This window comes from Arvicola amphibius, chromosome 11 (genome assembly GCF_903992535.2).
Source record: "Arvicola amphibius chromosome 11, mArvAmp1.2, whole genome shotgun sequence".
In the NCBI taxonomy this organism is placed as follows: Eukaryota; Metazoa; Chordata; class Mammalia; order Rodentia; family Cricetidae; genus Arvicola; species Arvicola amphibius.
Window position 1 is genome coordinate 94,322,381 of NC_052057.2, and position 141,592 is coordinate 94,463,972.

Below are 141,592 nucleotides of genomic sequence, written 5' to 3' on the forward strand. Positions count from 1 at the left end.
TGATTATTTTGGGGCTTGGCATCCAGTAAACAAACAAATGGCCTCCTTACAACAAAGGTGTATGTGTGGGGGTCAGAGGACAGCTTTCAGGAGCCCGCCCTCTCTCTGCTGAGCCATCTCAACAGTATTTTTGATTCTCTGAGACAGAGTCTCAGTTGGAGTCCCGACCAGTCTTGAACACCTGGAAGCAGTCCTCCTGCCTCAGCCTCCTAAGTACTGAGATTGCAGGTATATGCCACCGCAGCCAGGTCGGCATGTCTCTCTTACTATGTTCTATTGAAAGGAGGTTACAAGGTATGGGGTTAAGTTTAGAGTATGTGAAACCTGCTGTAATTTATTTTATTTTTTGGATGTATTTATTTTGTGTATGAATGTTTTGCCTGCATGTGCACCATGTGCATGGTGCTTGAGAAAGTCAGAAAAGAGCTTCAATCCCCTGCCACTAGAGTTACAGATGCTTGTGAACCACCATGTGAGTGCTGGGAATCGAGCCCAGGTCCTCTGCAAGAACAGTCAGTGTTCTTAACCACTGAGCCATCTCTCCAGCTCCTGTACACACACACACACACACACACACACACACACACACACACACACACATATAGTCAGTTAGTTGTACCCACTTTGTAGTAACAAAAAAGAGGGTGGAGGTGGAGGGCTCATTAGTTAAGAGCATATACTGCTTTTGAAAGTTCAGTCCTGGCACCCATATCAAATGACTCAGTAATCTATAGCTCACACTAGTGGATCTGATGCCCTCTTCTAAGCTCCACAAGCACCTGCACTCACACGTACACACACCCACACACAGATACACACAGACACATACACACTGACACACACATACACACACCCACACACAGACACACACCCACATGCAGACTCATATACCTAAAGGGAAAAAACATTAAAAATAGTTTTAAAAAAGCAAAAGTAAGTTTCCAGGGCTAGAGAAATGGGTCAGAGGTTAAGAGCACTTGCAGCTCATGCAGAGAACCCGGGTTCGGTTCCCTGAACCCGCACAGTGTTTCACACCATCCTTAACTCCGGCTGCAGGGGATCCAACATCCTCTTTTTGTTGTTGTTTTGGTTTGGTTTGGTTTTGGATTTTCTCTGTGTAGCCCTGACTGTCCTGGAACCAGCAGTCAGAGATCCGCCTGCCTCTCCCTCCCGAGTGCTGGGACTAAAGGTGTACATTATTACCTCACTGCCGGGGCTTTTCTGATCTCTGGGAGCCCCACACATACACATGGTGCACACACATATACATAGGCAAACACTCATACACATGAAATATAAATACATTTTTTTAAAATCTCTTTTCAAAAGTTTTTAAAATCAGTTCTACTTACATTTCCCTTTTCTTGTACCTGGCGTCTCTGTGTGCTGTCCCCAGCACTGACCTCAATCAGCCCTGGAAAGTAGGCAGAGCCAGAGTTATCATCTCTGTCTCGTGCATGGGTAAACTGAAACCCAGCTGGACAGGCCTGGCAGTACTACTTGGAAAGATAAGGCATAAAATTCAAGTTCAAGGCTTGCCTGGTCTATAGAGCAAGTTTGAGGTCAGACTAAGCAACTAAGTCCCAAAGAGGGAAAAGAGGGCTGGGGATCTATCAGCAGAAAAGCATTTACCCAGCATTCATGAGGCAAACCTCAGCACCAAAACCAAATAAACACGCAACCGAGGTCCAAGTAAGCAAAGTGGCTTTTCTGTCACAGATTTGGCAGAGGCAGCGCTGGCAAAGCCACCATGACTCTCTTTCCTAGTGTTTGCCTCCTGCTGCCCCCCACATACTTCTCAACGGCCCCCCCATCTCTGCCTCCTTCTGTGTTTCTCTCTACTTCCACGCCTTCCCCTTGCTTTAACAGATAAACGAAGTCAGCTTTGCAAACCGTCCAAACCTTTGCACGCTCTGGAAACCAGCCCAGTTCTGGCCCTGGCCCTGGCCCCAGCACCATGTCACTACAAAGTCGGCGTCATGCCTTGAACAAGCCTTTTCCAGGTGTCAGGATGAAGAGATTAACTTGGGGTGACACTCTGGCTGCCAACTGGCCCCAGATAAGATAAGGGTGGAGATCAGTGCAATAAATAGGCCCCAGCCTCGCTCTTGGCCCAGGACATAGTTGGCTGAGGTCACAGTTACAAGCAGCATGGCTATGCACCTGTGGATGGTCACCCTGACCTTGGCTGCCTTCCTTGCCATGGACAGGGGTGAGTGGGCAGAACTTGGTTTCTCTGAAGCTTGGTCTCAGTAGGTGAGCTTGGGTGTGGGGACAGAGGCAAGATCTGGAGCTTCCTGTGTGTTGGGCTTGCTGAATGGTTCTTCCTTCAGCATTCATCTACTGCAGTAGGCAAAACACGGACTGAGAGAAAAGAAATGAGTTCAGTCCTGAACCAAAACTGCCAAGTCCTCGTCCCTTGGCACTATGAGGTAGGATGCTCTTCCAGTTCAGAGCTGCATTGAGAAACTACGGCCTGGAAGCTGGGCAGACAGAAGGTGCGATCAGGCCTCAGGTCTTGGCTGTGGGGTGCCGAGTGCTAAGGCAGACTTGGCCTGGACCCCTCAGGTTCCTGATCTGCTTTGATAAGTGTAGTATGGGACCCAGGACAACCAGTTAAGCATGTGGAGGGGGCCCTGGGGTGGCTAGACAGCAGAGGTGAGCTTCCTCAGGCCTGGAGCCCCTCGGCAGTCTCATAGCTCCTGGTCCAGATACTTCTCTAGCCCTTTAACGCACGAGGGACCAAACCAAGAAACGGTTCCATCCCAACAAGGCTTAAACCTAGCGGGATTGAGGAGGGTAATTGACAATACATAGTATATAAGAACATGACAAAGGCTAAGAAATACGGAGCTAGGCGGTGGGGTTAGGAGGGAGCTGCAATTTTAAATCGGAGGAGGTCTCTTAGGGAGGTCCAGGTTGGAGGAAAGCTTGATGAAGGTAAGGGAGTGAAGATGTTTTAGACAAGAATGTTCCAATGGAGGGAGCAGCCAATATGAGGGCCCTGCTGGAGAAGCATGTCTGGAATGTCTGAGGTACTGAGCGGATTGAGGGAGCCAAGAGCATGGTACAGAATGAAAGGGGGAGTGGAGGAGGGCAGGGCAGGGCAGGGGAGGGAAGCAGCTGGAAACTATGTCAGGCAAAGTCTTCAGAATTAATGTGAGAACCTTTCGCTCGGAGAGTGGGAGCGAGTGCTGAAGTGGAGTCAGACATGGAAAGAATGTTCTCGTTTGTATGTTGAGAATAAGCAGAACAGGGAAGCAGAGCCCCACTGGGACTCACTAGACAGGAGTCATAACGTTATAAAGAGGGGCCTGGCAGGACCTCAGGGCCATGGACTCCCTCCTGTTAGTCACAGATCTGGCAGCTGGGTCAATAAGGATAGGCCTGCAGGCTCTGGTCAGACGCTTACTCCCTCCCATCCCACCCCTCCCCTGCCCGTTCCCCATTCCCCAGCACCTCCTCCATCAGGAACATTAAGCAGCCTGCTTTGAAGGTCCTTGTATACATTTCAGATTCTGGTCTTGGTTGAATGAAGGATTCGCCTGGGTGAAGGGGAAGGGATGCCTGGGTTAAATACACCCTTCACAGCCCCAGGAAGAAATTCTGACCCTGTAGGGTTCTGTACTATCCTTTGTAGAGCTTTTCTCCTAATACAAGGCCATGAAACATGTTTATGGATGAGCTCTGACAATGCACACACTATGTGTCCCAGACCTTTATCAAGATACAGACACAGCTAGGCGAGGAGGTGCACTCCTGTAATCCCAGGACTTGAGGCAGAAGCAGGTGAATACAAGTTTGAGGCCAGCCAGAGCTACACAGCAAGTTCCAGGCCAGTCAAGCCTACACAGCAAACCCTTGTCTCAACAACAACCAAATAAACAAGATAGGGAAATTTCTCTCCTGCGTCCTGGTCCTTCCTCGTCTCAGAGGCGTCAGTACTGCTCAGCACTCGGAGGCAATGACACACCTTGTCACCCTGACCTGCCTTCTCCGTGTCACACACGGCCAGATCTGTCTGTTGTCGCTGTGACACGAGTGGCACTCCACCCCAGGGAGTCTTCTGTGCCCGTTTCCTCTGCTCAGCTAAATTATTTTTCTAGTTTGTCTATTCATTGTTGCTGTTGTTGTTTTAAACAGATTTTAATTTTTAAAGTTCTGTATTTGCATGTGTGTTTGTGTGGGAGTATGTATGTATATATGAGCCCAGAAAAGGGCACTGGATACCCGGGAACTGGAGTTACAAGCAGTCGTGAGATGTGAGATGTGAGATGTGAGATGTTCAGCATGGGTGCGGGGATCAGAACTCAGCACACACATAGAGTAGTATGTGCTCTGAGCCATCTCTCCAGCCCTGTTTTCTGTTTTTGTTTTTTAAAGATTTATTTATTTATTATGTATACAGCATTCTGCTTCCATGTATACCCACACCAGATCTCATTATAGATGGTTGTGAACCATCATGTGGTTGCTGGGAATTGAACTCACGACCTCTGGAAGAGCAGTCAGTGCTCTTAACCACTGAGCCATCTCTCCATCTCCCCCCTCCCCGTTTTCTGTCTTCCAGGCAGCATCTCTTTATGTAGTCTAGGCTGCCCTCAAGTTTCTTGGAGAACTGGGATTACAGGTGTTCTCACTACAGTGGCTTGAACGGGAATGTCCCCCGCAGGCTCAGGCATTAGAACACTTGCTCCCCAAGTTGGGGTGCTGTTTGGGAAGGCTGTAGAACCTTTGTGCTCTGGGGCTTTGGGGAATGAAGTACGTCACCGGAGGTGAGCTCTGAGTGTTCACAGTCTTCGTGCCTGTGGTTGAGGATGTGAGCTCTCAGCTTCTGCTCCAGCCGCCATGCCTACAGATGGCTGCCATGTCTCCTCACCGTGACAGACTCTGATCCCCCTGGAGCCATAAGACAAAATAAATTCTTTCTTTTAGAAGTTGCTTTTGGCCATGATGCTTTATCACAGCAACAAGAAGTAATTAATATACACACCACAGCTGTTAATTGCTTTTGTGCTGTTTGCTTGTGTGTTGTTTGAGACAGGGTCTAACTCCACAGCCAGAATAGCCCGGAACTCACTCCGTAGTCCAGGCTGGCGTCAGACTTGTGCTAATCCTCCTGAGCTGCCTCAAGTGTGCTTGTCCTCTTGCTGAGTAGTGTTCCACCATAGACAAGTTCACATTTTATCTGTTCTCCTGTGGGAGGGCGTTTAGGTCATTCTTGGTTATGACAGGTACGACACAGAAGACTCTGGGCAGCATGGTGACAAGGCTAGGTTTACGTTTGAGCCCTCATTGCCAGACGGTCAAAGCACACTAGAGGTGACTTAGTTTCAGCCCCTTTTGTCCTCTGTGTCTGGGGAAATCTCCAAGAAAAAGTCAAATCCGCTAACCTTGCAGTAGCTGTGGAACTCCAGTGCTGGAGACAGCTTCCTTTATGAGAACACAGCTTTCCGCTCCTTCCGGAATCACAGTGCGTTTCTCTGCAGCCTCTGCCACTGACGGGTTCTGCTGCGGGAGGGTAGGAAGAGCCCATCTCTCCATCAGGCCCTGGATAGCCCTTCTGAGGCATCTGGAAGCTTCCATTCCTTCTCCAGCTCTCAGAGCCATTCTTCCTTCCACCTGCACCTTAAACATGGCTCAAATTCTCTTGCCCACCAGCTATGCCCATGGTTTTACCGCTTTGCTCATGGCTCAGCCAAAGCTTGAGGGCTATATGACTGTCTGATAGGGAGTCAGGCTTGGGGTGGCAAACCTGTAAATCCTAGCTCTGCCGTATCTAACTGTATCACTCAGGCTCTCTGAGCCTTTCCTAGGTCAGTCAGGTGTTCCAGCAGACAGACCTGAGTCTGAACACATTTATGGGAAGGGTGGGAGTTGCTACCTACTGGGAGCAAGGAAGTTGGCTGAGTGTAACCCGAGTGTCAGGTGGCCCTGCGGGAAGCTTTGGAGCAGGGTGGCACTTCGACCTGTTCCAGAGACACGAGGGCTGAGATCTTGCAGCCACACCATAGTAGGGGGATGTCCACGGCGCAGAAGGCAAGGTTGACTGAGGCGGCTCCGTCCCCCAAGGGTGATTCCCAAGAAGGGACTGGCTGTGAGGTCAGCACTCCTGGCATCTGGGGCTGGTGCCTTGGTCCTGTGCTGGACTCTGCATAGCAGACACAGCATTTACTACGTCCACTCTCCCTTCTGTTACAGAATGGTGGGAGGCGTGGAGAGTACCAAAAGACATGTATTCTCCATGTCTGTCACACAGCTAACTGCTGGTTTTTTTTTAAATATTATTATTATTTGATGGGACACAAAAATTCCACTGGGATCTGAGTAATTAGAAGCAGGTTGGGTTGTCACCCCCTAATTCTAGACTTTTGGGGCACCTGACCCAGGCACTACCAGGACAGGAGACAGAGTCACCAGACCCTGGCCCGGCAGCCAGAGCTGACTGTGTCCTGTTGCTTCTTTTGTCTTTCAGAGGTGCAGGTGGCAGCAGGAAGGATTGTTTTCTTGAGAATGGTAAGGCCATCCCTCTGCAGGAGTCCCACCATCCATTCTATACATCCACCCTTCTGCTGACACCTTCGATGGTACCAAAGGGGACAAGGTGACCTCCAGAACCCACATTCTCCTCAGAATACCCCCTCCAGATTGAGCAGGCCCAAGTTCTGAACCTGACCTCAGCCCTTGGGATCTGCCCCAGACCTGGTCTCCAAGGTCTTTTCCTCAGCGGTACTCCCCTGCAGCAGAGCAGGACACTGGCCCTAGGAATGATGGATGGCTGTTTACTGGGCTCATAACCCAGCAGCAGAATTTCTAGATGCATTCACTAAAGAGTATGTGAACCAATCTCCAGGAGCTTGAGGGCACAAACTTCCTAGACACACACACGCACACGCATACAAACACACACACACGTGCGCATGACCAGGGTTCAACAGACTTGGCTCCAATGTATGTACACATCCAGCCACACACACTCACACAAGCAAACACACCATAGAGGAGTCCTGAGTAGTTGATTTCCCGTTCCAAGCAGAGCCCCTGAGCCCCTGACCACTGCCTCTGAATCCCCCGACTACTTCTGTTTTCCACAGCCCATCTGTGAGCACATGGCAGAGTCTCCAAAGTGCCCCAAGACACCTAAACTGATCTGTGGCACAGATGGGGTGACATATGAAAATGAATGCCATCTCTGCGTGGCCCGGATGTAAGTTCCCTCCCCCGTCCAACTAATTGGGAGGCCCCCTCTCTGGTACATGCACATCTGAAAGGAACAGGGCTTGAGCGCACCTTCGCCAGAGAAGAATCACCTACTTGGTCTCAGTTTTCTCACCAGTAAAATTATCAATCAAACTGAGAGCCCAGTGAGATCATGAGGAGAAATCTTTGGCAATGCAAAGCTGTCTAGGCAGATGTGTAAGTCTGTATTGGAAGAAATGTAAGAAGATACAGTCCTGGCTTTGAAAAGATCATGGTCTAGATTCATGGGTAGGAGGGACATTGCGGGCAGAACTGTCAGGCGCAGTACAGGATTGGATGTGAAGGGTGAGCGAAGGGGGGTAAGAACAACTGCCCTTCTTCCCTTCCTTTCCTTCTTCTGAAACAGGGTCTTGCTATGTTGTCCAGATTGGCCTTGAGTTCATGAGCTCAAGGAATCCATGGTTTGGTTTGGTCTCAGTACTAGGAACTGAACGCAGGACTTCTGATCCTAGGCAAGCGCTCTACCATGAGCTACAGCTCTTCCTCTAAACAGGGCCTTGTTAAGTTGCATAGGCCTTGAACTCATTCTAAAGCTCAGGGAGGCCCTGATGCCAGAATCCTTTGCCCAGCCTCTTGAGGTCTAGTAACATATTCACTTATGCCCTCGGGTGGCTAAGATGGGGGCTACAAGGGCAGTTCTGGGAGGCAGTGATGACTGTGGAGAGTTGGTCTCTGGTATATTTTGGTGGGGCCATGCAATAGGTGCAAAAACAGGTAGGACAGAGGCTTGGCAGTGATGTGGAAGATCCTTCTGTCTGTGTGTTGCCTTTACTGGTTAATGAATAAAGAACTGCTTTGAGCCTATGGCAAGGGCAGAACAGAGCTAGGTGGGGAAGACGGAACTGAATGCTGGGAGGACAAAGGCAGGGAGCCGCCTGGAGATAGACGTGCTGAAATTTTGCTGGTAGGCCACGGCCTCGTGGTGATATACAGATTAATAGAAATGGGTTAAATTAATATAAGAGTTAGCCAATAAGAAGCTAGAGCTAATGGGCCAAGCAGTGATTTAAATAATATGGTTTCTGTGTGATTATTTTGGGGCCAAGTGGCCGGAACCAACAAGCGGATCCTTGCAACACGGCAGCCATCAGCAAGTAGTGGTAGTTGAGACACCAGGAAGCTGAAAGTTCTCAGGATAGGTGTAAGAGGGTCAGTTTATAGGAGTATGTATGCTTAGATCCCTGACACCTCTCTGCATCTTGACATTTCCAGGAGGGGCTCAGCAGGGAGGATGGGCTGGGCCTGGCTTCTTCCCTTATAGTTCCTACAGTTAATGGCCTCATCCTTACCTTCTCTGGCTCTAGAAAAACAAAAGAGGACATCCAGATCATAAAGAACGGCAGGTGCTGAGCCCAGAGACACACTCCGGCCATGAGACTTCAAGCTATAGAGAACAGCAATGCTCCAGAGGCTATGATGTGAAATAAAAGATGCAGCCCACGCCAGTGAAGGGGACCAGTTTTTGGGAACTCTGGGGAGGAGGTGGCAGCAAGAGATGGGATCGGCCCTGACAGCTCTCTCTGCTGAATCTATTAATAGAATTATTATTAACAGAATCATTTTCATTGCTGCGTTATGCCTAATTTTGTTACTGTTATGAATCATAATGTAAATATCTGATATACAGTCCCCAAAGGGGTCACAGCCCATAGGTTGAGAACCACTGCTCCAACCCATAGTATACATTGAATAACCTCTATTGGCCAAAACCTATAGAAGCATTTGGTTTATTTTGTTTTTGTTTTGAAATAGTCTATGTAGCCTTGACTGGCCTGGAATTTGCTATGTAGATCAGGCTGGCCTCAAACTCAGGAGAGAGCTGCCTGCATCTGCCTCCTGAGTGCCGGGATTAAAGGTGTACCCTACAACGCTCAGCAGAATTTGATTATTATCTATGTGTGGATGTTTTGCTTGCCCATATGTCTGCTATGAAGAAGCCAGAAGAGGGCAGCGGATCCTCCCCCTCCAGAACTGGAGTTAGTGTGAGCGGCCATGTGGGTGGCTAGACATCAAACCCAGCTCTCTGGAAAGTGGTCAGTGCTCCTAGCCACTGGGCCACCTCTTCAGCTAGAAGCCTCTTGATACCATGGCAGGGTAACGAAGTGTGGTGGGACCCGGCCAGGTGGTAACAATTTTACCCAGGTTCAGATTCCTGCTCTAGGGGTGCATAAAGGACAGAAATGTTCTGGAATGACACATAAGAGGAAAGTCGGTCAACAAAGGCAAAAAGCCAACATCCCCTGGACCAGTGAGATAAGAAAACCAAGCAGTGGATGCTGATTTACAGGTAGCAGGGGCTTAGGTCATCTACCAACAGGCCTTTCCATTGCTATTGATCAGCTGTTCCCACCTGCAGGTGACGGTATAGGATTAGGTATTGGTTGTAAAACACAAAACCAAAATAGTAGCAGATTTAAATACGTAGAACTTAATTTTCCTCACACAGATCCATGCAGACTGACAGCTCTGTGCTCCGTCTGTATTGTTACTCGGTCACCTTCGTCTCAGCCTCTGTCTCTAAGTCTAAGGCAGCTGTTCTGACTGCAGCCTTCATCTAGATTTCAGGGCCCAGATAAGGAAAGGGCACCACCCACCTCCAAAGACGCTTCATGCAACACAGGCATAGTATGTTTGTATCCCTATGTCTAAAATATCATCTCTTGGCCAAGTAAGAACAAGGAGACTAAGAAACCTAATCCTAGTCTCCATTAAACTAAAAATTAGGAGCAAGTGTAGGAGGGGAAAAGGCATACTGGTAGCATCTGGAAGTTTCCGTCTTAAGTGGCCAGTCTCTCACATAACACACATAAACCAGCCAAGCATTTCCTCAGTGACCCGTCCTTCTCAGGACTCTATTTGCTCCAAGGAATCACAAGGTCAAAATTTCAACAATGTGCCCGATACCCCACTGGAAGAAGTGCGTAATTCCCCATTTACATCTGTGATCTGAAATGCAAGTGTGAGCTCCAAAGACGATATAGTGTGTGTGTGTGTGGGAGGGGTGTTTAGGGAAAAGGTGTTAGTGCGGGGTGTTACTGAAGACAGAAACCATGACCTTGTACATGCCACGCCAACCACCACTGAGCTACACCTCCAGCCCCTCCCAGACTCTGCCCTACAGCACACGGCCATGTTGACCATTGCCAACTGGCCAAAAGATTCTTCTTCAGGTCTTGGAAATAAACAGAAACAAGTTCTTCTGAGGCATGAAGGCTGCTGATAGCCAGGTTTCCTATCTTGAGGAAGAGCAATGCTGGGAGAAGGATAAGGGCACAAACAGAAGGAGTAAGACCGGGCTGTAGCTAATGAGGGAGCTCCTCCAGCCCAGCTACTTTTGACCTTCCAAAGCCGCATGGCCTAACTTGGCTGGTATCTTCTATTTCTATATTTAGTTAGTTTTTGGTTTTTCAAGACAGGGTTTATCTGTGTGATCCCAACTGTCCTGGAACTTACTCTGTAGACCAGGCTAGTCTGGAACTTAAGAGATTCACCTGCTTCTGCCTCCCCAAGTGCTGTGATTAAAGGTGTGCACCAATGCCTGGCTTAATACTTTTATTTTATGAGATAGGGTCTTATAAGTAGTTCAGGCTGGCTTTGAACTCAGGATCCTCCTGTCTCTGTTTCCAAAGAGTTGGGTCTATAAGCAGATATATTTGCCTATAAAAAAAATTATGGGTTCTCCTCATTTTTCTCTTTCACTGTATCTCTTTGGAATTAAGTTCCTAGTATCTTCAAAGAAAAAGAAGCCCTGGCCGGGCGGTGGTGGCACACACCTTTAATCCCAGCACTCGGAAGGCAGAGGCAGGTGGATCTCTGTGAGTTCGAGACCAGCCTGGTCTACAAGAGCTAGTTCCAGGACAGGCTCCAAAGCTACAGAGAAACCCTGTCTCGAAAAACCAAAAAAAGAAAAAAGAAAAAGAAGCCCTGACCACTACATGGAGGAAGGCTTCTCAGGAGAGGTGGTCAGCGGTGATGGTGCTGTCTCTAATCCCACTTGGGAGGCCGATACAGGAGGATTACAATTTGATACCTGTCTAGGCCACATAGCAAAACCTGACCTTCAGTGACGAACACAGAAGGGGAAGAGGAGGCCGAAGGAACACTGAAGCCACAGTGAAGGGCACGTAGAAAACGCTGACGAAATACACATGCGAGGGAAGTCTTCCAGCTCTGAGGCTGAAGGACAAGTTTGTAGAGTTACACGCCGTGGTCATCCTACGTAGAACTAATCTAGTCCTGGGAAAGTGGGCAGCTGAGAGGGGGGTCCTTCCCTTGTCCTCAGGCAGAGCCGCCCTGCGGGTGGACAGGTCTGTGTGGGTGCCCTCGGCCACCATGCTATACATCTGCAGTCGGAGTCTTAGGTCCTCTTTTCTCAACCTCTAAACGAGACAGCAGTCAATGCCATAAAACCCAGCGCTGACAAGAGCACTTCCGGGCCAAGTACAGCTGTGGAAATTCCACACTCACTCTGGATGGACACACTCAGCATCCACTTGAGAACCTACTAACGCTAGGCAATATGCTTGACCTGTGGTCAAGACAAACTCCCTGCCAAGGGAACTGCAGTCCAGGGTCAGAGGCAGTCAGATGACTCCACAAATAAGTCAGCCTGTGGTTAGGTGCCGGAATAGTCTCAACCAGGGGCAGTTTTCCCCATGGAAGAGACACTTAATGATATCCTGAAAGACAACAGGAGCCGCCTAACAAAGTGGAGAGGGAAGCTGGTGAGAGGCTATCCACACAGAGAGAGCAGCGGGTGCAAAGGCCCCAGAGCAGTAAACACCACGAATCTGGGAACCTGAAAGACTTGAGTGGCTGACTGGTGGGGGCTGAGATGCGGTGAGACAAGACAGAGGAAAGGACTCTGGTCCTTTCTTCTGAAAGGTACCGTTGAGACAGGGTCTCATAGCATGGCTCAGGCTGGCCTTGAACTTACGGCAATCCTCCATATCAGCCTCTCTGGTGCTAGGATTATAAGTGCAAGTTACTATGGCTGGCAAGGACTTTAGGGTCTTTATCCTAAGAGGCACTGGAGCCACTGGAGGTTTCCAGATAGAACTCATACATATTTTAGCATCATTCAGACTGCTCAACTGGAGAGGGGTGGAGCAATTATTTTGATTTTGTATCCTGTTGTTATGATAAAAGCAACTTGAGGGAAAAGGGGGTTACTTGACTCAGATCCCAGGTTATCCCATCATGGGAGAAAGTCACAGGGACTTAGGGACGTTAGTCACATTGAATCCACAGTAAAGCAGAGGGAAGGACGGATGCCCGCATGCTAGTGCTTGGCTTGCTTCTACTCATAGTTCAGAATCCTCTGCCCAGGGTGTGGTGCCACCCACAGTGCACATGTCTTCCCATCCCAGTTGACATACTCAAAATGATCCCCTCAAAAGACATGCTCACAGGCCAAGCTAATCTAGACAACCCGTCGGTGAAACTCCCTTTCCAGCTAATTCTAGGGTTGAAAACACTCACCTGCAGGGGGCTGGAGAGGACTGCTGTGCAGGTAAGAGCACAGACTGCTCTTACCAGAGTACCCGAGCCTCAATTCCTAGCACTCACATCAGACAGTGCATAACCACTGCAACTCCAGCTCCAGGGGAATCCAGCACCTCTGGCCTCTGTGGGTACTTGCATAAATATATGCATGCATACATGCATGCGCACATGCCCAGATACACACACACACACACCCCAGCTTATAAAAAGACATCTTAAAAAACAGAACAAAAGTACCCACATCAATATAGGGTATAAACAGGAAGTTAGAATGAAAGAGTAAGTGTGTATGACTCCATGCCAATTAGGAGGAAGAAGATCAGGGATTGAAAGCACTGGCTCTGTTTGGAGGACATTAGCATGCTTGCCTAGCAGGCACAAGGTCCTTAGTTTGTCTCCCAGCACTACAGAATGGGGGGGAGGGGAGAAAATAAGAAAAAGAAGAATGCTGAAGGGATGGCTGGGCAGTTAAGAGCACTGGCTCCTTCTGCAGAGGACCTGGGTTCAATTCCCAGCACCCATATGGCATCTTACAACTGTCTGTAACTCCAGTCCCAGGGGATCTGATGGCCCTTTCTGGCCTCTGTAGCCACCATACACACACATGGTGCGCAGACATACGTGCAGTCAAAACGCCCAGACACATACTACAAATGAAATTGTCTTTCAAAGCAGCTAGCTTTGTGGTGTAGCGCTGCCATTCTTTCCCATCTCCTCCACCTCTTGATCATGTGAGGATTAGATCACGAATATATACAAAGAACAGTGCCCAGTGCTAAGTAACTTTGTGTGCTTGTGTGTGTGTGCAGGGGCTAGAAGACAACCTCAGGCTTTGTTCCTCCAGAGCCACCCACCCTGTTTATCCTTTTTTAAACAGGGTCTCGCACTAGCTAGACTGGCTGGCAGGTGAGCCCCAGGGACCGGCCTATGTTTATCTCCCCAGTGCTAGGACTATAATATGCTCCACCACTCTCAGCTTTGAAAACAAATAACAACAAACAAATATGGGTTTTGAGGACCTCTTGCTTGTGTGACGAACACGTCCCCAAGTCCCACAGTAACTTCTTGTTAACTGTGACCCAGAGCCAAACAGCTGCCACAGAAAGGATGGTGGAACTGTTCGAGTAAAGTTGGGGGTGGGTTAGGTTGGGCCCTGAGTCCTGTCTGCCTGTTTACCTCTACTACCCCCAGGTCTGATGTCTTACCTACCAGGTCCTAAGTCCCTGGGACTTCAGTGAAGCCTTCTTGATAAAAAGATAAGCCTCGGCCGGGCAGTGGTGGCGCACACCTTTAATCCCAGCACTCGGGAGGCAGAGGCAGGCGGATCTCTGTGAGTTCGAGACCAGCCTGGTCTACAAGAGCTAGCTCCAGGACAGGCTCTAAAGCTGCAGAGAAACCTGTCTCGGAAAAAAAAAAAAAAAAAAAAAAAAAAAAAAAAAAGATAAGCCTCACTGGGCCTGTTGAAAGCCTGTATCCTAAGTACTATGCTAAAAATGGGTGAGAGCAACCAGCTAGCTTAAAGGAATTCTAACACAGAGAATCTCTCAGCTTCATCAAACGCAAGTGCTGACAAGCCACAGTCGTCTTTCTCACACAACAAAAAATCAACACTGTACACAGTCGTGTATACCTATAATTCAAGAACTCAGGAGGCAAAAGACCAGCCTAGGCTGTATAGCAAGCCTGTGTCCAAAGGAGGGACACACATGGGCGGCCATAAACACACACACACACACACACACAGACACACACACGCACGCACGCACGCATGTACACACGCACGTGCACATGCACACACATGCACGGGCAAGCAGGCAGATGGACAGACAGACAGACGCAGAGGAGAAAAATTCCAAATATTCTTGTGCTTGATGACAACACACGAACTGCTTTTAAAGCAATGGAGGAGCTGGAGAGATGGCTTAGCAGTTAAGAGCACTGACTGCCCTTCTAGAAGAGCCAGCACCCACATGACAGCTTGTAACTCTCTCTAGCTCCAGTTCCAAGGAGATACGACATCCTCTTTGGGCCTCCATGGGCACTGCATGCACACAGTACACAGGCATCTGTGCAGGCAAAACACTCATCTGTACAAGATAAAAATAATGTAAAAATATTAAAAAACAAACAACGGAAGGGGAAGTCCAGGACTCAACAGGAACAGTCTCAAAGGAAACCTGGAGCTCAGAGGGTTTGTTAACAGAAGCTGCCAGCTGGCTTTGCCCCTACTTCACACACTCAAACTACTCTCTTTGCCTTCCTGAGCCATGGTTTTGGCTCAGGTTTCAGGCAGAGACTCAGCTGGCACTGGGTTCTCAACAGTCTGGAAACTTGTTTGGGGGCAAGGTCATCCACATATTAACCACAGGGCCTGTCCCAAAATAGCACCTTGAATGCAGGCACAGTGGCGCACGCCAGTACTTGGGAGGCAGAAGCAGGCAGATCTCTAGTTTACATAGTGAATTTCAGGATAGCTAGAACTACCCAGCGAGTTCCTGTCTCAAATATTAATAAAATAATAATAAATATAATGACTGTGGCTGGGGAGGAGCAGTGGAGGATGAGGACAAAGTCTTTAAACCCACAATCCAGTCAGATGTTCTGAAATCAGTCACAGCAGGACAGTAGGGCACTCTGTGGATTGTCCACGTGCCAAACTTCTATCCGTCCCTTCTACCTGGGAGCAACTGCCCGGTGATCCTGAACTTACGCCTACAACCTGAGATCACAAGGTCACGAATCTGAAGACTAGGGGGCCCTACAAACCTGGAACCAGCTCCAGATGAACGGGAGCTCTGCCCAGCCCAGAAAGTTCCTGAATGTCGAGAGCCAGTAACCACTGGGTAGGAAGGCCTCTCTCCTACAAAGGGAGCTGCCGGACAGCACAACCACACAGAGCCAGAAGGAGAAAACAGGAACTCTACTTCAGAGTTGCTGAGATAGTACTTCTTCATTGAGAACTGATGGAGGAGTAGGGAAATTGACATCTAGCCAGTTGCCTCTGGCAGTGCTGGAGAAACAAGCTTCTGTTCCACAGAGGGCAGAGCCGTGAAGCCGCTCTTCAGTCCAGTACAGTCACTCTCTCCCACACTTCATTCAGCGAGGGCCAAGTTTGTAGACTGCAGCCGCTCCGTCTCTTGGCAGATGTACTGCTCCACCGTGTCACACTCAGCTAGGAACACCTACGAGACAGACACAGGCAGTGAAACTCCAGGCCTTCTGAGGACAAGCCAACCGCTGCCCATACGAGGCTCTTTATTCAGTCATCTGAGGAGCCTGTTATCAGATGCCCAAACTGATTAAATCAAATACACAGGGACAAGAATTCCCATCTCGGGTTCATGCTAATAAATAAACAGTAACAACAGACCATGCCTCTTAGTTTGTTTTTTGAGACAGGGTTTCTCTGTTTAGCAGCCCTAGCTGACATGGAACTCGTTCTGTAGACCAGGCTGGCATGGAACTCACAGAGATCCACCTGCCTCTGCCTCATGAGTGCTGGGATTAAAGGCAGGTGCCACCACCAACCAGCCAGACCATGCCTCTTAACCACGGTTCTACACGTCCCTGTTTTGAGCAGATAAACACACATACCAACACACTAAATATATTACAGCCTCTCATGTATTACCATATAACTCACCTGAACCTTTTTTACCAAATTCTTCCTTTTTAGCCTGCTGTCTTTAAAATTTTCTGGTAGGACCTATGGAAGAAACAGTTCACAACTTATATCTGTAATGGCAGTGACAAGAGACACTGAAAATCCACACAATACACCCAACAGGTCCCCAATATAAGTAAGATGTGCACTTTTAGGCATCATTTCTCCCATTCTGCATCCTATGAGGCTCCTCTCATGGCTCTTGTTCCTATGAATGGTCCCTCCCTTGATTGCAATGTCTGGACTGTAACCTGATCTGAAACACAGATTTTGCTTCTTCATTGTTTCCTACATACAGATACTATTATGCCAGGAAAAGTACCTTCTGTTGTTTTGGGGTTTGCTTGTTTTTTTGGCTGGTTTTTCAAAACTAGGTTTCTCTGTAAATCCCTGGCTGTCCTGGAACTCACTCTGTAGACCAAGTTGGCCTCAAACTCACAGAGATCTGACTGCCTCTCAAGTACTGGGATTAAAGATGTGCACCACCGTCGCCTGGCTGTTTTGTTCTTTTTAACCCCCTCTGTCACAACAGAACTCCAAGCCCAGAGGAATTCACTCTCAAGAATAAAGCATCAAGCTAGAGATACCCTTACATTAATCTGTTAAAGAAAGCTTGGGTCAGCGATTCAACAGCCTCCCAAGATCTGGCTATGGTTGAAGCCTGCAGAAGAAACAAGCTCAATGACATCACAACCTGAGGTTTAGAAAAACAAAGACCCATGTTTCCTTAACCACAAGATTATAAAATTCTTGGGTTCCAGGTACACAACCACACACACACACACACACACACACACACACACACACACATTTGTCATCTATATTACAAAAGCCCTGTGTTGGTGGCTGTGAATGCCCAGGTCAGAACAGAATTCCATATATTCACCCAGAACCCATCACGCCATCCTAGTTTCCTGCCGGCCGTGTGGTGAAACACTCTCATCAACTGGGGGAGGAGAGAGTTTGTCTGGCTTAGACTACCAGGTCACACAGTCCGTTATCAATGAAGCCAGGGCCAAAACCGGAGGAATGCTGCTTGCTGGTTCACACTTAGTTTTCTTTCTAAGGTTTATTTATTTTAATTTTAATGGATGTTTTGTCTACATGTCTATCTGTACCATATGCATGCCTGATACCTGAGGAGGCCAAGATGACATAGATCCCCTGGAATTAGAGTTAAAAATGGTTGTGAGCCACAATGTAGGTTCTGGGAATCAAACCCAGGTCCTCTAGAAGAGTAACCAGTAGTATTAACCACTGAACCGTCTCTCTAGCTCAAAGCTAGCTTCCTTATCCAGTCCAGGGCCAGCTATCTGGGGTGACGCAACCCATAATGGGCTATTTTAATTACCAAAACAACCCCAACCCCCCATGTGCCCATAGGCCACCCTAACTGGGTACCATCAATTGAGAGGCACGTCTTAGGGACCTCTAGGCGGTGCTGACAGCTAAAGTTAACTAGGACACACAGTATCTGGCAAACAATAGTAGATGCTTGCATCCCTGAGTAACAGATTTCCCAGGCAATAGAAGTGCTATGCTGGCAGAGCGAAATGGACGGAAATACTGTCATAAGAGCTAGCATCTCTAAGCTGAGTATTACTTACCATTGTGTCAATCTCTTCCAAGATCTTCATGAACTGCTCAATTGTGGCCTTTACTTTCCTATCAAGTTTGCAGAGAGCCTCCGCTTGCAATTCCTTAGCCAGAAAACCCTGTGAAGGAAAAGGGTATTACCGTAAGTGTTTCTTGAGACTTGTGGAAAACCACGCCACTATACTGATGAAGCGATCCAGAGTTTACCACTGCTCTAATAAACCAGGCTGAATCTCAGATCTTCATCCCTTTTGACAATTAGAAATGCTGACCTTGGCCAGTCTAAGAATCCTAGCAGGCTGCAGGCTACTGTTTCTCATGTGGTCCACTGGGCTCTGAATGCCTCTAAGGCCTAACTAGGGTATAGCCTTCGGTCACAAGGGTACATGTGCACTTAAGAGACAGACATCAGAGCAGACTTGAATGCTGGGCGCTGTGGCACAACATGTGGACATCGAAGGTCGGCATGAGGTGTCTTTGTCAAACACTCTCTGGTGGCTTGAACAGGAATGGGCACCCTCAGCTCATATATTTGGATGCTCAATCTTGAGGGAGTAGCACTACTTGACAGGGACTAAGAGGTGTGGCCTTGTTAAAGTATAGCCTTGTGGGAGGAAGTATGTCACTGGGCTTTGGGTGTTCAAATGCTCAAGCCAGGCCCAGTGCCTCTCTCTTCCTGCTGCCTACACAGATAGGTCCATATGAAAACAGAGGATGACGATATTTATTTTAGCTCTGTTTTGAGACAGGGTCTCAGTTAGTATAAGTGGTCTCCAGCTCACTGCTTAGTCAATGCTGCCCTTGAGCTCCTGATTCCTCCACCTCAAAAGAGCTGGGATTTCGGGTGTGCAAAACCACACCTGGCTCAAGCAGCACTCTCCTTATTAAACCACCTTGCTATTTATTCACATCTCTAAGCCTAATGATCCGCTGATGGCTGAGCAGGAATTTCTGAGGATGGCTATCAAAGCAGTGACAAATGCATATTTTACAACACACAGCAAGAAGTTCAAAATTACTCAGAAATCCAAACTCAGTGGGAACTCCTTCTGTATCTGTGTTGCTTTTATTGGTTAACGAATAAAGCTGCTTTGGCCTATGGCAGGGAGAACAGAGGTAGGCAGGAAAACTAAACTAAATGCTGGGAGAAAGTAGGCAGAGTCAGGGAGACACCAAAGAGAAAGATGCCAGCCAGAGCCTGCCAGAACCTTGCCCATAGGCCATGACCTTGTAGTGAAGCACAGATTAATCGAGATGGATTAATTTAAGATTATGAGCTAGCTAGAAACATGCATAAGCTAATAGGCCAAGCAGTATTTTAATTAGTACAGTTTCTGTGTGATTATTTTGGGTCTGGGATGCTGGGAAACAAATAGGAAACCTCCACCTACATTATCAAAAACAATCACAACTGTTCAAAAAAAATTCATGTCTAAGGGCATTCAAAGAAGCATCAATGTAACAGAAAAAAATTATTAGGTAAAACAACAAAGAATAGAAACTAGCCTAGACAAAACATGATATGCAATAAAATATGACCATTTTCAATGACACCAGAAAAATGTTAACTTTTTAATCAATAAAAGAACAATTTACCAAATGTATATCATATTGAAACTTTTGACAATAAGATAAAAAATATTTTTCAGAACAACAATATCTCTGGATCACAGGTACATATTTACACACAAGAAGATCAGTAAGGACACGGAGTTTAGGGAGTGATGGGCCTTGGTCTGAATCTATTTGTACATACATTTAAAACTCTTGTATAAGTATCACAAATTATTATGATGATGATGATGATGATGATATTTGGTTTTTAGAGACAGGATTTCTCTGTGTAGCTCTGGCCATCCTGGAACTCACTCTGTAGACCAGTGTGGCCATGAACTCAGAGATCTGCCTGTCTCTGTCTTGAGAGTGCTGGGATTAAAGACCTGGTTGCCACTGCCCAGCACAAATTAATTTTATAATCAAAGGACCGGGGAGATGGCTCAGTAATTAAGACATGTGTTGCTCTTCTAGAAGACCTGAGTTGTATTCCTAGCATCCACATGGAAGCTCACAACTTCATGTAGCTCCAGTTCTGGGAGAACTGGAGACCCTGGCCTCCCCGGCCACCAGGACTCCCATGCACATACTCTCACACATACATACATAATTTTAAAATGAAATAAATGGTTTTTTTTAAAAAAGCCAACTAGGTAACAATACCATACCACTAAATTAGAATTGAAATGGCTAAGTCACCTGTTGGATGCCAAAAAGTTCTTTGTTCAAGTCTTCTAGGTGGTAAGCTGTCTTCTCTACAGATACCTCCAAATCTTTCAGCTTCTTTAACTCAACTTCTTCCTCTGGATTGCTCTAACGTGAAGAATAAAAATGAGGTCAGTAATCACAAAGACTAGCTGCCTCTGTGAGAAGAACATCTGACCACCACTGGGCTAAGCCACTCACTGAGGAGGACTGAACCAACCGCTGATGCTTCTTGGAAAGCAACAGGTTTCCTATCTAGAAAGCCTAGTCCAAAGGGAAGGAAGGTGTTGGGCAAACGCTCTAGTGAGGATCCTGATGACTTATGCTCAGAGAATGCAGCCAACCCAAATGTCAGATTCAGCCCCTGCATTAGGGTGATGATCCCAGCAGCTAGGTTAGAGTATGATCGAGGACTAGAGAACTCACTACTCTTCCAGAGGACCTGGGTTCAGTTCCCCAGCACCCACTCAGTGGCTTACAATCTTTTGTAACTCCAGTTCCAGGAATCCAGCCCCTCTTATGGGCAACAGACATACACATAGGACACAAACATAAATGCAGGCAAAATGCTCAATAGATAGATAGATAGATAGATAGATAGATAGATAGATAGATAGATGGATAGATGGATATAATTATAGATAATAGGTTAAATAAATCTTTAAAAAAGAAATAGAATGTAAGCAAGTTCAAATGGATGCCACTAAGAAGTCCAGAATGAAAAGGCAGGCAGAATTCAACTAGTGCTCTGTTTTGAGACAAGGTCTCACTATCTAGTCCTTGAATTCCTTCCTCCCACCTCAGCTCCCTAAGTGTTGGGATTAAACAATGGACTAGCGTGCCCAGCAGTTTGACAAGCTTTTCCCCCAGGCAGTGTCATAATTAGCCCAGGGTGGCCTCAAACTTACTGTGTTAATGGGAGGATGATCTTGAACTCCTGATCTAGCTGCTATCTTCCCCATGCTAGAACTACAGGCATGTGCCACTATGTTTGGTTTATGCCTATTTAACTCTATCATTAAATATGATGGTGACAACGATAATACTTATACTTTTATTGGACACCCGTTAAATGCCAGCTACTATGCTTAGCATGTTACCTGCGCTTTTATTTTTCTTTCTTTTTTTTCAAGCCTTACCACAATCCTAAGAGGCAGGAACTGTTGAACAGATACTGGAAACCAGGGCTAATGTAGTGAAGTGACCTAAGATCCCAGTGCCCAAAGGGGGAATGTACTAGAATCCAGATGTGGCTCCCCGTTCTTAGCCAGCTCCAACCGAAACTACTACAGCTTCTTCAAACTGACCATGGATACTGCCTGCTGCCTACACTGTTCTCCCAGACCCTTCAGCAAGACATCCAGAACATTCTCCTTCCTCTCACCCATAGTTGGCAGCCAGGGCCAGCAGCTGCCTGCTTTCTTACACTCCCCTACACTGTTCATTCTTCTCCACGGCCAAATCTCAAGCCCAGTCCCCCAGGTGCCACTGTGTCACAATGCAGGGTGGGCACAGTGCCTATCACGGCAGGGCAGGGCCACAGCCCTCACCTGTCACCAACGCTTTCTTGCCCCTCAGTTCTTCAGTCTGAACCTTCCCACTCAGAGAGCGTTTTCTTCTTGTAGAATGGAAGGCAGCTCCTAAAACCCGAGCAAGAGTTCTCCCACATAGTGTCTACAGCTCTGACAAAAGCTCTCTTGAAAATTCTAAGTACAGCCTGCCCCTGGCACATTTTGACTACATTGAGGTAGCACGGCAGTTCCTAATTCCTAGGGCAGAAGCCTAATCGCCAGAGTAGAAAAGCACAGATAATGCACCTACCAAACTGGTAATCTATCAGACCTCGCTCAAGAGGGATGTCACCAATGCTGAATCTGGGTAACCAATTTGGTCTTTTTTTTGTTTTGTTTTGTTTTTTGTTGTTGTTGTTGTTTTTTGTTGTTGTTTTTGGTTTTTCAAGACAGAGCTGCTCTGTGGAGCCCTGGCCATCCTGAACTCAGTATGTAGACCAGGCTGGTCTCAAATGCAGAAGTTCACTTTGCTTGCCTCTGCCTCTCAAGTGCTGGAGTTAAAGGTGAGCGCCACCACCGCCCAGCCAATTTGGTCTTCTATACAGAATCATGTATGGTTCTTTAGTCATTCGTTTTAAAATTTTGAAGGAAAAAGCAATTTACCTTTTCCCCAATTAGCATGACTCGGCAACCATTTTGTATTCCAAGTGCTGACAAAGGTGTCTCCATTTCTTTCAAAGATTTTCCTGAAAAAAGCAAAGGCATGCCAAATTGTATCATCTGTACAACACTAAAACTAGACTTTGGCTAATGTACATGAGAAAGAGGTGGGATTGGAGCCCCACCACTAGCAGTGGCACTACTGACACTGAATAGCTGTGGGAAAGTGTCAGTTTTCTTTGAGGTGTGACCGGATAGGCCTGCCTCATCCAAGGCAGGCCCTGTATGGACTCGAATGGAGGAGGGAGCGAAACGTAGGCCAGGAAGTGAGAATGAGCAAATACACTGTGTAGATTTTTCATAAAACTATTGTTATTTAAAAGCAGAAATACAAATCTAACCTAAAAGGGGGGCCTGAGAGATGGCACAATGGTTAAGAGCAGTGGTTGCTCTTCTAGAGGACCCAGGAAACCTACTCAGAGCACTCAGGAGGCAGAGGCAAGCAGATGTCTGTGAGCTCAAGCTTAGAAGGGGCTGTAGACCAAGACCATGTTCCAGGCCAGCACAGACTACATAATGAAACCCTGTCTCAAGAACCAAAACCAGGGTTGGAGAGATGGCTCAGAGGTTAAGAGCACTGACTGCTCTTCCAGAGGTCCTGAGTTCAATTCCCAGCAACTACATCGTGGCTCACAACCATCTGTAATGGGCTCTGGTGCCCTCTTCTGGCCTGCAGGCATACACATGGACAGAATATTGTATACATAATAAATAAAAAATATTTAAAAAAAAAAGAACCAAAACCAACCAAACCAACAAAAGCTTCATGTTCGCTAACAATAAAAAAGATAAATTGGAATCCTTTTTAAATGTCTTTATCTGATAATGTCATTTCGGGGCTGGAGAGATGGCTCAGAGGTTAAGAGCATTGCCTGCTCTTCCAAAGGTCCTGAGTTCAATTCCCAGCAACAACATGGTGGCTCACAACCATCTGTAAAGGGGTCTGGTGCCCTCTTCTGGCCTGAAGGCAGACACACAAACAGAATATTGTATACATAATAAATAAATAAATATAAAAAAACGGATAATGTCATTTCTTTATATTTATCCTAAACAAGTAACTGGAAATATATTTATATAACAACTATTAAAAATAATATTCGGGGACAAAGTATTAATATAATTCATATAATAGATATAGTTCTTTAAAATTTTATTATTATTATTATTTTATGTATAGAGGTATTTTGCCTGAATGTATGCTTGTACATTATATATGTGGCTGGTGCCAGTGGAACTGGAATCCCCTGGAACTGGAGTTATTGACCAGTTTAGAGCCTCCATATGGATGCTGGGAATTGAACCTGGGTCCTTCGGAAGAGGAGCCAGTGCTCTTAATTGTAGAGCCATCTCTCCAGTCCCTAAAGGTTTTAAGATTTACCTTTCTTTTCTTTTTTTTTTTTTGATGATACAGTAGCTATAGTTCTTTTTTTTTTAAGATTTACCTTTCTTTAAGATTTACCTTTCTTTAAGATTTACCTTTCTTTATTTGCTTTTTTTTCAAGATAAGTTTTCTCTATGTAACAGCTCTGGCTGTTCTAGTACTTGCTTTGTAGACCAGGCGGACCTCAGACTCATAGAGATCATCTTGTCTCTGCCTCCCGAGTTCTGGGATTAAAGGCATACACCACCACCTCTGGGGATTTATTTTATTTTTAATAATGTGTATCTGTGTGCATATGACTACAGTTGCCATCTCTCCAGCCCCAAGAGATCACTTCTGTAAAATAAAAGATTTTATAGTCATGAAAGCTCTTTTCAGGGATGAAAGATGGCTCATGAGTTAAGAACAATGACTGTCCTTCCAGAGGTCCTGAGTTCAATTCCCAGCAACCATATGGTGGCTCACAACCATCTATCTATGATAAGATCTGGTGCCCTCTTCTGGCCTGCAGGGATACATGTAGATAGATGCTGTATATATAATTAATAAATAAATCTTTTTAAAAAAGCTCTTTTCTTCTCAGGATATTTCAATGAATGCAGGTAAACTCAATATAAAATAAAAAAACTCAATATAAAATAAAAAGAAAATGTAAAATGTAAAATACATGTAAATAGGGCTTAGTGGTTTGGTATTTGCCTAGCATGTTTGATTAAGCCACAATATCATTTTAAAATAATTGATAAGACCCAGAAAGACAAATATAATATATACTCACTCATAAGTGACTTTTAGACATAAATCAAAACAAAAAAAACAACAAAAAAGCCTACAATTCACAATACCAGAGAACCTAGACAACAAAGAGGACATGGATCTAATCTACATGGGAAGTAGAAAAAGACAAGATCTCCTGAGTAAATTGGGAGCATGGGGATCATGGGAGAGGGTAGAAGGGAAGAGGGGAAGAAGGAGGAGGGGAAGAAGGGAGGGGAGCAGAGAAAAATATATAGCTCAATAAAAAGTTTTAAAAAATTAATAAGCAGCTTTATCCTCGAGAACATTTCTTCTTTATGCTTTCTGTTTTGAAACTTAATCTCTTGCCATTCTCTGTTCCTCCCCAACCCAGGCAGAATCTGACTTATTACCCAGGTTGACATGGAGTTGGCCTGCGTCTCCAGAGTACTAGGGTTATAGGTGTGTGCTACCATACTCAACTTTGAAAGATATGTTTCTATTGTCTTTCTAATTCAGAAAATTAAGTTATTTGGAAAGGAAAAGACATGGACATGGTCATACATAACCAGTTCCGAGATGGCTTAGGCTCTAGGAAACTATCACTTTCCAACCAAGAAAAAGGCAAAGATCTATGCTATGAAATATACATAAAATGCTTCCTATTACTGTACTCAAAAGTTACACCCTTGTCATAATGTTCACTTTACAATGACCGAAACCTAACGAGATAAATCTGGCCCTATCACGTACTAGAATAACGGGTTCTATGGGAGTGGGGAGGCAGAGGATAGGAGGGCTGGGGAGGAGCTAGTGCCTCAGAAATCAGCACCAGCGATATCAACACACTCTGCCCATCCAGGCCCCTGTTAAGTTTGTTCAAAGCCTCTCTCATCAGCATGATGTCAAGTACTGGCAAGAACACTATCTCTGCTGTCATACTAACAAATCAGGTATTAGGTAACTAAGGTAACTTCACTTAGTAGTAACTTCAATACAATCATGCAGAACATATAATAGGGAAGGCTGTGCATATGTTTCCTCAAAAAAGATTAACATCTGTTATCATGTTACCCCAAATCTGATACTCATCCAGATGTTTGCAATGTCTAGTGTAGAGCAGGTCCTTAATAAATACCTGGAGAAAGAAAGAAAGAAAGAAAGAAAGAAAGAAAGAAAGAAAGAAAGAAAGAAAGAAAATGGTTCTGCTTTGAGAACTGAAAGATGGGGGCTAGAGAGATAGCTCAGTGATTAAGAGCATTTGCTGCTCTTACACAACATCAGGGTTCAGGTCCCAGCACCCACATGGTAGCTCACAACCATCTGTAACTCCAGTTCCAGAGAAGCTGACATCGTCTCCTGGCCTTCGTGGGCACTGCACAAATGTGGTACACATATATATGTGTCAGGCAAAACACCCATGTACACATTCACACACAGAAAACTGAAAGTCACTAGTAGGTAGGACTAAGCAACTTAAAATCTGTCCTTACAGGGTGGTGGGGGCACACGCCTTTAATCCCAGCACTCAGGAGGCAGAGGCAGGCGGATCTCTGAATTCAAGGCCAGCCAGGTCTATAGAGTGAGGTCCAGGGCAGCCAGGACTACACAAAGCAGCCCTGTCTCTGAAAACTAAAATAAACAAACAAATAAAATGAAATCTGTCCTTTAGCCATAAGTACTCAAAAACAAATGAGAAGCACCTACCCTTAAATATGAGCTTCTGAAAAGGCAGTGGAACCCCTGTGGCCTCTTCCACAAACTGAGCTAGGTCTTGTACACATGGTTCACTATTACCCTGCTGTGGGGTAACAAGAAGGTCATACCTCTCATTGCCTGGAGGGAAAGAAAAGCATTCAATGAAGATAACTCTTTCACATAAACCTAAAAGTAAACTGATGCTGTCTTATGGAGCTGAGGATGGAATTCAGTGCCTTGAGCTTGCTGGGAAGGGCTCTACCACTGAGCTATGTATAGCCCCAGCTAGAGTCACACTTGCATGCAACAGTATGCAATTATACAAGACATGTTGCATGCCCTATCTTAAAACCCCAGCTATCAGTCTAATATAAACCTCCTTGGGGAAACCTTCAACTGGCAGAGTCAGAATCAGCCCTCAGATCTAGTTGATTCCAAAGTCCACACTTTCCACCACAGCTGCCTGCATCCTGCCGTCCGACTCCCTATTGTCTCTAAGGCATTGGTCTTGTCTCCCCTGATTCACCCGCAAGGGGCTGTTGTTCTCCACGTCTTTCTTACGGGGCACACCTAAGTACACCATAATTAGTGCTTAGTAAAGACAAACGAATAAATTCATTTTTTAAAAACATAGGTGCCGATTCTTTTCTAAGTAGGTGGAGTCCAGGTCCAGCTTATTAGACTACTCTCCCAATTGATCCAGGGCCAGAAGGAGCCCTCGTTCCCATCTGTGCTTCACAGACCAGAAATCAGAGGCCTTTAAAAAAAAAAGAGACGGTCCATCTCAAGGTCACTCAAAGCTGCTGGACACAGAATCATGGTTTCCAGATGGCAAAGTATGTGGTTCTTTCCTAACTGGCTGGTTCTAAGGAAATCTCACGGATCCAGCTTTCTCGTGTACTTTCCAGTGATTGGTTCGGTTTTAATTTCACCAGGTGTCCAGAAAGTAACTCTTGGACCCACCGCTCCTGCGGTTCTGTGACATTCAATACAGAAAGTACTCGGCAAGTACAGCCAGCCCGACCAAGTAAGTTCAGACTCACTATACAGGTAGATGTCCAGAACCACAAGAGTTCTACACACAAGTTGGCCAAATACAAGACTGACACTTTATTACTGACGGCACACACTCAACTACGCTTCGAAAATAGAGGATCTAACAAATGTCCAGGCACAAAACAAACTGGCCACACGGAAATATGTCCTAACACCAGACCCAGGCAAAAACAAACCATCCACACAGACATAGCCAAGAGCCCATGCTTGGCTACAGGTGGCCAAATTCACAGATCCCAACCTTACCTACGGAGCCCATCCTGGTACTCACTGTGGGTGACGGTCACGCTAACCCCAGTTGTTTCTTCCATTTCCTCGGTCTGGACCATCTCCTCAATCTGGGCCATGCCCTCGGTCTGGGTCACCTCTTCGGCCACGGCCACCTCTTCGGTCTGGGTCGCCTCGTCGATCGTGATCACCTCCTCTAACTGGGTCACCTCCTTGATCCCGGTCCCTTTCCTGCTGCGGGTCGCTTTCTTACCCCTTATCAACTCCCTGCAATGAGCCACCTTCTCGCTTTGAGCAGATCGGGGACGGACTTTCTTCTTCATCCGCGGCATGTAAGCGCCGGCGGCGGCGGCGCCCCTGGTGGATCGGTCATACCCGCTGGCTGTACTGTGGACAGATGAACGCTGAGAGGGAGGCGAGCCGCGCTCGGCCAGGGGCTCCGACTGGCGCGGCTCCCGGCCGGGCCGAGGGGCGCGCAGCCGGGGTCCCAGCGGCTCCCGATCCCCTCGCGTTCTCCGAGGGCTGCTGCGATCCGCCAGGCCCGCGTTTGTTCACCGCCCAGCGGTGGCCGTAGACGACGCAGTCTTGCAACCCCGCCCTACGACTCACCGGCCCCACCCCATCTGCTCGCCACGCCCTCGGAACTGACCCCGCTCCGGGCCCCGCCCTATCCGCCCAGCTGCGTCTAAGCCACACCCACCTGCCCGAGGCACCGCCCCATCCCTCCCCAAGCCCCGCCCCCAGAAGTCTTTCCGCCTCTCCCAGAGCTCTACGCTCTTTCTCTGGAAGGAGGAGCTGAAAACCCGGAAAAAGGATTGGGAAACTCCAGAGAGCACTCTGCGCTTGCGCATAGAGGTGGGGGGGGGCCGGAAACTGAAACCGGAGCGAATACGCTTCCGTGTCTGGTTTTCCTCCAGTGTTTGGGTTTCTTCGCCTCCAGCCAAGATGAACCGATTCTTCGGAAAAGCGAAACCCAAGGCTCCGCCGCCTAGCCTGACTGACTGCATTGGGACAGTGAGCATTTGACTTTGTATACCTAGACTCAACTCCGACCGGCCCATACCGAATTCCTACTCCACCCCATTCCTGGTTCGGGCCCATTAAACCACAGTCTTCTCCATCCCCACCCCTTTCATTCCTGTTTTCCAGGTCATTCCTGACCCCACAAACCAGAGACTGACACTTCATCACTGCCTCGCCCTTACTGCACTTAAAGCCCTTTCTGATGCCCCCTGCGCCCCATCGCTTCTTTCTCGCTTTGGTCCTCAACATTCCAACTTGCCCTTCCTGGTTCATACACCCCACTTCGTCCAACCTGGTCTTTTACCAATCCTTTTCTAATTCCTCTTTCCTCGCCCTGGTCAGGGTTAACATATCTATCTATACCTTAGTCATGGAGCTGAGTAGCACAAAATTCTGAACCTTGGCCCCTCCAAATTAAACCTGATTTCGGAAATGGCATTACATCTCATTGTACCCTGTGTCCACTGGCTCATTCCATACATGTTGAGTCCCCAAACTGACGAGTCTCCCACTTGGGAAAACTCAACCAACCCAGTGATTCCCAAATTTTCTCGCGGGAGAATCTGGGAGGTGGGAGAGAGATGATGAAAGCCTTCCGATTATTCTGGCTGGTATTCCCTTTAGTAAACCCACTGTTTTCCACTCTTTGCTCTATCCTTCCTTTTGTCTTCGCTTCTTCATCCATATTCCTCGCTCTCCTCCTGCCCCTTCCAGTGTAAATATATTATAATAATTATCTACATTTGACATTTTCCTCCAAGGTGGATAGCAGGGCAGAATCCATTGACAAAAAGATTTCCCGGTTGGATGCTGAGCTAGTGAAATATAAGGACCAAATGAAGAAGATGAGAGAGGGTCCTGCCAAGGTAGGTTAATGTTGACTGCTGTAGGAAGTACTATGTGGGGCAATGGTGGGAGGATGCAGAAAAATACAGCTTGGTATACAGTAAGGATATATACTCTTCAGGAAAGGGAGTACAGCCAGATACAAGAGGAGGCTGGTTTTAATGTGGTAGATAGAAGATGCTGATCTTTATTTAATGATAATGGGAATTGATATGTTCTAATAGGTCTCTGGAGAGGAGGGCTTGGTTGTACTCAGAATTTGGGTGTGGTCAGGCTGGTCAGACTGGGATAGATATAATACAATGGCAGGCCAGGGAAAAGTACAGAATTAGCATGCAGGACCAGTGATCTAATACTATCACTGTTTAATAGACTATGGCTATATAGCTGTTTTGGGTTGTTCTTTTCCAGCTTCATAACTTATTAACAATGTGAACCAGCCTCAGTTTTCTCATCTGTGAAATGAAAATAACACGTCTGTTGTAGTGTGAGGATTAAATAACAAGTCACCTACATGGAATTATGCCTAGAATATAGTAGCATTTGGTAAATTTGCATGAGGAAAGAGGAGACAAAGTTTGTGTAGAGGTTCTCAGCTTCTAGAAAGGAGAGATTAGAAGCTGTTTCTAACATGAGGACATGGTAGAGGTCGAATGTTGTGTTTAAATTGAAGGAAACTGAATAGACACCAGTGGGCACAGTTGGGGCTGGAAATGGGCGCATCAGGAAAAGGGAGAGTAAGTAGTTCAGGGCACTGAGGTGCGGGGTGCAAAGGGTGCCGAGGCTTACTAACTAGACATTGGAGTTACCTGTGCTTAGGGAGAGAGTAGATAAGGAGCCTCTATGTCTGCCCTTTTGAAGAAGAAAGCAAATAGGCACACGAGTTTGAGCACTGGGAGATTTCTTTTGCCATATGTGTTCCCCTTTTTTATTAAATCTGTTTTTCTCCTCAGAACATGGTCAAACAGAAAGCCCTGAGGGTTTTAAAGCAGAAGCGGATGTAAGTCATATGCACCATCTCTTTTCTAAGAACAGTTTAAGCAAAAAGGTCTTCATTCTTTGCAGCTTTTATCATTTTCTAAGTATTCTTGATTTCATTCCAAATTTCCATAATCTTCCATTATTTAATGTTACTAACTTAAGTTTAGGTAGCCGTGTGGTACTAGCGACCACGACTGTGGCTGGCCAGGTCCATATGGCTTGGCTTTCCCGTTGCTTAGTTAGTATGGTCTTCTAGGTTTTGTTTGTAAAGTTAGGGGTGCTAAGTATGTGCTCTCTCGCAGCAGGACAAATGTACAGGTCCACAATTGGTTTTAAGTTACTGTGTCCTAGTGTTTGTGCAAAACCCAGTTAATATCTGGTGTTCCCCCTGAGGACTGCTCAGCCTGTGAGATCATCCAGAGCATACTCAGATTGCAGGAAACCAGAAAAATTGTTGACAACTCTGTTCCAATTTTGAAATGACTTTGTTACATATCGGATGCTGTCTTTCATTTTTTTTTTTATATTAAATCCCATCCAAAAAAATCTAATAATACCTACAATGGCTAAGATGTGTTGTAACTATTACCTTCTTAGTAGCAATTGGTTTTAAAGTATTTTGTTTTTCTTATAGAAGAAATACAGTTTGGCTTCAGTGGTGTAGGCCTATAATCCTAGCACTTAGGAGGTAGGGGAAGAATGACCAGGAACCTATGAGCCTTGGCTTCATAGAGAAACCAAGGCTTGCCTTGGCTACATACGACCCTATCTAAAATTAAGTAAATAAATAAACTGAGCATGGTGGCACAAACCTGTAAACCTAGCGCTTGGGTGTGAAGGCAGAAGTGTCAGAAGTTCAGAGCTACCCTTGGCTAGTAAATTCTAGACCATCCAGGGCTATATGAGTTCCTGCTTCAAAAAAAATAAAAAATAAACACTTATTTTTTTTTTTTTAAAAAAAGGGGGGGATATAGATTTATTGCAGAAACTTGGAAAAATATATCAAGCAAACAGATGTAAAGAAAATTTACCTAGATTCGTAGGAAACTGAAATTATAATGTGTCTTATATATAAATATTCTTTTCCACTTCAAACCATACTTTTTTTCCTGTTTCTATTTTTAGAGATAGGGTCTTGTTATTAGAGCCTCCAGCTCTAATCCCCTGACTCAGCTTCCCAGTACTGGGATTAGAACCATGTGCCACCTTGCCTAACTTAATGGAGTCATCTGCTCCTTGCCTGGATCATGAATTACCTATTTTTCTTCTGTTAGTTAAATGGTTTCCAAATGTTGTGTAAAAATCATGGTGACAGCTGGGCGTGGTGGCGCATGCCTTTAATCCCAGCACTTGGGAGGTAGAGGCAGGCAGATCTCTTGAGTTTGAGGCCAGCCTGCTCTAAAGAGCGAAATTCAGGACAGCCAGGGCTACACAGAGAAATCCTGTCTTGAAGAAGAAAAAAAATCATGGTGACATAAGTCTTTGACATAATATTATAATTGGATAGAAAACTTTAAAGAGTATCAGACATTTAAAGTATCAGTATTTCTAGTATCAGACATCCGATTTATATTAAGTCAGATGTATAGCCTAATTATGAATACAGGATTATTAAAGTGTCCTTAAGTACACGTCGAGTCTACCTGAAAAACATACAGCTATATGTATGAAAAGTCTTAAAAAACAGTCTCACCCTTTGCCCCAAGAGTTCCACTTCTGAGAATTCATCTTGGGAAATAATTAGAAAAATATGAATAAGATATAGTGCAGACAGGAGCAGTGGCAGACACCTGCTTTACCCAGATTTGGGGAGCTGAGAGTAGGGTCACTACAAGTCTGAGGCTGACCTGGATTACAAGACCCTTTTTCAAGAAATAGAAAAAAGAAACAAATGCTATGTTGTTAGGTGGGAATAGTTAAAATTCGGAAACATTCAAGGGAAAAAAGATTTGGAGGGGTTTTGTTAGAGTGGGTAGTTTTTAAATGGTTTTGGCTTTAGTTTTTGGTTTGTTTGAAGAAAATTCCCGTATTTAGTTTGAGGCTTCTTCCTTCCTAAGGATTTCTATCTGTCTCCCATGTCTAATTCTCACTTGTCTCCAAAAAGGTATGAGCAGCAGCGAGACAACCTCGCCCAGCAGTCCTTTAACATGGAGCAGGCTAACTACACCATTCAGTCTCTGAAGGACACCAGGACCACGGTATGCCCAGAGCACTTTTTTCCCATTTTAATTTGTTTGTTTGTTTGTTTTTATTTATTTATTATGTATACAATATTCTGTCTGTATGCCTGCAGGCCAGAAGAGGGCACCAGACCCCATTACAGATGGTTGTGAGCCACCATGTGGTTGCTGGGAATTGAACTCAGGACCTTTGGAAGAGCAGGCAATGCTCTTAACCTCTGAGCCATCTCTCCAGCTCCTTGTTTTGTATTTTGAGACAGGGTTTTTCTATGTAGCTTTGGCTGTCCTGGAACTCACTCTGTAGACCAGGCTGGCCTCAAACTCAGAGATCTGCCTGGCTATGTCTCCCAAGTGCTGGGGTTAAAGGCATGTGCCACCTCCTCTCAGTTCTCTTTTAATTTTTAAATCTCATACACTTTCCCATGGTTTTTAAATGATGTTTAGCAAACATGACGATGTGTTTGTATTCTTTGCCTGCATGTTTGCTGAGTGCCTCGTGTGTCTAGTGTCAGAGAAGTCAGAAGAGAGCATCGGAGCCCCTGGCTCTGGAGCTGGAGATGGTTGTGAGCATGTGGGTGCTGGGATCAAACCCAGGTCCTCTGCAAGAGCAACAAATGCTTGTCATGACTGAGCCACCTCTCCAGCACAAACATGACTTCTCAAAACAGTGTATTTTTAGGGCTGGGGATGTAACACAATGGCAGAATGGTATTTTTAGCATGTATGAGTGTCCTGGTTCAAATCCTCAGTACTTCAAAGTAAAACAACAAATATGTTGTGCTTTCTTCTACCCTTTCTTAGGTGGATGCCATGAAACTGGGAGTAAAGGAAATGAAGAAGGCATACAAGCAAGTCAAAATTGAACAGATTGAGGTGAGCTGTCTGCTGGTTTTTTCAAGATGTGTGTACTTGTTACTGCAAGGTTGAGAATAAACGTTTGTGGCGAGAAATGCAGAGAAAAGGGCTAAAGGCCTCAGTTTCCTTATTGCTAATGCAGAGATCCCAGTACCACACACAGTTATTAAACAGGTGAGATGTATGAGCTGTCTCCGAGTATTGTGCCCTCCCCCCAAAAAAATCTTGCAAAGAAGCCCAGACTAGCTTTGAACCTTGCCTCAACCTTCTAAGTGCTAAGATTAGAGCGTACACCATGATGTTAAATGAGGATGTGTATGTAATTGGTTTACACAATTTCTTTTCTAGTATTTTGAGTAATTTTCTTTACATTTGGTAATTAATTACTAGCTTCTTAAAGTTACCATTTCCTTTGGGGTCGAGGATTTGGTCAGGAAGGTAAGGCCTGTAAGCCTGGCTACTCAGTCAGCTCCCAGATGAGCATCCCACTTGGCAGGCAGAGGAGGCGGGAGTGAGCATCCCATGTGGCAGGCGGAGCTGGTGGGAGAGCATAGTGGCCTGCCAAAGGAAAAAGGCTCCTTCCTAAATCTATGGCACAGTGTTTACCCTCTGTTTAGAACCCCTTTTTCCCTGAAGGAAGGGATTTAATTTTGTTCATTCAGTCTTTATCCCCATTGCCTTGAAGATACCTGACCATACTTGAGGCCCAGGAAGTATTTAAAGGTTAAAGGTGATGCCATACTGTTCTAGTCGAGCAGTGTTGGTTGAGTGAGCAGTCGCTATGTCCCAGGCGTTTTCCTGGCTTCACAAGGATATTCTCGGGTCATCTCAGTCTCCAGGAGGAATGAGGGCCTTAGTCCCCTGCCTTACTCTTTTCCACTGCCCCTTACACGGCCCCTGATCAATCCCAGTCGTCACAAGTCTCTGTTTACATGGCATTAGGCATTCTTACAGCTTTCAGGAAGTTCACTGAGAACAATATATCCTGTGTGCTCATTTGTATAATACCATTTACAGCTTACTAGTCCCTAAAAGTTGGGTAGGACTCTTTGTAGTGTTGTTTTGTATTTGAGACAAGATCTTGTTTTGCAGCCCAGGCTAGCCTGTCTTACTATGTGTGCTGGCCTTCTCCTACCTCAACCTTCCAAATGTGTGGATTATGGACTTGTGCCACCTTGCCACCTCTCCTGTGGGTTCAGTGAGAGCTGTTTAAATGAACATAAGAGAACCTTTGCTTATTCTGGCTTCCTTTCTTTAGGGTCTTGTTGTTTCGGGTTTTGTTTTATTTTTATTATTATTATTATTTTCTGAGACAGGGTTTCTCTGTGTGTATCCCTGGCTGTCCTGGAACTCACTGTGTAGACCAGGCTGGCCTCAAACTCAGAGATCCACCTGCCTCTGCCTCCTGAGTGCTGAGATTAAAGACATGTGCCACCACCACTGCCTGGTTGGCAGGGAAGGGGGGTGGTATTGTTTTGTTTTTTTAAGATTTTAATTTAATTTTGTCTGTAAATATGTATATAAAGTGTGTGTGTGTGTGTGTGTGTGTGTGTGTGTGTGTGTGTGTGTGTGTGTGTGTATGGGTTTTTGCATGTGCGTGCAATCTCTTCTGAGACCGGAAAAGGTTGTTAGAACCCTTGAAGTGAAATTTACAGGTACATGTGAGCGACTCTGATACAGATGCTAAACTCAGGGCCTCGGAAGAGCAGCACATATTCTTGACCCTAGACCCTCTTTCCAGTTCAGGCTTTGCTTTGCGTCTGAGACAGGATGTCGTTCTGTAGCCCAGGCTCTTCTAGAACTTACTGTATCGCGTAGGCTAGCCTTGTCCTTGTGGCAGTCCTCCCAGTCCTCCTGCCTCAGCCTCCACAGTGCTAGCATTACAATGTATTCTACCACATTCAGCTTCCTTCTGGCTTTTGGATGTCTCCCCATCTCTTGCATTACCCTTCTCTGCCCCTAATGGACTACAGCATGACAGACCCCATTAGCATGTGTATATCTTTTGGCTAAGCTGCAGACTTTGGAATCTTTTCAGGTTTATTTTTCTAATATAATTATAAAACATTTTAGGTTTTTTTATAGCTCTAACTTTTACATTTTTTGTTTCTATGTATAATTGTTTTTATCCTTAAAAAAAAAAAAGACTTCAGGCCCAGCATGGTGGTGTATACCTTTAGTCTTAGCACTTGGAAAGAAGAAGCAGGAGGATTTCTGTGAGTTTGAGGCCAGCCTGGTCTACACAGGGAGTTCCAGGACAGTAAGGGCTATGTAGAGATTCTGTCCCTCAAAAAACAAACAAAAAAAGTTGTATTTTTATTTTTCATTGTATGTATGTGTGTGTCTGGTTTCTGTGCACATAAGTGCAGTGCCCATGGAGGCCGGAAGAGTGCAACAGATCCCAGGAGCAGGAGGTATAGGTGGTTGTGAGCTGTCTTCTAGAAACTGAACTCAGGTCCTGAACAAGAGCAGTATACACTTCTAACTGCTGAGACCTCTCTGTCTCTCCCACCCACCCCAACTCCCTTTTTAAGTTTTTTTTGTCTTTGTTTTTCCCAGACATTAGGGCAAATACACTTTTTAGATTAGTCCTGCTGTTTAGTTGTTTTTGTTTATGTAGTATTGAATTTAAAGATAGATTAATCTAATACTTTGAATGGTGACTTTCTTTTTTTCTTTCTGTGTCTATCCTAGACTCTGTAAATAGAAACCCTATGCGTAGGCTGTGTAGTGGTTGCAGGCCTGTAATCTCAAGACTAGGAAGGCAGAGGCAGAAGAATCATAAGTTCAAGGCCAGCCTAGGTCACAAAGCAAGACCTTGTTCATAAAAATAAGATTAAAAAGAAATCTTACTCATCAAATGATTCGAGAAGCAACACACACACAGACACACACAATACACATACACATACATTTTGGACACAGGGTCTTACCATGTATGTGGGACTGGTCTAGAACTCACGACAATCCTCCTGCTTCAGCCTCCGAGTGTTAGAACTCCATGCCTAGCTGGGGAGACTTCTTGATATGTAGCATCATAAGCCTGATTTGACTCCGCCTTCTGTGACTTTACTCCTTGGCAAGTGTTTCAGCATGTACACATGTGCTTGGGGTTTGGCACTCAGGTGTACAGAAAGGCATTCTTGGTGGTTTCTCCACTTTCATATGGAAAAACAAACTAGGCTGCCAGGAAGGAATTCACAATTGACTTGTCGCTCTGGAAATTGTGAGTGTGGGGGCGGGGTGTCTCTGAAAACGCCATGGCCAGCAGGAGAGGCAAGAAGGAAGTCTACTTCAACATAACTCAGCCAACATTGGTTCAAACTCCGTCCGACACCGTGTAGTTTGTTTTAGGCACAGCACAATTTGGGAAAAAGTTTCCTGATACTAATTAACTCAGTCCTATGTATACAACAAAGCTTAAGTCATGACTGCATCAAAACTCTTGTGAAATACAAGTGGCCTCTTTCACATAGATAGGTTCTATAGATCAACTAAGGAAGCAGCCTCAAGGCAAACAAGGGTCCAGGGAAGATGGCTCTATGAATTGACTGAGATAAAGGGGCACAAGATAAGGGTCCTAGGGGAGCCTTGTGGCCTGTGATAGTGCAGAGGTCACCAGGCCGTTAACCACCTCTGCTCCCAGCCTTCTGGGCCAAAAACATTATCCGTCTCTCCCTATGAAGAGACAACCCTGCGTGTTTAACACCCCTAGTATCCCTAGCGCTTATCTGAGAGCACAAGGACCCCGCGCCTCCTCCAGGAAAGGGTGGTGCTGAGTGAAGCCTACTGCCCTGTGAGCAGTGGCCACACCCCCTCTATTTATGATGATGATGTTTGGGTGGTGGTGGGGGTGGTGGTGGTGGTTGGGGGTGGTGGGGGTGGTGGGGGTGGGGGTGGGGGTGGTGGTGGTGGTGGTGGTATTACAGATTGAACATAGGGCCTTGTGCATGCCTCACCTCTTCTTTTGACTTTCTAAAATTTATTAGTTTTTTAGACGGGGTCTCACTAAGTTGCCCAAGCTGGCCTTAAACTAAGTACTATTTTATATACATTATTGCAATAAATCTTACAGTAGCCACATGAAATATGGTTCTTAATGATTCCATTAAAAAAGTTTACTTTTATTTAATGCATTATGAGTGTTTTGTCTGCATGTCTGTATGTGCACTGTGTGCATGCCTGGTACCAGAAGAGGCATCAGATCCCCTGGAACTGGAGTTATAGATGGTTGTGAATGTCATGTGGGTTCTGGGAATGCAACCCAGGTCCTCTGCAAGAGCATCAAATGCTGAAACATTTCTCCAGTTTCCCCCCTCCTCTTTTTTTTTTTTTTTTTCTTTTGGTTTTTCGAGACAGTTTCTCTGTAGCTTTGGAGCCTGTCCTGGAACTAGCTCTTGTAGACCAGGCTGGCCTCGAACTCACAGAGATCTGCCTGCCTCTGCCTCCCGAGTGCTGGGATTAAAGGCGTGCGCCACCACCACCCGGCTCCCCTCCTCTTTTTTTTAAGAACATAAATTATGTTTATGCATATGTGTCTGAGGAGGGGTTTGTGTATGTAAGTGCAATTGTCCTTTGAGACCAGAAGAGGGAACCAGGTCCCATAGACTTAAAGCTATTGCCTCCAGCTCAGGGCCTTGGGAGAACAGTATGTGGTCATAATCACGAGCCATCTCTTAGCCCAGTCATCCCATTTTTTTTAAATGAGGAAAATAGCGCTGAGGGTAGAGCACTTGCCAACCATGATTAAGACCCAGGGTTCCATCCCCAGTATTGGGGGGTGGGGAGGCACTTGGGTTTTGTTTTTTTGTTTTGTTTCGTTTTTTTTTTTTTTTTTTTTTTTTGTGTGTGTGTGTGCATTAGTGTTTGCCTGCATGTATGTCTGTTTACCATCTGCCCACAGGGTCCAGAAGAGGACATCAGACCCCTGGGGCTGGAGTTACAGACTAGACTGTTGTAAGCCCCCATGTGGGTGCTGGTCGTTTAAAAGAGCAGCGCACTAGTGCTGTCGACCTGAGCCGTCTCTCCAGCCCCAGGAGCCTGACATTGCTTCTCACTAAGTAGTGCAAGATTCGAACTGGGATGGTAACTCAGTGTTAGAGCACTAACCTCGCATGCACTGTACCAGTTGGCTCAGTGCCACCACCATCAAAGAAGTTCATTTCTAAGTACTAAGAGAAAAGAAAAGTGGAAGCCAGAAGTCAGGCCTGATAGCATACACCTGTAATCCCAGAACTTGATAAGTAGAGGCGGGAGAATGAGGGATTTAAGGTCGTCCTTAGTTACAAAGTGCATTTGAGCTCAAACTGGGCCACATGAGATTCTGTCTCAGAAAAGGGTGGTGGGGAACAGACCCGCAGGAGTCCTTTGGAGCATCTGTGCTTGGTTGACTAAGCCTGTTTCTGACTACTGTCATGTAGAACAGTGACTGACAGTTATGGAGAACTGGTTATATAATCAGCATTTTTATAATTTCTCATTTGGGGCCGGTGAGCTGGCCCAGCAGGTGAGCTCATCACCAAGCCTGGTGGACCTGAGTTCGGTCCTTGGGATCCACAGGTGAGAGGAGGAAACTCCCAAAATTGTCCTGACTTGTACTTGGGCACTGATGGCATATGCTCCCATATACGTGCGCATGCATACACACACACACACACATATGTGCATAAATAAGTACTATTTAAAAGTTAAATTTTAGTTCTCATTCCTAAGTGAAAACCTTACCTTGTCACGATAAACCCGTTTTGGGGACCCTTACCTTACCTGCTACAGAGGTCCATTGTTTACTTCTCAGTAAAACTTGCTTCCTTACACTTGAAGAAAAAAAAATGAGGATCAGCAGAAAAGAGTCTGGAGAAGGGGCCACAGGTGTCATGTCAGGCCGATAAGGTGGAAGAAAAGGCCCTGAAACAGCCAAAGAGCAGTCCAAGGAGATGGATAGAAAGGCTTCCAGGCAGGAAGTAGAAGCCAAGGCTAAGAGGAATTCAGAAATCTGGCAAAAAGTAGGCTTTTCCTTGTCCCTAAGATTACGATGACACTTTTCTGTTCCTATTTAAACACTGGATTCCCTGCTGTAACATCTTTTGCCACTGTAGCTAGAATAAAATGTTATACTGGAGCCTGCTGAAGATTATAATAAACTTCAGTTTAAAAAACAACAAAATCATACGGTCTAGTTTTCATTCAGCTGTTTCCACCTTTAAACTCAGCTGTGAGTTTCAGGTAAACTGAGTCTGAAGTCCTGCCGGAGCCTGCTATCCCTCCTTTGTTGTGTTCTGGATTCTGTGTCACCTCGAATTAAACCAACTAATTTAAGAGGCTAAAAAAGAAAGAAAACCCTGTCATATATTTCCATAGGATTTACAAGACCAGCTGGAAGATATGATGGAGGATGCAAACGAGATCCAGGAAGCCCTGGGTCGCAGCTACGGCACCCCAGAGTTAGACGAGGACGACTTGGAAGCGGGTGAGTGCTCTGCAGTGTACGGTAACTTCAGAGTCATGCAGGAGCCACTGCCTGGGACCGGTGCCCAAATGCTGGTTAAAATTCCTCTCGGGACACCAGACATGGTGGCGCATGCCTTTAAGCCCAGTACCCTGAGTTCAAGGCCTGCCTGGTCTACTAAAGAGTTCCAGGACAAGCCGGGCGGTGGTAGTGTACGCCTTTAATCCCAGCTCTCGGTAGGCAGAGGCAAGCGGATCTCTGTGAGTTTGATCTGCCTGCCTCTGACTCCCAAGTGCTGGGATTAAAGGTGTGCGCTAACACTGCCCACGTTTTAAATTAAAATAGAAAAAATAAAGATTAAGAAATAGAGATGAGTCCCTTTTCTTTCGTATTATATTTGCTCATTAACAAATCATTTGACTAACTTTTGGGGAAAAGAAGCTGGTTTTCTCTGATGAAGCCTGTTTAATTTCAGAGTTGGATGCACTGGGCGATGAGCTTCTGGCTGATGAAGATAGTTCCTACTTAGACGAAGCAGCATCGGCGCCTGCCATTCCAGAAGGTGTTCCCACTGACACAAAGAACAAGGTACCGTTTTCCCCAAGGAGTCTGCTCAGGTCACTGCCTGTAGTCTAAACAGCCCTACAGACAACTGATGTGGCCACAGAGCAGGACTCTGAGTCTTTTGAGACAGGGTTTCTCTGTAGCTGTGGAGCCTGTCCTGGAACTTGCTATGTAGAGCAGGCTCCTCGAACTCAAGAGATCCGCCTGCCTCTGCCTCCCGAGTGGGTTTAAAGGTGTGCATCACCACTGTTTGGGGGACTTCCTTTTTTAAGATTTACTTATTTTCTGAGTTTTGCCTGCATGTATGTATGTATACTATGAATTTCCACACAACATATTAAAGGTTTTATATCCACCACTGGAAATCTAAAATATAGTCCTAAGTTTAACAGCCCTGATCATTATTTTAAGAACTTTTGAAAGTCCAGTATTCCTGCATTGGGCAACTAAGCTGCATAAAAAATGTCAATGAGACACCAGGTAGTGGTGGAGCACGCCTTTAATCCCAGCGCTCTAGAGGCAGAGGCAAGCAGATTTCTGAGTTTGAGGCCAGCCTGGTCTACAGAGTGAGTTCTAGGACAGCCAGGGCTACACAGAGAAACCTTGTCTCAAAAAAAAAAAACAAACAAAAACAAAAAAACAAACAAACAAAAAAGCCCCTGAGACTCAACAATGTTTTGCTTTGTTTTGGTTCTCCTGGGACTGGGGGCCTTACACCTGCTGAGCAGGCACTGTTCCACTGGAGCTGTATCTTCTTTTGAGACAGGGCCTCATCCGGTTGTTCAGGCTGTCAGGCCTCTGCCTCTAGACCAACTATGGTTATGCAGTGGCATGTTATATGTAATCAGCCTGTAAACTAGCACTAGGTGCGATTTACACGTTTACCATTTCATAGGAAAGCATTGATGACACATGCGTGAGCCTTGCTTACTGGTGTGTGTGTGTGCGTGTGCGTGTGTGTGTGTGTATGCGCGTGTGTGTGTGTGTGTGCGTGCGTGTGTGTGTGTGTGTGTGTGTGTGTGTGTGTGTGTGTGTGGTGTTTTGCTGGGAATTTATCTAGGGCTTCACACGTGTTAGGCAAGCACATTATACTGAGTTATATTTCCAGTCTGTTTTTTTGTTTTGTTAAATTAATTAGAGACAGGGTCTCAGGTATCCCTCACTCCTGAATCAAGCAATCCTTTGGCCTTAGCCTCTCTCAAGTAGCAGAACATATAGGCAATCCACTTCTCTATTTACCTTTTGAGTGGTCATAGTAGAGTTCCACTCCTAAGCTGGCATGTTAGCCAGTAATTGAGTACTTGCTGCTCTTACAGAGGACTTGGATTCAATTCCCAGTTCCCACATGTTGTCTCACAACCATCTGTAACTCCAGTTCCAGGGCATCCAATGCCCTCTTCTGCCCTTTACAAGCACAAGACATGCAGGCAAAACTCACGCACATAAAATAAATATTGAGAAGGGGAGGGGACAAAGGAAAAAGTCCCTCTCTGGACACACTAATTATATTGGATTATTTAAACTATGAAGTATAAAATTAATTATAAAACTTAATAAGTAAGACTGGGAATGTAGCTCAATTGACAGCGTGCTTACCTAGCATGTACAAGCCCTGGATGTGATCCCCAGATCACATAGACTAGGTGTGTGGCCACAGGCCTGTAACCCCAGAACTGAGGAGGTAGAAGAGAAAGATTAGGAGTCCAAGGCTACCCTTGGCTACAGAGTGAATTGGAAGCTAACCTGAGATAAATGAAACCCTATATGGAAATACAGGGATGGAAACCTTACTATTAGAAAGATCCTAGTTCAACAAAGGAAGAGAATCGGGATTTCTGACACTGTGACAGGTCACTTAGCTGTTTGTTTCTGGTTTTTGCATGTGTGAATACTTTTCACGTGATTGCTGTTTAGAGCCGTGTAGGCCATGTATGTAAAGGATTTAAACCCTAGCTCATACTGTATAATTGTCATCGTAAACAGAGCACTTTACTGCGTATAAAACTCCATTCCCTCTTAGTTATTGTTGCTAGTGTAATGTGTTATTTGTCATGGATATTTATAGCCCCAGTTTTATCTGATCTCCCCATAAACATACTGAGTACTCACAGTACCGCTGACTGAATTTTTCTGTAAGGTCCAGCCCTAAATCTGCCTTTATTCACATAGAATTCTGAGCAAATTAGAAATTCGTGTCTTCTCCTTTGTCTTAGCTAGGGTTACTGTTGCTATGATGAAACACCGTGACCAAAAGCAAGTTGGGAAGGAGAGCGTTATTTGACTCACACTTCCACACTGTAGACCATGACTGAAGGAGGTCAGGACAGGAACCTGGGGGAAGAACTGACACAGAGAGCTGCTTACTGGCTCGCACCCCATGGCTTGCTCACCCAGGACCACCAGCCCAGGGATGGCCCCTCCCACATCTAGCACTAATTAAGAAAATGCCCAACATGCTTGCATACAGCGCAGTCTTATGGAGTGAGGCATTTTCTCAATGGAGGCTCTTTTCAGGGGACTATAGCTTATGTCAAGTTACAACTAGCCAGCACAGCTCTGAACATTACTTCCTCTCGCTATAAAATGTGAGGAGCAACAGCTGGGAGGCAGGTAGTTTTGTGGGTCTTTTGTAGGTCTCTGTGGACGTGCTACTCCTCGTATCCTGCCTCCTTCCTTGAGCTCAGAGTACCGCGCTGGCTTCTTAAAAGTCCCAGGTGCACAAGTGCTTTAAATAATTATATAATTATCTACTCTTCAGTAATTATGCTGAAGCTATTTTTGTGATCACTACTGTAACTCGCCTTTTCAGTTTCCTAGTAACAAGTCCCTGAAGCGTCCATGGTATTTTAACACAGGGCCTCACACATGCTAGGCAAGTGTTCCTCCACTGGCTGCATCTCCAGCTCTTTCCAGTGTAGGACACAGATCACCGTGAAGAGGAACCCTTAGCTGACCCTGGCTGATTAGTGGCAGAGTGTGGTACAGGAAGCGACTGTCCACCTGAGAGGCCCCCTTCAAGGATTTGCCAGTCTATAAAAGATGGGTGGGAGTGATAATAATGTGTCTGGAGGCGAGGACCCCTCACTACCCCACTGGCCCTCAGCCACCGCTCCTCTTTCTGGGTCTCCTCCTCGGTCTTCCCCCTTTTAGTTCTGTGCCTGTTTCGTCAAAGCCCCTTTGCCTTGGATGAAAAGGCTCATTGTCAGCTTCTGAATGGGATTTTAGTTCTGATTGATTAAACGCTTGGACATGACTTCTGCTTACTAAATGTAATAATCATTTTTACCAAGTCGGAGAGCAGCACTGACCCTCAGTTTCTTCTCACAGGACGGCGTGCTGGTGGATGAGTTCGGACTACCGCAGATTCCAGCCTCCTAGACCGCACATTCCAGCACATGAGACAAAAACACGGATTCTGGGACTAGGACATATCTCCCAATTTACCAAACAGATTTAGATTTCTTTCCTTTCTTTGAAGGAAAAGCTAATTACACTGCTCCTGTATCTTAATTTTTTTCTGTTAAGAGATTCATTGCTTGGGGGAAGCTGTCTTTTACTAAAATGTAATTCTTTTTCTCTTAGGAAAGACTAACTGAAAAGTCCATTTGACTTTGTATGTCTTGTTTTCATCATTAATAATTTGGAATAAACAAGGGGGTGAGACTCTAAACTTTATGGTAGTGTAAGTGCAGTCTCAGTGTGACTTGATACATTGATAAGGTAGTGATTATTAATGAGATTGAGACTGTCGATAGTATGCTTCAAAACCATTGTCTATTGTGGTGTTATAGGTGGGTTTAAGTGATGGGTTTTTGATAGGTTTTGCTGTGTCATGTGAGCGAGTCATTACTCTGTCTAACATTGGAATGAACTGTCACTACTGGATCATGAGTTGCTATTTTGATCCCATGGTTCCCTCAGTATTATAGCCTGACTTGTAATGAATAATGGATATTTCTTGATATTTAATGTATAGGACATTTATTTATACTCAATAAATATTTTTCAAAAGGATATAATTGTAGCATCACGTTAGCCTAAAACCTCCGCTACAGAAACCAAGCCTAACCAGTGGCATTGACATAGCAGCCTCAGTGCTGATATCATTTATTAACTACTCTTTCTTATTAGTACAGTTGTACTTGCCTCGGGCTCTCATGAGAAGTAAATGAGGAACTAGGCCTCAGGACTCAGTTACCTTTGATGTGCTGTTTTCCCATGAGGGACTAACAATAAAACAGAAAACCTGGAACTTCATCCTTTTCTTGTGAACTACCTAAATTATTGATACATACAGTAAGTCCAGCTGCTACCTGATTTCAGGGTCTTTGTTTTATCATTTTTTAAATGTTCTGTTTATGAGTGTTTTGCCTACGTGTGTGTCTGTGCACCACGTGTGAGCAGTGCCTCACAGAATTACAGATAGTTGTGAACTGCCTTGTGGGTGCTGGGAATTGAACCCGGGTTCTCTGTAAGAGCAGCCAGTGCTCTTAACACGGAGCCGTCACTCCAGCTCCCGACTTTTGGGTCTTTACTATCTCTCTATGTGGTGGTTAGTCTTGTCAGCCTGGTGGGATTTAGACCCATCTAGGAGACAAGCCTCTGCTGGTGCCTGTGAGAGCTTGTCTAGATTAGGCTAATGAGATGGAAAGCCCATCCAGTTGGTGGCATGGTTTTATGGGCTGGGGTGCTGCACTGATAGAAAGGAGAAAATGGCTGAGCAGAGGGACTTACCACTCTGCTTGCTGAGTCCTGATGCAGTGTGACGAGCTGCCTCAAGCTTCTCCCAAGTGACTGACCCTCCATGGTGGGCCGTACCCTCAACTGTCAGCCAAAATAAACTCAGTTTTCAGTTGGTTTGTCAGATATTTTGTCATCACAGCAACCAGGCAAGTAGCTAATATATTTTCCTTCTTTTCTCATTCAGCTCATACTCAGTCTGCTCCCTCTCCAACCTGGCTTGGCAGCTAATGTTGTCATGGACACCAGCTTTTCACAGTTCTGCAGATGAAGCCAATAAACATACTGAATCCTAGTTGTTTTGATTCTGTAAGAAGCCCAGGGACTACCAAGAGCAGTGAGCCCCTCCCTTCAGAAGCTCGCTGTCTGGTTACAAGTGCATACCTGTAAACCCTTTCCCATGGCCACAAACCTCATTTTCTCAAAAAGTCTTCCATGAGCAAACATACAATGCCCATCACAACTTCCTTCAAGCCTTTCTTGATTTTCCTGCCTTGTCTGGTCTCTTGGTCTCTTCCCTTGACTCTTCTTTCTCACTCAGCCCCTGAAATGTTTCTTCCATTATAGTTACAATGTATATTCTTTTTTTGTTTTTGTTTGGTTTTTGTTTGTTTATTTTTGTGGTTTTTTTTTTCTAGACAGACTATCAGTACGTAGCTCTGGCTGCCCTTGAACCTGCTATGTAGACCAGGCTGGCCTTGAAACAGTGTATACTCTTTTTAGGGGGCTGGGTTTTTTGTTTTTTTTTTTTACACAGGTTTTCTCTGTGTAGCTCTGACTGTCCTAAATTTGCTCTATAGACCAGGCTGTTTTAGAACTCCCAGAGATCCACCTGCCTCTGCCTCCTGAGTGCTGGAATTAAAGGTGTGGCCGCCAGTCTCCCAGCTGAAACAATGTATACTCTTGAGCAGTCTCATACCCGAGAACTTCAGGAATCTCGTACTACTGGCTCAAAATACTTGCCTTACCCTCCTATTCTTATTTTCAATTTTGAGTGTTTCCATTTTAATGTCTATGATGGTTAGCTTTAATTTTCAGTTTGATACAGTAGAGAATCCCAAGGGAAGAAAATTTCAATAAGGAATTAATTGCCTACATTGGGCTGGTCTGTGGGCATGCCTGTTGGCATTGTCTTGAGTAGTTGGAAGACCCAGCCCCTGTGGGTAATACCATTCCTAGGCAGGGATCCTGAAATGTTGAGAAGTTGGTCAGGATGCAGGCAAGCAAGCATGTATGCATTCAATATTCTCTCTGCTCTTGACTGGATATGGTATGGCTACTGCTGGAAATTCCTCCCATGCCCTCCCCACAAAGGTGGACTGTGACCTGGAATTGAACTCAAATAACCCTCTTTCTCCCCTAAGTTGTCTTGTTCTTGTGTCAGGATGTTTTATCACTGTAACAAATGAAACTAGACAATACCCTGACATTATCCAAAACCTAGTATAAGCAAATGATACCGTTATCAGGGATTATCTGAGCAGACACGCTTCCTTTCGTTTTCTCTTTTTTAATGGGGTTTTACTATGTTACCAAGTTGGATATTCACCATTCTTGCCATTTTGTCGTGGAGTGGTTTTTTTTTTGTTGTTCTTTTGTTTGTTTTTTTGTTTGTTTGTTTTTTGGATACAGGGTTTCTCTGTGTAGCAGCCCTACCTATCCTGAACTGGCTCTGTAGACCAGGCTGCTGGTCTCGAACTCACAGAGATCCACCTGCCTCTACCTCCCTAGTGGGTATGCCACCATCACCCAGCTTTTGGTGTGTTTGATGAAGGTATAACAAAATACCACAGACTGGGTAGATTAAAAGTGTATGTTTATTTGACTCATAGTTCTGGAAGCTAGGATGTCCAAGACTGGGGGTGGGTATTTGCTGAGGGCTTTTTTGCTACATCATAACATAGAAGAAAGCATCACATGGAGAAATCGTAAGAGCCTGAAAACAAAAGCTCCACCCCCGTTAGTCATAATCCACCCACTCCTACCATAACGACTGCTGTGGGATGATGCTCTTGTACACTGTAAAGATTTGTCACTCATTGGTTTAATAAAATGCTGATTGGCTAGTAGCCAGGCAGTAAGTACAGGCAGGATGACCAGACTAAGAGAATTCTGGGAAGAGGAAAGGCAGAGATGCAGCCACCAGCCAGATGCAGAAACAAGATGAGAATGCCTTACTGAGAAAAGATACCAAGCCATGTGGCTAAACATAGACAAGAATTATGGGTTGATTTAAGGTGTAAGAGCTAGTTAGTAATGAGCAGTTTATAATTACATAAGCCTCTGTGTTTCTTTGGGACTGAACAGCTGCAGGATCAGGCAAAACAGAAACTTCCATCTACAAATGGCCTTAATCTATTCTTTTTTAATATTTATTTTATGTATGTGAGTGACCTGTCTTGTCTTCAAGCACACCAGAACAGGAATTCAGATCCCATGGTTGTGAGCCACCATCAGGACCTCTGGAAGAGCAGCCAGTACGGTTAACTACTCAGCCATCTCTCCAACCCCCTTAACCTGTTGAGAGCAGAGCCCCTGTGATCTGACCACCTCTTGAAAGGTCCTACCTTTTAATACCGTTAAAACGGCAAATTAAATTTTAACATTGAGTTGGAGGGGTATTGCTAGTTTAAATGTTTTATTTAATAGCATCTTTCATAAACATTCCATCTTAATCTTAGTGTTAACACTTTTGTTGTTTAGTAAAAAGCAGATTCATGACCTCGCAGTAATCTAATCTGAGGCTCCTTGGTGGATTCTCAGAGGAAGCAATGACAGGACAAAGCACACCCATTCCCCAAAGCTTTCTTCAAAAATGGTTTTTGAACTAGCATATAAAGGAGTTCCTCCTTGGCCTCGTCTTTAATGGTGTTTTCTGCTTCATTTGATTTTTCACCACCAATCAGATAGGATGCTCTTTCTAGAAGAAACTGTTCCTTTTTGGGAACATGTTCTATTAGTTCCAGTTGGAGTCTCACAAGAAAGCCGCTGTGGCTGCGGGGTAAAACTGGTCTAAGGACTTCTCCGCTGCATCTGTGTCTGCAGAAGACAAAGACTGCCTTAAAAGCGGCTCTGCTGCTCGGAGGTGGAACACTGTGTATTGATCTCCATTTATCCTTGTTTCTGAAGTAATATTAACCTTTGTGATACTATTTTATTTCTTTTAGAAAGGTGAGCTTCAGCCGGGCCTTTAATCCCAGAACTCTGGGAGGCAGAGGTTGGTGGATCTCTGTGAGTTCAAGGCCAGCCTGGTCTACAAGAGCTAGTTCCAGGACAGACTCCAAACCAACACAGAGAAACCCTGTCTCAAAAAAACAAAAAAAGAGGAAGGAAGGAAGGAAGGAAGGAAGGAAGGAAGGAAGGAAGGAAGGAGAAAGATGAGTTTCTTGAGTGAACAGGAAGTTGTTTTTTATCAAAGCTGGGCTGCAACTCTCTGACTCTCCCCTAAATAGCTTTCTTCTCACCAACCCATGGTAGCCACACTGCACCCACCTCCAAGGTCTTGTAATTTTTAATTTTGGTGGGTGACGTTTAACTGTCCATGTACATCATGTTAAGCCACCAATCAGCAGTCACTCTCCCTAACTCGTACTCATTTCTGCTGTTCTCTGACTGTTCCCTCTACAGCTCTCCGGAACCCCCACTCTACCCCTGGAGTGTTAGTGTTCCTCAGGATTCTGGCTTTTATCCACCATATTTTCTTTGCTCTACTGTACTTTAGCGAAACCTCAGCTATTTTTGTGGCCTTCACTATTGACCTTCAAGTCTATGCTTCTAGTGCTGGTCTTCCTCCTGAGTTTCAGAATGCTATTTGTTTTCAAACTTTTTTGAGAATTTTCTAAATGAATACACCCTATTTATATCATTCCCACCCCCACTCCCTTGCCTGAATTCCTCCCATATTCCCCACTCTCTTGAAACCACGAGCTCTTCTATAATTATTACTACAGAAATATGTGTAACCTACGGAATCCACTCAGTTTTGCTCACATGTTCATGTGTCTAGGGCCGAACACTTGAGATTGGATGACCTTCGGGGCTCATCCTTGGAGACGACTGATTCCCCCTTCCTCGGCAGCCGTTGACTGTCTAGAAATTCCCTCCATTCCCATTGGCATGTCCGCTGGCATTGTCATCATGCAGGTCTTGTTTAGGTGACCATAGTAAGATTTCCTGAGTGCAGCAACCAGAAGACACTAACAGCCAGTGTCCATCCTGGTCCTCTGACTCTAAAAATCTTTACGCTCTCTCTACCAGATATATGGGCCCACTGGTACTGAGCACTCCACGGTCACTTCCTCTTTACATTGTAATCAGTTGTGGGTCTCTAGTAGTTTCTGTAGGCCGCAAATGTCCAGCTCTTTGCCGGACAGTACTTTGGCTGTCCCAGAATCACACCAGCACCGCACAGTCACATGGCAAAGACAGCTCTTCTCTAGATCCAAATCTCTGCTGTTTCCCCCTCCAACCAGAGAAATCATTATCCTAACATCCAGACAGAATGTTCTAGAATTGCTTGTGTCTTAACTTCCTCCTACATAGCCAATAAAACATTAAGGTTTGCTTTTTAAAAAATCACCTTGTTTATTATGGGGGCACATGTGGCACGGTATGCATGTGGAGGTCAGAGGACAACTTGCAGGAGTCAGCTCCCTCCCCACACTGTAGGTCCTGGGGACTGAACTCTCACCGCAGCCAGGCTTGGCAGGAAATACCTTTATCCACTAAGTTATTTCACTGACCCCAGTCTTTGCTTTTAACTCCTAAATCTCTCTCTCTTTTAGTTTTTTGAGACAGGGTTCTTCTGTATAGCCCTGGCTGTCCTGGAACTCACTCTGTAGACCAGGTTGGCCTTGCCTCTGCCTCCCGAGTGCTGGTTTTAAAGGTGTGCGCTACCACTGCCTAGCCTAATGTTCCTCAACCCCAGTTCCTGTCTCAGTTTCCAGTGGCCTAGATATATCTCATATAATCTTTCGGAATGAATGACCTGCTTCCTTACATGCACAATTTACTCCCTTGAATTCATTTGTCTTGTACAACTAATCTTTTTGGGGGGGAAAAAAGCTAAGTGACTTAAGATCACTAACAGCTCCCTGTCATCACAACTGCCTGTAACTCAAGCTCTAGGGAATCCAATGCCCTCTTCGGGCCTCCAAGAACACCTAGACAGAACGTGGTGTGCATATATACATACTCTCAGACGAGCACACTTGAACACAAGCACAAAATATTTTTTTAAAAAAAAGCCCTTTAACAAGAAAAACAAGGCAATACCAACAGAAAAAATAGGCAACAGATATGAATAAGCTATGAAAAAATGAATAATTTATGAATAAATTTAAAAGAGGAAGTCCATGAGGTTATCAATAAATGTTTAAGCTTGGGGGTTGACAAGAAGATTCAGCAAAAAGGTGAATCTTCTTGCTGTCAAGGCTGATGACCTGAGTTAGATTCACCCAGACCCATATGGGGAAAGGAGAGAACCAGTTCCCACAAGTTGTCCTCTGACCTCCACACACATGCCATGACACCTGTGTGCGCACGTACACACACACACACACACACACACACACACACACACACACACACATCCCCCAATAAATGTAATTTTAGAACATTTTTATAAAGGAAGTGTTCCAATTCAACCTAGATGCAGTATTGTACACCAATATTCACAGCAATAGAGAGACTCACACTAGAAAGACCATGAGATTGAAGGCCTAACTTGACTTTATAATGATGCCAATTTTTTAAAATCTTTAAGCTCAATAATTTAGAGAAAACCAAAATAAGATGATAAGCCTCCTGGGCATGGTGGTGGGTAGAGACAGATCTGTGAGTTCAAGGCCAGTATGGTCTACATAGAAAGTTCTAGGATGGATCTACTTCGCGTTCCTGGAGAAGCCTGAATTATTTAACAAATGCAGATTCTTCATTTATCACATATAGTAAGCAGTGTTGTGGTATAGTTCAGAGAAAACTGGGTTCTACAAAATTGGATTTGCTTCCCAAACTGCCTTATCTCTGAAAGTGATTTGTTCTTCAAAAAATGTGTATGTTCAGCCATGAGCATTTTCTCCAAGATTAGAATACTGAATGACAGAAAAGGGAATACACAGCCTGGGCTGTGATTTTCTACCTATGGAGACTGTATCAAAGAACTGGACAGATATTGATGCAGTACTTCCTGAACTAATTTTGAATGCATCACTCTTGGTAAGATCCTGTTGGTTACTGATTCTTTTTTTTAAGCCATCAGGTCTATATTGTGGATGGAGGTGAATGCTCCCCTGTCAGTCATTTCAGGAAAGCCTTGGATGAATAGGGAAGTAGGAAAGAATTTCTTCTAGTCTGTAGTCTGTTGAATCAAAACACAACTCTTGCTTATATGTATAAATGATATTCTTTAAGATTTATTTATTTATTTGTCTATCTGCCTGCCTGAATGCCTGCAGGCCAGAAAAGGGCACCAGATCTCATTACAGATGGTTGTGAGTCACCATGTAGTTGCTGGGAGTTGAATTCAGGATCTTTGGAAGAGCAGGCAGTGCTCTTAATCGCTGAGCCATCTCTCCAGCCCTGTGTAAATGATATTCTATATTCAGGACCAATTATGAGTGACCATGAGTGAGAACAAGGATTAGGGTTGTCCTGACATATTCTACTGTAGAAGAAAGAGGTTATGGGAACTTTTATAGTTACAGAATGGAGGAAGTCATAAGTCAATGTTTTGGTCAAGTACAATGATGGGGTATCAGGTCGGTGGGTAGTCATCACAGTATCAGGGTGACCCATCTTCTTCCTTTTGGACATCAGGGCCACTTACTCAATCTTGACAGAGTTTTAGGGACCCACCTTTCCTTGTTCCCCTGTTGTTGGGGTAGGGTGACAGCCTTGACAACCTTACCAAACCCTACCACTTAGTTACATCTTTAAGGATATTCACCTTAGCCATTCCTTTCTGTGGTACCAATCCATCCCATCGCCTTGCTGAGAAGGGACCTCTTAGCCAAAATGGGAGCCTCTATTTCTGTCTCTCCCCCAATCCACTTGACCAGGCTCGCCACCTCTTTCCCTCCTCCTCCTCCAAATTCCACAGTCAGAAATCCCTTTTCCCTTGCTAGCCTCCCAGTGCATCCCTGATTATGGGGCACCCGAAATCCTTCTATAGCCAAACCCAATCCTCCTCTCATCAGGCAACTACAAAATCCTTCTGCTCCCATCCAGGGCAAAAGCAGATGTCGCCAGCCCATGCGGTCCTTTGGAAAGTTTTGCTGTCTGTCTATATGCACAGATGAGTCTGTGTTTTCTGTTGTGTCCGTAAGTCTTGTGGCAAACATGGGAGCCAAGATGGAGATGAGTCAGGCTCAGCTGAATGTATGAATACTGGTGACCACATCTTTTGCTTCTGACTCATCTTTAAGTGCGTAAGCTTTCTGTATTCTGTGTTTATTGGTTTTGTTTTTGCTTTCTCTGCCTCTACCAGCTGCCAGCCACGACTGCTAGTCCTGCTTGCCATGGTTGTTTTGATGGCCAGGGCTCAGGATTTATCTCTGAGCTTTCTAGTTACTGAATTCAGTTTAACGGGGACTCGAATGTCTTCTGAGTGTGGATATTATTGAAGTGGTTGCACTTTATGGGAAAGCTGGCTCTGGAGTTTGGTGATGGCTCCTCCTCCTCTAGACCCAAGCACGTTTGTTTACGGTGTCCTGTGTCGGGTGGACCACCTGACTGTGACAGAGGAAGAAGAGCAAAACAAAGGATCTAAAGGAACTTGCTTTGCAATGACTGTGCTCAGCGACAACCATGTGTGTCTCTAATAAACGGTTAGACAGAGGATGCGAAAGCTAAGGTTCTGAGCGTCCCAGGAAGTGACTTAAGGCATGTAAATGACAGTTCTGAAGGGATGAGAAAGTGACATAAGGGAATAAAAAATGTTTCAGACCCCCCACCCCACCCCACCACACCCCCGTGCTATTGTTATATTAAGATTTCAGAGGTTTGGGAAAACTCTTCTCAGAGGTTCAACCAGACCACTCCAGTGGTGGGGGCTGGAGCCTGCTCACCAGCAGGTTGCCAAAAGGAGACACTTGTCCCTATGGCACCTAAATAGACTTCTAAAACACCTGTCCCCTATGTTTGCTTTTTCTATGCTCAAACAAGAAATTACTGTTGATGTTGGCCAGAGGCTAATGGAGGCTACCCTTAGAGGTCCTGCAGGAGACATGATGCGTATTCGGGGAAGCATGTTTGTGCAGAATGGGGCATCTTTTATATCCTAATCAAGGACCTGTGGCGCCCCAGATGGGAGATGTGGATCCTTGGTAAACTTTGACATTCATCACAGCTGCCTGTCAGGCACGGTCACAGTACAGAGGGTACACACCCCACTCTCTCAACCCCTAGGTACAGGCGCTATTAAAGAAGTGGTCCAAAGCTCACCAAAGGTCCCACATCCCTAGTATCACCCCTCTTAGACGATATTGACCCCACCTCCCTGTCGCACCGTCTCGTTTCAGACCGTAACCTCCTCAGCTCAGCCTGATTAACCACCATCTGTGGCCTCGCCCATTGGACTATTAGACTCTCTCACCTCACCACTGTAAGTCTAACAGCTCCGAGGGGAAAGGTATCCTGGCAGTCAGGAGCCAAGGACTATCACAAAGTCACAGTAAACCTCACAAGAGAAATTTATTGGGAAAGACAGGAGGAAGGGTGACTGCTTCTGCTTGGGTGAGAAGCAGCAAAGAACTGAGAGGTAAGGTTCATACAGTTTCTTGGTGGGTGGAGCTGTCCAGGGTGGCCTGGTCTTGGGGCAAGCTCAAGGATTGGTGGGATTTTGGGGCCAGATCTTGGGCTTCCCCCCCCCCCACCCCCCCACCCCCGTAGGGCAGGATCTGGAAAGGGCCATTAGAGAAGCCTAGACTCAAGGAGCTGGGAATGGCTGTTTTGACTGTTAGAGACGTTTGGGGATACTGCCTCAAGGAGCTTACCACCTCCTTAATTGCTATAAGCTAACTAGCACTACCGCCCCTTACCTCTCTTCAGTATCTCAGTCTGCTTGGACTTTGTGGGTGCCCTGGGTTCTGCAGATTGTGATAATACCTTGATCCTTAGTGCTACCACCCAGTCCCAGTCCCCATGCCCAGACATGCACCGTGCCTCAGTTCTCTTCAGCACTCAAGTTTACCATTGCCTGCCTGCTTGGTGGTCCGGGACTTGTGCCCTGGTGTTCCTTTTTCCAAAACTAGGGATGGGACCTGGTGAAGAACCCTCACCAACTCCCATCAATTCTCATCACAAGGTTTACGGTGGCACGGCATGACAAAGGGGCGCAGTTCAGGTCATAGCCTCTAGCAGTCCTGGGTATGACCACTAGCGTTGCTACTGGAGTGGCAGGACTGTTTTCCCTAGCTATGTACCATTGGTTTTCCTATCGGTTCACCCAGCATCTCCAGTGGGTGGCTCAGACCATCCTCACCTTCCAGGGTCTCATAGACTCGCTGGCCCCATAGTGCTAAAAAATCGGAGAGGATTAGAGTTACTAACAAAATCCCTCCAATCCCAGGCCACCCTGGAACCCTGGCGCCCCCCCCCCCAAGAAACCCTATATAAAGCCTGCTTCTCACTGGAGCAGAGGCAGCCACCCATCCATCCTCCTGTATCTTTCCCAATAAATCTCTATTGTGGGGTTTGTTGTGTGGTTGACTTTATGGTATTCCTTGGTTCCCCACTATCAGGATAGCTACCTTTTCCCTCAGAGCTGCAACACTTAGACATACAATATTTTTTTCATTTTTTTCAAAAAATATTTCCTAAAGGATTCCCAGATTTGCTGGGTTAAATTAATCGGGGAAGGCTAAGTTAACCCAGTAGAAGAAAGGGCTTCTTAGTCTATAGGCGTTAGAAGGAAGTACAAAGCCCTGTGACCAAAGTGGTCACAGACATCGTGGAGAATGTTTGAGACAGGGTCTTACTCCGCCACTCTGGCCAGCCTGGAAGTCACTTTGTAGATCAAGATGGCCTCAAACTCAGAGAACCGCTGCCTGTGCCCCCAGAGTGCTGGGATTAAAGGCTTGGGTCACCGCAACTCGCCTTGACAAATAAAACCCAAAGTAGAACTAAAACATTTGTAATTGCTGATGCACGCCTTTTATAAAGGAGGCTGAGACAAGAAAATCCACCCCTCCCCCATCACACCCCCTTTTGATTACTATAGTACGCCCCCCACCTCCTCGCCGCCTGAATGAGCCATTCCAGGCAGAATGCATCTGAAGGCCATTTAAAGCTGGGCGCAAGGCAGGACACGACAAAAAGGTGCTGCAGCCTGAGAACACAGCACCTCTCAAAACGAAAATCAACACAAGTGCGGCCCAGCTCCCGAGATTCGGGCCCCCTTCAGCTACCCGTTCCCCCCGTTCCCGCCAGGCCGGTTGCATTTGTCCGACGTCCCAAAGGCGCCATTCCACGGTAAACTCGAGCGGCACCACCCCCTCGTGGCTATCTACACGCGCGCGCAGGCGCGACTTTTCGGCGCCGGAAATCCGGGACACGTGACCAGGTGACAGCCCTCGCTCGGTGGCGGGGCTCGCTCGAGGTGCTGCGGCACAGCTCGGGATGGCGGAGGCACCTCCGGTCACAGGTACTGTCCGTGTCCCCGCGCGGGACCTCTAGGGCGCGGCGGTGTATTTAAGCTAGGAGAACGGAAGGGTTCGGGCCCTTAGGTGGCGAAAGGGGCGCGTGCTGCACGGGGACAGTAGCTCGCAAGGGCCAAGCCACGCGCGCCGCACGGACGGACCCCTTCACCATCTTCCATAGGGTGGTGAAGCTCGGCCCCTGGGTTTCCGAGGAGAACTGACGGGTCCGGGGGCCCAGCGAGGGGACATGGGGGACGTGGGCATCCCGCGCCTCCGTGGGGCTCCTTCCGGCCTTGCCGAGGCAGCGCGGCCGGAGTCCGGCTGGCGGGCGGCGGAGGAGGAGGCGGCGGCGGCGGCGAGTCCCCGTAGCGGGCCCTGGAGTCCAGCGAGTTTGCGCGCAGCGCTCGGGGAGTGTTCTCAACCTCCCGGAGCCGCGGCGATCCGCGCGCGCGCCAGCAGCTCCAGCCTCGAGGGCTTTGAAATCCCCACTTTGCCCCGACGTGCGTGATCCAGCCTCAGTTACCTTGTCTGTCAGTTTGGACTCAGTAAGCTAATTTCCCGACCCTACACATTCCGTCCCTAATTATTGGCTCCCTTGCCTTCCCGGAGCTACTCTGTGGTTGAGACAGCCTCATTTGACTGTTAATAGAAGTTCTTTCCATTTTCTTCACGGTGTATTGGTGGATCCGGGGTTTCAGATTTTGTGGACAGCGACCAAAAAGAAACCTTTTGCTTTGGGATATTAGTGAACACTACCTAAAACGTAAAAATGAACCAGGAAACTGGAGAGTTGGTGCCGTGTTTGAGAACACCACTAGCTCTTCCAGAAGAACCTCGTTCGGTTTGCACAACCACCTGTAATCCCAGCTCTAGAAGATCTGACGCCCTCTTCTGACCACTGAGGTTATCAGCACACACGTGGCATATATCCTGTCTCCCTCCTCTCTGTACACACACACACTCACACACAGTACAAAAAAAAGTTTTTTTAAGTGAACCAAATGTTTCAATGGTGTAGGGCATAGTGGTGCATGCCTTTAATCTCAGCACTTGGGAGGCTGAAGCAGGAGGATCTTTGAGTTCAATCCATCCACGTGTTCAGTTCCAGGCCAGCCAGGGTTACATAGTGAGCCCCTGTCTCTGAAGGGCGGGATGAGGGTTGAGGGGGAGAAGCAGTGGTTTCTTTTACTATAAACAACATATTGTAACGTTACGATAAAAACAATACCAAAACAAAACAAACCCGCTTGTCACAACCCGCTCCATAGAAAAGCAGCCCAGCAGTGTCCCGCTTTGGCTTGAATTATAGTTGTGCTTCTGACAGATTGATGGGACGCTAGTCACAGCTAGTCTGACTGCGTGTGTCTGTGTACCGAGCGTCAGGGAAGATGTATGTTCCTGGCTCGAAAAAACCAAAAAAAAAAAAAAAAAAAAAAAGTGTTAAGAACACCGCACTGGCGCACCCTAGATTTTGCTAACCCTTCTTGGGGAGTGGGAACTTTAGGCAGATACATTGCTCTCCTCCCCCTCTAGGCTGACACTAGCCCTCTATCCTGAATCCCTCTGGCTTCTTCTCAGTCACCTCTGACTCCTTTCCGTGCTGGTAGGTGTCTGAAGCAGAGGTGGGTGAGGTCATTGTGACTCACAGCTTTAACCTTTGGGACTGTGCTTCCACTCCCTGGAGCATTTGCTGAGTCCCCTTGTTCAATGAATCCCTACTTCCTTGTTTCTTTTTTCTTTATTTTATTTTTTGGTTTTTCGAGACTGAGTTTCTCCGTGTATCTTTGCGCTGTAATCCAGGCTAGCCTCGAACTCACAGAGATCCACTTGTCTCTGCCTCCCAGGTGCTGGGGTTAAGGCATCCCCACCACGCCCGGCTGTACTTGTTTTATAGCCTTTGTCCATCATCACTAGAAGCACTCTTCCAAGGCAGTGCTTCTCAACCTTCCCGATGCTTCAGCCCTTAAATGTAGTTCCTCATGTTGTGACCCAACTATAAAATTATTTTCTTAATTATTTATTTTATTTTGTGTACATTGGTGTTTTGGCTGTAGATCTGTCTGTATGAGGGCATCGGATCCCCTGGAACAGTTGTGAGTTGCCATGTGGGTGCTGGGAATTGAATCTGGATCCTCTAGAGGAGTGTCCAGTGCTCTTAACCACTGAGCCATCACTCTCGTCCCTGCTCCCAATAAATTATTTTTGCTGCTACTTCATAACTGTAATTTTGCTACTGTTATAAATCATAATGTAAGTATCTGTGTTTTAGGTGGTCTTAGGTGACCCCTCTGAAAGAGTTCAACCTTCAAAGGGATCAAGATCCACAGTTGAGAACTGTTGCACTAAGCTCTTTAAATGACAGACTAATCTAGAACAGGGGAATCTTTTTTTCCTGTGTGATCAGATTTTCTTTCTTCTTCCCCACCCACCTCCGAAACAGAGGTTTTCTGTGTAACCGCCCTGCTGTCCTGGGACTCTGTAGACCAGAACGGCCTTGAATTAATTCACAGTGATCCCACCAGGCTCTGCCTTCCAAGTGCTGCCCAGCCTGTGGCTTTCTAATGCCAACTTTGTGCACAGCACTGCATGTTGCTGTGCTTTGCTGGGTCGCCAATGCCCCTTGTAATATAGTGATGCTTTGGTGAGAACAGAAACAGCTCACTACAGAAAAACTTCTACTTAAATAGTGGAACAAGTGTCTGACCTGTGCCATAGTACAGTTTCCTGATTCATGTGCCCCTTTTTCCTTCCTTGTGTCTTTTTAAGGGTCGTTCTGAGGTTTTTCTTAGGTCTAGTGAAAACACAACTCTGTATGTCTAGACAGCATGTCTGGATCTGTTTGCTACTACTCAGTGTGAAACATCCTTTACCAGGCTATTGGGCAGCTTTACTGACCTTTTTTTCCTAGCCCTCCCCCTATCCTTGCTTCTTCAAAGCAGGAGAGAAATGTATAGCACTTCTTGGTACAGTTCACCCATTCCCACTTGTAAGTTCATCTCATGTTTCCAGAATACCTCTTCTGCTCTGGGAGTCTGTCTAACCTCTTGCCATTTTGTGAGCCCTTCCACTCCACCCTCAACGCTACCTATGTGGAAGTGTTTGGGACAGATCCTGATTGAATGAGAGGTTTCTCTGTGGCCAGTATGATCTCACCAGTTCTTCACTTGTTTCTGTGGTATCTGCTGCCTTGCCCCTGTCAGTGCAATGTACGAATGAGGACAAGTCATGAATGCTACGTGTCCTAAGTCAGAGTTCGGAACTTGCCTTGGAGTGCCTGTGGCCTCGGGCAAGTTACTGTGCTTTCTCATCCGGAATGTGAAGATTAAATGAGTTAATGGGGCTAGAGAGATGGCTCAGCTGTTAAGAGGACTTGGTGCTCCTCCAGGGACCAAGTTTGGTTCTTAGCACCTACGCACCTGGTCGCTCAGTTGCTCAGAACTTCCTGTAACTCCAGCTCCAGGGCATCTGATATCTTCTGCCTCAGGACACCCACACATTCATGGTTTAGACTCACAGAGATCCCTACACGTACACATTTAAAACAGAATAAAGAAGTTAACACATGAAAAGTGCTTAGATGAGTGTGTGGCACATACTAAGTCTACAAGGTTTGCAGTATACCCATTGGAGTCTGTGTCAGATAGTCATAGCTCTAAAAGCAATAATAAGGTATCATTTTAACCGCTGTAGGCATGGTATTGCTTTACTTTACCAACTTAGTTTCCTTAGCAGCTCTGATGGAGGGATTATGTTCTCCATTACATGTAAGAAATCTGGGGCTAAGTAACATTAAAACATGATAAAGCAGGGATATGATAGTGCATGCCTGTAATTATATCACTTAGAATGTTGAGGCAGGAGGATTTTAAGTTTGAAGCCAGCTTGAGCTATATAGTGAGTTGAAGGCAGCCTGGGCTACATATTGAAGCCTTTTCTCATATGACAGAAGATAGATAATTTAAAACAAACAATAAATGGTAGGCAGGGACTTAAATTTATGCCTTACAGACTATTGATTGCTACTGTGACTTTGTTACTGACTAGTTTTGTATCATTGGGCAGATAGTTTCTCTTTTTATATTTTTTGAGACAGGGTCTTACTATGTAGCCGTGGCTGACCTGAAACTCATTTATGTAGACTAGGCTAGCCTCAAGCTTACAAACATCTGCCTACCTCCGCCTCCTGAGTGCCAGGACTAACAATGTGTACCACCATGCCCCTGACCTGGCAGATGATTCTCCTGAGTGCCAGGACTAACAGTGTGCACCACCGTGCCCCTGCCCTAGCAGATGATTTCTTTAGGCTTCAGGGACTGAGCTGGCTGTATTCAGAATCACCTTGTGGGGGGGAGTGAGTAGGCTGAAGTTAAAGTAAGGTTAGATTTTAAGGCTTGGAAATTTTAGAACATATTGTAGGAGTTATTAAAATCCCAAACTGTATTCTTAGGAGGAAGAGATGGAGACTAGCACACTCCCTATGCTAATATTATCTGTATGGGATCTTTTAGGTGCCATAATATAGCCTTTGAAATAATCATCGTTATCCTTCATTATAGATGTAGAAACTGAGGCTAAGGTGGTCAGGTGATAAGCCTAAACTCATTCAGATTTCAATCCCATTTTAGGCTGATTTCAAAGCCTATTTGCTTGCTATGATGCAATGCTGCTTTAGTGTTTTGAAAGACTACATGGAACTTCCTGACCAATATCTCATCCCTAAACCTGACCTTCATTTTTTATTGAGACAAAGTCTCACTGTGGAATCTGGTCTGGTCTCAAACTTTTGATCCTATTGCCTAGGCCTTTTCAGTTCTGGGATTAGAGGCATGTACCCATCTGCTCTGCCCTCTTCCAAGGTTTTAGTTTTGGTTGTAGGGGCTCATGTAGCTCAGGCTCTTCTTGAGAGGAGATTACCAGTGTATATTACCTTGCCTGGATTTGGCTAAGATCTTTAGATAAAAGTGTATTCGTGAGGGCTGGAAACATGGCTCGGTGGTTAAGAGCATTGCCTGCTCTTCCAAAGGTCCTAAGTTCAATTCCCGGCAACCACATGGTGGCTCACAACCATCTGTAAATGAGGTCTGCTGCCCTCTTCCAGCCTGCAGACATACACACAGACAGAATATTGTATGCTAAGTAAGTAAGTAAGTAAGTAAATAAATAAATAAATAAATTTATTTTTAAAAAGTGTATTTGTGGTGCAAGATGGCCTAGGCCATCAGTGGACATCAGTGCCCACTAGACGTGGGATACTAATTGTCATCCTTAAGGCCTGAGAGCCTGACACTTTAAACAAGAGACTCATCTCATTAAGCCTGTTTTATACAACATCCTTAAGAAAATATTTTTTAGATGTGCCTTTTTGAGTCATGGGGTTCCCAAGTGGCATTAATTTCTTACTGGATATCTATTTCTTGTTCCCTAGGCACTTTTAAATTCAGTACAGATGCTGCTGAGTTCATTCCTCAGGAGACAAAAAATTCTGGTCTAAATTGTGGGACCCAAAGAAGACTAGACTCTAGGATTGGGAGAAGAAATTACAGTTCCTCACCTCCCTGTCACCTTCCCAGGCAGAATCCTTACGATGACATCTCTGCTATTCATCAGCACAGTTACGCCTCTGGAAGCAAACCTAAGACTCAACAGGTGTTTTTCCAGTCGTCTAATAAATCACTCAAGAACCATGGCCTTCACAATCAGCCATGGCAGAAGTTGAGGAATGAAAAACACCAAAGCAGAGTCAAGAAAGCACAAGGGCTCACTGACCAGACATCAGATGCATCTAGTGTAGAAAGTGTGACCAGGTCAGAGAGTGGAGCAGACCCTAGGGAGCATAGCCCTTCTGAGAGTGAGAAAGATGTGGTTATTGCAGATCCTAGGGGAGCAAAGCCCAAAAAGGCAGCACAGCTTACATACAACTATGGCAGAGGGCCAAAGACCAAAGGGAAGCTCAAATACGAGCTGGGTAATAGAATGAGCCCGAAGTCTGAGGATGAAAACACCAGACCTGAGGGAGCTTCCCAGACTGACTTTTCAGATGCGTCCTGTAGAAAGGCTGTAGTGGATGGCTGCGTGTCGAGACGGAACGAGCAGAGAAGATACCCACAGAAAAGGCCTCCCTGGGAGGTGGAGGGTGCCAGACCACGACCAGGCAGAAACTCACCCAAACAGGAAAGTCAGCGACATATAAATTCAGGGCCTAAAAACAACATGCCCCCCATTCCAAAGGATAATCTCAGAGAAAGACCAACAAAGTCAGCCTGTGACACCGGGAATTTGGCCGTTATCAACAAGTCTTCCAGAAGGGTTGACCAAGAGAAGAATGTGGGAAGGAGACCGGACCCTCAAGTGCTCTCTCCTTTCCCCAGAGGCAAACAGAGCCATGTGCTGAAGAATGTGGAAACACATACAGGTCAGTGTGCCTGGAGGGGACGGAAGATTGCTTGAGGGTAATTTTCAAGCACTACACTCATAATTTAGAAACCGTAAAGTAAAAAAAAAAAAAAAAAGGTAGCAGTGAAGTCTACCTTAATGCAGCACCTGCTTGGATCCTGCCACTACCCATTGCTGCCCTCATTGGTAACCTCTTTTGTTTGTTTGTGTTTGAGACAGGGTCATGAGCTCTCTACCACTGAGTTATAGCCCCAAATCTTTCTTACTTGAGACAGTCTTAAATTACCCTGGGTGTCCTTAAATTTACTCTATAATCCAGGCAGGGCTTGAACGAATGCTCCTCCTGCCTCAGCATCTGAATAGCTGGTATTACAAACCTGGACCACCAGGCCCAGCACTCTTTCGGTTTACTGATTTTCCTCCAATAAATTCTTGTGTAAGGGCTTTAAATGTAGCTAACGATGATACAGCTCTCTGGGTTTCAGATTCTTTTTGAGTTATGGTAGCAGAAGCAGGACGTGGTAACATTTCGTTGCCCCTGCTGATTACAGTTGACGCAGTCTCTCCTCATCTTGTTTGTTCCACTGCAGGGGTTCTGTCTCCTGTCTTAATTCTTTTTTCAGCTCATCTTCGCTCCACCAGCAGTGAACAGTTTTCCAAACACATCCTGAACTCATCACTCATCTGCCTTGGGTCCCGTCACTGTAGGTTCTGACTTCTGTCTTCTGCTGCTGTGCTCTGTCATTTTCCTCCAGACTCCTTCCTGCTCTGTCTGTCCAAGCTGCTGGGTGCAGTTCCCTCTGTCAAGTCACTACCCCCTTAGCTCACTGCTACACTTTTTTGTTGTTCATTTGATTTACTTTTTGTTCATTTTTTTCACTTTTCTTTTTTTATGTGTATGGCTGTTTGACCTGTATGTATATCTGTGTACTGTGTGTGTGCCTGGTGCCCATGAAGGCCAGAAGAGGGTGCTAGACCCCCTAGAACTGATTGTAAGCCACCAATTCTGGGAATCAAACCCAAATCCTCTGGAAGAAGCAGCCTGTGCTCTTAAGCACTGAACTAGCCCTCTAGCCCCCCCTCATTTTTTTGTTTTTGAGACAGGGTCTCACTCAACGTGTAACCCTGGCTAGCCTGGAACTTGTTATGTAAACTAGGCTGGCCTTGAACTCAACAGAAATCTGCCTGCCTCCTTCGTGCCGGGATTAAAGATTTATTTTGTGTACGCACCTGAGTGTATTCATATGTATACCAAGAAGCCCTCCGAGGCCAGAAGAAGGGCATTAGATTCCCTGAAACTTCAGTTACAGGTGGTCATGAGCTGCCACAGGGGTGCTGGGAACTGAACTCAGGTCCTCAGCAAGATTGACACACCACTGAGCTATCTCTTCAACAGTAAACTCCTTTAGACAGGAGCTCACTGCTTCCCTGGCTGGCTTGGACATCCCTATGGAAACTCCCGGAGTCCCTCTGCCCTTCCTAGCACTAGGATTGAAGGTTTGTGCTGCAGTTCCACTTGTGAATGGAGATGTTTCGAAAGCTAGTTTAGTTACTTGTCCAGGGAGCCTTTCCTTATCCCTGTAGTATTGTCTCTTCCAGTCTCTTACAAGCATGTCTTTTTTATCACTATACATACTTCTGTTTTCAAATTTATTACTTGAAATCATAATTTGCACCCTTAATCTCAGCACTTGGGAGGCAGAGGCAGACAGATCTCTTAGTTCAAAGCTAGCCTGGCCTACAGTGAGTTCCAGGACAGACAGGACTACAGAAGAGAAATCCTGTCTCAACCCATCCCCACCCCCCAAAAAAGAAAGAAACCATAATTTATCTTCATGACAGTGTTTGGAGTCACTATTTATAAAAAAGAGTCTTTCCCTTTTTTTGAGTCTCCCTATGTAGTAGCCCTGGCCTCTGGATGCTGGAATTAAAGGAATGCACCACCACCACCTCACAGATATATGTTGGTTTCTTTGTTTTTAGATACGGGCGTCTCCTGTGTAGCCCTAGCCTGGAACTTGTTATATATAGGCTGACCTTAAACTAACAAAACTCTTCCTCTGCCTCCTATTGCTGGGATTCCAGGCATGGGCCACTATCCTTGGCCTAGATTCTGTATCTTTCTTTTTCCTTGTGCTATTCTTGCCTCGCACAGTTCTTAGAACATAGTTGAGAGTCATTTCTGACTGGTCCACAGAACTTGTGTTGAACTAAATACTCTGCTGTAAGGATGTTCTGAAGCATGTGTTCTCTCTCTTCACAATTACCATCCTGCCCCCTTCTTTACAAATAAACCTTTTACACTATTTGAAGACATTCCCCATTTTGCACTGTGTTATTACATCAAGGCAAAGAGCTAGGTATGGCAGCGAGTATGCCTGTAATACTAGCACTAGAGAAGACTGAGCTTGAGAACAGACTGCTACTTAGCAAGACCCTTTGTGTATTGGGGGTGGGGATAACTTCAGCACGTAAGCTCTTCCTCATGAACTTTTACCTTTATTGATCTCCTTTTGGTTTATTGTGAGCCTTTGACCAAATCAATGATGCTACCACCTGCCCAGGGCCTGTTTTGTCACTGAGCTCCCCGCACCTCACTTCCACAGTGTTTCTCTGTGTAGCCCAGGCTGCCCTTGAACTCAGATCCGCCTGTCTTGCCAGGTGGTGATGGACAGTGGCCACACACTTTTAGTCCCAGCACTCGGGAGGAAGAAGCAGGTAGATCTCTGCGTTCCAGGCCAGCCAGAGCTGTTAAATAGAAAAACCCTCTCTCAAAACAAACAACAAAAAAAGAGCTGGGGGTGGTGGTGTACTCCTTTAATCTCAGCACTGGAGGCCGAAGCTCCCAAGTGTTGGGATAAAAGGCATGCATCATCGCCCGGCTAGTTTTCTGTTTTTTAAAACACGGGTATTTTATGTTACTTGGGTTTCTTTGAACTTTCTGTGTCACCTCGCCTGGCTTTGAACTCTTGTTTCAGTCTCAGTGCTAGATTACTGGTGTGTGCCGCCAGGCCAGGTGCTAGCCTGTGTCTCTGTTGATTGTGTGCTGGTTGGTTGTTTTTTGTCAGCTTGAAGCAAACTAGCATTATCTGAAAGTGGAAATTTCAATTAAGAAAATACCTCCATCAGATTGAACTGTAGGCAAGTCCATCGAGGCATTTTCTTGATTAATAATTGATGTGGGAGGCCCACCCCATTGTGGACAATGCCACCCCTGGGCAGGTAGTCCAGGGAGATACAAGAAAGATAGTGGAGGTTTAGAGAGATGGCTCAGCAGTTAGGAGCACTGTTACTCTTTCCTTGTGGGTCCCGGTTCAATTCCCAGCAACCATATGGCAATTCACAACTGTCTGTAATTCCAGTTCCAAGGGATCCAACACCCCTATACAGACATACATGAAGGCAAAAAATGCCAATGCACGTGAAATAAAAATAAATTTAAAAAGAGAGCTAACTAAAGGTGAGTGTGAAGACAAGCCATAGCTTCATTCCTGCCATGTGTGCTTGCCCTGGCTTCCTCCACAGTAGACTAAGCTTCAGCTAAAATAAATCCTTTCCTCCCCAAGTTGCTTATGATAATGGTGTTTTATCACAGCAGTAAAAAGCAAGCTAGGATAATTTGTTTCTGATTTTGTTTTTTAAACTCAAGGACAATTTTTATTGAAGTTTAAAACAAAACCCCCCAGGAAAGCAAGCTGTAAATCTCAACAGCTGCCTATAGAGAAGAATGGAGAAAAGAATGGGTGGGGGAGGGTGCTCCTGAGTCAAGCCGGTGTGGAGGTCAGCCCTGTGTCAGCAGCAGAGCAGAGCTGAGCCGCAGAGAAAGCTTAAAACAGGGACTTGTTTGTTTTTTGAATTAGTTATTTGGTGAGTGGACCTGAGTGTAAGGATCTGAGACTTTTGGTAGGGAGTTGGGGGTTTGTTGGTGTATCTGAAAAGCCTGCAGTCCATCAGGTAGGTCTCTGTCCTCCAGGTTATTTCAGTGGCTGTGTCCTTTACTGTTCAGCTAGAATCACAGTGGACACAGCCGCTGCTCAGAAATGATGGGAGGCCCTAGTGCAAAGGGCTTCTGGGAAATGAAAAAGAGCCGTGGTCAGACAGGACTTGCAGCTAGCACGCACGAGTCGGCACTGAACTGGTAGTTCACCAGCACAGCAGCTCTAGAATTCCACCGCTACCATGTTTTACACATTAGACGTGCTTTGATAGAACCTAAAGGGAAGGTATTATTGCCAATGAGAGATTTATATTTCTCTCTCTAAGACCTCTTTGGAGCCATTCATTGTTTTTTTATTGTGGGTGCCCAGTATTTCCAAGGTACCACTTTAATAAAAATCTTGGTTCCCAAGGAGAGTATATTCTGTGTGTGTATTTAGATAATAAGCAATATTTATAATACATGGTTTATCAGATAGATTTTGTTTTCTTTTTATGAGACAGGGTCTGACTGTGGCCTAGGTGAGCCTCTGAGTCTTTATCCTCCCATCTCAGCCTGGAGTGTTGAGATTACAGGACTACTATGATGCCTGGCACTATCAGGTAGCTGTAAATATTGAGGGAAAATACAGTGTGCAAGAATTGTGTTCAGGGAGTGAATTGTAACTTTTCTAAGTGTGCTGAGGACTGTGAATGAGAAGTCACATTTTGAGTAAATACCGGAGTGGATGAGGAGCCGAGCCACACAGCTTTCTAGGGCAAGTCTTCTGGGCACAGGATGGAGCATAAAGCCCCCAGGCAGGAGTCTACCTGGCAGTGAGGAAAGAAGATGAGCAGCAGGACTGGGAGGAGGAGGTGGGGCCACTGTGGGGATCTGGGCTTTTACAGTCACCAAATAAGAACTATTGAAAAGGGACTAGGGAAATGGTTAGCATTTAAAAGAGCACTAGCTGCTTTTGTAGGGGCCTCAGGTTCAGTTCTAACACACACATGTCGACTCACAACAGTATGTAACTCCAGTTCCAGAGGATCTGACACTTCTGGCGTCTGAGGGCACCAGACACCCACACATACATTTAAAATTTTTGTTTGTTTTGTTTTAACTGGTAAGCTCTGACCAGAAGAGTACACCTAAGAGCACCCACCTCTGTATCAAAACTGGGGCTTGAACCCAGGGCCTCTTGGTGCCAAGCAAGCGCTCTTACTACTGAGTTGTATGCCTACCTTCTTTTCCTTTTTATTTTGAGACAGTGTCTCACTACGTTGCCTAGGCCAGTTTGCCATTCTGTATCAGGTAGGCCATAAACTTGTGATCCTCTTGCTCGAGCCTGCCTAGTAGCTGGGATTGCAGGCTTACAGCCTCTGGGCCAAATTTAATTTACAGTTTGCTGTTCTTATTGCTGGGGTCTAAAGGAAACAGAAAGCAGCTTAGACCAGAGTGGGAGCAACAGAAATTAGATTCTAGACATAGTCTGCAAATTGCTGACATAGACCCTGTCTCAAACTCTAAATAAATAAGCAAATAAAATGACAACTGCAAGGTAAACAGATGATTTGCTCTTAGGTTTATTCAGTGCTTACTATTCTTTATTACTTGTGGGGTTTTGGAACAAGTTTTTTTTTAATTTTATTGATTTTTCATATTGAGCTCTACATTTTCCTCTGCTTCCCTCTTTTCCTCTCCCCTCCCCTTCAACCCTCTCTGAAGGTCCCCATGCTCTCAATTTACTCTCTCTCAGGGTCCTCATTGTTGTCTAGGTTCTCTGGGATTGTGGTTTGTAGGCTAGCTTTCTTTGTTTTATGTTTAAAAACCACCTATGAGTGAGTACGTGTGATAATTGTCTTTCTGAGTCTGGGTTACCTCACTCAAAATGATTGAAACAAGGTTTTATTATATAGCCCAGGCTGATGTTGAGATCTCATGCTCGAGTGAGACCCCTGAACCCGAGGGCCACAGCCCGAGCCATAGCTCTGAGTAATCTGGGTGGACTTGGGGAATGTTTACTCCATTATAGGAATCCCTGCCTAAATGTCTGCTTTGTCTGTCCTGTCTCAGCCTCTAAGTCTGAATAACCATTTATTCAGAATCAGGTATCCCTTTAAGTCTGTTAGAATATATTGTCAAATGGCTTGTTTCTCTGTTGACTAAAGTGAGGAATGGTTTTCTATGTTTCAGTTTGTTTATTTGTTTTTTTAAACAGGTTCCCTAATTGAGCAGCTAACTACAGAAAAATACGAATGTATGGTGTGCTGTGAATTGGTCCAAGTTACAGCCCCAGTGTGGAGCTGTCAGAGCTGTTTTCACGTCTTTCATTTGAACTGCATCAAGAAGTGGGCCCGGTCTCCAGCATCTCATGCAGGTCAGCTATTTATGTTTCCTGAGTTGTTTTTGCACACCGCTTTAATAAGTTTGGGTTATAAACCTGGCTCTAAAGTTCTAGCCAGGAGGTGGTGGCACACTCTAATCCCAGCACTCAGGAGACAGAGGCAGGTGGGTCTTTGTGAATTCAAGACCAGCCTGGTCTACAAAGCAAAGTTCCAGGACAGCCAGAGCTACATAAGAGATACCCTCTCTCGAAGAAAAAAAATTGCTCTTAAGCATTTATCTATAGGTAGAATGTTACTTTATTCTCTTGTTTTATGATGGGACTTAAGTTGTAGATCTTAAATAAACCAGTTAAACATAACTATGAAAATATTTAGGGTATAGCTGTGAAATCAATAATTTTTTAATTGGAAATGGTAGGTTTCATTGAAATGCAACTATTAAAAGTGTTTTTTGGACTAATGAAATGGCATAAAGTGGAAGGGTACTTTGTATCAAATCTATATTCACCTCAAGAGCCATATGGTAGGAGAGAGCCAACTCCTGAAAGTTGTCCTCTGATCTCTGACGTGTGTCATGGCTCTCTAGAGCACACACACAAAAGAAAATGTAATACCAAAATGATTTGAGAAAACATTCATTACCAGGTGTAATGGCTCACACTTTAATCCCAGAACTTGGAAGGTAAAGGTGGAAGTATTTCTGTGAGTTTGAAGCCAGCCTGCTCCACATAGCAGGTTTTAGGCGAGCCAGAGCTACACAGTAAGACCCTGCTCCCCCAAAAAAACCATGTGTATGTGTGTGTGTGTGTGTGTAGTTTGCTTAGACATTTATATAAATTGTCTAATTTATCCTTCAGATATTAGGTTATTTCTGCATATCACAAATTTCTGTAGTTATAGGTAATGCAGATTTTGCTGATAATATGTTCCCTGTGCTGTGGCTTTTTAATTCAGGACATAAGGATTTTCCTGTCAGCTCAATAGTTTTTCTCTTCTTTTCAAGTCAGTATTCAGTTAATATTGAAGTTAGAGATGCTGAGCAACATGGATGCCTACTTGATTCACCGTGTTAGTAGGTCTTTAGTAGCCTGAATACAATATTTAATGAAGCATTTAACAATGTGACTTATTTGCTTTTTTTTTTGAGAACTTTATTCAGAAGTAAAGCAATAGGACGAAATTAATAAATTAAAAGTTAGAGGGAGCACCTCAAGGTGACAGTTACTTAAGAGCCTAGATCTGTCTCTTAAATGTCTGCTAATATTCCGCATTTTAATTCTAACTGCTTCAATGATGTGAATTCCTATAGATTTACTTTTTTTCTTTTTGCCTCTTGCCTTCCAAATGGGATTAAGGGGATATGTCACTATACTTGGCCAGAAGTTTGAAATTACAGTGCTGCTTTTTCAGGAGGGTACAGAGGGGCAAGCCCTAGAGACCTGGATAGACCAAGCACATTCCCTACTGCTGAGCTATATCCCTAACCCAGCGTATGCTGTGGAAAGACATTGTATTGATATATTCTTTTCTTTCTTTCTTTCTTTTTAAACAGATGGCCAGAGTGGTTGGAGGTGCCCTGCTTGTCAGAATGTTTCTGCACATGTTCCTAATACCTATACTTGTTTCTGTGGTGAGTTTATTTACATACACTGGAGTACTTTTTATTCCTACGTTGTACCTCAGTGATCTGCAGGGCTGGCTTCAGAAGTGGTAGACCTCAAAGCCATAAGAGGCTCTAATGTTGTACTCGTGGTTCCATCACCAGGTGGAGCCATGGGCCTCCTGGCAGCTCTTCTGGAGGAGGTAGGTCTTCTGAGTATGCCAACCAGGCTCATGCTGGTTCTGAGCTTGACGTTGCCCATCAGAGCAATCAGTTGGCAGAGGCAGATACTGATGTGTGCTCCCCTCAGCGCTAGCTGTAATACCTTTTATTACCTTTATTAATTTTAGATTTAAGCCATGTACAAAAGATAGTGTTTAAGACATCAATCATTTATCTGTATAGTGGAGAGATTTTTCTATAAATTGGCAATACAAATTAACCTTGAAACTTCTCTCTCTATAGAATAGTTTTTCCTTGTTTTGCCTGTTTTTTAATTTAAATAGATTTTTTTTATTGATTCTTTGTGAATTTTACATCATGTACCCTAATTCCACTCACCTCCTGGTCTCCTCACCCCTACAGCACTCCCCCAAAAAGAAAATAAAACAAAGCAAGCAAACAAACAAGAACAAACCAAACCAAAAAGAACCTCTTCATTTCTCCATCTTTCCCGCCTCTGCAACACCTCTTGGTTCGTCCTGGTGGCACTGGGAGTGGTGTGTCACACAGTACACCCTTTTGTCTAATCAGCTTTACTAGCAGATGTTCTTTGTAATGAGTTCCTGCTCTGGTTCAAGGCCTCTGGTTTCTGGTGCACCATCATCATTGGATCCTCACCTAAACTCTCCTAAGATGGCCACGGGCTCCCTAAGTCATGAAGATCCTGCTGGTATTGTTCCACAGGACCAGCCTCTTCACAAGTTCCAGCAGGTCCTAGATGGGTTAGACGTTAGAGTAGGCCAACCCAAGACCCAGATGTGAGCCTAGGGGGGTAACTGAGCTGGTCATTCCAGGCCACTGGAGCCACCAGCCTCAGGTAAGAGGGTGGAGCCAGCTCCCCTATGCCCATGCCATCAGGGTCACGGTTCTCCCTCACCTGTGGTGAAGGGTGGGGACCATCTCTCCCAAATGCAGGGGTCAACTCTCTTGCTGCAGTGTCCAGCAAGAGGCAAGGCTAGCTTTTCCAGAGCTAGTGAAGGGTTCCTATGGCCCCTGAGGTGGCACAGGCCACAGGCATCTACACAACCCAGCTGCAGCTGGACCATGAACCCAGATGTGGCCTTCAGCAGCAGCTTGGCTCCTGACAAAGTAACATTTTGGCTCCTGATGGAAGCACTGGCCACTCAGATTGGGATGGCTCTGGTGGCAACATGGTCCCCAGACCATCACCAAGGCCTCAGGTTGCAGCCCCAACCTGGGCTTTAGTATGACCTTTGGTGGCAATAGGGAACTTGGACTTCAGCACAGATCTCAGTCTCAGTAGGACCACGGACCCAGAAAGGGTCCTCAGCAACATCTGGGTCTGGATGTCACCATTGCCTCAATGGCAGTACAAGCCATTCAGATCAGCACAGCCCCAGAGGTAGTATGACCCTTGGACACCAACGTGGTCCCAGACCTTGGGTGTCCACATTGTGTTTGATGGTAACAGGAGCCTCAGAAAACACAGACCCTGGCTGCAGTAGGGCCGTAGACCCAGACATGGCCCTCAACTGCAGTTCAGGCCCCAATATCACAATGGCATCAGGTAGCAGCACAGGCAAGCCACTCAGATCTGCATGGCCCTGGCTGCAGCATGACCCTTGGACACCATCATGGAGTCAGGTGGCTGACCCAACCCTGGGTGTCCACTGACCCTTGGTGGCAACAGGAACCACATATGTCTACCCAGACCCTGACCACTATGGAGCCACAGACCCTGACATGGCCCTCAAAATAGCAACCTGGACTGAGGTGACACCAAATTTTTCCTGTTCTTTTGTTGTTGTTTTGAGATGAGCTGTGTAGCCCTAGCTGTCCTGAAACATACTATGTAGATCAGGCTAGACTTGAACTCACAGAGGTCCACCTGCCTTTGTCTTCCTGGTGCTGGGATTAAAGTCATGTGCCACACTCTCTAGCTCCCTTTTCCTGTTTTTTAATAGCTACACCTTTTTATTTTTTGTTTTGATCCAGATGCTAATTTCTACTGCTAGCTTTTTTTGTTTTTCACCTTCATTTTAGTAACTAATCTGCTAGTTGATTGTTTTTTGACAGTTTGTTTCTCCCTTTGAACCGTTAGGTTTTGCATTGGCCTTTGTTGCCTCCCTGAAACTGTCTTCAGAAGTCATCAGTGACCCTGGCCATATGGACTGATGTATAAATTAACTTCTTGGGCAACGTGACTCCCTTGACACCTTTGACCATTCCCTTTGTAATCCCTGTTCTATTTCTTTTTGTATGCTATCTTTATGGTCCTAACCAGTTTGCTCATATTCCTTCTTTTTTCATGACAACTAACTGATATCAATCCCTTTATTCCTTCACTAGCAAACATATTCTCTCTCCCTCTGTGGTTCTTGGTTCAAGCCCAGAGCCTCACACCTACTGGGCACGCACTCTGCACTGAGCTGTGGCCCAGCTCCCCTTTTATCACATCTTCACTCCACTCTCTCACCCCGGATGCCTTTCCCAAAGAACTTTCTCCATTTGTCAGCCTCTTCTCGCTCTGGCTTCTCTTTATGTGGAAACCGCTGGTTTTATTACCTGAACCCAAGTTTAGTGTCCTACTGGAAAGGGAATGTGAAATAAACATTAAGAGGTCACTGGGAATCAATGAGATAAACAGAATAATAGTAAGACTTAAAGGATATGCATTCACTGTGACTTTTGTGATAGCATTTCACTCTGTAGCCCAAGCTACAGGGAGATCTCTGAAGATTTGTTCGGTGACATTGGCTATGAGACTGCGGTCCTTTTATGCCTACTGTGAAGCTTTAGAGCCAGGCTCCTCCGCAGGGGTTTATGTCTTCATCCACAGCCTCTTCCAGGTTCACTCCTTTCTCTACCCACCCCTCAGCCTCGCCCACGGTGCCAGAACATGTTAAAGAAGTGTCCTACCACTGAGCTGTACTCCAGTTCTCTTCCTTTATTTCTTTGTCCATTTATTTAAAATTCCTTAGTTAATAGATTTTGTTCAGTAGTCAAAATGGCATTTTCATAGGTAAAAATTACTATCTTTTTCAGTAATCTTGATGTTAAGATTTGTCATGCTCAGTAGAGTGTTTGATAAGTAGCATCACAGTCAGCTTTTTGTTTTAGAATGTGAGATAACAGTTGTACTGCTGAAAACCACGCTTAAGTTTTACACTGTCTGGCTGTACTCTGTTTTGAAAAGTTGAGAATATGGTTGAAATTTATAGCATTGACTTCCTCATCTGATGTGTTGTAGGTAAAGTAAAGAATCCTGAATGGAGCAGAAATGAAATTCCACATAGTTGTGGTGAGGTTTGTAGGAAGAAACAGCCTGGCCAGGACTGTCCACATTCCTGTAACCTGTAAGTTGGAGTGATGGATTTCTGGGGACTCGGTGGGTGTGCTTTGCTAATGCCTTTACGTACACATACCATTACCACGAAACAAGAGGTGATAAAGAGTTACTCTGTAGTGAGCACTCTGCACAAGTTATTAATCCTTTCCACGGCCATGTGTAGGTATGATCATTTCTACTTTGTAGACGAGACTCAGAAAGGCTAAGCCTCGTGCCCAGTGTTGCAGTGCTAAGAAGTGATAGGGCTAGGTATAAAAAGCCAGTGATCCTTCCACTGTTTTGTACTGCTAGCCCTAAAAAGAAGAGAGCCTTGGATATTTATAGGAGTGTATAGGGCAGCCCAGGGAAAGCACTTGTTTAACATCCTGTATGGTAGGACTTTGAGGTTGGGAGGAGTGCTTGTTTTTCTTTTTCACAAAATTGTGTTACCCATATAATTAATTAGACTTTTCCTGTAATTGCTTTTAATTTCCAAAGGATTGCATTTGCCATCATTTAGAATGCCCCTCCCCAGAATACAAATTGCAGACCCTTGTTATCACATGGGTGCTAGAATTGAACCCAGGTCCCCTGGAAGAGCAGCAAGCATTCTTAACTACCCCACCAACTCTTCAGACACCTATAGATTTTAGGATTTTGTTGTTCTTTGCTTTCTTGCTTTTAGAGATGGGTTTCTCTTTGCAACAGCCCTGGCTGTCCTAGAACTAACTTTGTAGACCAGGCTGGCCTCTGCCTCCCAAGTGCTGGGATTAAAGGCATGTTCCACCAAACCCCAGCTTGTTTATATATATATATATGGGGACTAGCTGGAGTGGGAAGAAAGGACAAGAACAATGGGGTGGAGGGTGAACATCATCAAAAATATATGATATACATGTATGGGCTTCATTATTTGTGTGTGTGCATGCCTGTGTGGCAGCAAAGATTAGCCATCACCTTGCCACATTCACAGCAGGACACAGCTGAGGCAGCTTTGTTTGAATTTTGGTTCATATAAATGGTTTCTTCATTAAAGCTTTTTCTCTTACAGTCTCTGCCATCCTGGACCCTGCCCACCTTGCCCTGCTTTTACAACTAAAGCATGTGAATGTGGACGCACCAGGTAAAGTTAGAACTGTACTGAGGAAGAAGTCAGTTTCCATATGCACGATTCACATGTGATTGTCTAACGTAGATTAGTAAACAGATAGAAGTGAATGGTTGGCATAAATAAAGTCATCCCTTGATGTCCCTGGGGACTTGGTTCTAGGACCTCTGGGGTTAAGGCAAAGCTAGAACCAGAGCTCTGCTAACATCTTGTTAGGTAGGCATTCTGGCTGTGTGCAGTGCAAACATGCCTGCTCCCAGGACACTGCTCTTGTCATCTAGTCTGCGCACACTGTTCCTTCCTTCCCTGTTTCAGAGGAAGCTGGGCAGAGTGAGAGAAGAACCCAGACTTCGCCCATCCTTCCAGGGTTCTTTCCCCTCCTGCATACTGCTCAGTAGAAGACAGATGAATGATGAATTACCTAGGACAGATTTTCAGAGCGAGCCTTCATTTCACCACTAATTAGAAAAGAGAAAAGAGGGAAAGGCAGGAACAAAGGAGAAAGAAGTGGAGGGATGGAGAGAATAGTTGAGGAAATAAAAATTGGCAGGAGGGGGCTGGAGGGATTGCTTGGTGATTAAGAGTGCATGACCATTGTAGAAGACCTGAGATCAGTTTCCAGCACCATGTTGGGCAGCTCACAGCTGCTGGTTACTCCACCTCTGAGGGATATGATATCTGTAGCCTCCGTGAACACCTGCATCTCTGTTTCTTATATATGTGCACAAAATTTTAAGTAATAAAAATAAATCTTTAAAAATTAGAAGAAAACATGTTAGGGGAAGCAAAGTCTAGAACTGTTTCCTGGGTGTTAGGGGAAGGTTTTGGATTTTACTGTTTATTTTGTCTGTATAGTGGGGACTTTCAGAGTAATGTATTTGTATCTTTATAGGCACACAGTTCGCTGTGGTCAGGCTGTCTCAGTCCACTGTTCTAACGCGTGTGAGAATATTTTGAACTGTGGTCAGCACCGCTGTGCTGAGCTGTGCCATGGAGGTCAGTGCCAGCCTTGCCGGATCATATTAAACCAGGGTAAGTGGAATGCACGTGTTAGCAATGCTCAATGCATTTTTCTGGAATTGTGTGTTGTGTCAATTATATTACAGCAGAACAGCTTCACAGAAGCCTATACTCGAGGGGAGGTTTGGGGGATGGGCATCAAAAACAAGCTCATAGTGAGTTATCTATCTGTGTACTTAACTAGGGTTTCTAAAATAAAAAAAATGTTGGCAAGGGCATTTGGCATCTTCATTCAGTGTTGGCAGATGTACAAAATGCTAGTCATTTTGGACAACTGTTTGTCAGTTTCTTATAAAATTAAACATATGTATATGTTGTGACCCAGCCATTCCACTCTGATATTTGCATACCAAGTATGCAGAGAAAGGACTGTACAGGAATATGTGTTTCTAAGAACCTCATACTGAAAACAACCTAGATGTCCTTTAACTGGAGGAAGGAACAGATAACTTAAGTAAATTTTTTTTTCTTTATTTTTTTGAGACTGGCCTTATTATGGTGCCTAGAATGTTCTCAAATCCCTAGAGTTCTGCCTTACCTTCCCAAGAAGCTGGAACTAAGGAGTGTACCATTAAATAGTCCTTTGGCCACATACGTAGTTTACTTTGTCACGTGTTGATTCTTCCAGGACCTTTTTCAGCCTTATCTAGAAATTGAATGCACATTACATCTGAGTGTTCATTAAATGCCAAACATACAGCTTAAGGCTGGTTCCGTAATACTGTTCAGGCAGCTGTAACCCTTGACCCTGCTGCTACTCTTGTGGTTCTGTCTCTCTTGCTAAGCATACCCACCAGCCTTTTGGTATTGAACTCATGATCATTTTCTAATCAACTAGAGAACTCCATTTTGTTTTTATTGTGATTTTCTGCACTACCCTCCTCTCTCCCCCCATGTGTATATATGATTGTGTGGTATATGTTCATGTGTATAATAAGCATGTTAAAGTGTATGGGCACAAGTGTGTTCCAGCAGGTGTCATGTGTGAGCATATGAATACCTGAAATTGGCATTGAATGCCTTTCTTAATTACTTTCTACTTTACTCTTTTACATTTATGGCATTTATATATTGTGTATGAAAGTATGTGTATGGAGACACATGCCATAACACGGGAGATTGAATCAGTTCTCTCTTTATGCCCCATGAGTTCCAGGGATCAGGTTCTGGTCACCGGGTTGGCAGTAGGCATCTTTACCTGCTGAGCCATCTCACCAGCCTCAGTCTCCACTTTATGTATTGAGTCCAGAGCTCTTTGATTGGCGAGTCTAGGTAGCAAGCTTGCTCTAGGATCTCCCATTTTGTCTCCTGAATATTGGGATTATAGGTGGCCTTCCACACCTGCCAGCCATTTATGAGGGTTCTGGGAATTAGTTAGAACTCTGGTCGCCTTGCTTGTTTGGCAAGTGTTTCTTTTCTTTCTTTTTTCTACTGCTTGATCACTTTTATAAACTTTCCATCATGTTAAACACACCCCTCCCATCAGGGCTTATCAAACAGGCAATCTGAGACAATGCTTAAATAGACAACCTGAAGACCTTTACTTTGATCTGCACTTATTTTATGCTGAATTTATTCCTGTGCCATAAGTTTTTGTTTCTTCTGGGATATCTTTTTCTTCTGTGCACCCTCCACTTCTGGCTTTGGGACAGTTTGTTCATTTCAGTGAGGCTCATCCATTGTGGCAGGGGAGCTCATGTACGATTCATCCGGCCGTGAGCTCTGTCAGTTCGTCAGTGCATCTTTGGTGCTTTGTTCACTGATGTGTTCGATGGTGTGAGACTCTGCATCTAAACCCTTCAGTCCAGCGCTGCTCTCTGTGTTTTTAAGCACGTGCAGTAGAAACTCAGCACTTTTTTTTTGCCACTGACCCTGTGTCCAGCCCCACTGTGTTTGGCCTGGGCGTACCTACTGCCACCACCATTGTACCATCAGAATGGCACCCATTGCTCCTTTAAAGTAACATCTTCCAGGTATTTTGGTGGCTTTTTGGATATGCATACCCTTGATGGCCTGGGTAGTTTCATGGATGTTCTTAAAGTGAACCCAAAAATTTGATCCTCTTTGCATGATTTTGTAGGTTTTTCTGGGTCAAAAGGGTAGCAAACCATCTTTACAGGTCACCTCAGGCCACTTACATCTTGGCAAGTGTTTCTCCATTGAGCATTCTCCCCAGCCCAAATGTTCTGCCTATTAATTTACTCTTTCTTATTTATAGCTGTATGTTCATTACCTCTGACAAAAAGACTGTTCTGTTTGGGTAGAAACACAGCAAAGAGCCTGGCATAGTGACTGATACCTGTAACCCCTGCCCTTAGAGGCTGAGACAGGAAGAGTGAGAGTTTGAGGCCCACCTGAGCCATCATAACAAGTTCAGGTCAGCCTGTCAAGCCAGACCCTGCCTCAGAAGAAAAGAAAAGAAAGAGAGGAAACAAAACATGCCAAAGAAAAGGCTGCTTGTAGGAAGCTTTTGGTTGCTAGATTTTGCTCATCAGTTCATTGATCCAAAAGTATTAACTGTTCCCTTTGTCTGTATTGATTCATCCTACAAATATTTGAAGAAATAATGAGTTTTAGAGTGGTGGATAAAGATGCACATATTCTTATTAGAAGACAGAATGTCTTTTCTTTAATGTGTATGGGTGTTTTGCCTGTGCATGCATGCAAGTGTGTGTGTGTGTGTGTGTGTGTGTGTGTGTGTGTGTGTCTGTGGGTGCATATGTTTGGTACCGCATATATGCCTAGTGCCCAAGGAGGCCAGAAGAAGACATCAGATTCGTGAAACTGAACTTACAGGCAGTTGTGAGCCATCACGTGGGTGCTGGGGAATTGAACCTGGATCTATAAGAGCAACTAGTACTCTTAGCCACTGAGCCATCTCTCCAGCACTGGAATGTTTATTTTTAAAATGTAAAAAGTTTATGTTTCAGTGACTTGAAGCTATCTCTTCCCATATGCCAGTAGTTCTGTCTAATACACTATTTTATAGATAAGATTTTTTTTTTATGAGTTCTCACTATGTAACCCTGTCTTGCCTAGGACTTGTTAATAAACCAGGCTGGCCTTGAACTCAATTACATTTATTCTGCTGTTCATTTTCTGTACCAGTAGATAGCCAAAGTTGTCCTTAGGAAGAAATTGCCATTAATTAGTTACATGAAATTTCAGTTTTGTTTCTACTCTTTTGGTCACCATTTATCATGTGAGCAAGGTATACATGAATAGATTAATTTGTGATAAATATCCTTTATGAAAAGAAGTGCCCCCCCCCCCAGAAAAAAGATTGTGGGGTGGTGGTGGCACACGCCTTTAATCCCAACACTCAGAGGCAGGTAGATCTCTGTGAATTCCAGGACAGCCAAGACTACACAGAGAAACCCTATCTCAGGGAAAGAAAGAAAAAATTGTAAAATGATGCTTATGAGAAAAATTATGTAATTTAATGAAAATCACTTCAGATTTAACAGTATTAGTATCCAAATTATTAAGAATTTCATATTGTGGTAATGTTTTTAATAGTGAAGCCCTTTTGAAAGCATTTGCTATAAAGTATCAAGAATCCATTTTGCTTGTGTTGAAGTGAAGATGGGGACTCTGGATGTCAGCTGCTCTACTACCATACCACCAACTAAGCCTGCAGTGCCCTCTGCCATGTCCAGAGACCTCGTAACCCATGGTGCTCCCCTAGCCCTAGGTACTAAGTTGTGTCCTTTTAGCTTGAGGCGGTCTGTTTGAAGCATGTGTTGCAGAGGCCCTAAGTGATATTGGCGGAGGAACAGGAGCTTTTATTTGTCCCCATGTAAAGCTCTCAGGTGTCAGAGAGCTCCTGTATAAACCATAGTAATTTCAGCATCATGTCTGATCTATGCTAATGAATGTTTATAGACTATTGGGAATATTTTTCAAGCATGGATAGGTGCTAATTGGTCTTTTAAACTGTCCTCAAGTGTGCTACTGTGGCAGCACCTCCCGAGATGTGTTATGTGGAACAGATATGGGGAAATCTGATGGATTTGGGGACTTCAGCTGTTTAAAGATATGTGGCAAGTAAGGTTTTACATTTTCTTACTTAATTGCTTTTAGTTAAAACTTCATTTTATGTAACAGTTACATAATTGTCTATTGTTTTTATTAAAAGGGACTTGAAATGTGGGAACCATACCTGTTCTCAAGTGTGCCACCCTCAGCCTTGTCAGCCTTGCCCACGGCTCCCCCATTTGGTGCGATGTTGCCCTTGTGGCCAAACACCTCTCAGCCAGTTACTGGAACTTGGAAGTAATGGTCGGAAAACATGCATGGATCCTGTCCCTTCGTGTGGAAAAGTGTGTGGCAAACCCTTGTCCTGTGGTTCCTCAGGTAACTAGTTGACATAAAATTCATTTTATAGTATTTATTTGGGGGCTGAAGAGACAGCTCAGTGATTAAGAGGACTGGATGCTCATCAGAGACCCAAGTTCCATTCTCAGCACCCACATGGTGGCTCACAACCGGTTATCCGTAATAGCATTTCTAGAGGATCTGATGATCTATCTACATGAATATAGATAGAGCCCACACATGGTGCACAGACATAACATGAAGGTGAACTATCCATACACATAAAATAAAAATTGAAAAGTTTTTTTTAATGAATGTAAATGTTTAGCAGCAATGATGCTTTAACCAAGTAGTAAATGCCACTCTAAAGAGGTTCTCATAAACATAATAATCAAATTTGGACAGGTACTTTTTTATCTTTTTACTCAAAGTACTCTTGTGAAAATACAGATTTCCCAAGTGATTTCTCCAATTTTATTGACATCATTGGTTCTCTGAGCACCTACTTTAGTACAAACACTACACACACGTGCACACACACGCACACACACACACAAATCCAGCACTCCACACATGTTTGCATGCCATCTTTTGTAATAGGAGCATGCTAAAACAACTGTGGATGGGAAATTTAGGTCTGAAATTCCAAGTGACAGAGTCTCGGCCAATTAAAGCACTTAAACAACAGCACCTTCCAGCTAAGCCTCCTAGACAGCCAATTAAAGCACTTAAACAGCAGTGCCTTCCAGCTAAGCCTCCTGGACAGCTGAGGGCGACACCTTGAGCATCATTTCTGGATGGGTGCTTTTCTAAGATGGGAATCTTTCTATGTAGCTCTGGCGAGACTGGTACTGTGTAGCTGAGCCTGGCATCAGATTGGTGGGTAGCTTCCTAACACAGTCTCTCCAGGGCTGGGTGACCGATAGGAGCCACCATACCCAGATTGTATTATCTATAAGATAATGTCTTTCCCCTTGTGATTGAGCACACATCTTTCTGTGGAGCTGTTACTAAAGTGATGGCCTTGGGCCCCTTAGGCTTATCAGGCTATTTGCTCTACTCCTGTGTGCAGTTTGGATTGTTCTATATGCTTTCTGAGGCTTTTTGTTGTATGTTCTTGTTAATATTTTTAGTGTGGCTGCCTCTGATCACTAATGATACCTTGCTTCCTCTTTTGTGACTTCTGGTCATTTGGATATAGAAATCAGAAAATTTCATCGGAATTAGATATACAATAACACTGAGTTTCGTTTTTTTTGTGTGTGCGTTCCTTGTGGTGCTGCTGTTTTCTGAGACAGGATCTTGTACGTAGCTCTGGTTGGCTTGGCACTCACTATGTAGCCCAGCTAGCCTCTGCCTCTCAGTGGTGGGGCCGCAGACCTCTTTAGTGTGAGTTGGTCTTTGAGGCATGTACAGGTGTGCTTTTGCTGTACTTGGTATATTCGTTATTGAGTGAGTGTTGAAAGGCATGACTCTAGAAAAGGAAATGCAGGCAACCGAGAGTAAGGAAGAGTCCGCTAACTAACCATGCATCTTTTAGGAAAAGGTGGACAGGCCTGGGTTAGGTTCATTTTAGTGAAAAGAGCCTTCACGGATTTTTTTTTTTTTTTTTTTTTGAGTACCAGCAGGAATCAGTGGAGTATTTAATTCTTTTTTACTGTCTGAATTTAAATTTATGTATAGAAATGTATTCCTTGTTCTTTTATTTACTGTTATGTTTAGGGTTTTGTTTTGTTTTGTTTGGATACAGTCTCATGTAGCTCAGGCTAGCCTTGAACTCTCTTTGTGTGTAAAATGGAGATCAGATGACTTCTAAATCAAGAAAGCTGGTCAAATCTTCCCTTTTCTAGAAGGAAATGCATGATTTTGCTTTTGTAACAGTTTCACAATACAGCGACCAGAAGTCCTATCCTGAGGCTCAGTTGTTCTGTTGGCAATAAGAGAAAAACTCTGAAATGGGTAACGAAAGACTAGAGCAAGAACTCAGTGACCTGTGTGTGGACCTTGGAGGGCCAGATCAAGGGCTTATGAGGAACTGCTGTGCTGCTGCGGGTCTGTTTACATAGGGCTCGGTGTTGAGCCCAGGCCCCAGCCAAGCACTTGACCACCAAGCTCCAGCTCCAGCTCTTAGCAAGTGTTGTATATTTATTTCCTTTGGTTTTTCATTTAGGGCAAATCTCAAAGACTGTCTTCTTGACCATGTTTAATAGGGCAGACTGCTGAGCAGTCTGTGCACCCGGGTATAGATCGATCAATCTATCTATCTATCTATCTATCTATCTATCTATCTATCTATATGCTGGTAGATTAATGGAGTTTTAGACTTTAGGCTTGAATGTAGTCCAAACAAGGCACACAGTTTACCCAAACCATCTTAACTGGTTTATCTCAAGGAAAGAGGTGGTTAGAAAAAAAGCCTGCTAAAACAGCTGTCATCTTGAGTAAATGTATACTTCCAAGGCTTTGCTGCCTGAAGAACACTAGTAACTTCATACTGTAAGGTAAGTAGATGACTTTAAAGAAGTTTGACCACTCAACCACAGATGCTGTAGAGCTGGACATGCCTTTAACCCAGCTCTCACTCTCCCGGGAGACAAAGGCAGGCAAAGACCTGGTCTGCTAAAAGAGCTCCAGGTCACAAGGTGGCTCAGTGATTAAGAACACTTGTCAGTCTTTCAGAGGACCCAGTTTTGACCCTAGTGCCCATATCGTGGTCACGGTGGTTCCCTACAATCCACAACTCCAGTTCCAGGGGTTCAGTCATCCAAGGGGACCACACACACATGGTACACATACATATATGCAGGCAAAACACACATAAGATGAGGACGTTTAATAAAAGAGTAAACAGATAAATAAAAGAGTTCCAGACAGCCAAGAAAACAATGAGACAATGACAAAAACAAAGAAACAAACTATAGTATTTCAGTACAGCTGGGTGGCAGTGGTGCCGCCTTTAATCCCAGCACCGAGGAGGCAGAGGCAGGTGAGTCTATGAATTTGAGCCCAACTTGGTTTACAGAATGAATTCCAGGACAGCCAAGGCTACACAGAGAAGTCTTGTCTCAAAAAACAAACAAAATCTCAGTTCAGTGGGTAAAGGCATTTGTCACCAGAACCCATACGTGATAGAAGGAGAAAACTGATTCCCTTCTGACCTCTGCATGAGTTCCGTGACACTCATATGCTCGTACACTTATACACACACACACACATGTGAAGAGATAAATAAAATTTTTTTTAAGCTGTGGAAGAGGGAGGCTTTTAAAACAATCTACAGTTGTTGTAATAGTAACCAGCGGTGGTATTCGGAGAATCAACGCGAGGAAAGCAACAGAAACTGCCTGTGAGAGTACCAATGTCAGAGTTAGGAAAAACTTCAAGTTACCCTTTATAAGTGTGCTCATTAAACCAAAGGAAACCATGTTACACAGACAGAAGACAGAATCACATCAAGTAGAGAATATCAGTAAAGAAAAAGAGCTAAAGCCAGGCATGGGATAGCACATCTGTAATTCCAGCACTTGGGAGTTCAGATCCTTAGCACTGAGTGACCTTGAGGTCAGCCTGGGATACACGAGCAAGAAATTGCAAAAAGTAAATATCTGGGAGTGGTGGCATTTGCCCATAATCCCAGCATTCAGTAGACAAAGACAGAAGGATCTTGAGTTAGAGGCCATTTTAAGAGGCTGTGTGTTAACAACAGAAAGAATCAAATGGAAATTCTGGAATTGAAAAGTTTGACAACAGAATTCATTAAAAGTGCTCAACAATTGATTTGTCCTGACCGAAGAAATGATCAATAGGACTAGAGGTATAACTTAGTAGAATGTTTACCTAGTGTATGTATGTATGAGACCCTGGTTTCAATCCCAAGTAACAGAGAGAGACTCAGCAGTAATCTTTCAGGAAGGAGTTCTCCTGTGTATCACGATTGTTTTCTCTTGCTGCTTTTAAAGCTGTTTCCTTGTTTTTGAATTACAGAATTCTTATTACAGGTCTGGGTGTGACTTTCTTTGCATGAATGCCTTTCTTGATGTGTAATGTTTTCCAATAAATGTGAAAGTTTTTACCCATTACTCAAATATTTTTCTTTGCCTTCCAACCTTTTAGTCCTTCCTACTCTAGGAATACTAATGTTTTTAAAGGCGTCCCATGTTTTCATGGGGCTCTGTTCAGTTTTCTTTATATTATCTCCTCCCTGCTCATTTCTTCCTAAAGCAGGGTTTTGTGTATCCCAGAATTACCTCAGACTTGATAGGTAGCCGAGACTAACCTTGAACTTGTGATTCTCTTGTCTCCAACTCCCAAGGACTATGACTAACAGGCCTTAAATTCATTATATAATCAAATTGACCTTGAAATCCCAATCCTATCTCCATCTCCTGAGTGCTGTAATCACAATCATGCACTCCTTATGAAATTTTAATGCAGTGCTGGGGATCAAACCCAGGGCGTTCTGCAAGTTAGGCAATCACCCTACCAACTGAGTTACATTTCTTGTCTCAAGAAAGGATAAAACAGAAAAATTTTACCCTAAATCTGGTTAGCTATCAGGTGAATGTAGGTTGTCCACGTCTATAAAGACAACAGCCTCAGTTGGTGGAATTATGAACTGTGGCTTCAGAATTATCTGTGATCCCCAGGTAACTTGTAGAGCCCAGAGCATTTCATCGAAATCATACATGATTAAATTCTAGGGAGATGTGAATCTAATATAAAGACTTTGCTTGGCACCTAAAGCAAAGGTCAGAAAAATCTATGCTTTGTGTCAGCAAGCAGCATGCATAGACCAGCAAGCAGCAGAGACTGATGCTGGTCTCTGACTTTGAATGTGCCCAGCCTGGATGAAGGGAAGCCAAGGGAGAAGCACTGACCACATTCTTCTCCCTCAGCAACACTTTTGGAGTTATTAGGAGTAGAGGTGGAAAAACAGTGTTGGTAGTGAAATGGAAGAATCAGAGTAAGTCACTCCCCGCTCTTTCCTTTGTATTGAAGATTTCATCCATACCTGTGAGAAGCTCTGCCATGAAGGAGACTGTGGACCATGCTCTCGCACGTCAGTCATTTCCTGCAGATGCTCTTTCAAGACAAAGGTAAACTGTTAGAACCCCTGTCATCGTTTCCTTTAAAATGGTGATGGTCAATGAGGAAGACACAAAATAACCCAGTTTACTCACTGGATCCCACCAATGTACATTGGCATGTACCTACCGTGCCCCATTTTTAGGATAGACTAGAGGGTTATAGCACTCACGGTTCAGACACGGGGGTGAGGCAGTATTAGCAACTGCAGGTGTGAAGAAGGAACAAAGACTGCTCTGGTTTAGCCAAATGAGAATTGGACACAGCCCTCAAAACTCCTCCCCTGAGATTTTGGACCGCTGCTGAAGTAGCCAACATGCTCACTTAATTCTCATGAGCTGAAGGTCAGGGGCTCAGCACCTCACAGCTTGGTCATTCGGCAGACTCTTCTAATTCACTGAGAGACTGAAAACGATCACAGTCATTGTTACAGTTTTTCTTTTCTTTTTAAGATTTGTTTATTTATTTTATGGAAATGTGTACTCTAACTGTGCCTCTAGAAGAGCAGTCTCTCCGGCCCCACCAGTGCAGCTTTATTACTAGGAAGGGACACAAACTGAAATTAGTCAGTGAGGAAACGCAGGAGAAAATATGAGAAGGGACCACATGTGAAGCTTTTGTTTGTCATTTGTCCTTCCCCATGGAGTTGGGACAGCATTACCTTCCAGTATCTGACGTATAGAGAGTATTCCAGCCAGGAAGGCTCACCGAAGCCTGTGTGCTGAGAAGTTTATTGTCGTACTGGTATGATTTACTACCTACAAAGCCAGTCTGTCTTTCCAGAGTTTGTGTGACCAAAGCCTCAACCCTAAGACTGTCCAGTGTGGCCAACCTGCTTCTATGGCATAGTCTTAGATTATCCAGTTGACATAAACCATAAACAAATAATGTTATTTGACTAAACAGCACCTCTTGAGAGTCAAGTACAGAAGTCAGAATTCAGTTTCTAATTTCAGTCCTGAGTAGTCTGATTGGGCTTTGTGTTATAAAAAGGCATTTGACCCATTTTGGAGTTGGGCTTTAGTACCCATTTCTTCTCTAATCAGAAGAGGCATGAAGTCTTGGGATGAGGCCTTCTAAGTAATGATCTGTCCTGCTCCTCTTCCAGGAAGTCATTTATGCACATATCAGGACCTCCTCCGAAGAGCATAGTCTGGGGTGGAGACAGACCGCAACAGTTGATTCTTTTTATTAAAGTAGCCAAGGTCTGGGCAACCATTGGTTCCCAAATAAGTTTGAAGATATAGTTATCTTAATGGATAAGCTTAAGAATAAAAGAAAAGAAAAAAAGAAAAGTAAACATTATTATGATGGAAATTGTGTTGCACTTATGAGGTATTTTCTCAACATCACAGTATATGTAAATGTTAGTTGTGGAGCCCATTACACTTTGTAAATGCCATGTTGGCTGCAGTAGTTGGGGTGTAGCTTAGTGATGGAGTATGTGTTTAGCGTGTAGGAAGCTTCATTTAACCACAACGATTTTTCTTTTCTTTCTTTTTTTTTTTCAAGATACAGTCTCTGTGTAGACCTGGCTGTCCTGGAACTCTCTTTGTAGACCAGGCTGGCCTCAAACTCAGGAATCTGCTTGCCTCTGCTTGCCTCTGCTTTCTAAGGGCTGGGGTTAAAGTCACATATTGCCTGGCTACGTGGATTTTTCACAAATGTTTCTTGTAATGGGGTGAAAGCAAATTTGGGGGGATGTTGTTTTGTTTGTGTGTGTACGTGTGTGCATGCATATTTGTGTGAGGGTTCCACATCCCTTGGAACTGGAGTTATGAGCTGCCATGTGGGTGCTGGGAATTGAACCCAGGTCCTTTGGAAGAGCGGCCAGTGCTCTTAACCGCTGAGCCATCTCTCCAGTCTTTCTTTTTCTTATTGGTTTGTGTTTTGTTCGAGACATGATCTCAATCTATAGCCATTCTGTACCTCACAGTACTGCCCAAGCTAGCTTGAATTCAAGGCTGTCTTGCCTCAGGTTCCAGAGTGCTGAGATTGTAGGCATGCCCTTCAGTTTTGTAAACCTCCACATTTATTTGCGGCTCCAATGGCCAGTTTTGTAAGTCAGAGCCATTTTTACAAATGAGCCAAATACAGGTGCAGCTTCTAGGCAGCCCAGCCCCTTCCTCCTCGCATAACTGATTGAGTTCCCTGTCCACTGGCCTTACCACACATGTTCCACTCGATCGTGCGGCAGCAGATGGCATGTGGTAGCCTTTGGGGTCCTCTAGCATAGTTGAAAGCACAGTCAGAGTTTCAAGGTCCAAAGGTCTGCAGTATTTTTGGCTACAGTATTTTCATGGGTACTGTAAATACTTGCCATTAAATGACAGCAGATTATTACCTATTTTCAATTTTTTGTTTTGTTTTGTTTTTTGAGACAGGGTTTCTGTGTTTATTTCTGGCTGTTCTGAAACTGGCTCTGTAGTCCAGAGTGGCCTCAAATTCATAGAGACCTACCTGCCACTGCCCCCTGAGTGCTGGGATTAAGGGTGTGTGCCGCCACCACCCAACTCTAATTTCAATTTTTTAAAAAAAATTTTTAATATTTATTTATTATGTATACAATATTCTGTCTACGTCTATGCCTGAAGGGCAGAAGAGGGCACCAGACCTCATTACACCATGTGGTTGCTGGGAATTGAACTCAGGACCTTTGAAAGAGCAGCAGGCAAAGCTCTTAACCTTTGAGCCATCTCTCCAGCCCTAAAAATTATTTTTTAATGAGTTAATTTTTTGAGATAATGTCTTGTTATGTTGCTTGGTTGTCCTTGACCATACCTTCCAAGTGATGGGATCACAGGTCAGCTAGCATACTTAGATTCTTCATTCTTGCATCTGCTTTTCATGGATTTTACTGTTTGTCGTGGTTAGTTTTGATGCCTTTAGCTACCCCTTTCTTTCCAGATTTCATGATTTCTAATCTGCTCTTAAGTTTCAAGATCAGACCACAAAGACTGTTGGAATCACACTACATAAAAGTCAGGAAATCTGGGGTCCTGTTGTGAAGCTCACTGGCATAAGTGAGCTGGCTCCAGGCTGGAGTTGGTGAATAACAGTTATATTTTGTATTCTTTTGCAGGATCATTTTTATTACTTCTAAAGTAGCTATTGTTTCTTTTTCTTTTCCTGTAGGAGCTTCCATGTACCAGTCTTAAAAGTGAAGGTATGACTATAAAGGGCACCAAGGGACTTTCTGGAATGAAGATAATGCCCTGTGTATTCATAAAATGTTGATTTATGTCTGTTTAAATTCAGTGAAGAAGCATTTAAGATTGTCCATTACTTTTTTTTTCGAGACAGGGTTTCCCTGTAGTTTCTAGAGCCTGTCCTGGAACTAGCTCTTGTAGACCAGGCTGGCCTCGAACTCAGAGATCCGCCTGCCTCTGCCTCCCGAGTGCTGGGATTAGAGGTGTGTGCCACCACCGCCTGGCTGTCCATTACATTTTTTTAAATTATCTATCTATCTATCTATCTATCTATCTATCTATCTATCTATCTATCTATCTATTTATTAATTATGTACGCAACATTCTGTCTGTGTGTATGGCTGCAGGCCAGAAGAGGGCACCAGACCCCATTATAGATGGTTGTGAGCCACCATGTGGTTGCTGGGAATTGAACTCAGGACCTTTGGAAGAGCAGGCAATGCTCTTAACCTCTGAGCCATCTCTCCATCCCCTGTCCATTACATTTTTAACATTTACAGTAAAGGGGGAAATCATGCATTGAATTCTAGTTAGTAGATTTCTTGGGTGGGGGAAGCTGACTGAACTAAATATATTCATGTCTACAACTTTCTTTGAAATACTTTTTAAAAATTAATTGAAGCCAGGTGTGGTACATGTATAAACTTTCCTTGTTTTCTTTCGTTTAGCATCTTTTTTAAATTTGCCATTTTTATGGCTGAATAATACTCTATTTTGTTAATATATACAGCATTTATCCATTATTAGTTGATATTTTTGTAGGTGATTTCTACTTTTTGGCTACTGTGAATAATGCCATTATAAAGCTTAAATATTAGTTTGTGGTTTTTTTTTTAGACAGGATTTCCATGCTCCAGTTGGCCTCTCACTCACTCTATAATCAAGGATACCTTGACTTTCTGATCTTCCCAGCTGTCTCCCAAATGCTGGCATTATAGGCATGCACCATTATGCCCAGTTTTTTGGTTATTTTTTAATTATAGTTTATTTTTACTTTCTGTGCACTGGTGTTTTGCCAGCATGTATACCTGTGTGAGGGTGTCAGATCCCCTGGAAGCTAGAATTCCAGACAGCTGTGAGCTACTATGTGGGTGCTGGGAATTGAACCCAAGTCCTCTGGAAGAGCAGACTGTGCTCCTAACTGCTGAGCCATCTCTCCAGCCCTGGTTTGTTTGTTTTGAGGTGGGGTTTCTCTGTGTAGCCCTGGCTGTTCTGGAACTTGCTCTGTAGACCAGGCTGGCATCAAAGTCAAAGATCAGCCTGTTTCTGCTGCCCAAGTGCTAGGATTAAAAAAGTATGTGTCGCCGGGCGGTGGTGGCGCACGCCTTTAATCCCAGCACTCGAGAGGCAGAGGCAGGCGGATCTCTGAGTTCGAGGCCAGCCTGGTCTACAAGAGCTAGCTCCAGGACAGGCTCTAGAAACTACAGGGAAACCCTGTCTCGAAGAAAAAAAAAAAAAAAGTATGTGTCACCATACCAGTCTGTATGCCCAGTTTTCAAACAAATTTTTGTTTAAATAACTTTTTAAGGGTATATTTTATTTATTATGTATAATATTTTGTATGCATGATTGCCTATGCCAGACGAGGATATCACATCTCGTTATAGATGGTTGTGTGACACCTTGTGGTTGCTGGGAATTGAACTCAGGACCTCTGGAAGAGCAGTCAGTGCTCTTAACCTCTGAGCCATCTCCAGCCCCATAATAATTAACTAATTTTATTTTATGTACATTAGTGTTTTTGCCTACATGCCTGTGTGAGGAGGGTTTCAGATCTTTTGGAACTAGAGTTATAGACAGTTGTGAGCTGCCATGTGGGTTCTGGGAATTGAACCCAGGTCCTCTGGAAGGACAGTCAGTGATCTTAACTACTGATCCATCTCTCTAACTCCTAAATAACTTTTAAACTTTTTCATTTTACTTATTTTTGAGACAGAGTCTCACTTTGTAGCCTAGACTAGCCTACAGCTCATTATCTTTAGCCCAGGCTAGCCTTAAGCTTACTCGGGTCCTCTTGTTTGAGTGCTGTAATTGTACATGTAAACCCACAACACCCAGTACTGGTTTTTGTTTTTTGAGACCATATCCAGGACTATTCTGGGGCTTACTGTGCAACTAAAGATAACCTTTAACTTCTGAACCTCCTACCTATAGCTTCTGAGTCCTGGGACTACCACTGATGTGCTGTGCACCACCATGCTTGGTTTGTGCAAGTTCTAGCCCCACCAGGCCTATGCAGTGACGAAAACATTACAGCTGTCATAACATTGTAAAATGGGTGGGGTTTTGGTTTTTATTTCCTTAATGGCTAATGATGTTACACACCTTATGTTCTTATGGCCATTTGTGTCTTTTTGTTTGTTTGTTTGTTTTTTAAAGATTTATTTATTTATTATGTATACAACATTCTGCCTCCATGTATGCCCACATTCCAGAAGAGGGCACCAGATCTCATTACAGATGGCTGTGAGCCACCATGTGGGTGCTGGGAATTGACCTCTGAAGAGCAGCCAGTGCTCTTAACCACCAAGCCATCTCTCCAGCCCTTGTGTGTCTTTTAAAAGGGGGGAAAGATCGCTTTAAGTCATTTGTACTTTTTAAAAATTAGGTTGACGGTCTTTCTGTTGTTGTCAGTTTGTATGTATCTGGGTCGTAGGTGCTTTTGAGGTGTGTGATTTGCAAATACGTTTCCATTGTATGAGTAGTTGCTATTTCTTTATGGTATCCTTTAATTTAATATACAAATGTTTTTTGTTGTTGTTGAGTCCAATTTATATTTTTTGCCTTTTGTATGCACCTTAGGCCTCCTGGCCCTTCCTCCCTCCCCTTCTTTTTGGTGAGGATTGAACCCAGGGCCTCCCACACATGGTAGAAAACTGCTGTAACACTGAGCTAACCTAATTCTCTAGTTACTTTCGAAAGTATATATAAAACATGGAGCCGGGCGGTGGTGGTGCATGCCTTTAATCCCAGCACTCGGGAGGCAGAGGCAGGCAGATCTCTGTGAGTTCGAGGCCAGCCTGGTCTACAAGAGCTAGTTCCAGGACAGGCTCTAAAAAAGCTGCAGAGAAACCCTGTCTCGAAAAACCAAAAAAAAAAGAAAAGAAAAGAAAAGAAAAAAACATGGAATTACAGTCCATCTTTTTTTCTTTGTATGTGGTGCTGGAGACCACTTGGGCCTTCAGCAGACTATATGCACCCTACCACCAAGTGAATCTCTAGGGCCCATTTGAATTTTTGTTAGATATGTATGTACTTCATCTATGAAGAATAAGTATACCTTTTCTCTCCATCTTTACCCATACCATGTATTAATCAGCTTTGGTTTGTTTGGTTTTTTAAGGCGGGAATAAAATTTGAAAAGCATTTCATCAGTAATTTACTTACTTTATTACTTATGTATTTCTTCAGCCTACAGTCACTCATAGGTATGTTGAATGAATGTTAACATCTTTTGTATGTTTTTTTTTCTTTAATTGGCTATAACAGATGCTACATTTATATGTGACAAGCGGTGTAACAAGAAACGATTGTGTGGCCGGCATAAATGTAACGAGATATGCTGTGTGGTGAGTGGACTGAGCATTGGTCGGTGTAGTCGGATTCCATTCTTCTGGAAGCCTCAGCCCTCTAGAATGTGACCCAGATTTGGAAGTCAACCTAAACGGCAGAGTTTCTCCTGCTCCCCACGTGCACTCAGCAGACAACCTTTTTAGGCTTTTAGTGGCATCCGCTGCACAGGAAGAAGAGGATGTGTAGGCCTCCTCCGACCCCAATCCTAAGAAGCTTTAGTTTTGCTTTCTAAGATTTCCCATTTATTTATTTATTTAGTTAGTTAGTTAGTTAGTTAGTTGTTAGTTAGTTTTGGTGCGGGGCGGGGAGTGTCTGTTTTAGTCAGTATGGGGTTTGTATACGTGAGTGCAAATGCCTACAGAAGCTAAAGGTCAGTATCAGACCCCTTCTGGAACTGAAATTACAGGCAGTTGGGAGCCACCTGGCATGGGTCCTCTGCAAAAGCAGTAAATGCTCTTACCTATTGAGCCATCTCTCCAGCTCCCAAGACAACTTTAGAATGGTCCTTTGGGACTGTGTTGTCCCAGCATAGTGGGCCATATCAGATGCCAAAATAAGTATCCTGGGTTTTGTTTCTTTTTAAATACAGGTTCTCCATGTATTGCCCTAACTGGCCTAGACATTGCCTTATAGACTAGGTTGGCCTTGAACTTAGGATTTTTTTAAAGACACAGTTTCATTCATTTAAAATAATTGTTTCTATAGAGTTAATTGTAGGTCCTCTACCTGACATTGGTCTTGTGTTAATCTATATGTATATACATATATATGTAATGAGATGCTGTATGTTACATATAAGTAAAGCAACATATATACATACAAACAAGGGAAAATAATAACAAGGTAGTGTAACTATATATGTGTATATGTTATTCATGTATATATGCTTTCAAACTGCAAAGTTCCTTTTTTTTTTTTTTTTTTTTTGAGACGGTCTCACTATGTAGTCTAGCAGGCCTGGAACTTACTATGTAGGCAAAGGCTGGCCTTTAACTCACAGAGATCTGCCTACCTCTGCTTCTGCTTCCTAAGTGCTGCTATTCAAGGCATGCACCACAACACCTGACACAATCTTTAAAAATTTATATTTTGCAGCTATGGAGATGGTTAAGTTAGTAAAGTGATGACCTTACAAGGATGAGGACTTGCGTTTGAATCCCAGCACTCTTTAAAAATTCTGGGCATACTGGAGGACCAAGAAGGCTGAGTCTGATGAAGCAAGACTTTGCTAATACACTCCTCCTAGACCAAGGGGTGGAGAAAGCAGCCCTTACTGGAGAAAACCACAGGGCTGACTGTACTACCCAACATTTTTCACTGTCTTTGCTATTTTTTATTTATTTATTTTTTTAATTTTAACATCTATTGAAGAGAAGTGGGTGTGCTTATTTAACACTGTAAAAAAGAAAATGCTTGATTCCCAGTGCTGGGGAGATATAGGCGGGAGAATCTCTGGAGCTTGCTGGCGAGCTGTTCTAGCCCATTGATGAACTCCAAGCTAATGAGAGACCTTATCTCAAAGAAGAAGAAAATGTTCTGAGAGTGGGAGCTGAGGCTGGCTTCTGGCCTCCTCTCATCCCCACACACATGTACCTAACACACTTGTAAAAACCCTTGTCTTGACAAAGAAAAGAGTGATGCTGTTATGTTCTGTACCAAGGTGGGTGAGTCAGTGTTTGGAAATCTAATAAAGATTGCTCCGTCAGAAAGTTCGAACCAAAGCAGCGAGGTAGCACAGCAAAGCCCATCCACACAACATCCAGCTACAATAAGTGTCTGTTCATGACTAATCTCGTGTCATTCCTGTCTTCCCCTTCTTCCGTTCATAATGTGTGCAGCCTTGTTTTTATTTTGTTTATAAAATGGAGAAGAATCATGAACAAATAGAAATCTCTCTTCTTAGGACAAGGAGCACAAGTGTCCTTTGATTTGTGGGAGGAAGCTCCGATGTGGCCTTCATCGGTGTGAAGAACCTTGTCATCGAGGGAATTGTCAGACCTGCTGGCAAACCAGTGAGTACCTTCACTGTGTACTTAAAGAGTGAGTACCTTTACAGTGTCCTAAAGAGTGAGTACCTTCACAGTGTACTTAAAGAGTGAGTACCTTCACCGTGTACTAAATAGTGAGTATGAGTACCTTCACCGTGTACTTAAAGAGTGAGTACCTTCACCGTGTACTAAAGAGTGAGTATGAGTACCTTCACCGTGTACTTAAAGAGTGAGTACCTTCACCGTGTACTAAAGAGTGAGTACCTTCACCGTGTACTAAAGAGTGAGTACCTTCAACCGTGTACTAAAGAGTTTCTGGAGCTGGCTGTAGTGCCGGATGTCTGTATTCAGCACTTAGAGGCAGAGGCAAGCCGATCTCTGTCAGTTTGAAGCTAGCCTGGTCTACATAGTGAGTTCTGGGACTACATGTAGCTAGAACTACATAGTGAAACCCTGTCTCAAAAACAAAACAAAAGTTTCCTGGCATATTTTGAGCAGGTGGTTGCTTAGATTGGTAAGAGTTATTGAAATAAGCCTTACTATCTCAAACATGCTGAGACTTTGTAGTTATTCTTAGCCAGACAGCACAGTGGGCAGCAGGGCAGTGGCGAGAAGGTAGCAGGTGTGTAAGTACAAAACCCCAAGTTCAACCCCTAGAATAAATGACAAAAGTAAATGCACCTATCTGTGCGTATTATTATATCCCAAACTCAGGAAGGCTTGTTTTCTTTCATCTATGCCCTCAGGTTTTGATGAATTAACCTGCCACTGTGGCGCCTCTGTGATCTACCCACCAGTCCCCTGTGGAACTAGGCCTCCTGAGTGTACTCAGACCTGTGCCCGAGTCCACGAATGTGACCATCCAGGTGAGTCCCATCGTGTTGCCACCCCTCACAGCCTGTGGGTTAGCGTGTGGCTGTGTAGAGGACTCAGACCATCTGGGTTAGCTGCCGTTGCTCCCCTGCTTCTGTGAAGGTGTGTCTTGTATCTGTCATCTAAGCCACCGCCTGTACTTGACAACACGCTCACAGTCCCTCAGCTGTCAGACACACCCCGAAGTTTGGAAGAACCCTCGTTTGTCTCTCAGACTTCTCTCCTTTTGTTGCCTCAACTTTTTGTACATATTTCAAAATTGGACTTTTTTTTACAGAATTAAAAATAATTTAGTTAAAGCTCAGCAGGTAAAGGTGCTTACTTCCAAGCCCGGTGACCTGAGTTTGATTCCTTGGTCCCTGTGGTGAGAACTAACTTCTGAAACTTGTTTTCTGATCTCCACGCACGTGCCATGACGCACACACATGCACACATATTCATACACAGCAAAAAATAAGTAAATATGATTTTTTAAAAAAATCTTGAATTTGATTTTTGTTAGAGAAGCAATATGTTTCTTAAGTAAAATTAAATTATAAAAAATTTGGGCTTGAGAGTTGTCTCACCAGTTAAGAGCACTGGCTGTTCTTTCGGAGGACCTAGGTTCAGTGCCTAGTATCCATATGGCAGCTCATAACTGTCTAAAACTCCAATTCCATGGAGTCTGGCGCCCTCATGTACAGGCATACATGCAGGCAAAACACCACATAAAAATAAATTAGAAATTAGTTTAAAACTTTAAGTCAAAAGATTGATATTAAATCACCTACTAAAGCACTTTTTAAAAAGATTTATTTTTAATTCTGTGTATGTCTATTAGTATGTACATGAATGCACAGAACATAAGTCCATTCCTCCAGATAGGGAGCCCACAACAGACCAAAGTACAGATACCACCAAAGTCCATCTTGGTGAGCCAGTGAGTTTTATTGGTGTTGCTTACAGGAACATGGATGAGGGGTTACAGGGGCAGAAATGACTCAGTGACAGCTGAATCAGCATAGCGTACCCCAGCGCAGGTGACAGCTCACAAAAGCTGGTAACCTAGAGCACTCTGCATAACCTGCAGGAGGCTCAACATTGGAGAGTGTCCTTTCCAGGTGCCTCAGCTGGTCTAAGCTTCCTCTAGGCAGCTGGTCAGGTCTCAGGGTCTTTGCAGCTTGGCTTGTCTGAGAGCGACCCGACCCTCTGCTGGCTTTTTTTTTTTTTTGACTCCGAGAATGAGGGAAGGACCAAGGGACCTAGTGAGTGGATCTGGTCAGTTTCAGGAACTTTCTGAAACTATTCTGAGTTAGTTTGCCTCCTGGCTTCAGGAGCTTCTGTGGATGGTGGACTGTTCTGATCTCAGAACTGATAAGCAACAGTTCGTTGTTTTACTTACCCCACAAAATAACTCAGGGCCCCGGATCTGATACCTACATGAAGTCTAGCCATGTAGTGATTTGAATTAAAGTTAGATGGCTGGCCCTCGGTTTTTTAATTTAATATAGTAAAACAGAACTAAACAAATTTATCATGAAGTAGGAAAACTTTTTTTGGAGGGGGGGGGTGATCTTCCCAGCATGGTTTGTAAACTCCTTTCTTGGTCATCATACCAGCATGAAGTGTCCAGGCCAGTTCCTGCCCAGCCCCTTTTTTCTACTAGCTTCCAGGAATCACAGATGATGTCCAAATCCTGCTGGGTAGTATCCTTAGTAAGACCTTTAAAACTTAGACATTGTGGTGTTTTTACCTGCTTTTGTTTAGCATTCATTTTCATTTTCTTGAGTGTCTTTTGAATATCCAGCATGGTGTCGGTCAGAGGGAACTTCAGAGAATGAAAAAAAAAAAATCTCCCATCACTAGAGTCTTGTGTTCCTGAGAGTTAGAGAATAGTAGTCAAATGCCTATGCATGCAGTTGGACCAGCTAACAAGACTGCGAGCCTTGTGTTGGAGACCTAAAACACATGAGGGAGTATAGGAAGCTTAGATAGGGTACTTACTTAATCTGTGGCACTGAAAGTAATCAATAGAAGCGTTTAAATCATTAAAAAATTATTTTGTATGGATGGGTATTTTGCCTACCCACATGTCTGGTGACTGGAGGCCAGAAGAAGGCATCCGATTCCCTGGAACTGATCTTACAATGGTTGTGAGCCACCATGTAGGTGCTAGGAGTTGTGCCATCTGTGCAGCCCACAGCAGAGCATTTTACACAGAATAAATGACAGCTGTCTGGACGTTAGTTATCGGTTCACACAGAAGCATGGGCAGACCAAGTGGCTAGCTCCCTTAACTTTTTTTCTCATTCCCGCTCATTTTTCTTTTTTAAAGGGGTGTGTGTGTGTGTGTGTGTGTGTGTGTGTGTGTGTGTGTGTGTGTGTGTAAGTAATTGCTGCATGTATGGGTGCCAGCATAGGCAAGAAGAAAGCATTCAGTCCTCTAGAGCTAGTTACAGCCAGTTGTGACCCACTGGCATGGGTACTGGGGCCCAAATTTGAGTCTTCTGGAAGAGTAACAAACTTTAACTGCTAAGCCATCTTCCTAGCCCCCAGATGCTCATTTTCCAGTACTCAGATATAAAACCAGTTATGTTTCCACTTCCTCATGATCATTTAGAATAATTCCTAACTCTGGGATCTAAAACATTTATAGCATGTTTATAGTATTTGTGACCTTATTTAGACATTATTTCTAAAGTTCTGTTTCTGTTTCTGCAGTGTATCATTCTTGTCATAGTGAGGAGAAGTGTCCCCCCTGTACCTTCTTAACTCAGAAGTGGTGCATGGGCAAGCATGAGGTAAGTTTGCTCTCTCCTAGGTGTCCGTAGTTCCAGTCAGAAATGTATGCTTAGTTGCTTAAACATTTCTCAAAATAAACATAGTCCAAGAAGCAGAAGCTTTCTTTTAGCACCTTTTTCACTTTTGTGTCAAAAATTCCATACAATAAAATGTATCAGGGGCTGGGCGGTGGTGGCGCACGCCTTTAATCCCAGCACTCGGGAGGCAGAGGCAGACGGATCTCTGTGAGTTCGAGGCCAGCCTGGTCTACAAGAGCTAGTTCCAGGACAGGCTCCAAAGCCACAGAGAAACTGTCTCGAAAAAAAAAAAATGTATCAGGGGTTGGCAGTTGCTCATCTTAAAGACACCGTAGCACAGCTGACAGCCTGAGTTTAATTCCTTTAGCCTACATAAAAGGTGTAAGGAGAAAACTGACTGCATAAAGCTGACCTCTGACCTTCATGTGGATGCCGGAGTACACTTGTATGCACACACACAGTAATAATGCAGGGAAATAAGATTTTGAAAATGATTTTATTTCATGTGTATGAATGTTTTGCCTGCATGTATGTCTGTGTACTATGTGTGTGTCTGGTGTCCGTGGAAGCCAGAAGAGGACATCAGATCCCCTGGAACTACAGTCACAGATGGGGTTGTAAACTGCCATGTAGTTGCTGGGACTCAAACCTGGGTTCTCTAGAAGAGCAGCCAGTGCTGCTGAACCATCTCTCTAACCCTGGTCTATCATTTTAAAATCTGATTATAACCATGAAATGTAGCACATGCTGTGTCGTCACCCTGGCTGTCCCAGAACTTGCTCTGTAGACCAGGCTAGCCTCAAACTCAGAGATGCACCTGCCTCTGCCTCCCAAGTGCTGGCACTAAAAGTGTGCAATACTACACTGGGTTGTGTGAAATTCTTAAACAGTACATTTTAATATATATAAATAAATGAGGCTAGAGAGATGATTCAGCTATTAGGAGCACTTGCTGATCTCCAGAGGGCTTGGGTTTAGTTCCCAGCACTCATGTGACAATTCACAACCATCTGACACTCCAGTTCTAAGAATTCCCGTGTCCTCTTCTGACCTGAGGACATAAGGCATGCATATATACATGCAGGCAAAAGTAAATAAATATATATAAATAAATATATATTGTGTAAATATATATATTTACACAAGTAAATAAATATATAAAAATTTTAAATATCAGTATATATTTAGGAGCCAACAAGACGGTTTAATAAAGATGCTTGATGTTCCGCCTGCATGTATGTCTGCATGCCGGACATGGGGCACCAGATCTCATTATAGATGGTTGTGAGCCACCATGTGGTTTCTGGGACCTCTGAAAGATCAGCCAGTGTTCCTAAGTTCTGAGCCATCTCTCTAGCCCCAAATTACAACTTTTTAATGCATATTTATTACAGAGAATATACTGAGACAATACTGTTCTGGTACAAAAACACTTTCTTTGCTATGCTGTGGATTAAACCAAGGGTTTTGCACCAGTTGGGTATATTGGTTAGTTTTAAATAACACAACTTAATACAACCTAGATGGACCAGAGGAGAGAGTTTTAATGAGAATTTAGACCAGGTTAGCCTGTGGGTATGTCTGTGGAGGATTATCAGTTGATAATTGATATGAACCCAGTCCACTATGGAAGTCACAGTTCCCTAGTCATGGGGACCTGAACCATGAACTAGTGGAGACATCAGGCTGGGCAGCAAACAAGCTGCACCCCTCTTCTGTGATGGTGGGTGTGCTGTGACTAGCTGCTGAGTTCCTGCCCTGACTTCCCTTCAGTGATGGACTCTAGCCTGAAATGTAAACCAAGCAAAACATTTCCTACCGATGGGCTTTCTCAGGCTGTTCTGTCACAGCAACATAAAATGAAGCTAGATCCAGAATTGGTGATGAGATTGTTGCTCTGGTAAACCTGGCCATGTTGGTTTTGGGGGAGGAATATGGAAGATTCTAGAAGCAGGCTGCATAAGCCATTGAATCCTGTTGACAGAGCCAAATAGGTCATCCTAGTAGGAGCTTAGAAGGTGTGTGTGCCCTTCAAGTGCTGATCCTTAGGGTTTCAGGGGGATCGAGGTCATTTATCAGGAATTGGGCTTTTCAGGAACTGTTGGCTAATAATTTGTGTGTGGTGATCAGGCTGGGGCTGAAGAAAAGCTGTGATTGATAAGAGATCAGCAGCAGTGGGGCAGCACTTTCTGTGCGTCCTAGAGACAAGCATTCCCTTGGGGTCAGCACAAAGAAGCTGACCTAGCTGTTGTCCAGGGGCCAGGCTACATATATCTCAAGCCTGCAGAACTTGACATTGTAGGAGCTACCACATGGTACTGGTTTTGAAGGCACAAAGGGGTAATGGGGAGCAGCTGAAGGCAGACACCATGTGTCAGGGTCCAAGTCCCTACAAAGAGTCCCTGAAAAGCAGTTGGTGAAGGTGAAACCTCAGTTGCAATGGAGACCCCACAGTATTGGAGATGCCAGGACGTCAGAATGTCTACCAAAGTTCACTGCTGATGTGAATGGATCCAGGCTACGAGAGAAGCTGTGTGCCCTGTGGATGTCAGAATTGAAGAAGTAAGGCTGCCTGAGCCCTCTGGAGTCTGGAAGATTACATTATGATTGAGTCCCCCGTTTGGACATTGAGCTGCAGGATTTGGGTTTTGCTTTGGTGTAGCTGCTTTTATGTCCTAGTTTTTCCCTTTTAGAATAAGAATGTTTAAGTGTGTAACTTGTTTTTTATCTTTCAGGAGCTCACATTTAAGAAACTTTGGACTTTTAAAGAGACTTTGGACTTTTGAAGTGTTGGAATTTTTGAAGACTTTGGGGGGCTTTTTTGGAGTTGGACTATATTTTATATTAAGATATTGCCATGAGATTTGGGGACAAGAAATGTAAAATTATTGTTCAAAGTGACATGTTTGTGTGCTAACTTGACAAGGGGTGGATTGTGCTGGTTTAACTGTTAATTTACACAACCTGCAATCACCCAGGAAGAGGGTCTTAATGAGAAGTTACTTAGATCAGATTCGGCCTGTGGGTGTGTCTGTGGGGGATTATCTTAATTGTTAATTAATGTGGGAAGACACAGCCCACTGTGAGAGGCACCATTTCTTAGGCAGAAAATCCTAAACTATATGAATGGAGAAATCAAGCTGAGCAGCAAGCAAGTAATATGCATGTATTCATTTCTCTCTTCCCTTGAGTGTGGACATGAGTAGCTGCTTGAGTTCCTGCCTTGACGTAAATGCAATAATGAACTGTAACCTGGAATTGTAAGACAAATAAACCCTTTCCTCCTCTATGTTTCTTTTTGTCAGGCTATTTTATCTCAGCAACAGAAATGACAAGAGCCCTGTGACTGAGCTGTACCCTAGCCAGTGAGAGAAATATTCTCTAAAATTCTGTTGTGTAGCCAGGGATATGTGATTCATGCTTCTCCTACTCCCAAGATGATACATTTTGTGGCCTGCTCTTGTTACTTCATAACATAACTCTTGATATCTGTAACATGTTTTCAATATTCTTCATCTTTAAAGGACATATTTTTCCTGTACTTTTTCCTGTGGTGGTTCAAGTCATAGTCCTTCATATTTCTTCTCTTTATATCATTTTTGTGGTTGCTTTGAGGCAGGATTTTGTATAGTTCAAATTGGCCTCGAACTTGCCACCTCGCCAAACCTCTTGGACTCCTGATCCTCCTGACTCTGTCTCCTAGGTGCTGGGATTACAGGCATGTGCCACATATTCAGTCTGGATCTTACTTCTGTCAGCTTCTCTGCTGTAAAATTCTCATGTGTTACCTTTATTCAGTAAGTAATAGCTGAGTACCTACTCTGTGTCAGGTACTAGACTAGGTATGAGGTGATTCAAGTTAAGACTGACACACTCCTGCCCTTGTGGATCCACTATTCAGGGGTGAGTCAGCAGACAGAAACAGACAGTTGTTAAGTTCCGTAATGTGAAGATTGCAAAGTCCTAGGGGCTTAGATCTGCCAAAGTCATTCAAGATCAAATAACACTAGAAAGGACAGTAAGATGCAAGCAAGTCAAGTGAGGAGTGGGTGACAAGAACACAGAACAAACGCAGGATGCATCCCTAATTCCAAAGCAATCGGGAGCATTCTAGATCTGGAGCTGGATGTGGTAGCAAACACTTGTAATCTCAGCATTAGAAAGGCTGAATGAAAGGAGGGAAGACAGACCTCGAGGCTAGCCTGGGCTGCACAGCAAGACTCCATGTCAAAATAAAAAGTCATGTGTTGCTGGAATGAAAATTGTTTCCAAATTTCAACAGCTCTCAAAGGAATTTGAGTGAATACATAAAAGTAACCTTGAAGCTGAGCATAGCAGCACATACTATAGTCCCTGCACTTGGTGCAGTGGAAGCAAGAGAATCAAGAGTTCGAAGCCAGCCTGTACTACATAGACCCTGTTTCAACCAGGCAGTGATGGCACTCGGGCGTCAGAGGCAGGCGGATCTCAGTTTGAGGTAGAGTTCCAGGACAGCCAGACCTTGTCTTAAAAAAAAAAAAAAACAAAATCTTTGATCTCATGGCAGTAAGTTTGTAGCCTGTCTCTCCAGCAATGGGAGGCCTAGAAGCAGGCAGGTTCTCAAGAAATAAAATGAGTTGAGAGTTCCTGTTGCCTCTTAATTTTTAAAAAATATTTGTGTGTGTGTGTGTGTGAGAGAGAGAGAGAGAGAAAGAGAGAGAGAGCTGTGTGCCACAGCTTTGCGTGGAGGTCAGGTTACAGCTGCAGGACTTGGTTCTTTACTCCTGCATGGGGCCTGGAGTGAATTCAGTCATTGGTCTTGGCAGCATGTGCTTTTACCCACTGAGCCAACTGACCAGTCCCTGCTTGTCATCTTTGTGACAAGGTTACCTGATTCTGAGACATCAGCTGGCAGATATGCTGGAATAGTTGACTATTTAACCACAGGTTAACCCTCTACAGCAATGCCAAGGCAATCTGTGTCTAACACTCAGACTTAGACTGGGTGACAGTATCATCTCATCTTCATTTGCCATAGGGATTCTGGGGGAGGAAGGGAAAGATGGGATTTAAGACAGGGTCTTGCTCTCAGGCTGACTTCAGACTCAATCATCCTCCCTCAGCCTCTTGAGTGCTAGGACGGTACACACGTACCACCATCATGGTTACAGCATTTCAAAAGGATTCCCTAGTTACCTGTTTTTTTCTGTTTATTACCCATTTATTAAGAAGTTTGCTGGGTCACAGGTGGCTAGTGCCACGACCTTACCCTTATAGTTCCCTTTTGTTTTTCTTTCCTACGCACTTGAACACTTGGACTTTGAAAATCTTTAACTGTTGCCAGGCAGTGGAGGTGCACACCTTTAATCCCAACACTGGAGGCAGAGGCAAGTAGATCCCTGAGTTCGAGGCCAGCCTGGTCTACAGAGCAAGTTCCAGGACAGCCAGGGTTGTAATACAGAGAAACTCTGTCTCGAAAACAAAAATCTGTTTTCAGTTCAAGGAGATTTTAGGATTTTGTTTTTAATATTTATGGCTGTGTGTGGTGGTACCCAACTTGAATTGAGTACTCAGAAAGAAGAGGGAGGTGGATCTCTGTGCTTTGACTCCAACTTCATCTACATAGTAAGACCCTACCTCCAAAAAAAAAAAAAAAAAAAAGATTTAAGCCAGGCACTATGGCACATACATGGAATCCTATAATCAGGAATCCAAGGTCACCTGTGACTGCATAATTTGAGGCCAGCCTGGGCTATTGGAGATCCTGTCTCAGAAATTCCTAAACAGGGCCAGCCACATGGTTCAGCAGGTAAAGACACCTACCACCAAGTCTGATGACCTGAGTTTAGTCCCTGGGACCCACATGCTGGGAGCTGGAGAACCAGCTCCTACAAACCGTTCCTTGACCTCTGCATGGATACTGTGGCACACACTAAGTTAACACATGTCAAAACAAACCCACAGCTCATTTTCTGACGAGTGTAAACGTAGCTCATGCTTCAGTATTTGCCGAGCATGCGTGAGGCTCCCAATTCAGCCTCAGTGCTGCCAAAAAGGAAAAGTAAAAGCAAGTATTCTAGGAGTAAAGCTTCACCCTGAACGTACACAAAGATGAGAACCTGGCTGCTCTCTCTCTCCTAGTTACGAAGCAACATCCCCTGTCACCTGGTTGATATCTCTTGCGGATTACCCTGCAGTGCCATGCTACCCTGCGGGATGCACAAATGTCAAAGACTCTGTCACAAAGGAGAATGTCTTGTGGACGAGGCCTGCAAGCAGCCCTGTACCACCCCCAGAGCTAACTGTGGCCACCCATGTATGGCACCCTGCCACCCCAGTTCACCCTGTCCTGTGACAGCTTGTAAAGCCAAGGTAAGTGTTGACTCAGCTACTAGTGAGTCCAGACTTGACCTGCAGTGGCCCCTGTCTGTGCATCCAGAGAAACCATGCAGTGATACTGTGAAGTGCTGGTACTATACCCAGCGATAGGTGGTCCCTTACAATAAAATAGGACAGACAGATATTAACTAAGTGATCTCAGGTGATTAGGACTCTGGTGTGATAGAGGAGTAATTATACCTGCATGGAAGGTAAGTGGGAGCTTTGGTTTGGTTGAGGGGTCAGGAAGGGCCACCCCGAAGAAAGCAGGGGTCATCTGGACCTTGGTTGGACCTTTGTCAAGTGGGTACCCCGGATTCAGTGTTCCAAGCTTCGTTATAGGTTTGCCCTTTCAGCTGTGAATAAGAGACGTACTTTGCAGACGGGCGTTAAGACAGGACATGTGCCTCCTAGCACGTCCATTGCCATGCTGCCAGTCGGCATGTGTGGTGGTTAGAGAAGCCGGCCCGACTGGTCGCCGTCTGGCCGTCGGGCATCATTAGGGAAGGGCTTTAGCAGTGAAGCCTGCCCGAGTCCCCCACCATTCTCTTGTGGGAAGAGTCACACCACGCTCACTGAATATTTCAGGTAGAGTTACAGTGTGAATGTGGGAGAAGAAAAGAAATGGTGATCTGCTCGGAAGCGTCCGGCACCTATCACAGGTAAGTGCTGCAGCTGTCCTCGAAGTTTTTGTGTCCCATTGAAGGGGAGTCATTTCTTCTCCAGTGCTGGAGACTGAACCCTGGGTCCTGCACATCCTAAGTTCGTAAATGCTCTGCCACTGAGCTATAGCTCCAGCCGTAGGCACTCGGTGGTGTTTGCCATTGTTTATGAACTGTTTTGTTCTCTGTAAAATTTTGCATTTATTATCTGGGTGCATGTACATGTGTGTATACACACATGCACAGTGCATACGTGGAAGTAAAAGGACATCTTAGGGGAGTGGGTTTTCTCCCTCTGCTGTGTGGGTTCCAGGGATCAAAATGAGATTGTCAGTCCTGGCTGCAAGCACTATTTACCTGTTGAACTATCTTGCCAGCGCCTTAGAAAGCTTTTAAAGTAGAATTTTACATCTAGGGCTGGAGAGGTGGCACAGCAGTTAACTTCCAGAGAACCTAAGTCTGGATCCCAGCCTTCTGATCAGGCAGCTCATAAACTTCCTATGACTCCAGCTTCAGGAAATCCAATGCTGTCTCTGGGCTCTTCAGACACCCACACAAACACATGGCACACATACCCGCATGCGCACATACACACACACACACACACACACACACACTAAATAAAATAAAAAAATCTTTAGGAAAAAGATTATTCTGGTGTACCTGAGGAGCTTTAAAGTACTTTTTCTAGGCTGGCCCAGCAGGTAAGGCTAATGCAAACCTGGCAACCTGAGTTCCATCCCTGGAGGCACACACCTTAAAAGAAGGAAAAAGAGAACAATCCACCCATTGTCCTCTCAGCTCCACATCATGGCCTGTGTGCCCACCAACACACACACACACACACATCATGTATATACAATGATAAAATTTAAAAAAAAATAGTTAAGTGGGGGCTGGAGAGATGGCTCAGTGGTTAAGAGCATTGCCTGCTCTTCCAAAGGTCCTGAGTTCAATTCCCAGCAACCACATGGTGACTCACAACCATTTGTAATGAGGTCTGCTGCCCTCTTCTGGCCTGCAGACATACACACAGACACAGAATATTGTATACATGATAAATATTTTAAAAAAAATACTTAAGTGCTGCCAGGCAGTAGTGACTCATGCCTTTAGTCCCAGCAGAGGCAGGTGGATCTTTGTGAGTTTGAAGCCAGCCTGGTCTACAGTGCTAGTTCCAGGACAGCCAGTACTACAGAGAGAAACCCTGTCTCAAAAAAAAATTTAAAAAATAAAATAAAAATTTAAGTGCCTTTTCCTGCCTTTAATTTGTAAAAGCAATACTCTGCTTCCTCCTTCCCCACCCCTTCTTCCCTTTTTCATCTAATTATACCATGAAATAGAAAGGAAGATGTCTTGAAGTTAGGTAAGGTGCTTTCTTTTTGTTTTTGTTAGTGCCACAGCTAAAGTACTATGTTTCTCGTTACAAGCTTGGGGTTTCTGATTGTTCTGGTAAATATCCTTATAGCCTCCTAAAGTATTGACACCCGTGTGGTGGTACAGAGATCTATGTATAGTGGTGGAGTGTTAAGGAATGGTTGGTTGGTTATGTATATCTCTTAACTAGATGTGGAGATGTGCCATGCTATATGACTACAGACTTGCATAGATATCTAGTTGGCTATTTGTTGGTTTTGTTTGATAGTTTTCTTTTTTGAGACTAGATTTTACTTTGTAGCCCTGGCTGGCCTGAACTCACTGTGTAGATCAGGCTGACCTCTAACTTGCAGGGCTCTACCAGCCTCTGCCTCCCAAGGGTCGGGATTAAAGGTGTGCGCCACCGCGCCTGGCCTGATTGGCTGTTTGAAGAGAGTATTGGGTATTGGCCTGGAAGTTCTGGAGATAGAAAGTCCCTTCCTGTGTAGCTGCTTAGAACCGAACTGAGGACATGTACCGTAAACACATGTCAGTAGTTTACATGTGGTGCTACAGTAAACGTGTAATAACAGATGAGCTTCCGGGTCACACAAGCTACCTTGTGGTTGATTACCTTTGAAGGAAGCTCTGTGTCCCTAGCATGGGGAGGCTCTTAAGACACTGCAATGCCTCTTCTTTCTCGTTATATTTCAGAATAGCTGCTATTTCTATGGCCTCTAAAATAATGGATATGCAGCTGGGAGATTCAGTGGAGATCAGCAAGTTCATTACCAAGAAGGAAGTCCAGCAAGCCAGGTAACTTTGGAAGAGTTGCCTTCTTTCTCCAGTTACTCAGTTTCTACAGGAATCCACCTGTCTCAGTCCTCCACGGCAGCGGCTCACACACAGTTGGTAGTCCACTGACTGGGGTGTTGGGACCAACACAGCGAGTCCTGCCCAGGTCACAGAAAAGACCAAAGTAGGTTTTCCAGGCCTCACTTCAGTTAGCTAACAGAGAAAGCAGCAGAGACCTAAATTTACCTAGTTCAGCCCGCAGGACCAAGATCCAAAGTGGGAACCATATCTAGAAAGGGAAGTGGGGGCCAATCTGAAGCCCACGAAGGGCTGCTGACTCCACTGTGAGGCCTGCTCATCGCCCCTTGAGAAGGACTCCTTTAGCCATCTCGGGGTGCTAATGAAACCTGAAAATTAGCTAGCCTCCTGACATCTGCAGGCTGTAAGCGAGGGCGGCCACGTTCTCACGGGGTCTACCTGGGGTCTTCCTGGCTGGGAGCTGAGGACCTGGGCCTGACTGTTGTCTCATTTGTTTGTCAAGGTTGGAGTGTGACGAGGAGTGCTCCGCTCTGGAAAGGAGAAAGTAAGTGGTTCCAAAGCAGGGGCGACGGCCCTTCATCACCCGGCACCTCTGCCAAGTCTCCACGGCTGTCAGCAGAGGATGTGCTCATCACGGTTGAATTGGCTAAGATACTAAACCACTTGGGCAATTTCAGCGTGTTCAGAAACACGAGCTGTGTGGTTTTGGGTGTGGTGTAAATTTCACATGCCACAACATGCTTATTTGGTGACTGGCTAACTTCCTGATCCCAGCAGAGATAAGAGGCTCTAAAAAATGTAGAAATATAAGGAGCTGGGAGATAGCTCAGTCTATAAAATATTTGCCACACAAGCACAAAGCTGTGGGTTCAGAGCCCTAACACCCAAGAGCTGGCATAATGACACACACCTGTAACGCTAGCATGGGAGACGAGGAGACAGAAGAAAGAAGAGAGGTCTGGTGCCCTCTTCAGTCACGCAGGCATACACGCAGGCAGAACACTCATACAACTCATAGTCTACATTCTCGGCTCCTAATGAGTTTGAGGCCAGCTTGGAATACATGAGACCCTGTCTCAAAAAACAGTGTGTATCAGGGCTGATTTCTGTAGTAGAAAGGGGTGAAAGTTCTTGACTTACATAAGGACATATGCTGAGTTTACTATGGTCTACGGTAAGCTAATGTCCATCTCTTACTTCACCAAACTTGTGAGCTAATCTTTATTATAGGTTTGTATGTATAGAAAACAAAAAGCAAAGGGGTGTGAGCCCAGGGGTGAAGCTCAGCTGGTAGAACGCTTGCCTAGCATGCAAGCGGCCCTGGTTTGATCCTGGCAGGCACCCGTGAGCCTGCGTGGTGGTCTCAGGTAGGCAGGCTCACTGTCAGCCTTGGTTACGTAGGTATTTTGAGGCCAGCCTGGCCTACATGAGACCATGCTTCAAAAATAAATTAATTAATAGAACAAAATGAAAAGTGGGGTGTTTGGAAGATAGCTCAGTCAGAAAGCGCTGTCCGTGCAAACGTGTGGCCCAGGTTTGCTTCCCAGCGTGTCTATAAAAAGCCAGGTGTGGGTCACATGTTGTTAGCTCAGTGCTGCGGGGTAGAGGCGGGGTCTTTGGGGCTAGGTGGCTAGCTTGGCCAAGACCCAGGTCCCAGTGAGAGGTCCTGTCTCAAAACCAATGAGGACAGCATCTGAGGGCCACGCCCAAGGTTGACCTCTGCCCTCCACATACACAGGTGTGCACAGGCAGCCCCCCCTTGCTCCCAAACCAGAATGTTTTGGATTCGAACATTCCTAGGAAGTCTTGAAACAAATCACCTGTAAATAAAAAAAAGAGAAATACTGGCTTCTTTCTTGGTCATTTTCAGGAGGTTGGCAGAGGCTTTTGACATCAGTGACGATTCTGATCCTTTCAATGTTCGTTCTTCAGCATCAAAGTTCAGTGACAGTTTGAAAGATGACGCCAGGTATGTAACTGGTTATCCACTTCCCTAGCTGTGGCTTATGAGCGTTCTGATTAGTATTAAAGACGGTAATTAGTATGTGCTTCTTCCGTTATTATGCCAGATAACGTTAACGTGTATTGCAAGAAATCACATGTTGTTTAGCTGGCTCCTTGAAGAACTGAACTTGTGCTTGAGGGGTGGTCCCCATAGCAGGAGTCTAGGCCTTCCAAGGGCTGCATAGGTTCCGAGACAGGTGTCTGAGCCAACTCTCAGCCCTCTCTCACAGTCACGAGGTCCTTCTCTGGGACAGTGGCGGTTCCATTTCTGGCTCTCTGGTGGCTCTTTCTCCTCCTTTCCGCCTGCTTCTTTCTTTGCTGTTGTGCCATGGTCTCTGTTACCTGGCGGGTCCTCACCCTTGCCTCGTCCTTGCTCTCCCTGGAGGAGAAGGCGAGTGGGAGATGCTCCCAGAAGAGCAAGAACAGCTGGAACTAACTGCTGCTTTCTCATTTCAGGAAAGACTTAAAGTTTGTCAGTGACGTTGAGAAGGAAATGGAAGCACTTGTGGAGGCTGTGGATAAGGTAAGCAGACTCGTCCAACTGGGCATTTCTCTTAGGCCTGCTTGAGTTAAAAAAGGTATTAATAAATAAGTTCCAGAAGCTTGGTTAGCCTAGAGGGCTGTAGGAAAAGGTTGCAGATTCCTGATGTCCTGCCATTATAACATTCATGGAAACCTGGATTACTTTCATCATTATAGGAAAGAGATCTACAGTTAAATTAAGTGTACATTAAAAATAACCCTTGGCCAAATATGGTGGCACACGCCTTTAATACCAATACTCTGGAGGCAGAGGCAAGTGGATCTTTGAGTTTGAGGCCAGCCTGATCTACAGAGTGAATTCCAGGGGAACCAGGGCTACACAGGGGAACCCTGTCTCAAAAAAGAAAAAAGAAAGCGGCTCAACAGTAATACTTGGGTTAGAAGGTATGCAAGGCCCCTCAGGTGACTGAAAGGTTGCCTATGATAGGAGAGCACATTCTGTTTTCTCAAAGGTGGGCCAGAAACCCTTATGGGGAGGCTAAAGATGAAAATTGGCGGGGGGTGGGGGGGCGGACTTAGGAGAATGGGCCCTGATCCGCCAGGGATGTCAAAGTGGTACTCTGCATGGAAAAGTAAGTTAGTGAACAGTGTGGTGATGGCATTGTTTATCCCACCACTTAGGAAACAGACAGGTGGATCTCTGTGTTCGAGGCCAGCCCAATCTACATAACAGGTAGCAGGATAGCCAGGGCTACACAGTAAGATCCTGTCTCCAAAAGAAAAAAAAAAGGAATGTGTTAAGAAGCAGCCAGTCCTGCTCCAGTTCCCTCTGCTGTCACCGGCTCCCATTTCCTTCCTCTCTGTTCCTCTTCCAGCAGGGTACCAACCTGAAAAGGAAACTTGTTCCTTTTCTGTATAGGAAACCTGAGCAAATGTATTTCTGTGTGTGCACCTGTATCTGCATACTTAACAGCTCGAGGAAACAACGGTGTGGGGAGTTTGGGTTTCTTGTTTAAGTCCTCGGTGTGTCTCGGCGTTTCTCGGGAATGCCACCGCTCGGTTCTGGGCCCCTCAGGGAGAAGCACGGCCTCCACACGGCTTGTCTCTGCTTGTCCCAGCTCGTCTCCTTCCTGTTGTAAGGAGTGTGATATCCACCATGCTCACACACACAGTAGTAGGCAGTCCGAACCTCTAAAAATTTAGTCGCAGGCTGACGAGGTGACTTCAAGGTAAAAGCACTTGACACACACACACCTGACAACCTAAGTTTGATCCTCAGCACCCACAGTGAAAGGACAGAACCAGCTCCTAAAGTCATCATCTGACCTCCACAAAAAATAACAATAATAAAGATTCAAACGGGAAAAACTAAAGTAAAATTCCATCACCTTGATTGCCTATGCTCTTGTGGTGGTAGGGCTTAGTCATGAACGTTTTCCGTTTCCAGGGGACGGTGCTAATCAGTGTTTCCTTCTCCCAATCAGGGAAAGAGTAATAAGAAAAGCCACTGCTTCCCCCCCATGAACAGAGACCACCGCCGCATCATCCATGACCTGGCCCAAGTCTATGGCCTGGAGAGCGTGAGCTACGACAGTGAACCAAAGCGCAATGTCGTGGTCACTGCAGTCAGGTGGGATGACCTTGCTGTCACGGGGGAGCTCTTCAGCAGGGCAGGCATGACACCCACAGTCTTTGTTACTTCCTCCTCCTCCTGGAGGAACCGAAAGGAAGTACATTTCTCCAGAACAGTCTTTCACCATTGCCTGAAGATCCAAGCCAGAGAGCAAAGCCCACACCTCACTCCACAGGGCTGCCCTGATCCTTTGCAGATGCTAGAGGGGACGTTTCTGCGGGCGGAGATGTGATCAGAAGGCCTGCTCCTCACTTCTCCACCGCTCTGTCTGCTGTTCCTCCCTCTGACCTCCCAGCTCTAATCTTGGTTTGATAGAGACAGAAAGAATGCTAGGCTCTGACTCAGTGTTGTCGTCAGAGGAAACGGAGGTGGCAGTGTGAGACAGGACGGACCTAGACTCACCATCTGAGCCTAGGGCTATTGAGAGAACATCACAGTGATAGAAAGTGGGTGTGGCCTGGGAGGGGTGGGCAGCAGGTCTGGCAGGGACCTGCTGGGTGGGTGGAGGGACAGACTGAATGCCAGTTGGCCACCCCTGAGACAGGTGGTGTCTGGGTGTGCTTTGCCAGCAGCAGAGCCGCCCGGTCAAGGCCGTTTCTGCTCGTGAGCCCCGCTCTTCAGCTCTCTACTTTACTCCTCTCAGGGGGAAGTCCGTTTGTCCTCCCACCACGCTGACCAGTGTACTTGAGAAGGAAACTCAAATGCGGCCTCCACCGCCAATTGCTCATCACCGACACCAGGCAGACAAGTAAGATTCTTCAGCTGCTCCCCAGCAGAACTTGTGTGGGCAGAGGAGCTAGGACGGGTACCTATTGGGGCTCCATCTGCCATCATTGGCCTCCTTGGGCTTGTGTTTAGAGTGTGAGTGTCCACACAGGCTTTGACTGGGGCCTCAAACACATTTGTTCAAGCCAGCAAAGCCTTAAGAGAATAGTCACTTGGGTCAGCAAGGTAAGTCTGACAATCTGATGGGATCCTGGGGCCCACATAAAGGTGGAAGGAGACAGTGAACTCCGCGGACCTACACACACACTCACAGACTAGTAACAGTAAATAAATGTTCTAAATATCTGTTAAAAGCGAGAGAGACTAGTTGTTGAATAGTATCTGCAGTGTGTGTTGGCATGTAAGTGGGTTTCTCTGCCACTCCAGATAATTTAGAACTGGATGCAGTGACAGCAGACGGAAGTGGTGTGGGGGTAACAGCTGGCAGCGACAGAGGCAAGTAGAGATGTTCTCTTTGAGATTTATTTAGTTTTGGAGGGTTAAGCAGCAGTGCCCAAGGGGAAGGGTGGTCTAGGGGAGGGGTGCAGCGTTTGGGAGCGACGGTGCAGATAGGAAGGCTCAGGGCTCCAAAGGCAGCGACAGCGCGCTATGGTCAGATGAGTCCAGTGTGTAAGACATGAGCGCTGCAGGAAGTTAAAGTGCTGCGTAGGACTGGGCAAAGCTGCCACACAACCTCGTAAAGACAAAGCCAGGCCAGGGGATGGTCCATGGTGGGACCAATTCAGGACACAGCATTTGCCTTGCTTGTAAGGGTGGTAGGTAAGTCTGTGTTTACAGCCCCACCAGTTAAGACATTATCATTTTACTATAATATATTTACTATAATTACTATAATATATTTACTATAATAAGTGTCATTTTACTATTGTTGAAGGGAGAAAGTAAAATCATTTGAAAGGCTGGGCAGTGGTGGCGCACACCTTTAATCCCAGTGCTCAGGAGGCAGAGGCAGACATATCTCTGAGTTCAAAACCAGCCTGGCTGGTCTACAGAGTGAGTTCCAGGACAGCCAGGCTACACAGGGAAACCCTGTCTCAAACTATATATATGAATGAATGAAAACTAAAAAAAAATACTTATTTCTATTTAATCTATATGTTTGCCTGCATATATATGTGTGCACCACATACATGTCTGGTGCCCACAGAATTCTGAAGAGCATGTTGGCTCTTCTGTAGCTGGAGTTACAGATGACTGTGAGCTGCCTTGTACTGGGACTTGAACCTGAGTCCTTTGCCAGACCAGCCAGTAGTGCTCTTAACTCTGAGCCATCCCTCCAGCCATGGCTGTCACATTTTGCTCTACCTATGTCTCTAGGGTTTGAATGATCTTTATGATAAAAAAAAATGCTATTTTGATGTAAAGAAAAAGGCAGGAATCTGCCCAACATTTTTGTCAGCTGAGCAGAGGAGAACCATCTTCTTCTCTTCCTCTCCCCATCTCCAGAGGTGCCCAGCCTCGTCCCTGGAGCCAAGGGAGATGGCTGAAAGTTACTCTGGAGCCCACAGGTCCCTCTTCCACTGTGGCCTTCCACACAGTGCCCTGGAAGTGGGTGCCTCCACTGTGGTTCCTGCACAGAGGCTCACACAGGAGACCAGGGTAGTTTACAAGGTCATCGTCAGGATCGCAACCCTTGGTGCTCCTGTGGGCTGAACAGGCACAGCCTCAGCCCCAGGCAGCCTAGATTTGAGTCAGCAGGGTCTGTGCTTCCGGATAGACAATGGTCATTTGATGTTTGGATTAGGTTTGGTTTTTTGAGACAGGGTCCTGTATAGCCCTGATTGGTCTCAAACCCACTATAGCCAAGGATAACTTTGAGTTCCTGATCCTCCTGCCTCCACCTCCCAGGTGCTGAGGTCACAGGTAGGTAGTTGTTTGGAAAACATGGAGCCACAATTGTGTTCATTTCCACTCAGACACAGCCGTGGGGAGCCATTAGCCCGCTGGGGTGATATAAAGATTATAGAATCTTTCTCTACCCCTTGCAGGATTTTTTGTTTGTTTGCTTTGCTTGATTGTTTTCTATATAAAACTTTATTATGGAAATCTTTTAGAGCAGAAAAAAAATAATGTAATGAACATCTCTAGGCTATTAGCTGACTTCAGCACACACTGGTACGTGGCTTCCTGCTGTCTTCCCAGCTGATCCGGGGCTTTCTGAAGATGTAGGTTTACTTCCCCTAGAAAGGAAGAGACTGACTGCTTTTTGCTTGCTTTCAGGAATCCTGGGAGCAGTAGTTTACAGAAGATAGCTAAGGAGCCAGTGATCGACTACTTTGATGTCCAGGACTGAGAAGACACGCATTTAGATGAAAGAGTTATTCTGTGTAGTGGAGACTCATTTGCCAGCAGATTAATCATGCTCGTTCCTCCTGCGTGGCAGAACCCCCTTGTCTGCTCCTGCCCCAAGTACCTCACTGTGGCCAGATCTCTGGCTGTGTGGCCACTGGATTTTTACATCCTGCTGATGGACCGAAGAGGCTCCTCACCCCATCACTGTGATTAGTAAGAGGGTTGGGGAGTATCATATTTTATTTGGATAAACTAGAATTTTTTCCCCCAAACTGACTTTGCAGCACCTAGCCATAATTTTAGTTGTTCTCATTGTTCACCTGGTGGGTGTGGAAAAACACGTGAAGTACTGACCCTTGGTAAACCATTTCTGGAATCATATGTCTTAAACCATCTTACCTAAGCCTTGCTCTGAAAGCTCCCATATGTCTCTGTAGACTGGGAAGGTTATAGAATTCCATTTCTCAAGTCCCTGGCATCTTCCACCACATCACCAAGCCTACCCAGGGGCAGCTTAACTGTCCCCCACAATGGTAAGAACTGAGCAAGCTCCTCTGCCATGTTCACACTGTGGGCCGATGAACTACCCACTGTAGCCCTGAGTCCTCTCTGATCCATAAAGATGCTCACACAGACAGCTTTCCTGTGTTGGTTTTTCCTAGGCCTTCAGAAGCCACACCGGCTCTCCCCACGCCTGAGCTCTGACCTGCTGTCTGACTATTGAGAGAGTGCGTGGACAGTCCAGAGCTCGTGCCCAGCAGCCACCGTAGTCACTCTTCTGTTTCCTCATCGCAGGCTGGACTCTTTTATTTTTTATTTTTTTTGGTTTTCAAGACAGGGTTTTTCTGTGTGGCCCTGGCTGTCCTAGAACTCATTCTGTGTAGAGCAGGCTGGCTGCAAACTCACAGAGATCCACCTGCCTCTGCCTCCCGAGTGCTGGAATTAAAGGCATGAGCCACCACCACCTGGGTTATTTTCACTTTAAAATAAGCTTGAGACCCAGAAACTTGGAACCATAAAACAAGGCACTTAATTTTTTATTTTGTTTTTTGAGGCAGAATCTCACTAAGTTGCTTAAGCCTATTCAGGTCTTAAATTCTCAGTCTTCCTTGCTTGGCCTTCTGAGTGCTAGGATTATAGGCCTCTACCATCCACCTGAGAGACACTTAATCTTTTTTTTTAATTGTTTATTTTATTTGTGTTTTAGCCTATATGTATATCTGTGTGAGGGTCCTGGATCTTGGAGTTACAAACAGTTGTAAGCTGCGATGTGGGTGCTGGGAATTGAACCTGGGTCCTCTAAAAGAGCAATCAGTGCTCTTAACCACTGAGCCATCTCTCCAGCCCCAAGGCACTTACTTAATTTTACAGGAAAAACCTGCCACTCTTTGGCCCTAACCCCAGGCTCGAGGGAATAGCAGGATGCACAGGTGACTGGAGAGAGGTAGTGGGAAACAGCGGAGCCTCTCTGAGCCTGTGTAGTCTGTGCCCTCACACCCAACAGGAAGTGCCACTGTTGTCCAGGGAACGGTGCATGGTCTCAGCAAAGCATGAGGAACAAATCTGACCAGATTCTAGGCCTGCCACTGGATGGATGGGGGTGGGGCCTCTTCCCGCTTGACCTGGGTTGTAGGGACTAAAGGAATCGCAGCCTGGTGCATCGGATGCACAGAGTTCCATGAACGTGACATCGCTAACGAGGTAGCAAATGGTGCCTCTTGGGTCTCTCCTGCTGATGTATGCCTGGTGCTGGCCTCATGCTGGGACTGGAGAAGCTCGTGTGCTGGAGCCTGAGGAACGGCTAATTGTCCAGAGTGGACAGAGGAAAGCCGGTGCCGGGGCTTGAGGCTGACAGGATGTGTTTGTGAGTCATGGAAGCCATGACAAGCCCTAAGCAGGGTAGCAAGGCTGCGTTTATGATCTGTATCAGAAGCCCACAGGGGTTTTCCATAGAGACCAGAGTAAATATTTGTTAAGATCTTTTTTTAAAAATATTTATTTATTATGTATACAATATTCTGTCTGTGTGTATGCCTGCAGGCCAGAAGAGGGCACCAGACCTCATTACAGATGGTTGTGAGCCACCATGTGGTTGCTGGGAATTGAACTCAGGACCTTTGGAAGAGCAGGCAATGCTCTTAACCGCTGAGCCATCTCTCCAGCCCCCCAGAGTAAATATTTTTAAAAATTATAAAATTTTTATTAAAAGGAACTTGCAAATGAAAATATAACACCAAAGTTGTCCAGATCCAAAGTCTGCAGAATTCAGTGAGCAACTCAGCTGGAATAGGCATTTGGAACAGACATGTGGGGCTTCACATTAAACTTTTGCACTTTTTGTTTTGTTTTGCTTTTCTGGTTACTCAAGACAGTTTTTCTGTGTAGCCCTGGCTGTTCTGGAACTAGCTCTGTAGACCAGGCTGGCCTCAAACTCAGAGATCCACCTGCCTCTGGCTCCCAAGTGCTGGGATGAAAGGTGTGCGCCACCACCACCTGGGCCCAAATCATGACTTCTGCATAGTAGAAAATGTTCTGACTTCCCAAGCCATTTGAAAACCAAAAGGAAAAAAAAAATCTGGATTTGGTCATGGACTTGGTTTGTCTCCCTGACCTCGGGCAGAAGGGAACCGTGGGTACCAACACAGCCGCCATCTCCTGACTCCCAGCCCCCACGCCTTTATCAAATGTCCTTTATGGGCTAGCAATTTCCAGAGACTGAATTCTCATCTCAGTAATTCTGTATCATGTCTAGCATGGCTGTCTTTCAGCCGTAGGGCCATCCAGGTAGGCAGTGCAATGGTGTGTGTGACTAGAGATGACTGCACCCACAGCAAGAGGAAGTTCTGCTTCTCACACATCACCACCTCACCATGCATCTGTACCACCTCCCATGGCACTCTGTGGAAGCCACTCTGACCCCTCAGTTAACAAAGGCCAAGCCTAGAAGAAACAGACTCCTTGGGATCATAGTGTGTGCCACATGAGGCCTGGTGTGCTGGCCAGAAGGAAGCTAACTCCCCAAGAAAATGAGCCGTGGCCCTAGCAGCTTCCACGTGGAGAACTCACAGATCCTTCCCAGTGGTCCAGCATGCTCTCTGGTGTACAGACGTGGGTGCCGAGAGCCTGACCGAACATCAAGGGAGCCCTGTTCCTGCCTCACTTGCTCTGACCCAGACAGTTGCTATAGTGGGCATCATTGGGTTCTGCATCCCTCGGGTGGAGTGATGGTCCCTGCGCATATGCTGTGCAGACTGTATCCTCCCATTGGGACGACGATCCTTGCCGTGTACTGCTCCAAGACATCATGAAGGTAGTAGTAGACAGGTCCGGGGAGGTGGGGCATCTCCACATGCTGGAGGGCAGCAGAACAAGGAAGCCTCCAGCCCCAACCTGGACACTCTCAGCAGGTAGTGTGGGGGAGGGGAGGAAGTGGCCTTGGCAAGGGCAGGAGCTTTCAGTGATCCCACTATCCTCTCCCCTGTGCCCAGCACATGAGCCTAGGAATTCAGTGTCCCGGCTATCCACACTTTCCCAGAAGCCTTTTCTAATGGTGGATAACAGCTAACCACCAGATCAAGCACGGCCACCACATTCATCTCTTACTCCTCCAAGTCCCAGGGAGTATGTTAGCTCGCTTTCCCAAAATCACTCATAAACTGAGATTCTCACTAGGTCTTCTGTGTCCTCACCACAGAACAGAGGCAGCTTCTTTGGAGTCCCTGGGGGCTGGCTGGGGCAGGGTTGCCCAACAGGTCCAATCAAGTGGCCAGAGAGATAGACCACATCTCCCAACAAGCTGAATCTCTCAGAAGACAGGACTTTTTCCACGGTGGCCACTAGAGTGCAGTGTAGAGCCCTAAACCAGAGGCTAGGCGTACTTACAGGCATCAGGAAGGCGCTGTAGTTCAAACCTTTTAGTACACAGTTGCAAAGTTACAAGGCTTTTTCTTGTGGGGAGGGGTGAGGTTTTTTTTTTTATTTTGGTTTGGTTTTTTTTTTGTTTTGTTTTGTTTTGTTTTGAGACAGGGTTTCTCTGTGTAGCTCTAGCTGTCCTGAAACTCACAACTTTCTCTGTAGATTAGGCTGGCCTCAAACTCAAGAGGATCCACCTGTCTCTGCGTACCAGGATTAAAGGCATGCGCCGCCACCACCTGGCCATGTTTTTTTTTTTTCTTTTATATCACACTTTCACGTTTTCTTCCCCCTCTGGTTGTTGATACAAACTGTAGACACGGGGAAAACAAGCCACTCAGATATCGGAAGGATTATCTTTTCCAGGCAGCAGGAACAGCCACTGCAAGGTCCCTGCAGTGGTATCCTGCCATAAACTGTGGAGCCAGTACTGGGGAATAGCAGGTATCCAGAAGTTAGCAGAGGGAATCTGATAGCATCAGGCCTCTCTGGTCAATGGAAAACTTTGGGCAGAAAAAAGTGTGTAAGATCTAGCACTTTTTACAAAGGATCCAGGCCTATTGCTCTACCAGACAACCCAAATTTAGTCTCCGGCACCAAAATCAGGAAACTTACAACCTCCAGCTCCAGAGGGAGCCTGTGCCTCTGGTTTCCACAGGTGTGCATACCACCCACATACAAAAATGCCTTAAAATAACAAGAGATCCCACCCCTTTATTAAGATTAGACTGTAAGGCCGGACGGTGGTGGCGCACACCTTTAATCCCAGCACTCGGGAGGCAGAGGCAGGCGGATCTCTGTGAGTTCGAGGCCAGCCTGGTCTACAAGAGCTAGTTCCAGGACAGGCTCTAAAAAAAAAAGCTGCAGAGAAACCCTGTCTCGAAAAACCAAAAAAAAAAAAAAAAAAGATTAGACTGTAAGGTCGAGCATCTTCAAAGGGGCTGTCATCCCAGAGAGGCAGAGAGGATGCTGGGCTGGCAAGACGTGGCCGGCTGGGTTCTGGCTGCAGTTTGCAGATAATACCTAAAGGATTTGTTGGCAGCATGTGGGGTGTGGGATGTGAGAGAAAGGAGAGTCGGGGATGATTTCAGAGTGTTTTTGCCAGCACGGCTGAAAGACTGAATTTGCCATTTCCTCAGGAGAGTGTGGGATATGAAAATCTGTCCAGTAGGTGGCTAAACTTGGGAGTCTAAGTCTGGAGACAGGATGGGGCTAGGGAGCTAATTTGGGGAGCTGTGATACATAATACTATTTAAAAGATGGTGAGATCATGTCCAGAAAGTGAGCAAGAAGAAGAAGCCCAGCCGGTCGGTGGTGGCGCACGCCTTTAATCCCAGCACTAGGGAGGCAGAGGCAGGCGGATCTCTGTGAGTTCGAGACCAGCCTGGTCTACAAGAGCTAGTTCCAGGACAGGCTCCAAAAAGCTATAGAGAAACCCTGTCTCGAAAAACCAAAAAAAAAAAAAAAAAAAAAAGAAGAAGAAGAAGAAGCCCAGAGCTCCCCACCATTCAGGTCCAGGGCAGGGCAGAGGTCCAGGGCAGTGGTGCTTTCAGCCACTCCCTGCCTGGCTCCCTCCTCCACCTCATACCCCTGAGCCTTGGCTCCCCTTAGCTGATGCCCCTGTGTCTGTGATGATGAACAGGACACCAGCCTGGGGCAATGGTTCTTGTAGCTTCTACACAGTCCTGCTCCACCGCAGGGAACTGCTAATGGCAAAGTTAAAGCCAGAGCTCCCGGTCGCCGAGCCTCCTCTTGTTTTACAAGCAGGCAAAGGAAGGCCCAGAATCCCGAAACCCTGCCCCAGTTTCAGAAGAGGACGCTTGTCTGCTGCTGAGAAGGGTGATGGGGCGAGCTGGCTGTCCTACCTCTTCCAGGCTGCAAGGCTCCATTTGACGAAGGAAGGCCAAGTGCAGAGTGCAGCTAACGTCCCTAGAGTGAGTGGAAAGGCAGGCCCGACAAGGAGTAGGGACTCTCCCCTAAGCTAGACCACCGGACTGAGAACCGAACCAGAGTCCTAGACGAGCCCAGCATGGGACTAGTTCCTGCCTCGTCCCCATCACTTCTCAATAGCAGATAATTGGAAAGGGGAAAGCTGGAAAGGGGTCATAACATGGCTCCTCAGGGTGCTGGAAAAGTCATCTGGGAGGCCACCGAACACCACCAGATCCAAGTCTTATTGTATAGATGGGAAAACAGGGCCCGCGGTTGGGAGGGGCACACAGGCGGTGTGAGCTGGGACAGGAAGAATGGCAGAGGAATGTATTATGAACAAAGCCAAAAGACGGAGGCCCCACAGGTGCTGGACGCGCACCCCACCCATCCCGGCTGCTTCCTTCCTTCCTCCACTGAGACCTGCCTTTCTCCTCTGGAGACTTCCTCAGCTCTGCCCAAACCCTTACCCTCAACTGTTCCCCGGGCCTGCCCTCAGTCTCCCAGGCCTAACTTCTCTGAGCTCACCTCCTTCCATCACCTTTGTGCTCCAACACCATGGCTCCTCCAGCCTCCCACTTCCTCCTCACATTTCCCTCTTCCTGTCCCCTCTTCCTCCTCCCTGACACTGTCACTCACACCATGGACCATGCGTGAACAGAAACTCAGGACAGCAAGGTCCTTGCGTGAGTCTGTAGCCTTGAAGCTAGATGGTGTCCGCCACAGTAAGATGTCCATTGTCTGCTGAGGGTGGAAAGGCCTGATCTGTGACTGGGGCCAAGGCCCCTGTGAGCCTGGCACTGAGCGGAAACTAATAGGTGCTCAGGAGCTAGCCGCGGTGCCATAGCCTGGAATCCCAGCAGGAGGGTGACCAGTTAGAGGCCAGCCTGAGCTATGTAAAGAGACCAAGCCTCAAAACAGCAAAAAGTTTTGCTTTGTTTGTCGAGACAAAATTTCTCTGTGTAGCTTTGGAGCCTGTCCTGATGCTCTCTCTGTAGACCAGGCTGGCCTCGAACTCACAGAGATCTGCCAGCCCGTGCCTCCCAAGTGCTGGGGTTAAAAGTGTGCCACCACCACCCAGCCCAAAAGCTTATTTCAGGGCCAGTGTGGTGGTTCAGCAGGTGAAGGCACCTGCATGGAGTGGGTAGGGAGAAGAATCAATATACAGGAGAATGAGACCCTCCTCAGTGGAGCCGGTATGTACCGCTCATATGCTCCTCTAGGATGCCAGTAATGAAAATGGGTTCATGCTCACAAGGCTCCTGGGGAGAGAGGAGGAGCTTGCCCAGGGTCAAGAGACAGGACAACTGTCTGGAGCCCTGTAGCTGCCAGCACTCTCCAGGTCACCTCCAGCTCTGAATCGCTGGCTCTCGGCCTCCTAGCATATGACACCAGAGGCATTCAAACCTTTCTCTTCCCTTCCTGATCTGGTGCAGGCTCCTGCCTGTCAGCCTCCCTCTACTCCAGTGCTGCGACCTTCCTGACCCTGTGTGACCCCAGTGACCCCAGCAGGCTCCTGCCTGTCAGCCCCCTCCACTCCAGTGCTGTGACCTTCCTGACCCTGTGTGACCCCAGTGACCCCAGCAGGCTCCTGCCTGTCAGCCCCCCTCCACTCCAGTGCTGCCATTATTCACTCTTCAGAGTTTCTGCTTCTTTCTTTTGTGGTACTGGGAGTTGAACTCTCCACGATCTAACCACATCCCAGTCTCTTCTAGGGTGTGCGTGCGTGCCTGTGCGTGCATACAAGTGCTCACACCTGCCAGAGCACTCATGTGGAGGTCAGAGAATGACTTTTGTTTCCTTTCATCTAGCACGTGGGACCAAGGGATCAAACCCAAGCAGTCAGGTCAGGCTTGGCAGCAAGCTCCGCTCCCCATGACCTCCTCACCCCACCTCTTTTATTATATAGTTTTACTTTCCTTCTGAAATAGGGTCTCCCTAATTTCCCAGGCTGGCCTTGAACCTTCAGTATGACAAGTGTGTTACTGTGCTCTTTTTTTTTGTTTTTAAGTGCATGACATATATACATATGGATTTATATCACAATGTATTATCTTTTTTTCTATTTTTATTTATTATGTATACAACATTTTGTCTACATGTATTCCTGCAGGCCAGAAGAGGGCACCAAACCTCATTACAGATGGTTGTGAGCCACCATGTGGTTGCTGGGAATTGAACTCAGGACCTTTGGAAGAGCAGGCAATGCTCTTAACCGCTGAGCCATCTCTCCAGCCCCCACAATGTATTATCTTATATTATCTAGAGAATCATTAAAATCTTACATGAAACTTATGCTCTGAACACCACTTTTTTTAAAAAAATATATTGCCTCATGACTTTCTCTATAGGCCTATCTGTTTCAGCTCCATCATCTTGTGTGTGTGTGTGTGTGTGTGTGTGTGTGGTGTTTTTTGTTTGTTTAGTTTTGTTGGTTTTTTGCTTCTTTTTTTGAGACAAGGTTTCTCTGTACCTTTGGTGACTATCCTAGAACTAGCTCTTGTAGACCAGGCTGGTCTCAAACTCACAGAGATCTGCCTGCCTCTGCCTCCCGAGTGCTGGATTAAAGGTGTGTGCCACAGCTTTTAAAATCTCACCTTGTCCTCCACTTCCAGAAAGAAGTCCAGCCTCCTCTGTCCCCCGTCCTCTCAGGATATAAAGTGTGGTTCTCAGCCCCAGTAAAGGACATGGCACCCCCACCCCATCCCCTGCCACATACTCTCTCTCCTCCCTCTCTCTCCCCCTTCTCTCTCACACACATACACACTCTCTCACACACACTCTCACACTCACACACACACACACAATTCACACACTATTCACTCACACACACTCACACACTCACACACACTCACACTCACACACACACTCACTCACACACACACTCACACACACACACACTCACACACACACTCACACACAGTCCTCACACGCAAAGGCCCACCTCATCCATCGCGCATTCCCAGGGCCTGCACACAGTCAGTGATGGCAGAAGAGGATGCCGTCTTCTGAGCCCTGCCTGATCCACCAGGAGCTGGTCCTCTGAGAATTTATTTTTTAATATTTGTTTATTTTGTATACAATATTCAGGCCAGAAGAGGGCACCAGACCCAATTACAGATGGTTGTGAGCCACCATGTGGTTGCTGGGAATTGAACTCAGGACCTTTGGAAGAGCAGGCAATGCTCTTAACCTCTGAGCCATCTCTCCAGCCCCTCATGAGGCCTTTTCATGTCTCTTAGCCCATTCAAAGGATTTGTCTCCTTCCTTGTTTCCTCCTTCCCAACTCTGGAATCAGTTCCTTCTAGTGGCAGGAAGGAGGGAATAGAGGCCAACCCCATAAAAGCTTTCACTCTGTACCAAGCACTCTGAAGAAAATAAAAACTGATTCTGGAAATGGATTTGAAAAACTTCAGCCAGGCATGGGTGGTGCAGGCCTTTAATCCCCGCACTCACAAGGCAGAGGCAGGTGGATCTACGTGAGTTTCAGGCCAGCCTGGTCTGGACAGCGAAGTTCCAGGTCAGCCAGAGTAACCATGAGAGCCTGTCAAAGGAGGAGGAAGAAGGGGGGAGTGGAGAAGAACCAAAAAAGAGGAAGAAGAGGAAGAATACATACACATACATGCACACAGACATCACAGATGAAAGACAAACACACAGTGTTCATGTGGTATTAAAATCTTTAATTAGAAAAAATGGGTCTGGAGAGCTGTGGATTATGTTAGTTGATAGATAGTATCTGGCATACACAAAGCCCTGGGTTTGAGTCCCCAGCATCCCATATAAACTGGGTATGGTGGTGGACACCTGTGATCCCAGAACTCAGAAAGTGGGGGCCAGAGGATCAAGAGTTCATGGCTAGACCTGGTTACACAGAGTTCAAGGCCAGCCTGGGCTACACAATACCCTGTTTCAAGGAGGGTAGATGTGAAGCTAAAAAGACCACTAAAGGCTCTAATGAAAGGGTTGAAATCCTGATGTCAACTCTTGGCCTTGCCTTCCCTGGCTCCAAACTGGAGAAAGGGAGAATCAAGAGACCCTATAGTCCTACCCCAGGGCACCCCCAAAGATTCCCCAAATCTGCCTCCCACATGCTACCTCTGGTCTTTTTCTCACTATCCCCCCAACACATGCACCAATGCATGAAGGTCCACCAGCCTGTGTGGCATCCTTTACACCACCGTGAGGCCCCGAGTAGACATTCTCCCAGGTCCACCCCTCCTGGAGTGGAAAGAATTGGAGTCTTTTGGTCCTATGCCTCAGTATTAAGCAAAGAGCCTGGGAGAAAAACCCTGGAATATTCCAGACAGGGTGGTAAATGCCTGTATTCCCAACACTCAGGAGGCAGAAGCAGGAAGATTGTCACAAGTACAAGCCAGACTGCTCTACACAACAAGTTCCATGTTGAAATAGCTCCCATAAGAGCCCAGGTGGGAGTCCAGCGACAGGAGGTCCCAGGGAGTGAGGGCCACCGCGTTTGGTGTGCTTTATTGCAGTAAGGATATGGTCACAGATAGCTCTGCTTAGAAGCGCTCCACAGGCACAGAGTCACTTGGGGGTGGAGCCGGTTGGGTGGAAGCTAGGGTCGCAGAGATGGGGGTGAGGGGAACCTTGGATGATGATACGGTTATCTTCTGGTCTCCTGCTTCAGCAATCTCCAAACTCTGAGGTTCCCGTGGTATAGTGGAGTGAATCAGGCCCAGGTACACAATGCCACCTATGTAGGAGCCCAGGAGGGGTGCCACCACTGGTACCCACCACCAGTTGTTCCCGGCTCTGCAGGCAAAGAGAGGGAGGCCGGCTGAGGACACTGATGTCCAGGGTGCCATTTCTGTCCAGTTCAGACCAACATAGGGGGAGCAGAGAAGCCAGCCCATCTACTCTAAGGGACCCTCAGCCTGAACCGGGGACAGGGCTGACAGTCCAGCAACGACAGGATCCACATCTGAAGAGGTCTGGGTCCCTCCTGATCCCAGACCGCCGGGAGACTTCATGAGAAGCTCATCTCACACTCTCTGCATGCAGGGACCCCCCCTCCCCCCAGAAAGCTGACAGGAATGGGGTCCGGCAGGGGCAGTACCTGAACACCTGTTTGCCCCAGCCAGCAATGAAAGTGAAGAAGCGGGGAGGCAGGTCACGGGATGGGTTGATGGCATATCCTGAGTTCATGCCTAGGGACACCCCAATGATGCAAACAAGGATGCCTATCACCAGGGCCTCAGTCCCCTGAAGCGCTGGATTGTTCCGCTTGTCTGTGATGGCGAAGAGACCCAGCTGGAGCAACGCGGTCAAGAACACCTGGGGAGTAAATGCCATGGCAACCCACTGACGGCGTGGCCACGTCACAGGTCCTCAGGCAGGACCCCAAATCTGTGGTGGCAGAGACATGTCTCGGTACAAATCCCATCCAGAACTCTTCTGTCCTGATCACTGACCTCATCCAGGAAGCCCTGCCACAAGGTCATGTGTTCAGGAAGATAGGTGGCAAAAATATTGGCAGTGGCTAGGGAACCAGTCACCAACAGGTCTCCGCCCGCAAAGTGGTCAATGGCACCTGTGGAGATGACAAAGGTCGAGTTAATCCCCACAGGGGTCCCAGAAAGGAAGTTATGGAGTAAGCGGCTGGGAATACTTCAACAGCTTAAATCTGCTAGGTTTCTTGTGTTGTGTTTGTTTGTTCTTATTCTGGCAGGACAGGATACCAAGATGGAATCTAGCCGTATTTCAGAACAAGAGTCTGGAGACAGACCACCCAGGAAGAACACTCACCGTAGAACAGTAAGTAGGTGGTGGCTGCAGCTAAGAAGGAGCCCAGGAACTGGCCCAGCACGTACACAGGGAACTTCCTCCAGGGCATCCGGCCTAGTGCACAGTTGGTGAAGGTCACGGCTGCGTTCATGTGGGCTCCTGTCATGAGAAAGAGCTGGATGAGCTGCTGGGTTAAAAGAAACAAGCAACAAAATGAACAACGACAGCATTTGCAACAGTTAAAAAGAAAGGCTACTGTGTGGCGTGTCCCCTGCGACAAGAACTCCCTCGTTTAACCCTTAAAAGGCCACGCACAGCTGGGGCCACCACCTCCATCTTTCCCATAAGGCAAGAGAAGGCGAATGACTCCTTTGCCTAAGATAACCCAGCTAGTAAAAATGGTGAGTCAAGGGGTCCATGAAGAGTTTGGGGAAGGCAGGGTTTCCCGGGGGTTTTCCCTATGGGTCACCTACAGGGGCAGCACTAACTGTGCAGGAGAAGGGGCTTCCTGAAGGGGGCAGAAACAGCCCACCAGAAAGACTTGCTCTTGCCTGTAAGACCAGATAGGGGCTCACTCACTCACCGGAGATGCCGCCTCCCACGTGCACACCCATGGTGACTCCGAAGCCAAAACCCAAGTTGACACCAAGATAGCTCCCCATCTTTGGTCCTCCTAGAACCATATGAGCCACGGAACCAAGGCCAAACACCTGTGAGGGAGGGTTTCTGAAGGAGCCGCCTGCCCAGCATCCCCCATCAGAGGAAGACTCAAACCTCACTTTCCCTCCTGACCACCCCACTCCCAACCCTCATCCCTGGGTCTCCCCAGCATCATTTATAAAGACCATGCCTTCTCTCTCTGCAGTCTTTCCTGCTCTCAGGCCTGAGTCAATGAGAGCTGGGTGATGAGGATGGTACAGAATGGTACAGGATGGTACGGGATGGTACAGGATGGTCTAGGATGGTACGGGGAGATACGGGATGGTATGGGAAGGTACGGGATGGTATAGGAAGGTACAGGATGGTATGGGAAGGTACGGGATGGTACGGGATGGTATGGTCAGATAGTTTGAAGTGGGGTCTCAAGGAGGATAGCTGGTGTAAATTGCCCACCCCCTCAAGGCAGCTCATCCTACAGGCTTGCCTAAGGAGGTCCTAATAGCCCACATGAAAGAACTATTATTCTCCCCAGTTGACGATGGGCTATCTGAAACTGGATGACCTATTCAAGGTCATGTTACCTGTGACATGATGAGCCAAGCATGAATCTAGGAAGCCATCTGTGCCAACCCTTGCTGCCATGAATGCCTTTGTATTTTTAGAAATACTAACTCCTCAGGTAGTGGTGGTGCACAACTTTAAACCTACCTAGCAACTGGGAGGCAAAGGCAGGCAGATCTCTGAGCTTGAGGCCAGCCTGACCTATAGAGTGAGTTCCAGGACAGCCAGGGCTACACAGACAGATACTGTCAAAAAAAAAAAAAAAAAAAAAAAAAACTAACTCCTCTGCCTGTAATACCTGATCCTACATCACATAACATTTAAGAGACCAGCAAGAATGGCTCAGCAGGAAAATGTGTTACCGTCAAGCCAATATGGACATATACACACATATGTGCATGTACACACACACACACAAATAAATAATGTATAATAAACTTTTTTTAGATTCTTTTCAAGACAAAGCCTCTCTCTGGGTAGCCCTAGCTGTCCTAGAACTAGCTCTTGTAGACCAGGCTGGCCTTAAACTCAGAGATCCGCCTGCCTCTGCCTCCTGAGTGCTGGGATAAAGGCGTGCGCCACCTCCACCCGGTTCATAATACACTTGTAAAAGTAAAAACTCACTTACACTCAGATGGCACTTCCTCAGAGATGTGTTTGCACGTGAGTCGTGAAGAGATCCCTACTGTCAGGCTGCTGGCAATCAGACTCCTCATGTGTGTCCTCTGAAATGGGAGCCACGGACCACGAGTGGCTGTTACGTGCTTGAATGTGGTTACTGCAAACTGAGATCTGTCATAGTGTAAATGAAGCGCGCTCCAGACTTCACAACCTTGGGGTCGGAAATGGGGACCACTTCATTTCCCATCGACTACATATTGGCCTGAAGTCTGGAATACGTGGGGTAACCACCATGGTGATTCAAAACATTTTCACCTGGCTCTTTTATCTCGTTAATGTGGCTCCTACAAAGTATTCAACTGCATATTTGACACTGCATTTCCCTGTACACCTTTGTTTATAGGAAGGAACTGTGGGTATGAGAGCTGGAACTAACTCCATCAGTGGATGATGTCGCCAGCAGAGGGCACAGGGCTGAATCTGTGAGGACTCGTGGTGGGTGTTAGGAATCTCAGCTAGAGCCAGAAATGGAAGAATGGGAGAGATGGCGTCCCGAGGAGGGCAGAGTCAGCTCTGTCAGAGCAGCCTGAGTCACACGGATAAAGGTCTAAAGAGCAGTCTTTCGGGTGTGACACTCTAAAAGTCATTAGTAGGCACTGAATGTTGTGTCGCCAGGCTCTGGGGGCAGTGGCTGGGTCCAGAGGTTGAGAGGTTCCTTACATGGCTGCAAGGAAGAGTCTAACTAACTCTTTGTTCTGTTTTGGACACAAGGTCTCACTATATTCTGCGGAATAGCTTCAAGCTCCCAAGCTCCTAGGCTCAGCCATCCTTCTGTCTCAGACATACATCACTGCGTCCAGCAAAGATAATTTTGAGGGACAATGCTGGATTCTGTCTGTTGTTCGAGACACTAAGGGTGAAATTCAGGCCATGATTCATGCAAGTAAAGTGCTGTGCCATGAAAAGCCACAACAGAGGAGGAGGGATTGGAAGGAGCTGGTAGAGACTGGCGGCGTGTTTGTATCCTGTGTTGTGTTGGGTAGGGAGGCTTTGGTATGCTCATAGGCAGAGAGAGAGGGGGGGGGAGGGAGGGAGGGAGAGGAGAGGAGAGAGGAAAAGAAGGAGAGGAGAGAGGGGAGAGAGAAGGGGACAGAGAGGGAGAGAGGGGGGAGGGAGAGAAGAGTGAGATGGAGCTGGGCGGTGGTGGCGCACACCTTTAATCCCCGCACTCGGGAGGCAGAGGCAGGCGGATCTCTGAGTTCGAGACCAGCCTGGTCTACAAGAGCTAGTTCCAGGACAGGCTCCAAAGCTACAGAGAAACCCTGTCTCAAAACAAACAAACAAACAAATAAATAAATAGATAAATAAAGAGAGAGTGTGAGATGGACAAAGTGTCTGTGTGGGTGACTGGTGCAGAGGTTGAGAGGCTTCTGGAAGGAAGCCATCTATCCTAGCTGAGGGGAGGTGAGAGGCACAGGATGGGAGGAGCTGTGTACGGGGGCCACCTGATGATCTCCGCTGGTGAGTGGGAGATCAAGCAGTCTTAAGAGTGGGGGCCACAGCTAGGAAGAGCCAGGCCTGGCATGGTAAAGGCCACCTGTGGTCCCCGCACTCCAGAGGCAGAGGGTTTGTTCTAAATGTTCTGCACGGCATCTTCCAGGCCAGCCAGGGTCCAGAGCTGTAAATGTAGTGAGACCTTGTCTCTAAAAAAGAGGGAGGGAGTTAGGGAGAAAGGTCAGCTCAGCAGTTAAAGCACATGCCATCCAAGTGCGAGGACCAGAGTTCAAATCCCCAGAAGCCCACTTAAATGTGGTGGCCCACCGGCAATTCCAACCTCAGAAGGCAAGGGCAGGGACTATCTCCAGAGTGACTGGCCAGCAAGACTAGCCACATCAGCAAGCTCTAGGTTTGATTGAGAGACCCTGTCTCAGTGAGTGAGGCAGAAGGGTGATGATTCCCAACGTGAGTCCTTGGTCTCCATGTGCATACGCACACCACAATGAGAAATCATTTTTTTTTTTAAAAAAAGCAAGCCACTTGGGCATAGTAGTACATGTCTGTAATCCCAAATTTGAGGTTAGCCTGGACTACATAGTGAGACCCTGTCTAAAACAAACAAACAAAAAATACTGGAGAGATTAGTGGCTAAGAGTACACACTGCTCTTGCAAAGGACCTGAGTTCAGTTCTGAGTTCCCATGTCAGATGGCTCACAACTGCCTGCAACCCCATCTTCAGGGGAATCTGATACCTCTGGCCTCTGTGGGCACCTGAACTCGCATGCATATATACACACTGGTCAAAATGCACGCACGTGCATGCACACACATACACACACACACACACACACACATATATACATACACACTTAAATATAATTTTAAATATAATTTTAAATATAATTTTAAATGCAACAAACCAACCATAATAATACATAATAAATAAATTATGTATTAAAAAAGGGGAACAGATTAGATGATATAAAAAGAAACAGTAGCCATGTTAAATGCTTTATTGCTAACTTTCTTTATCTTTTATTATATAGATTCATAGCCTGATTTAAAATTAAGAGTCCTTTAAGTCAACCTTAGTGTTCTTATATAATAAGCAAAATTGGTGTGGGAGAATGGTCTGTATTCTGTCAATTATATTTTAAATAAATGCTGATTGGCCAGTAGTCAGGCAGGAAGTATAGGTAGGACAACAAGACAGGAAGTAGAGGCAGGTCAAGGAGAACAGGAGAATTCTGGGAAGGAGGAAGCCCATTCCTCTGCTGTCCGGCCCAATCACAGAAGAAGCAAGATGTGACTGCCTCGCTGAAAATGGTACTGAGTCATATAGCTAACATATACTAGAATAATGGGCTAATTTAAGTTATAAGAGTTAATAAGAAGCCAAAGCTAATGGACCAATCAGTTTATAGTTAATGTAGACCTCTGTGTGATTTCCTTGGGACTTAATGACTGCAGGAACTGGGCAGGACAGGGACCACATGGGAAAGAAAAACCCTCACCAACATGAAATAATAATATTGACCAAAATAGGGCATATGGTAATCAAATAAAATATTCTTTGTGGATGCATATATTAATTAATTTGCTTATTTATATTTCAAATTTTTGGTAGTCTCATGAATATAATATCATATTATGGTTACAAATTGTATGCAATCCTATATAGACCAAAATAAAATACTTACTATATCTATAAACTTGTGTTATTAAATATAATATAGGGCTAGACATTGAATATATACATATTAAAAAATAAAAAGGAAAAATATAATTTGCATTTTTATTACTTAAAGACTAAAAATCAGCAGTAAATGAATAAAGAATTGTAATTCCATGTTAAATTGATGATGATGTCGATATAGCATTTGTTCTGAACAATTAAACCCTCAAGCTACAATAGGGAACATAATCCATTTTTAACAAAGTGAACAATTGTAATCCCACTCTGAACAACCTTAGGGGAGAAAAAAACCACAAAAGCAGAGAGAGGCAGTTGAGGGGCTCCCTGAATCCTGCAGGAGCCCAGGACAGGTAGGTGCAGGGGAGCCCCGAGATGACCTGGCCAGTCCAGGAGAAAAGGCATCAGGAGAAAACAGGAAGGAGGCCAGTTCCAGGCCGACAGGCTGGGAGAAGCAGGAAGTAACAAGGCTTGGGCAAGCAAGGAAGGCCTTTAGACCGAAGGTCCTACTTCCTCTGCTTGTCTCATGTCAAAGCCATTGACTTTGTTGTTCGTTCTCGAGACAGGCCTTCTCACGGCTATGGCAATCCTCTTGCCTCCATTCCTGGAGTTCTCGGATTACATGTATGTGCCACTACACCTGGTTTCCAAACCACTTGCTAATGAGGATGAATGCATGAACAAGCTTCACAGGATGGGATCCAGCTGCTGGGTTTGCCAGCAGCAATGCATGCCTCGATCCACCCAGCACACAGGTTTTGTTTGGAGAGTTGAATTAGGAAATTTCAGCTGCCCTTGGAAAATAACACCGCCTGGGAATAATAAATGGCCTTCATCCCACTCTCCATGACAACTGAGAGCTGGACCCATAGTGGCTACACCCTTATACAAGGACCAAAGCCCTTTGCCCCCTTCCGGCAGTCTGAGGCATGGGCGTTTGTAATCCTTGCCCTGTAACTCACAGGGACAGCCAGGTTTCCAGGGCCCTGATGGCTCCAGCCCCTCCTCTCCCTGTCAGTGAATGTACCCAGTCCACCAGAGTGCCAGCAACGGTCAGGAAGCCAGCTCTCAGAACAACAACCTCATCCCCGCTGCAGAAAATAGGGCCCAAGGTCACATTGGCCTTTTTTTGGCACAACCTTTACCCTGGTGATTCACTGAGCTTCCTATAACCACAAAGCCCCCACTTCTTGGCACAAGACAAGGAGCTAAAAATAACAACGGCACACTGTCCTCCCAAAGTTGTTCTTACAAGTGTTCCTCACCCCTCACAGAAAATCAGGGGAGTGAACGCTTCTGCTCCCATTGAGCAGGCAGGGCCTGAAGCCCCCAAGGTGTTCTTGAACTCCCCACAGACTGAAAGCAAGTGCCCTACCCCAGCTGGAGGAGGGTTAGCTAGCCAAGCCCCTAGCAAGCCTGCCATCTCAGAGCTGAGTGACAGAGCAAAGAGATGAAGGATCAAGACATCACCCTGGCCTGGGCTTGATTTAGACTTTGGCAGATGACTTTGTCTCATAGAACCTTAATTTCCCCATCTGTAAAATGGGGTGATAACAGTACCTATCTCAGACTGGACACGATGGCACACTCCCTCAATCCCAGCACTCAGCGGACAGAGGCAGGTGGACTTTTGTGAGTCTGAGGCCAGTCCGGTCTACGTAGTGAGTTCCAGGACAGCCAGGGCTATGTAGAGAGACCCTGTCTAAAATGATAATAAAAGCACCTATCTCACCGGCCATTGCAAAGCTTTGGGGGAGGGGCTTAGCATCCTAGTGCTTGGTAAGAGGCTGGGAGATGCAGGAAGGGGCAAGGCCTGGACAAGCGTGGGGGCTTTAGACAGAAGGTCCTACTTCCGTTTGCCTCACGTCAAAGCCTTGACTTTGTTGTTTGTTCTTGAGACAGGTCTTCTCATGGCACCTCAGGAGCTGCTCTCTAATAAAATAAAAGCGAGAGGAAGCCTAGCACGGTGGTAGACACCTTAATCCCAACACTCGGGAGGTTGGGGCAGGAGAAGTTGAGGCTACCCAGAAATATTCTGTTTTAAATAAATAACAAAATTTTCAAAGGAAAAACAGCGGGGAAGATGACTCACTTGTTGCCAAGCCTGGCAACTGGAGTTCGATCCCCAGAACCCACAGAGCAGAGAACTCACTCCCACGAGCTCTCCTCCAGCCTTCCAACTCTCAGTGCGGCATGTTTGCGCCCACACAAAATAGAAAGACGCAAACACACCAAAGGAACAATTTTAATGAAAAAAATTCAAAAGGAAGGACTAGGGGCAAAACTCGTGACACGTGATAGAGCACTTGTCACACTCACAGCTTCCGGGTTTGACCCCCGGCCCCATACTGCCAAAAGAAATAAAAAAAAAAAAAAAAGAAAGAAAGCAGATGTGGGCATGTGTCAAGCCCTGGGCAGTCCTTGCTTCCCCTAGGCACCCGCCAGTCTACCACATTCCAAGGTTTAACAGCCTTCATAGGACTGGAATGTTTGGTCATGAATGAATTACTTTGCCCTGGGTTAAGGAGGGACAAGATTGGCTGTCCTCCCCACAGCTCAGGAGCCAAGGAAGGCAAGGATGGAGGTGAGAGATTTGGAGGGGAAGAGAGCACCTGTCAATATAACAATGAACCTAGTGCATGCACACTCACACACACACATACCACACATGCACATGCGTGCACGCATGCACACGCACGCATGAACAATTTTTTAAGACTTTTTTTAATTTTTAAAAACCCCAGGCTGGAGAGGTGGCTCAGCGGTTAAGAACACTGCCTGCTCTTCAGAGGACCTGGGTTCAATTCCCAGCACCCACACAGCAGCTCACAAGAGATCCAACCCTCACTTCTAGTCCCCACAGACACTTGCACTGGCATACACAACCCACACACGTGTGCGTAAAATCAAAATTAAATCTGCAAAAGGCAAAATAATAATAACAAATAACAAGGAACCAACTCTCTGTACTGGGTGCTGGTACTTGGCCTCCTCCACGTATGTCTACCTGCTGGCTCGATGCTAGTGTGCGCGTCTGCCAGTAGAGACTCTAACTCTGTAACAGGTAAATGCACATGGAACTCAGACCCAGCTCCCGAACCCAGGAACTGGGTTTCCACACTAGGAAACTGGGAAGTCAGGCTTGGAGCCAGGGAGAGACCTACTCGGGCCAGCTGTGGATGGTCGGGGTTAGGAGAAGAGCCTACGTGTCCTGAGCCACTCCCCTGTCGTTAATTCTGAATAATTTTATAACCATCCTCCATAGTGAACTTTACCTCTTCTTCCGCCGCATCCGTGAGCACCAGAACCCCCTCTCTAGCGACCTCCTGAATCTCTCCACGACATCTCATCTGCATCCAAATTAACTTCTCCTCTGGGCCTGTGCCAGGACTGCGCTCCGGAAGGGCCCCTCATCTGACCCCGTCTGCCTTCTTCCTCATCCCTGGCTCTGTCACCACCCACCCTCCATCCTTCATAATGACACCAGCCTGATGACTGGCTCCTTTCCACAGCTGCCTCCTGAAATCCAAACATGACCGTAACATTTGGCTATTTTTTTTAAAAAGTGTGTGTGCGCGCGCGTGTGACGGCCATGGGGAACACACGCCCAGTGCGCGTGTGGAGGTCAGAGGATAATCCTGTGGCGCTCCTGTTCTCCCCCCAGTCTTTACCTTAGCTCCAGGGATTGAACTCAGGTCATCAATCAGACGTGCGCATCAAGCCCCTTAACCTGCTTAGCCGTCTCATCTTCTCTTCATTCCCCTGCTTGATGGCCTCCCTAATTTCCCTCAGACCAATTCTCAAAGGTCTCCCCATCTTTCACTGTGTAGCCCAAGACTGGTCTTGAACTTGCCATATAGCAACAAGACAAAGGGCTCAAACTCCCAATTGCCCTACCTCAACCTCATCCCACAGGTGCGCTCCACCCTACCCAGGTCTTTCCCCATTTCTCTTGTTTGACTTGTTGATTCGCTGCGTTTTGTTTTTGTTTGGAGACACTTCCTTGCAGTGTAACCCTGGCCAGCTTAGAACTTGCTATGTATACCAGGCTAGCCTCAAATTTGCCTCTGTCTTTGTGCCTCCGTCTCCCAAATGCTGGCATTGCAGACACACACCCCCATGCCTTGCCTCTCGATCTTGTCTCTATAGGTTCTCCTCTCCCCCTCATCCACTCTATCCTGGTTTGTCATGAGCCCTTTTCTGTCCCCAAAAGACTCAATGATGCGAAAGGCCTCTCTGCTTTCCTCTGCTTCTTTCCCAAGCTCCCAGCGCAGAGGCAGGGGAAGGACTGATATGACCCCTGGGGTGGACAGGCTAGAGAGCTGCCTTTGCTGCCCGCCCCCACTCACCATCATGACATAGGTGCTCATGGTCTCGGCCAGGAACTCCCGCACCATCTCCTTCTGCAGCACCCCCTGGATGTTCCTGAGCACGGGCCTTGGGGCCATCGTGGCGTTCTGGGTGGACCTGAAGCAGCAGACCAAGTCAACAAACAGAACAGTCAAGTCTGCCTCCTGTCCATCGGCCCTTCAGCTCATGGCTGAGTTAATGGGTAACCTGGTAGCCTCTCCCCATGTACCTTCTCCTCCTGCCCAGGGCAGTAGAAAGAGCTGGGAGGAGAGATACCTGAGAACCATAGGGACATGGAGAGGAAGGATGAGCCAGCCAGTCCTCTTCCTCCCTCAGCCCCAGACTGAGCAGGTAGGAAGGGTGTACCAATGTGGACCAGGAGCTGAAAATGCACACTGCATTGATTGGGGGGGGGGAGCAGATGGGAAATAGAGCTTGACTGTGTCTGTCTCTTTGCAGGAGTCAGAGCTGGGGGCCACAAGCCAGGGTTTAGGAGCAGTGGGGCGCTCTGCAGAGCACATGAGATATGGCCGAGTCTGATGCTAGACTCTAGCAATAGCACGGATGACCGAAAAACAAATCCAGGGTTCAGAAGATGGGGGAGGGGTTCAGCAATGGCACTGGGTTCTGCAACCAGGCCAGCACGGAGACGTTTGCGGAGATGTTTGCTGCGGAATGAACGGGGGAGAGGGGAGGGAGGACGGACGACAACAGAGTCTTACTGCCCCGTGTACCCTCAGTGCCAGGCCCACAGGTGGGCAGCAAATATTGGCTGAATGGATGAGAACCAGGTGATCTACGTCTTGTTCTTAACCAGACCCAAGCTTCCTAAAGTGCCTGACGCTTGGCAATCGCTTGTTCAGTAAAACCTCTGTTGGAGAGACAGCTGGATGAACAGTGAGTTCCAGGCACTCGTGTCTGTTAGGAGGGCACAGGGCTGGCATGTGGGGAGGTGCTGTGCCTGGAGGGTGAAGAGAAAGGAGGCAGACGTGGCTAGGTCGGCCTTGGGAAAGCAGGGTCGTGGTAGACTCAAAAGTCTATTTTAGGGTATTGGTGAGTAGATGTGAGCCATTATGGATAGGGAAACGTTAAGGACATGGCCGCGACTTCTGGCTGGAGGTGAGGAAGACGGCACCCCTACTGAGCTGAGGAGGAAGAGGAGGGGGCATGGAGAACGTTCTTTTTACCTGGGACCCCAACAGGTCTTATGAAAGGAGTCTAAAGCCAAGCAGGGGGGAACATGCCTGAGAGAGCAGCGCAGGAGCTACTGGGTCTGTGAGTCCGAGAGAGGACACTGCACAAACGTCGTGCTCCCGTAGCAAGGAACGGAATGAGCATGCGTGCTTGCCGGAGAGGGTAACAAGTCCTACAGAGACCTGAAAACCAGAGGAAGGGGGCCTGGGAATGCAGGGTCTGCCCAAGGAGTGTGCCTGAAAGCGGGGTCCGCACGGGAAGCCTTACTGAGAAGCCTCGTCGGAAATGAGTGACCGGGGAGTTAAGTGTGCTGAGGGAGCTTCGGGAAGAAGGAACAGTTGCTGCAGGAACCCGAGCAGGTGGACAGAAAGCAAAGGGGCCACAGTGAAGCCTGGAGAGCGAGGAGGAGAGCGAGGCTTGGGGCAGAGGAAGAGGCGGTAAAGGGAACCTAGCCGCGGCCAGTGCAAAGACCTGGCTTTTATTTCACCCCAAGAGAGCTGTAACCCAGTCAAAAAAGTGATGGATTTGGTTCAGCTAAGTGCCATTCGGGAGAGTCAGAACCTGTCCACCAATCCTGGTTCCTCATCTTGATCTTCCAAGCTTCCCCTAAGCCCAGGGACCTGCTCTTTGCTGTACCGTGGGACATCAGAGAAAGGTGGGCTGGGTCAGGGGCTACTGGGTAGGTGGGAAAGAGGGGGCCCAGGAGAGCAGCTGCTCTGAGGGAGATGCTGGGGACAGGACCCGGATGCAACCGAGGTGCTATGGTCAAGGATAGGGACTAGAGTGGGGGATAAGGATACTTACGGTCTCGGCTGGACTGTCTGAGACATCGTATGTCTTTCTGGTTTTTAGAATCTGTGGAATCAGAGGAACCTAGGACTGAGGGACACGGAACTTGGCCCCACATTCCCACCAGACCTCAGTTTCCCAGGGAAGAAGCCACTAGGCAGCTCTTGCCAGTGTTATGCCCCAAACCCAGGCAAGCTGAGGGAGTGGGTAGAGGGAGGGAGAAGGAAGTTCTGTCTCAATCAGTTGCTAGGGGTCCTGTCTTCTCACCCCTCTCTACCCATGCTGTCTCAGGACCCTGGACCTCAAGACCAGGCTCCTCAGAAGTCCTCCTTGTCTTCCCAAGTCTGCCATCTCTAGCTTTGGATGATGTAATGCCCAAAGTCTGCCCTCCTACCTTTCCTAAAACTTAGCCTGTATCCCATCCATCTCTCATACCATCGAGGTAGCTCTTGAGTTGCCCTCAGCCAGACTCTACCCAATTTTCTCTGGATGAAGCGTCAATTTATATATATTAATCAAAAAATATATAGAGATTTTTTTATTTTTCAAGACAGTTTCTCTGTGTAGCTTTGGAGCTTGCCCTGGAATTCACTCTGTAGTAGACTAGGCTGTCCTCAGATTCTCAAGAGATCCATCTACCTCTGCCTCCTGAGTGCTGGGATTAAAGGCATGCGCCACCACCACCCCCACCCCCACCCCTGGCATCAATTTATATCCTTAACTCTAACGGCAGAAACCCTGAGTCCTGACCCAGCCTCTGAGTACCACAGAATTGCAGAAGTCAGCAATGGACCCATCTCTGACTGCTTCCCTTCTGCCGTCTTTAGGACTGGATCCTCAGCTGCTCCCTCCTCTCTCCACCAGGCACAGTGCAGCACACCCTCCCAGTTCCCCCTCCACTCATCAACTCTGTCACAGCCAAGTTACAGCTGGTTTGTCCGTGTCACAAAGCCACATGGGGCTGAACCAGAACAGAAAGTCATACTTCAGCTCCTGATGAACTTTCTTTCCCAACAATCCCATAGTCACCCCTATGTAGTCCCTGCTGGGCTTGTCCCAAGAAGGCCATTGCATCCCAGCCTACCTGCAGCCCCACTCACTCTGCCTCTGTCTGGGCCCCTTCTGCTAATGTCAAAACTGGTCTAGATTCTGTCCCTCCATCGCTGAGGCAGGCTCAAGCTGCAGCTGGAGTTCTGCCGTCTTTGAGTGCTCAGTTAGAGTCTGCCTTTTATCCCTGCCCAGGGTGGCCCTGCGGCCTGTTGTGCTCCTCCAGGGAAGAGGTCAGTAGGGCAGGGGTTTGGCTCATGCCACTTAAGCTAAGTCCATACACAGTGCCCAAAATAGCATCCCTGTGCTTGCCAACAGCACTGTGGAGATTGAGTTCTGAGGCGGCCCTTGTGAGGTCAGAGTGGAGTTCCAGGCAGGAGTTCTGGGTCATAGTCCCAGAGGATAAGCCAGTCCTATAAGCCAAGTGTCTGGCTTATCTCTACAGCCAGAGCCAGAGGTATAGCCTGCGGAAGTGCACAGGGGCTCCTGTATTTCAGGATGTAGAGAAAGCCATGCAGATGAGGACTGTAGGTAGATGTTTCCAGAAATCAACAGAAAGGAGGAAGGGTGGGGGAAGCAATCTCAGGTCAATCCTCAAAGAGCTGAGTAAATCAGGCTCTGTCCTCAGGGGTCCCCAACTGGGAGGGGAGTGGAAAATCCAGACCTGGTTTCCTGGGGGACCCATCCCAGGGTCTATCTTCCAGACACTGCTGCTCTTAGGAAAGACAAGCCTGGGGCTCCATGAGAGAAACCAAGCTGCCCCAGCTCAGGAAAGTAGTGGGATCTCTCTCTCTCTCTCTCTCTCTCTCTCTCTCTCTCTCTCTCTCTCTCTCCACCTATAAACAAAGAGGTTGGGACTGGAGTCCGAGGTTAAGCACTAGCTGTTCTTCCAGAGGTCCCGAGTTCAATTCCCAGCAACCACATGGTGGCCCCTGAACATCTGTAGTGGGATCTGATACCCTATCCTGGCATAAAGTCAATAGAGCATTCATGTGCATAAAATAAATAAATACATACATACATAAATAAACAAGAGGTCCTCTGGATTCAGGGCCTGGATGGGTCTAGAAGAACAGGCAGGCATGAATGTGTCAACAAGGGCTGTAGGGCTGTAGCATGAGGGGGGTGCCTAATACTGGAGAGGCAGGCAGTGGGCAGGAAACCCCGGAGACCTACAGCCTCTTGATGGGAGAAGTTATAGGATGTGGTTGCCCAAAGGTCTTGTATGGGGCCTGGGTGGTGATGGTGCACGCCTTTAATCCCAGCACTTGGAAGGCAGAGGCAGGTGGATCTCTGTGAGTTGGAGGCCAGCCTGGTCTACAGAGTGAGTTCCAGGACAGCCAGAGATACACAGAGAAACCCTATCTCGATAAACCAAAAAAAGAAGGAAGGAAGGAAGGAAGGAAGGAAGGAAGGAAGGAAGGAAGGAAGGAAGGAAGGAAGGAAGGAATGAAGGAAGGAAGGGAAAAAAGAAAGAAAAAAGAAAAGAGAATAGAGGAAAAGAAAAAAGAAAAGAAAGGAAAAGAAAAGGAAAGGGAAAAGTGGATATGGAAGGGATTTGTGGAAAGAGGGAACAAATTTTGTCCTCTAGAGGGCGCCAAAGACCAGGCCTTGTCTAGATCCTGGACAGCATGCCGGTATCCTCAGACCCAACATAACTCTCCCAGCAGCTCAGGACTGCAGCCCCAGAGGCCAAAGGTCCTGCCTCACTCCCTAGCAGACTCTAAGTGGGCTCAGATTGCTGCATTTCTTCCAGGAAGGCAGAGCTGTTCCCTGAGAAAAGGGGCATCTGCCTTCACCCCTGCCCTATGTGTGCTGTCCGATCAGAGATGAGGAAAGGTTAAGAATGAGCTATGGGCTGGGCGTGGCGGTGCACCCCTTTAATCCCATGAGTTCGAGGCCAGTCTGGTCTCCAGGGTGAGTACCAGGACAGGTAGGACAGGGTTACACAGAAAGAGCTCCTCTTAGAGGGAAAAAAAGGGTGAGGGAGCCATGGAACAGGGTGTGGTGGTGCACACCTATAATCCCTGCACTTGGAAGGCGTGGGTCGGAAGTTCTGAGGTTGAGGATAGCCTGGGCAATGCAGAGAAACTCTGAGTCAAGTAAATAAGCTTTTTTAAAAAATAGATTCTTCTCTCATACAATACATCCAACCACAGTTTCCCATGAAGCCAGAGTGTGGCAGTAGGACTAGGATCTACGTTAGGGTCAGGCCAAGGGGCAATTTACTTAGCTGGATGTGGGAACCAAGGTGAAGACAGCCCCATCTGTCTCACAGGCAAGCAAATGAAACTTAGAATTCATGATAATCAGCAGAAGGAATATCAAGTCTAGAGAGGCAAGAGTCTTCCAGAAAAGGCAGCATGGAAGCTGAATCCTCCAAGATTCAGCCACAGAGGAAGAGAATCCCTTTTGAAGCTGCTTGAAACCACAAAGGATTGTGAAAATCTAGTCTGGATTGGAGAGTGGTTTATGGAGCGGGGAGACTTGGGTGCGTTTACCATGAAAGGCTTTACCTGGTTTTGACTGTATCCCAAGGGCTAGACAGCCTCTAAAGGAGCAGAGTGAAGCCTCTTTACTACACTCTTGAGGTGCTGGGCTTCCAGCAAATTCCAGGGCAGAGTCCAGTCAAAGAATGAGCAGGGCCTATCAGCCCAGTTGGCTCAGGGTTACTAAGAGGAAGGCCAGGACTGTGGGGTACGGCGGGACTAAGAAGGAATCAGTGGTAGGGAGGTGACAAGCTAGGCACAGGGCTGCCCAGAGGCTGTGGAGCCAGCTGGTAGCAGCGTTGAGTTGCAGAGGGGCCAGTGAAGCACCGTGTTTGCAGAGTGGTGCCTAGGAGAGCCAGTAGGGTGGAAGGTGGTCTCCTTGCCAAAACCCTGGAAGCTAGGAGACAGACAGTTCCACAGAGGAGAGAAGAGAGGCAGCTAAAGGCACCAGGAGCAGAGGGAATTACGAATCAGAAAGATGAATCACACTAGCCTGGATAGGATCAATCAGATAATTGGGGACAGAGAGGGCACACCCTTTCTCCCAAGAGTAGGCTCCAAGTAGGGTTACCACACAAAATGCAAAACAGTTAAATGTGAGCTTCATTTTAAAAGCTTCAGAAAAACAGTATTTGCAATATTTAGGATATATATATAGTAAGAAGGAGGAGGAGGAGGAGGAAGAGGAGGAGGAGGAGGAGGAGGAGGGAGGGAGGAGTCGTAGATAAGAGAAGAAGCATCCTCTCCTCCCGCTCGAAGCATCCCGCCTCGCCTCTCACTACTAGAAGCACAAAATAATAAAGAGAAGAGACCCTAAAGATGAAAAGAAGCAAAAGAGACGCGAAAAGAAGAAGAAGAAAGTTTCCCATTGTTTCTCTGAATAGTGTGCATGTGCATGTGTTTGTTTGTGCACCAGGAATTAACCCCAGATCTTTACTTGGTGTGTAGTGCCACTTTAATCCCAGCACTGGTGAAGCTGAGACAGGAGGATCACAAATTTGAAGCCAGGCTAAGCTACATAACTGGGCCAGCCAGGTCTGTACAGCAAGACAAGATTCTGTCTTGAGC

The 141,592-nt window shown here is 45.8% G+C and overlaps 5 protein-coding genes and 1 non-coding gene across 8 annotated transcripts; 4 read left to right on the forward strand and 2 right to left on the reverse strand.

The window, feature by feature from the left end:
* The first annotated feature begins 2,141 nt into the window (after positions 1-2,141).
* On the forward strand, positions 2,142-8,655 carry Spink4 (serine peptidase inhibitor Kazal type 4). Its single transcript, XM_038348428.1, has 4 exons — positions 2,142-2,212; positions 6,476-6,516; positions 7,095-7,207; positions 8,565-8,655. Exons 1-4 carry the CDS (start codon positions 2,152-2,154, stop codon positions 8,608-8,610), a joined length of 261 nt encoding a protein of 86 aa, XP_038204356.1. The 5' UTR covers positions 2,142-2,151; the 3' UTR covers positions 8,611-8,655.
* Positions 8,656-15,689: 7,034 nt separating this feature from the next.
* Positions 15,690-28,223, reverse strand: Bag1 (BAG cochaperone 1). Of its 2 annotated transcripts, XM_038347611.2 has the most exons (7): positions 27,660-28,223; positions 26,342-26,470; positions 22,459-22,541; positions 20,279-20,392; positions 18,037-18,144; positions 16,409-16,471; positions 15,690-15,947 (listed from the first exon to the last, which is right to left on the reverse strand). In XM_038347611.2, exons 1-7 carry the CDS (start codon positions 27,946-27,948, stop codon positions 15,858-15,860), a joined length of 876 nt encoding a protein of 291 aa, XP_038203539.1. In that variant the 5' UTR covers positions 27,949-28,223; the 3' UTR covers positions 15,690-15,857. The 2 variants fall into 2 exon arrangements, with proteins under 2 accessions (XP_038203539.1, XP_038203540.1); XM_038347612.2 differs by lacking the exon at positions 20,279-20,392.
* A 241-nt stretch (positions 28,224-28,464) lies between these two features.
* Positions 28,465-44,524, forward strand: Chmp5 (charged multivesicular body protein 5). The gene is made up of 8 exons (XM_038348312.2): positions 28,465-28,630; positions 29,401-29,505; positions 30,439-30,485; positions 32,571-32,664; positions 33,448-33,519; positions 39,859-39,967; positions 40,422-40,534; positions 43,838-44,524. The coding sequence occupies exons 1-8, from the start codon at positions 28,562-28,564 to the stop codon at positions 43,886-43,888; spliced, it is 660 nt and encodes a 219-aa protein (XP_038204240.1). The 5' UTR covers positions 28,465-28,561; the 3' UTR covers positions 43,889-44,524.
* Positions 44,525-55,788: 11,264 nt separating this feature from the next.
* Nfx1 (nuclear transcription factor, X-box binding 1) lies at positions 55,789-114,670 on the forward strand. Of its 2 annotated transcripts, XM_038347009.1 has the most exons (24): positions 55,789-55,892; positions 61,313-62,299; positions 68,418-68,576; positions 70,097-70,174; positions 73,578-73,683; positions 74,707-74,778; positions 75,656-75,795; positions 79,731-79,830; positions 79,922-80,139; positions 85,099-85,196; positions 88,321-88,351; positions 91,884-91,963; positions 93,871-93,979; positions 94,702-94,821; positions 97,529-97,608; positions 103,747-103,977; positions 104,572-104,645; positions 106,716-106,817; positions 107,338-107,379; positions 108,706-108,804; positions 109,296-109,362; positions 110,807-110,952; positions 111,599-111,703; positions 113,962-114,670. In XM_038347009.1, exons 1-24 carry the CDS (start codon positions 55,868-55,870, stop codon positions 114,032-114,034), a joined length of 3,342 nt encoding a protein of 1,113 aa, XP_038202937.1. In that variant the 5' UTR covers positions 55,789-55,867; the 3' UTR covers positions 114,035-114,670. The 2 variants fall into 2 exon arrangements, with proteins under 2 accessions (XP_038202937.1, XP_038202938.1); XM_038347010.2 differs by lacking the exons at positions 103,747-103,977; positions 104,572-104,645; positions 106,716-106,817; ... (4 more) ...; positions 111,599-111,703; positions 113,962-114,670 and adding an exon at positions 100,362-102,251.
* LOC119826932 lies at positions 93,153-93,280 on the forward strand. Its single transcript, XR_005287499.1, has one exon.
* A 9,716-nt stretch (positions 114,671-124,386) lies between the features above and the next one.
* Positions 124,387-138,184, reverse strand: Aqp7 (aquaporin 7). The gene is made up of 7 exons (XM_038348194.1): positions 138,073-138,184; positions 135,005-135,122; positions 126,206-126,332; positions 125,644-125,781; positions 125,310-125,428; positions 124,955-125,172; positions 124,387-124,650 (listed from the first exon to the last, which is right to left on the reverse strand). Exons 2-7 carry the CDS (start codon positions 135,101-135,103, stop codon positions 124,398-124,400), a joined length of 954 nt encoding a protein of 317 aa, XP_038204122.1. The 5' UTR covers positions 135,104-135,122; positions 138,073-138,184; the 3' UTR covers positions 124,387-124,397.
* Between the last annotated feature and the right edge of the window lie 3,408 nt (positions 138,185-141,592).

Bases quoted from the DNA above. Each gene is read 5' to 3' on its own strand.
- Chmp5 (XM_038348312.2), top strand. From the start codon at position 28,562: ATGAACCGATTCTTCGGAAAAGCGAAACCCAAGGCTCCGCCGCCTAGC. The intron at 30,486-32,570 runs GTAAGTCATATG...GTCTCCAAAAAG, and splicing joins GTTTTAAAGCAGAAGCGGAT to GTATGAGCAGCAGCGAGACA. The intron at 39,968-40,421 runs GTGAGTGCTCTG...GTTTAATTTCAG, and splicing joins CGAGGACGACTTGGAAGCGG to AGTTGGATGCACTGGGCGAT.
- Spink4 (XM_038348428.1), top strand. From the start codon at position 2,152: ATGGCTATGCACCTGTGGATGGTCACCCTGACCTTGGCTGCCTTCCTT. The intron at 6,517-7,094 runs GTAAGGCCATCC...TGTTTTCCACAG, and splicing joins GGATTGTTTTCTTGAGAATG to CCCATCTGTGAGCACATGGC. The intron at 7,208-8,564 runs GTAAGTTCCCTC...CTCTGGCTCTAG, and splicing joins CATCTCTGCGTGGCCCGGAT to AAAAACAAAAGAGGACATCC.
- Nfx1 (XM_038347009.1), top strand. From the start codon at position 55,868: ATGGCGGAGGCACCTCCGGTCACAG. The intron at 79,831-79,921 runs GTAAGGTTTTAC...TTTTATTAAAAG, and splicing joins TGTTTAAAGATATGTGGCAA to GGACTTGAAATGTGGGAACC. The intron at 110,953-111,598 runs GTGGGATGACCT...TACTCCTCTCAG, and splicing joins GTCGTGGTCACTGCAGTCAG to GGGGAAGTCCGTTTGTCCTC.
- Bag1 (XM_038347611.2), bottom strand. From the start codon at position 27,948: ATGCCGCGGATGAAGAAGAAAGTCCGTCCCCGATCTGCTCAAAGCGAG. The intron at 26,471-27,659 runs GTGAGTACCAGG...CTTTCCCTCCAG, and splicing joins TAGCGTGACCGTCACCCACA to GCAATGAGAGGTATGACCTT. The intron at 16,472-18,036 runs GTAAGTAATACT...TTTCTTCCATAG, and splicing joins TGGAAGAGATTGACACAATG to GTCCTACCAGAAAATTTTAA.
- Aqp7 (XM_038348194.1), bottom strand. From the start codon at position 135,103: ATGGCCCCAAGGCCCGTGCTCAGGAACATCCAGGGGGTGCTGCAGAAG. The intron at 125,429-125,643 runs GTGAGTGTTCTT...TCATCTCCACAG, and splicing joins CACCTACTTACTGTTCTACG to GTGCCATTGACCACTTTGCG. The intron at 125,173-125,309 runs GTCAGTGATCAG...TTTACTCCCCAG, and splicing joins GGCAGGGCTTCCTGGATGAG to GTGTTCTTGACCGCGTTGCT.